At 41.1% G+C, this 115,124-nt stretch overlaps 6 protein-coding genes across 8 annotated transcripts; 3 read left to right on the top strand and 3 right to left on the bottom strand.

The window, feature by feature from the left end:
* Positions 1-220: 220 nt before the first annotated feature.
* LOC125893448 (interferon-induced GTP-binding protein Mx-like) lies at positions 221-7,630 on the bottom strand. The gene is made up of 12 exons (XM_049584182.1): positions 7,196-7,630; positions 6,108-6,245; positions 5,867-6,021; positions 4,805-4,943; positions 4,492-4,690; positions 4,319-4,397; positions 4,005-4,127; positions 3,756-3,897; positions 3,369-3,527; positions 3,188-3,264; positions 2,849-3,112; positions 221-1,325 (listed from the first exon to the last, which is right to left on the bottom strand). Exons 1-12 carry the CDS (start codon positions 7,380-7,382, stop codon positions 1,062-1,064), a joined length of 1,926 nt encoding a protein of 641 aa, XP_049440139.1. The 5' UTR covers positions 7,383-7,630; the 3' UTR covers positions 221-1,061.
* Positions 7,631-8,616: 986 nt separating this feature from the next.
* Positions 8,617-22,649, bottom strand: LOC125897347 (zinc finger protein 551-like). The gene is made up of 5 exons (XM_049590620.1): positions 22,571-22,649; positions 13,920-14,033; positions 13,481-13,782; positions 12,811-13,191; positions 8,617-11,069 (listed from the first exon to the last, which is right to left on the bottom strand). Exons 3-5 carry the CDS (start codon positions 13,776-13,778, stop codon positions 10,180-10,182), a joined length of 1,569 nt encoding a protein of 522 aa, XP_049446577.1. The 5' UTR covers positions 13,779-13,782; positions 13,920-14,033; positions 22,571-22,649; the 3' UTR covers positions 8,617-10,179.
* Positions 22,650-23,181: 532 nt separating this feature from the next.
* LOC125893527 (uncharacterized) lies at positions 23,182-33,806 on the top strand. Of its 2 annotated transcripts, none has more exons than XM_049584260.1 (4): positions 23,182-23,452; positions 24,194-24,651; positions 31,625-31,668; positions 31,760-33,806. In XM_049584260.1, exons 1-4 carry the CDS (start codon positions 23,275-23,277, stop codon positions 32,721-32,723), a joined length of 1,644 nt encoding a protein of 547 aa, XP_049440217.1. In that variant the 5' UTR covers positions 23,182-23,274; the 3' UTR covers positions 32,724-33,806. The 2 variants fall into 2 exon arrangements, with proteins under 2 accessions (XP_049440217.1, XP_049440208.1); XM_049584251.1 differs by lacking the exons at positions 31,625-31,668; positions 31,760-33,806 and adding exons at positions 27,534-27,789; positions 27,959-31,618.
* Positions 33,807-34,817: 1,011 nt separating this feature from the next.
* slc48a1b (solute carrier family 48 member 1b) lies at positions 34,818-42,541 on the top strand. Its single transcript, XM_049588078.1, has 3 exons — positions 34,818-35,282; positions 38,397-38,564; positions 41,285-42,541. The coding sequence occupies exons 1-3, from the start codon at positions 35,153-35,155 to the stop codon at positions 41,419-41,421; spliced, it is 435 nt and encodes a 144-aa protein (XP_049444035.1). The 5' UTR covers positions 34,818-35,152; the 3' UTR covers positions 41,422-42,541.
* A 12,332-nt stretch (positions 42,542-54,873) lies between these two features.
* LOC125888635 (twist-related protein 2-like) lies at positions 54,874-61,463 on the top strand. Its single transcript, XM_049576119.1, has 2 exons — positions 54,874-56,007; positions 60,601-61,463. The coding sequence occupies exon 1, from the start codon at positions 55,102-55,104 to the stop codon at positions 55,672-55,674; it is 573 nt and encodes a 190-aa protein (XP_049432076.1). The 5' UTR covers positions 54,874-55,101; the 3' UTR covers positions 55,675-56,007; positions 60,601-61,463.
* A 603-nt stretch (positions 61,464-62,066) lies between these two features.
* On the bottom strand, positions 62,067-112,519 carry LOC125888627 (histone deacetylase 7-like). 2 transcript variants are annotated; one of them, XM_049576095.1, is made up of 25 exons: positions 112,305-112,519; positions 88,888-89,072; positions 88,247-88,313; positions 87,655-87,769; positions 87,439-87,518; positions 86,330-86,443; positions 85,965-86,062; positions 85,153-85,233; positions 84,549-84,702; positions 81,651-81,901; positions 81,216-81,461; positions 80,481-80,679; positions 80,159-80,292; positions 79,908-80,028; positions 79,761-79,810; positions 78,422-78,529; positions 77,900-77,955; positions 76,652-76,739; positions 75,900-76,019; positions 73,164-73,261; positions 69,640-69,758; positions 68,316-68,449; positions 68,135-68,219; positions 64,510-64,657; positions 62,067-64,411 (listed from the first exon to the last, which is right to left on the bottom strand). In XM_049576095.1, exons 1-25 carry the CDS (start codon positions 112,321-112,323, stop codon positions 64,369-64,371), a joined length of 2,913 nt encoding a protein of 970 aa, XP_049432052.1. In that variant the 5' UTR covers positions 112,324-112,519; the 3' UTR covers positions 62,067-64,368. The 2 variants fall into 2 exon arrangements, with proteins under 2 accessions (XP_049432052.1, XP_049432063.1); XM_049576106.1 differs by lacking the exon at positions 112,305-112,519 and adding an exon at positions 99,036-99,518.
* Positions 112,520-115,124: the final 2,605 nt, after the last annotated feature.

Raw genomic sequence — 115,124 nt, forward strand, 5'->3', positions numbered from 1 at the left:
CAGGGAAATCAGGTGAGTGCAGTGATGATGGGGGAAAACTGAGTATGTGTACAGATGAGTGGGGCACTCAAGTGACGGGACAAGAAGGTTAGTTCTTGCAATATGCTCAGCACTTACAACCTTAATATCAATAGTTAACTTAATAGTTATGCCGCCGCTTGCTCACAGAACATCAGATGATGGGGTGCACATTTGAACACACAGGATCCAGGAAGCCGTTTTCACATTTTATTGCTTGAACAGTTCTATGCTTCTGTCTGTTAACTTCAGATAATACATACAGGATTAACAAAGGAAAACATTTTAAAAGTGAAAAGTCCATACGCACATACATAAGTCTTCTCTTTGTTTTACCTGGCATGTTTGGAGGAAAAAAGAGAGTCACAGGCCTGAAGGGTGGAGTTTGTAACCTTGGGGGTTGTGGTCTAGTCAGGAGTGCAGGTGGGGTGGAGACCAAATATTACGTTGATATCTCTCAACGTTCTGTGTTGTTAGATCTTTTAAATAAAGTTCTTGTGAGGGAACTAGTTAGACCTGCACCTTTCCTCATCCCTCCAACATGTCAGTGAAGCTGAATACGTCAATTATGTGCTCAGACTCAGACATAGACTGTATAAAAATAGGCTCAGAGCAAACATGTCCGCCACAGACTGACTGACAGGCAGCTTTTGTGGGTTCATGCATAATGCTGTCTTCAAACAACCAAAAACAAAATTCTACTACTTAACAAAACAAACAACAAACATGCTCTTTTTTGCTCCTTCACCGTATATACTGTATACATATGTGGCATGCCATTCAGGAAATAAGAATACTGAATGAAAAAGTGAGAATATCGAGTAAATGTCTAGAATAATTTATGAAACATGAGCTAAATTAATGGAAAGGCTCAAAAAAGTTAACAAGACGTTGATTTAAAATCTAATAATACACCAAGAGCTGCTTTTTTAAACTTTAAATAAGAGGAATGGCTATGTCAAAAACATAAAAATCTTCAAAAGAAATTTAAAGAATATAATAAATCAGCAACTTCTTCTTCCAGGAGTCTGGTTTTAAGGTTTTCACTGTGGCTGTGTTGTGTTGAAGTTGTATATGTTCATACTGAATTCAGTCAGTAGCATGCGAGCCTTTGACAGGCGCTTGAGGCGATTCTGAAGGTGTTTTCTCTTGGTTTTTATGCCAGAGTCCTCTTGAAGCAGGGACTCTGTTTTCTCCTTGTCCTGAAGCATCTGCAGCATCTCCCGCCGCAGCTGGACAGCAGACTCCTGCAACATCTGGTAGCGGATCACCAGCGGGATCTGGTCAGCCAGACGCTGGCCGGCAATCTGTGGTTTGGAAAGGAGAGAGAGCTGTAACACAAGCTACTATCTGTATCTGTCTGTGTCACAAAAGTATCTTTATTCATATCTGTGTTCAGATTATACCATAAATGGACATGGTTTTTGCTGGAAGTTGTGAGAATTATCTACTTTGCTTCATTTTCTGTATTCAGTTGTTTTCTACTGCCATTTAAACTCCTCATTCATATATCTATATGTTTAGCTGCCAACAAAACACTGGTTTAAGCTAGAGTTGCTCCGATACCAATGCCAATTTTGCAAATGCCTCGGATACTGCCTTAAATGCTGGATCCGGTATCAGGGAGTACGCAAGTCTATGCACCGATCCAATATCACATAATTTATTTATATACTTTAAAGTAGTTTTACACCCGCATAAAATGACAGTTTTCCCAGAAATCAATTCTTCTTTGCTGCCCTAAAACAGCAGTCTACACAGCAAGTCCATCTGTGCAACCACTGGCAACCACTGTTTAAGAGCGGCGAAGAAGAACGGATATCTGGTAGATGGTGTAACGTTAGCCGTAAGCAAAATGTGAATGTAGCGTCACTCTGTTAAGTTTTAATCCTGGGAACCTAGCGGACTGGTCCTGATGGCCTAAGGGGTCTAGAAGGTCCATTGTGAGGAAGCAAGTCAGAGATGTGCTTAAACCTTAAACCATTTATTGATTTATAGACAAGGAACAATAGTTTGAAGTCCTGAGACACTGATAGCCAATGCAGAGATCTGAGAACTTATGCAATATGCTCAACTTTCTCTGGAGTTGACAAAAAAAAGGAAAGAAAGGTAGGACACTGGTGTGCAGTCGGAGTTTGTCCAGATTAAAAATCAATATTTTTTTTCCTATTTTAATAAGGTATCTAAAATATTTGTGATGTATTGAATGCCGTGAGGCACAAAAATAACAGCCCAACACCTGCCAGAAAAAATGTTAGCATTTTACATTCCTGCAAACCACAGATTTTTTTCATTTGCACATCATAAATAGCAGCTACGTTGAAAATTTCAACATGCTTCAACAACGCTGTGGTTAACATGTGGTTAGGTTTAGGCACAAACATCACTTGGCTATGGTTAGGAAAGATCATGTTTTGGCTTAATATACTGGTCTTGGAGGAACAATCCCTGCTGGGAAAGTAGCAAAATCTGGGGAAAAAAACAATCGACTTTTTGTGCCAGTGTATCAGCAGGAAACGCAGAGATGTCTCATTAATAAACAACTGCTTTCTGTGGCGCTGGAAAAACAGTAACAGTTCCCTGAAAACAAACGCACAATTGGAGGCTAAAAAGCCACTGAAAACACAGCAATGACTCGCTAAGAATTACGCCATCCATCATCCCCTCCACCTCCAAATAACAAAGTCAGCTCATATACTATGTCACTTTAGAAGCACTGACATGACAATGTGCAAATGTAACATTGTCATGGTTTGCAGAAACGTACAATGCCAACGCTTTCTTCTGGTGACGGGGCTGGAAATATGCACAGCGTGTAAAATACACTTACTTGGTAATAGGATTTAAGGTGTTTAATCATCTCTTTCAGGGTGGCCCCACTGCTATTATTGCTCACAGTGCTGCTGGTGCTTGTCTTCACTGGTGTACCATTAAAGACAGCCAAACAAAGCTGTTCCTCTTCCCTCTTCCGCTTCCCTAGCTTCTTGCTGTATGTGCCGTCCTGAGTGTAAACAATCAGCTCCATCTTAAACTGAGTCCGCAGCATGGACTCTGCGGCAGTCTCCTTCTCCTGTGTGATTTCTTCGATCTTCATCTGAAGGACATAAAAAACTTGTCAGTAAATAGTGCAGTCATATGTATATAGTAGCAATGGGCAATGAAATGATACCTTAGCTGTTTGGATGAGGTAAGGGAATCCAACAAGGCTGCTCTGTGCCAACCCAAACAGCTCTTTCTTCACAATTTCTAAAAAAGAAAATACAAATCACACAAAACAAAATGTAACAATAACTTGAAGGTCTATGTATTCAGATGTCTTTCAGTCAGTGTAGTATCATGATCAGACATACCTGCTACTTCCTTGAGTTTCTGGATCGCAGGCCCTTCCAGCTGTTTGATCTGCTCCTTGACCATTCCCTCAAAGGTCTTGTAGTTGATGAACCCCGGCAGTTCTCGTCCACGGTACTTTCGTTCAAACTGAGCCACCTCTTTCTCAATATTCCAGTTGACTGCGATAGAAATGAATGTGTGAAAGCAAAAGTAGACATAAAGAAGATCAACACTTAGTTAGTGCAGCAGTCTGGAGCAAAACTTGCATTTTTCACAGCGAGAAGGGAAAAAACATAAAAAAACAACAATATTTTACTACCTTGCTGAATAGTTTACAGTTTTGTAGTATGGAAACCACAGCAAAGACAGCAAAAGAGGTGTAATGATCACATTGCTAATGGACTTACAATTGACTCCAGAGCGCTCTATGGTCTCTTTCCATGCCGCAAACTCTTTTCTAAGACTGGCAAAGATGTTGACCCTGCCTCCAAAGTGGAGTTCCTCCCCTGTGGTGAGGCTGATGGCATCCTGAGTAAACGCCGACACTCTCTGAAATATAACAGGTAAAAAAAATAAATTAAAAAAAGATCAGGTTGTTTTCAGATGCTCAAATCGAGGAGATGCAGTGGTCTGTAGGCATCAGCTGGTAAACTCACATCAATGAGGTAACCCAGTCTCTCAGTGGCATCACATGGGGGTCCATTGCCATATCTCTCCAGCTCTGCCTGAGTCTGCTCCAGTTTCTTTGCTATCTGCTCTTCCAGTTGAGGCAGAGATTGCTGCAAAATAAGAAGAAAATAAGAAAATCCAGGCAGAGGGCAGAGTCTCTGCAGATAAACACACCACAACACACTTCTAGTGGGTCATAAGTGATGGTTGAGAGGGATTGCTTCCGTATGACTCTATACATTGTTTTCAAGGAAAATCCTGCACAGAATACCTTTAAGGTGAAACACTATGAAGTATTCACCTTTATGTGATGCACCAGCTCAAGGGTGAGTCTTTCCGCCAGCTCAGGAACAGTGGCATGGCCTTCATCGTAGAGAATCCTATAGCAAAAACAAAATGTTACTGAGTAAACGCCTCACAGCCTTTCAAACTGCAAATCACTGTTTGCATATCACCTTAAAGGAATGAACTTACTGGAAATATGCATTGTCTTTGAAGAAGGCTTTCTCTCTTTCTAATGCTTCAGTAAGAGACACCTTCTCTGTGATCTCCTGCTGACCTCTGCACCTGACGATCATGTAGCCCTTCTTCAGGGGGATGACTTCATTATGGACAACTTTAACCACCGTCTCTTCTGTGCCTTTGTCCACCAGGTCAGGCTTAGTCAAGATACCTGAAAGAGAGTCCACTGTGAACTACAACAGCACAAAAGTATTAAAGTATTTAAGTATTTATTTTGAGTTACCAAAGATCCTGGTGACCTTCCATAAAAATCCAAACTATTTACCCAGAGTCCTCTCTCCATCAGGATCCACCTCCTGTGCCATCTTCAAAGCTTCTGTGGTTGCTATGTCAACATTGCATGGAACAACCACCAAGCTGATGGTTTCTTGTTTTCTGATGAATTTCTGGATCAGGGCCTTTATCTGAGAGTAGTGATTCATATTATATCAAGTATAAATACAAAGTTATGAACTGTATAACTATTAAAGCACCCTTGTGTTTAGGACTGTTATTAGTTGTTGTTATAATGATGAATCAAGAACAAAAACATCATAACAAGACTAAAAATCTATAGCCACGCCCAGTGAGGTTGTATTAAAGGCAGAAATGCTCTCCTCTTATCTATCTAACAGAACAGAATGCTTTTTTGTCATTACACATAGTGCAATAAAATTAAAGTGCCACATCTGATCAGTGCAAATTTACATACCCATACACACACCCACTTAAGAAGCAACATATAAAATCATATAAAAACCTATAAAATCACAGATCTACTAAAAAACACTTAATAAATAATTAGAGTTATAAAAAATGGGCACTGTGGCAGAATATTGCACCTATTAGCTAATGTGAGGTGGTTCAGCTTGGGAGCATTCACAGTTCTAATGGCCCAGGGGAAGAAGCTGTTTTTGAGTCTGTTAGTCCGGCTTTTGAGGCTTGCATAGCACCTTCCAGAGGGCAGCGGTGACATTTCCAGTTGTGTACTGTCATGGCGGCACACATGGAAGCAGCAGCTTCTGTCTCTCTGTTACGGTGCTTTTTTCTAGCTTTTTTGATTGTGTGTGCAGTTTATGGAGTGAGTGCTGAATCGTGTTGCCAAGCGAGATACGTCTAACAGATCTCAAGTAATTAAAATCAATCAAGTATCATCTCCCCCTCTAGCTTGTCATATGGGAGTTCCACATGGCAGCATTTTGGGCCCTCTATTTTTTCTCTTTTATATCAATAGCCTTCCGAACATGTGCAAATATTCTAATTGTTTACTATATGCCGAATTTTTCTTTCTGATCCAAACCCTGACTTCTTCAGTGTGTTTTGGTGACACTTAATGAGCATACTGTACCTGGTCTCCAATGTTCTCTGGTTGTCCCTGTACAGCCACCCTGGCGATGCCAGGCAGGTCAATGAGTGTCAGGTCTGGAACATCAGGAGAGGCAATGTCCAGGGTGATGAGGTCACTACTGATCCCCGACCCCTTCCCAGCAATTTTATTCTGGGCTGAACAGAGAGAGGACATGCTTCCTTTAACCTCCTCCAACACTAGGCCTTCTGTTAGTGACATTTAAGAGTGCCATAAACTGTACCTGCTCTAATCTTTTTCTCCACATGTGCAGGGTCTTCTATCGTTTCCGTAAAGTTCTGGTAGCTTATGTTCCCGCACCACTTCTCTCCTTCTTTCTCTCTCTTCATCTTCAGTTCAAGAGGACATCTTGTCACAATGCCTGAATTACAAAAGAGTGAAAAGAGAAAGGAAGCTGGGAACCAGTGTACTTGATTACACGAACAGAAGCAGCAAGATATCACAGAAATCACTTCCAACTAAAAGCTGGATGTCTCATTAAAATGTCTAAGCAACACCTTAAAGTTTGACAGGTGTGTCAAAGGGACAATTTAAATTAAATTAAAGTAAAAAAAAAACTGGCATATGCATTACATAACAGTCATATGAATGCCATTTATAATCTCCTTAATTCTATACTGTGTGAAAATATACCTGCAAATTATAAGGTCTAAAAAAAAGATTATTGCTTGGGCCATTAAATAATTACTGTAACTCCAGGCAGCAGGTTATGTTTTTATTATCCTCTGTGTTTATCTCTTTATATTATGGTGGACAGTTGCCATTGGCGAATGATCAGGATTTCACAACAATGCCAAACAGTTTTTAAGTTCTCATGATATATTTGCACAAGTATGCCATTATTCGTTTGTTTGCGTTCGCCACTATGCTCATGATTTCATACAACACACCATCAAATCAATGTGTGATAAACAACTGTTTTTCCCTCTTTTGTTTTCTGGGTTTAATGAAATAATTGATGTTGGGAAATCAGGCTTTTTTTTTTTTTTTTTAGCTTGACTGTGTTTTTAATTACCTTAATGAGACTTTGATTATCCTGGGCAAATTATGTGAGAGTTTTTAAAAGGATGTTTTGATATAGTTTGCCACCGTTAAACATGGTCCCCAATGATTTCACTTACATTTTTTGGTTTCTTCATTTACCCTGGAGGCATGCAAGAACACAGGTGAAGTATTTTTTTTAAAGCTCTGATGGTGTTTTTTCCTTGTGGCATACTTGCAGCCTGGCACTTTTTAATGGAGCCTACAAGTTGGTATGGTCATGCAGGTTTTGAGATTTACACAGTAAGTGTCTCAATGACTCCAACTTACCACTTCCTCTTGGCAGAGCCACCCCTGACAGCGCCTCCAAAACAGAGCTCTTCCCGGAGCTCTGGTCTCCTATCACGGCGATGGCAGGCAGCGCCAGGTCCTTCTCTACACCCAGGGAGCGAAGACGGTCGATGAGGTCGATGCAGGGACGCACCTTCTCCTCATACTGTTGGTTCAGAGTGTTCATGATGATGATAACTTCTTGTCTCCTGTAAAAAAAGGAAATAAAAAGTACCTGACTACGATTACTGCTCCTGTCACAGCGTCTACTACACAATGGCAGCTATTTAGCCTATAAACTCAATGTGCAGGATGCAAATAGCACCGCCCACTGGAAACAAAACTTAAATTAAGTTTCGTTTCTAAAACAAAACTTAAATTAAGTTTTCTTTCCCTGTCTTTCATTTCTCTCGCTGTGTTTTGGTAAGGTGCTGTCTATGTACGTTATTTCATGAATGAACCACTTCCTCTTGTGTCAAATGTTTTGGTTTGGAGGTTTTGTGCATAAACCTACACCCAGCTCAGGGTCAGTATCTGAGGTCCCTACTGAAAATCAAAGCAATTTACACACTTTTTCTAATGTCAAACACATAACAATCCCTACCATAACTGACGACTAAAAAATTAATTAATTAATTAATTAATTAAAAAAAAAATTAGATTGGGTCTGATAAGCCATAAAATGTAAGTCACACTAGGCAAAACTAACACAAAAAACAGTCACCACTTTCTATCTTTACCTTATAGATACTGTATGTTGACTATTGTATTCATGTTGATCCAGTATCCATAAAATAAATAATTTTTGTGTGATCATTAATAGTTATACGATAAATAATCAGTCTCCCTTCATTATAAGCCATCAATGTTACTAAGTTATTACTATAGTGCTTTTATCAATCACTTAACAGTTACTAATAAGATGTTCAGAGATGGATATTGATTCAGATGCTGCAGAACAGCTGACCTAATTTCCCAGAAGGTCAGAGCTCATATGGTCCATTGAAGGAGTCTACATGATGAACTAAAGAGCTAAAGAGACAGAGCAGCTGCCCTGCAGACATAACCTGGAAACCCAAAAGTTGTTCAAATCAAAGTCTTGAAACTGATTTACAAAGCAATGTCAAATTATTTATTTGCCTCTGATGAGGCCATGACAACATGCAAACCCTTTATAAGTGGTGACGCATTAGAAAGTCATATATTCAACTCACTTTTACCCATGACTGTGAGCTGTGATTGTTGAATGTTCAAACAGGTGCTCAGTTGCACCTGTAATGCCTAAATAACAGTATGAGGAACAGAGTAATTATATGGAGGTGGGTAATGTAGCTCCATCAGTAGGGCTTTGAATCTGTTCTTACTATATGTGATTCAATGACCAAATCAAAGACAACAAGGGCGTAAACATCCACGTATTTTTGTTTATTATAGTATATACCAACTATTCAAAAGGCATCGTAACATCCTGTTAAAGGTGTAGTGATTATTTACCATCTCCTCAGTAACGGTCCTAATCTAAAATTAGGACTGTGAAATTAACCTCCTGAGACCCAAACTGTTGTTCGGTATGTATTTTTAATTTCAACACTGATAAAGTCCCAGTGTCCTCAAACAAGACGACAATAAAGTCCCAGTGTCCTCAAACGAGACTACACCCCAATGTCCTCAAACAAGATGACAATAAAGTCCCAATATCCTCAAACAAGATAATAAAGTCCCACTGTCCTCAAATGAGACTACACCCCAATGTCCTCAAACAAGATGACAATAAAGTCCCAGTGTCCTCAAACAAGACGATAATAAAGTCCCACTGTCCTCAAACGAGACTACACCCCAATGTCCTCAAACAAGATGACAATAAAGTCCCAATATCCTCAAACAAGATAATAAAGTCCCACTGTCCTCAAATGAGACTACACCCGTGTCCTCAAACAGATGACAATAAAGTCCCAGTGTCCTCAAACGAGACTACACCCCAGTGTCCTTAAACAAGATGACAATAAAGTCCCAGTGCCTTTGAACGAGTACTTCCTACTTCAGTGTCTTAGCTCGTTACTGTTGCTAAAATTGGTAAAAAATTTGTTGACATATCAGACTACAAACATTATTAATCATAAATAACCAAGCGTCAACAATAAAATGTGATCAGGTTTTGGATCTTTTCCACTTTTGTGTCAGGATCAGCTGCAGACGGACTTGGCAGAGATGGCTGCCATCTTGTTTTTACATGGATTAGTGTATTGTGCTCTTACTACCACTAGATGGCACAAAGAAGAGTCCATGAATGAGGTCTAAGTTAAGCAGAATGAAGTATAAGGTGCAGTAAACCCAAAAATGTGATGTCGTCATATGAGGACCCAGGTCTCAGGAGGATACTGTCACCTGGGAGGTGCACCACAAATATACAGCTAAGATATACTTATTTTGTGTAGTATTTGCCAGTACCTGTGTGCACTATTGTGAACACCAGTGCTCAGTGTTGCAGCTGGTCATCGCGGTGCTAAAATCTACCATCTTAGGTGGAGATGTACGTGTGCGGAAATCTTCTCTAACAGTTTGGACTCAGTGATGTTTCCAGCACCTTGTCTAGATAATGCCGGTGGAGCTGTGGTTGTCCTGCATATATGCTGACAATAACATGACACTAGTCATCAGCCTCATATGAAATAAATCAAAAAAGAAAAGTCAATACACCCAAAACACAATTTAATGAGAAGAACCAAGCTTTCATAATTAGCATTAGAAAACAAAAGAACAAAACTAATGTTTACATTGTCTCAAATGTATTTTACTGGCAAAGTTTGTGGAAGTGAATTTAAACATCATCAGAGATCATAAAATCATCATTTCAGATAAATGTTTCTTCATGATGTCTCCTGGAGAAATGTATTATGAACTCAGTAAACATCCTAATATTATGTCTGATAATCCTTGTTTTCCAGAGTGTAACTATCTGGATGATACATACAGTATTTCAACAGTCACAATGGCTGTGCATAATCCATTCTGTCCTCTGCATGGATCTTTAGATGTGTGTTTAAGTTGCTCTTCCTTTTGAAGCTTTTCCCACACACCATGCACAGGTGGGGTCTTTCCCCTGTGTGCGTCACCCTGTGAGTCTCCATGTCACCTTTTCTATTGAAGCGCCGACCACAGTCGGTGCACTGGTATGGCCGCTCCCCCGTGTGGATTCTCATGTGCAGAGTCAAAGCTCCACTCTGTCTGAAGTTCATGCCACATTCCTTACACTGGTACGGCTTCTCTCCTGTGTGGATCCTCACATGATCCTTCAAGTGGCCCGACTCCTTGAAGCGTTTGGCACAGATGGGACAAGTGTGTCTTCTCTCCCTGGTGAGATCATTTACGTTTTCTTCCACTCCGATGCCGTCTCTGTCCTTGCTGCACAAGTTGGAGTTGTGCCTTTTCCCTTGCCTTGTTCTTGTTGGTGTAAGTGCCTTAATCCATTCACCATTTACCACACCTTCTGTATTCTCAGCATATTCGCTCTGAGCTGCAGGATGGTCTAGAGTCACAGAGTAGAAGGGCTGACAAACTTTGGTCAGTCCATACAGCTCACAGCCTTCTCCTTCAACACCTCGCCTCTTTTCTTCTGCTGTGTAAAATGTTTTGTTGCTCAGAGTCTGGTCGTGGCAGGGGCCTGAAGAATGAGGCTCATCGTAAATACTTCTCTCTGACTGACGAGGGAGTTCATAGTGTTCAGTATCTTCCTGAGGACAAGATGATGTAAACTTTTCCTCTTTGATCTGAGGGGGATCAGGGTCCTTGTGATCCTGACAGAGGCTCCAGTCTTGGTCAGCGTTCTGCTGCTCATCAGACCCATCCTGCTCGTGATGAGTGATCTCAAGATGATCTACAAGAACAAAGGTGTGAAAAGATTTCACACATTTTCATTGCCAAAATTTTCAAAACTTTTCCATGACTTTTCAAGGACCCATAGTGAATTTTTAATTTCCTTGTCTAGCGTTTTTCAGACATATCAGATTAAACTAAGCAAAATTTCAGCTAGTGGGTACATGAAGGAAGAGTTGGACTGTGGGGAAAAAATACATGTATGTGATGGTTAACAAAACATTGTCATACATCAAGCCATATTAGAACTAAAATCAGCTACAGAAAATAAATTTGCTGTTGTGTTACATTAAATGGATGGTTATCCACAGAAGATTACTGTAACACAAGGTCCTCATTCCATTCAATTTCCGATTCGATTTGATTCAATCGGGGATATTTTAGTTACAGTACAAATTTTTGCAAGAATGTGAAAGAGATTCTCAGAGAACTGCAACCGTAAATTTAATAAGAAATTGTTTTTTGTTTTTTTTTAAATTATAAATTCAGAACAAGATTAAAACTGAATATTTTATAACAAAATGTTGTTTGAGCAGCAACAGTAATATTAAAAAGTCAGAGTCATAATATAAACTCAATATCACTGGAAACAAATCTAAAATGTCAATAAAATAAATCATAATCCTGACATCACTGTGCTGAGTGAAGTTTAGAAAGAATAAAGAACACAGATATCAGACAGCATCAGTTCTGCTGTAACTCACAGTTATAGTAATTTTATTTTTAAAGCTTAACACATTCTGGCAAAAAGCGTTTATTCAAAGATCATTCTTGGATTTTGTGAATCCATATCAGGTCATTCCAGTGAAGATCAATTTGAATCAGATGAACTGATTATTTAAACCCAGCCCCAAAAATAAAATTCGATGACTTTTCCAAAAATGTCAGTGATTTTTACTAATTCCATTCATTCAAATAAACACAAGAAGTTTGTGCTCTAGAGAAAGGATCAGCACTCAGTGAATCCTAAGCCCTATGATAAGCTATTACGGCAAGGCTTAACTATACAGACCAGTGAGCAGTGATAACTGTCATGTCTTTGGGGTCATCGGATGGGAACCTCCTTTCACCGGTGTTTTGTCTAGTTGGTCCCACGACACCTCCAGGAGGCTAGACAGTGATCTCTGGTGTCCCAGAGACACTCCCCTAATGCCATGATTTTTTTCAGGCCCGGTAAACGTGATTGTGAAATTCCATGACTTTTCCAGGTTCTCTATGACCGTGGGACCCCTGTGCGTGTCAAGTGGCATTCACATGAATGACACAGCTCGAATATTCCCAGCAGAACATTGCGTTGTAATGAAATGATCAATGTTGTCTGGTTTTAATGTTGTGGCTTATCAGTGTATATTAAATTTTGTTGTATACATATATGACTCCTTTTACCTTTTGTTAGTTTGGATTTGAAGGTGTTTCACCTCGCTGTTTTTTTGTTTTTGTTTTTATTTATAAGGATCCCCATTAGCTGTGCCCTAAAGCAGAGCTAGTCTTCCTGGGGTCCACTGTTGATGGAATATAGTGAAAAAAATCATCAACTGATCACATGCATATATATTTTCTTATGAAAATATCATTTAATGTGATGCAGTTTAGTTTTAGTTTTTGTGTCAAATGGACATGCAACCCAAGAAACCCAGTAGAAATGTCTCAATATGTAGAGCGTTTTTAGTGTTTCTCCAGCACACATGAGTGCATATAATAAAATAATCAGTTTTAATTTTCCTAGCCTTCGTTCACCTCACCTTTCAGGGTTTCTCGCTGGAGCCCAGGGGACTCTGAATCTACTCCCCTGGTGGCCTCATCCTCCATGGGTGATGGGGATGTTATTAGCTCAACACCATCGGGCTCAGCCTTGACATCTGCTGTCTGTTCAACAGTTAATATTCTGTAGAGGTGTGAGGGCGGCTCCTCGTGACCTTCTCTTTTCACATTCTGAGGACACACTGTGGTATCGCACTGCTGCCTACAGGACGATCCTTGCTGACCAGCCCTGTGGTCGTGCTCCTCTTTAATATGCAGAGGAGTGGGCTGCTCCAGGCTCACATCTGGGGCCCACTCCTCCTTGTGGCAGCACTCGGGAGAAGCCTCCTTATCACAGCAAGGAGGACTGACCTGATGAGATGCTGAGTGACATGAGAGTACATCAAAGGGTGAGACCAGAGATAAACTTACTTTAAATTGTCATGTATACATTGTTGTAAGTCTTCAAGGTCAATACATGCAATGTCATCTGAAATAGTTACATTTATTTATAAGACATCCTCATGAAAACAGGCTAATTTTGCATTGAGGCACCATTTGAAACCCAAATCTCAAAAACTAAAGCCTCACCATGTTTTCTACAAATACCTCGTCTTATAAAACCCCAAATAAAGACTGAATCTGTATCATTGAGTGATTCAATTCACACACCTGATCTGTGTAATCTGACTTGCGGCCAGAGCAGCAGTGTTCTCAGATGATCCGTCTCCTGTCTGAACCGGTTGATCTCTCCCTGGTACTCAGTCAACGTTTTCTCCACCGCCCCGAAAATCTCCACAGCCGCCGCTGCCAGCCGCTCAGATATGAAAGCGTTTAGATACTGCAGAGTAGCCATGTCTGCTCGGATGCTGTCGGTCCTGACACATGACCATATATCGGGATGTGACTTCCTTGTTGTGAACAGTTTGTGGGAGGCCGCTGTCGCCTCCTGCTGGTCACTCCGGAGCATGTCCCTATGAAAGTGAAAACACCGCACAGTACTGCCATTGTTTCATGTATCCTGCAGATGACTTACTGACAGTGGTGGGATGTAACAAAGAACATTAACTCAATTAAACCTAGGTACAAATTTGAGGTACTTGAACTTTACTTGAGTACTTCCGACTGTAACACGGGGGTGTAGCACCAAGTTCTGGGCCCTATGCATCAGCAGTCTCTGTGTATCTTCTCTTGATCCATGTTCCATTGATCCATCCATCTCAAACTGCATGAATCAGAAACAACACAGAACCATGAAACTCATGATGCGTTTGGTCTGTGATGATCCTTCTCTGCCTGCCAAAGGACAAACTGATGTCTCATACTATTTTCTACCAAGACTCATTTTTAGTGTTTAAATATTTTTTTTGTCTACAGTATTTTCCTTGTACTGTCTTAAGCCTTAATGTCAATGAATTTAAATTTGTCTAGTTGTGATGTCTTTGTCATATTTAGTGGCATTGTCCAGTCGCTAAATCTTTTGCATCTCACTGGTGACACAGGGTCTAAGAATCACAAGTTGTCTTAGCTTTAAATATTGACATACTGGTTGAAAATGAACATATTTCTCAAGTATTATTTTTGATTTGTAATAGTAGCCTAATACTGAAACTCAGTGGTAATGAAAGTCCGATTCATAACCTGATTTGAGACATTTAATTTGTACACATTTTATACAAGGGGCATTTATCAACATCTCAAATCGTACCCATCAGAAACGAGACAGAACCATGAAACTCTGCAGGAGCTCTGAGGTAAGGTAAGGTTACTTTATTTGTACCTGTAGGTAGATTTGGTTTGCAGTGAAAGGAGGCCTGCCAACACACCAACTAATGTACCTGATATTATTAATTACTGTTTTAATCAAACTGGAATTACATTTTAAGATGGATATTAAATTAAACTATAGCTTTATTGTTGCGAGTTTCTGTGGGTCTTTGGTATTTACATGAAGGTATTACATGTGTTGTTACAGCCCATAAGCTGTAATGTGGGGGCAGATGTAACATTTGACTTATAGTGTTTTAATCGTAACTCTAACATTTCTTGTAAAAACATTTGATGACTGTTAACAAGTAGAACACAGATACAATTATCTATATAAAAACTGTATCCAAATAGTTGAAGAGGTTTTTGGTAAATGACATCAAAACCTAAATGTAATGTAGCTAGTAAGGTTTATTTCTCAAGTATGACTGGATTTGTATCATTTAGCATTAGTTAAATGTCGATGGATGGATTCCCCACAAAATGTATATTTTTCAATCAGTAACAGCTAGGGGAAGTTTGCAGTCTTGGCAGCCTAAATTTAGTTTAGCTTTAGCTTGGCTGGCTTTAGCTCAGGTGGCAGCTTCACCAGCTCACAGACATTTTCCACTGATATTAAACCAATTTATTATTTTTATAATTATTATTTTGGTTGATAGTGTAGATAGAAGTTCAGTCAAGCCTTCAGCTTACCCAGTCTACCCTAGTCAATTCTACAGGGTAAGAAGGGTTTGCTCTTCCTCAGATGGTTTCATTGTAAAAACCAGTCGAGATGAACAGGTTTTTACAAAGAGGGTACTCACCAGATTGTGTGGATGGGGCACACAATTTGAAGAAATGATCGCAATTGCCCTGTGGCTGTGCATTTTTATGATTTCAATCATGACATTTCTTCCTTTCGTTTCATTGGTATAGAACAGGTCCATCTTCCAAAGAGAGGGGGTGATCATGAGCTTCTACTAAAGCAACGTGAAGCTTATTGGATTCATACGTTACAAACACTTTCCCCCAAAGGTCTAAATGATGAGTTGATGCTAAATGAAATGCTGTGACTATTGTACCTACTTTTCTTCACCAAATGTCACTGTGGGACCATTATAGGCCCTTCATCTAGTTCACAAGCTCTTTCTGGTAATGACACATGCTACACTGTGATTGGTCAACTCTGATCTACTTCCTATATTTAAGTAAGTCATTTCGACTACTGCTTCATGCTTGATAAAGGTCCAGAGGACCGAAACATAGCTTCATTAAAAGCCATTGCTGTCTAAGTGTAAGTCAGTCTGCGGGCAATCCTTTTTTCCATGTTAAGCCTTTAGCTCTGTCATTAGCAAGACAAAAGATATATATGTGAGGGTTCTCTATTCTTCTGCACTCTCTCACACAGAACCCAAAAGTTCAGCATTCTTTGTTGCAGCTTTTCTAAGCAAACAAAATAAAATTACTGTATCAGTTGATATTGGTGTTGCCTATCAAGAGAACAAAATCTAACAGATAAGAGCGAGTTCAGCCTGCAGCTGGCTTTCCACATTTAAGTGGGGCTTTCATTAAAAATATTCAGTTTTCAAAAAAATTTATACAAATTGAGGAAAATATTAATTTTAGTAGATTAAATTTAACACAGAATATAGCCGTAACAGTACGATAGACGATGTGAGGGTATGTCCACAGGGGCACCACTGGTATGTGCTTTGTTATCTACCTCTGTCCAAATACTGTTGCATGACCACTTTAGCGGACACCAATAACATAGTGCATTCCTCACAAGATGGCGCCCCCATCCAAAAACATTTCACACAGCGCGATGTCAACTTCATTTTCTATAACCAATAGTAGGTCTAACATAATAGGTTCACTTATAAGTTTAGTAGAGACACTGTTACCTGTAGATAAGAATAATATACAGCAAAGGAAAAGTACGATCATGCAGCCTTCAGTAAGTTTGTAATTAACTCACTGTCGACTATCACCCACTGTATAAGTATCTAGGGACGGTCAAGCCCCGAGTGTATGAGCTGAAACATGTGAGACATGCCCAATAAATATCAATAGCTTGAGTTGAAGAACCACATAATAAACATGAAAAGGCCTGGTGCCACCGCAGGAACTTCAGGGTAATTTTACAGGGCCGGGGCCGTTGGTGCATGTCTCCACCGCTGGAACCACCCCTGAAGTACAGAGTTCCAGAACTTTTACAGGGGCTAAACAAGTCCCTGCCTCAGAGTAGGTACTCAGAACGGCCCCGAAAAACTCCTGGCTGGGGCTCGGGGGTTACTTGGTGCTGATTGGATATACTCAAGGAGGGATGTGACATCAACAGAAAGCAACAAAATAGCCGGCATTTTTAAAACTCAGCAGACGAGGGTTAGCTCGTTCATATAGCTTCCGCCGTCATGTAAACAAACTCAAACGGTCCATGGAAAAAATATTTTTTCCAGCGGATATCTTAGTTACAACATGATTGAGCTAGCAAAGCAGTTTTGTGTTGATATGTGTGGTATTTATTCAGTTTAGGGAAATCACGATGTCTAGAAAGCATCAGCTGACAGGGACAGCTAACAGCGGCAGCAAAGCTAACATCAGGACGTCATCTGCCTCCCGTTGTCGGATACAACATGAAACTACTCCAGTTAGCTCAATCATGTTGTAACTAAGACATCCGCTGGAAAAATATTTTTTTCATGGGTCATTTAGTGAATTTAGTGAGTTATTACAGACACCGCTATAGGCTAACAGCTAACGGCCTCCCAACGGCGTTACGTGGCCCCGGTCAAAATGGTCGCGCAACGATTACATCACATCCAGAGCCCGTAACTTTACAGGAACCGTCCTCCTACTCCGCTCTCTCAGTGGAGACACGGCGGTTGAGAGGGCTGAGCGAGAGGACATCCTGTAGTAGTTCCTGCCCCCCAAATACTACCAGGAACTTCTTCAGTGGAAACGGCCCTACAAGTTCTTATAAAATCAGGGGTGAGCAGAGTTAAAAAAACAACAGCAACGACAACAACAACTGATGGTGCAATTAAAAAGATTTATTTCATAAAATTGCCAATAAAAGGATTTTCTCTCCAGTGTCTGTAAGTTCCGAATCTTACAATAAGTTTCAAAAAACATGAAACCACTCAGTCACACAAGGACAGCGTAGTTTGTTGGAACAGCTACAAAGCAAGTCTGTCACAAGGCAATGTTGTAGAGCAGATAGACAAAAACATTAAAGCATGCCACTGACATTAGTGAAAGAAGGAGTACATGCAGACAATGTACATTGTGGCAGGTGACAACAGAACACATTTATTGAGTATAGCAATTTTGATGTAATATCATTTCAAGGTCATGATGAAACAGAAGAAAGCACCCAAAAATGAGAGATTTTTTTTTTTTTTACTGTATGTCCTTTTTTAACAAGCTAGAAAAGTGTCAAAACCATACAGTACTTGGTTGAAATGTAATATTTTAACAACAAAAATACAGCAGCAGCATTTTTCATCTAGCTGAATACAATCTATTTGTGTATGACTCTCAGTCCAAAGAGGGAGAGATGAAAAAGGGAAAGGAGAGGAGAGAGTGCAAGATCAGGAAGAACCAGGTAAGAAAACAAACAGAGAATAGTGGCACGCAAAACAGCAACTGTTAAGCTGACAAAGAAAAACATTCCATTCACAATATAATTTTACATATACGTCATGGAAGTTATGTGTTCTCCCTACATTAAATGCTTTCCAGAAGCACACGTACACTTAATATCAGTGGACTTCATTCTAAACAGGACATCTTCATTACATTTTCCTAATTAACTATATGCTTTACTATTTGCTTAATTTCACTATACAAGGAGGAGAAGAACAGGGAGCGACTCTGGGAGATGAGAGAGCAGACCAGGGAAAGAGATGAAGAGACGTAGAGAGAGCAGCATACCAGCCACCAAGCCAAAGCAGTAGGATCTCAAGATATTTCTTTTGATTTAGGGGATAAGAATATTGGTCCTAAACAGTTAAAACTGGCAGTACCCACTCACTCAATTTGGCACACAAAAAGAGCCTTTCAAGAAAACTGGTTCAAAAGCTTTAAATGGTTAGAATATTCTTCTCAAAAAAAATGCTGTTTCTGCTTCGCTTGTCGGGTATTTGGCAAAAGTCTCAGATATGATGCATTAGTGAATAAGGGAGTCAGTAACTGGCAAAAGGCATTGAGCAAGTTTCAAAAACATGAAACCACTCAGTCACACAAGGACAGCGTAGTTTGTTGGAACAGCTACAAAGCAAGTCTGTCACAAGGCAATGTTGTAGAGCAGATAGAGGCAACGAGTGCCACTGACATTAGTGAAATAAGGGAGTACCTGGAACGTATTGTGGCAGTGACCTGCTTCTTCGGGAAGCAAGGAATATCATTTCAAGGTCATGATGAAACAGAAGAGAGCGACAATAAAGGGAATTTCCGAGAGCGCATAACACTTTTGGGAAAATTTGATCCATTCTTGCAGAGGTATACAACCCCATCAAACACCACATACCTCTCTTGTAGCAGTCAGAATGAGATGAGTGAATGTTGTTCACAAGAGGTAACAGCAATTATTGTTAGTGAGATGAGGGAATCGCAGATGTTTGCCATTATGGCTGAAGAGGCCAGAGATGGAAAGACGGAATAGTTGGCACTCTGTGTGAGGTATATGTCTGTGGAAGGTGCAGTTAAAGAGAGGTTCCTAGCCCTGACAGAAATGCCACAGTTTGATGCTGCATCAATAACCGCTGCTATTGAGAATCAATTGCAAGAGAAGGGAATTGAGCAGTTGAAATGTGTGGCACAGACCTATGATGGAGCAGCTGTCATGAGCGGGGCAGTTGGGGGTGTGCAAGCCCATTTTCAAAAGCAGCACCCTGAGGCGATATATGTGCATTGCTACGCACGAGTGGAATCTCGTCCTATGTCACACATGCAGAGCTGTTTCTGAAGCCACAGAGCTCTTCAACATGCTTGAAAGTGTCCATTCCTTCTTCAGTGTTTCACTTGTGAACCATCATAAGTTCATGGACACTCAAAAGAAATTAGGATTGGAGCGAAATGAACTTGTGCAGTTGTCAAACACACTCTGGGCATGCCAGGTTCGTTCAGTGACTGCAGCGCTTGACAATTTCCCTGCCATCATTGAGTGCCTCTCCACTATCAACACACCTATGGCAGTGGGATTGAAGGCAAAACTCAATAAATTCTCCTCAATGTATTTGCTGATTGTTTTCAAGGATCTCCTGTCTGTTACAGCAGGTTTACACTACAGAAGGAGACCATAGATATTGCCCAAGCACAGACATATAAAGATGCAGTGATTGAAACTCTGAAGCAGAAACGCAGTGATGCCACTGCTGCAGATCTTCACGCAAGAACAAAGGCTATATGGGAGGCAAACCAGATAGCAGTCTTGGAGCTGTCTTCTGGACAGAGGCAGAAGACAAAGAGAATGGATGGATTTGTTGTTGAGTCAACCTGTGGGGCAGGTAGTGAAGTCTGTGGTTCTTCTGAGTCAGAAGAGCTCAAAAGGAAATTGTTGTTTCCTTGTCTGGACAGAATGATCTCTGAACTTGAGAAGCGTTTTTCTGGTGTGAATCAGGACTTGCTTATCAGAATTCAGGCGTGCAGTCCAACCTCAAACCATTTCTTGTCTGAGCCTCATTTGTCAGCACTGGCACTGCATTACCATATTGAACCTAAGTCAGAGGAAGTGATGGTTGCCAAAAACTTTCTGAAGCGCAAGAGTGAGGCTGGTACCATTCAAGATATGCTGACGATGTACAATCTTCTGGATTATGAGATGTTCCCTTCACTGAAAGCTGTTATTCAGGTTGCCTTAACAATACCAGTTAGCAACTGTAGCTGTGAGAGGTCTTTTAGTGCCTTGCGTCGGCTCCATACCTGGCTGAGGAGGACCATGGGTCAAAACAGACTCCAGCACCTGGCTGTGATGTCAGTTGAGAAAGAGATGCTTGAGAGAGTCAAACACCAGAAAGTAATCGACAGATTTGCCACTCTCAAGGTGAGGCGACATAGATTAAAGTAGAAGGAATAATCTGCAGAGTATCCATACAAAGATGATTACATACATTGCATACATTGTACCATAGGCAGGGTTGCCTCTCTTTTATTATTTTATTATTATTATTATTTATCATTATTATTATTATTATTTTGTAGATTTCAAGCACCTTTCTTTTTTTGAAGTGTATTTTTATTTATGTATTTGTATTATACAGACAAGAAGGAAAAAGGCAGAGACAAACATTGAAAAAGTCAATTACTGTTAATGTGTTAATGTTACATGTTGTGCATTGCATTTCAAATAAAAGTCCAAAAAATAAGTCCAAGGTCCATTTTTGGTATTTTTGGTACTCACTATAGGGGTCTGGTTTACTCCAGAATCATACATACTGTTTATGTGTATGTTGAGGAGCTGCTGTATCAAATGAGTTGTCTTCCCCCAGAAATTAGGGTTACAATATGTTTCTTTTATGATTCCAATCCATTCCTCTTTTGCTGTGGCTCAGCATTTAAATAACCTTTATCAGGTTTAGTCACAGACTTTGCCAAAAAGTGTCGTGCTTTTCTTTTACAAATGTGGAAATGAAATTGTGTTAAAATGTACAAAACAGTGAAATTTATCTTGCCTGGCCGGGCAGCTCTTTGGGTGCTCAGTATCCCTAAATCTCTGATCCCCTGCCCGTCAAATTCACCGTCAATTCACCGTTAATCACTGTTACCATTGCTTATTACTGAATTCTCCTCAATTATGCTAATAGGTGGTTGCCTGCTCACCTGCTGGCCCTGCGATGCTCTGGTTGAGCCTTATGTGCGTAGGGCTATTTTATGCCTAAATGGTCTGGTTATTGTTGTTCTTATCTAGTATTGTTTTTATTTGCACTATGGTCCCACAACTGATTTAATATAATTTTAACTGTTTTTACTGGTGTTTTTATTTGACCTCTGTATTTATTTGTTTTTATCTGCACTCATTTGCACTTTGAGATAGGCCAGTGCAATACCTGTAGTTCCCTTTGATTGTAACCTTACATACAAGGCAAATGGTTGCACTACTCTTGCACCAGCAGTCCGTAACTGTAACACATTCAGTGTACTATGTTGGCAACTTGTCTGTGTTGATTGTATGTATGTATGTGAATATTGCAGCTGTTTGCACTATACTGCCCAAGATGAATTTCCCTTGCGGGACAATAAAGTTTATCTTAAACTGCTGAAAATCTACTGAGTCGTCGAGTAAAATGACTTGAAAAAGTACTTTATTCAACACCTAAACTGAATTTCAGCCATGAAAGTCTGTTGGACTGTCAAATTTTCGACGCCTTGACTGAAATCAAGCCATGAAAGTCAGATTCTGGGGCTCTCTAAAACTGTTATATTCTTACAGTCTCCATGATGAACCAGTCAATTCTTTTCAGGTGATTACTTGCTCAGTTTTTGTTTTTAGAAATCGTCGAGTGAAAGTTTCTCCTCCAATGTCTCAGAGTGAAATGATGAATTTCAGAAGTTTCTTGAATATATAGTTTTGGTCGGACTCCATGGCAACCAGCTTCATACGTCAGCACCAAAAGAACACTGCTTATTCTCACTGGACTGACTGCTTCTATTAATATTTTAATGACTTTTTAATAAATGTATTGAAAATAAAATATTTTGCAATAATTCCCTCCTCATTCCGTAACACTATCGTAGCGTCCCAAAGTATAGATAACTATAACTATGTTTAGCATTAAAACGTAGTTAGCTAAATTGTACGTTGTGAAGTTAGCTGTAGCTAGCTCGGTTGTTAGCCCCCCCCTGACTGTTAGGCATTGTGTTGGACCTATGTCACCTACTTAATGAACAAATATAATTTAAACGGTGTGTTACGTGAGCTAGCATACTTTGTGTCACTCCTTGTAATAACACTTAGCTGGGTCAAAGAAACTCAAACTTCAATGTTAGCATACAGAATATATAAAGCAGGTTTACCTGTAGCTATTTAAATGCAGCACATCTTCTATCACCCTCATCTCTACTTTGGTTTTGGATAGTATATCTCAGAAAGCACAAGACATCTAGCTGTTGCTCCATCAAACATCTGGATAAAGCCATAAAGCCCTTAGATGCGCTCGAGCTCTCATCATCACGTGACAGGTGCTGTGGTGCTGTTCAAATTGGCCTCAGCAGTAAAGGTTTCAAGCTGTGAGGCGATTCGAATAATGTAATGTTATTTATGTGCCATTGTTTGAGATGCTTTGGTTGCTGTTAATTCAGAGTAATGTAACAAATCCTGCACAATCTGTTGTGTTACTGAAGCTTTTATTCCGTGTGATCAATTTCTATTACATTGCCTGTATAACGTTACTATAGCATAATATATAAAATTATATAATTTAAGTATATAATTAATAATGTTAAATGCCATGGAGGACCCCAGCAGGTTGTGGAATGGTTATAAAGCCCTGTATTGATTGATGTCTACTTGATGCTTTATCATATTCGGTACAAATGCACATGGGGGCGCTCATGTACCAAAATAAATTACAAACAAAGAAGAAGAATTTTCAAAACGGAAGTCCTTTTATTCAAATTCCGGTTGATTTCCGCTCTTAAAGGATTCGCGCGCGTTGGCAGTCGTCGAGGAGAAGTTAAACTCAAAACATTTTTTTTTAAATAAAACATTATTGTTCAAGATGTCGGACATTAAACTACAGAAGTTTAGGGGCTTTTTAACTGAGCGGTTTACCGCCGTGGCTGTGGAGATATTTGGAGAATTTGAAACTATTGTGGAGGCGTACTACGAGGAAAACAAACATCTGAGGAATGTACTGCACATGGTGCTTAGCCCCGAGATAAAGATACCGAAGATAGGTTTGTCTGCTTTGGTTACTTTACAGATCTGACAACTTACTAACACTAGTTACTACAGTTTAACTTAAATAGTTGAAATAATGAACCTGAAGCTGATATGCATCAGCCTGAAAATGAGCTAACTTCGCTAACGTTAGCTCAACTCCATAGTGAAACGTCGCAGTAAACAATGTAACGCGAGGAGGCTAACTTAGCTGATGTTGCTATGGTCATGGTGTAGCTTTGTCTTAAGTAACGTTACTTTTTGCACGCTAGCTGAGAGAGGGATATTGTTTGTATAAGTTATGCATCCACAGCAGTCCATCCAACACAATGCTGTCAGATGTTAATGTTTAAACTTTTGTTGTGGTTTGTAAGTGAGCTTTACATTTGATTTGTGCTGTGATCTTGAGACAACACTTTATAAGTGCTTAACAAGCCCACTTTTTCTCAAGTCATTTGCCCTTCCTTCAGTCTAACTGTAAAAATATCCCGGGGAATATAAACCAACAAAACATCAGTAAAAAAAACAAAAGCACTCAGAAAATGAACAAAAAAAAAAACATCCAAAGTGTATGGGTGCATCCAAATCTGAGTTCTCCAATTGTCTCCAATTTTCATCTGCCCTACAACTTTGTTTTTTGGTGTGTTAGAAGAATTACAGCTTTGAAGGGCTCGGTTCTGTGGCTACTTCTTACACCCACATTGAAGCAAGAGATGGATAGGTTGTAAGTACTAATGTTGTCTCTCTTTCCACAACAGATGCAAACCACTACACTGGGGCAGCCACAGATGTCACAGATCCTCCCCCTGAGCTGAACACTAGGGTGGACTTGGGAATATCCGAACCGTTGCCTAAAAAACCCAAAGAAGAGCAAACTGAATATGACATAAGCTGGGGATCAGGACAACAACAACAAGGGCCGGGGGAGGTTGATAACTTTATTCCCCCAGATTGTGTGAAAAACGACCCAAAAGAAGAAGAAGAAGAAGCAGTAGACACAAGCATGCCCTACATCGAGGACTCATTTCATATCAAAGTGGTTGAGTCCAACCCTGACTCTTCGGCCACAGTCTCAGCAGATGAAGATGAGTTCAGCTCCACATCGGACTCAGATGCAGGAGTCACAGTTGTCCCACGGCCATCCCGGAATAAAGAAAGCACAAGTCAAACATCCGAACATCACAAACATGAAACAAAATCAGCGAATAGCTTAAAGGTAAGTTTGTTTCAATACCTTAGAACGCCATTAATCAAACACAATTGAGGTATAAATCTGAATGTGACAGGCTGGAGAGGTTTTCTAATGCAGTTAAAAAAAACAACAACAACATAAAAGGTAAATATATAGATGATAATTGCCTTACATCAATGTGGGTCACTAGTCAGTCAATTAATTCTGCCACTTCCTTGATTTTGGAGCACTTTGTTAGCAGATTAGATAGAACAAAAGCGTGCAGGTAATCAGTGCAGTCTGCCATTTTGCTACTGCTACTACTACCACTACTTTAATTGTGCATTGTGCAACACCCTGTTTTAATGACGCATCCTCAATTACAATGGCTCTGCTCAAAACTGGTGGAAATGTAAGCTGATTTCCTCGATGGTACCAAGGTTCAAAGAGCCCTGAACAGAACCAGTTCTTGAGTCAGAGCTAATTTGGTGGGAAATTGGTATACATGAACTGTTGTAGTTGTTCCTGACCCCTTCATTAATTTTTGTCCAGTGTTCTTAGACCAGCTGGTAGCTGAAATTAAAGGTAAAAGTTGTGGTGGCAAAACTACTATTTAATGAACAGTTTAAAGAAAAGGTCTTCACACCTCAGCTGTCTTTCTTGAGTTTTAATAAGCATTCATGAATGGAGACACTCAAACATACAACCGCATGAACAGTCAGTCAGTGAGAGAGTGCCTAGCAAGTCCTCTCGCCCTGCTATCTTTATAGTTCCCATAACACATGCGCATCAACAGTCAAAATATGTGGCGCCTTGACATTCCTAAAACACAGCATCTCTTCAGACTAACAAGGACACTTGTTGTCCTCCCTGGCTCATAATCTTGGTGTCTGAGCCTCCCTGGCTCGTGACCTTGGTGTTTCTCACTGTTGTCACAGTAGGGGTTAAATGAGCAACACATATCATTAGGTTAGAAGTTCAGTTTCATCAAAACAAGCAACCTTATACAACACATTATAGGTTAAATATGTTTTTTTTTTTTTAGATATTTTTTTGGGCATTTTGCCTTTATAGATAGGATAGTTAAGCGTGAAAGGGGGAGAGAGAGAGGGGGGATGACATGCAGCAAAGGGCCACAGGCTGGATTCGAACCCGGGCCGCTGCGGCAACAGCCTTGTACATGGGGCGCCTGCTCTGCCACTAAGCCACCGACGACCCAGGTTAAATATGTTTAAATACCAGAAGTTTCCATCACAAAGTAAAAGGGAAATCATCGCGGATCGCATTTACAGTGTTACTTTGTAGTAGTTTTCCATAGTTGCGGGCGGGGAGGGAGGCGTTTCTGTTAGATGCCTGCAGCTGCTTACAGTCTGGCACCTGGTTGCTACCTAGCCCGAGCTCACCTGGGTGCTGTGAGAGTACATGCTGAGAAACATCGTTTTCAGTTGTTTATTGGAAAAAATCGAGGTCTGCATTCATAAATATCATCATTGGTGTATTATTGCCTCTATCAATAACCTGACTTATTCTCATGAAAGGAGAATTTCATATTTATTTGTACATTGTGTGAGCAAGTCGTTTGGGGGGTTCCATAACATTCACCATCTTGAAAATACACCCGCCAGCAAGGGACATGTAGCACTACAAGGCCCGCCTTTGGCATTTTTGTTGAGAGCCAGGCCAGCACTGCGTGACTGAGAAGCCAAAGGAGAGGAGCAAGAGGCGCTTCGCTACTACTCTGGCACTACTGCAGCATAACAAAGTCCCACTCTTTGAGCAAAATGCAGGATCATGCACATGCAGCATCACAGGAGACGGAAAGAAAGCGCAAAAGGGAATCCAAAACGTGACCAGAGTGTCAACATCAGAGTAGCCTTTCCCGGGTGGAAAGAGCTGCTGAAGGAGAGAGGTTTTAAAAGGGATGCTGTGATTGGCCTGCTGGCCTGCCTGTCATTTTTTTCCCTAACAGGCAGGCCAGGCTGATACAATCACAGGCCAGCGCCACTGTCAGTGGCGAGGGATGAGGTATGTGAACTTGAGCCACTTGTAAGTTGTCAAAAGACAAGACGTGATTGGTTTGTTTCTATATACCCCCGCTCCAACAGTCCTACGTTGTAAACACAGCCAGCATGGTGAGGAGGGGGTTTGTCAACTCGTGTCGTGTGTGTCAGTGTAGGAGCCTGAATGAATACTCCATCAAGTATCAGATGACATGGTTTCGTCAATGTTATCATAGCTTTTTGGTACACAGCGGCTACCGTGGTTGCAATACACGTTTGAAACAGTGAGGCGCTAGAATGCGCTATCTGTTTGAATGCAATATATGAGTTCAACTTTAGATGGGAGAAATTCCTACACACTGTGTGTTCCTGTTAAGGAAAATCATGCATAGTCTACCTTTTAAGCAAACTTAATTTCTTAAATTTGCACAAGCAGTTATCAAACCAGAAAATCTAGCTTGACTAACTACCTCAATATGACTATATAATTATATATACATTTTTAGCATAAACCGACCAAACTGTTACTCAGTCAAATGAGACTGCCACAAAAAGATGGATGTAATAATTTCTAGGTTCAGAAATGTGTTATGTAACAACTGGTAAAAACTTTCAAATGCTTTGTCACCCATAACATCTCTCAGTTCGTGACTTTTACTAACATGGGTTTAATAATCATCTAGTGAATTATGAGGGGTGTGGGATGACAAGGAAAAAAAAAAGATCATTTATACCTAGAACCGTGGATGAGTCATTTTTACCCCCCACAGAAACTGCTGTATACTGTAACTGTAACTGAAATGCTAGCTGTTTTGACAGAAAGACAGACAGATAGAAAAGAGGAAAAGTGAGGGATTTGGATCTTGTAGCCTAATTATGAACTGGAGAAAATGGATGAATGTCAAACAAGTTCTGGTGATGCTTCAGGACATAAGTGACGGAGAGTCAGATGGGGGAGAGGTGATTGAGGGAGAGACGGACGGGGGAGACACAACGGTGGAAATGAGAGAAGAAGAACTGGACGAGGGAGAGACCGATGATCCGTCCTTTTCACCTGGCGAGGAGGAGTCATCTGAAGATGAGGAACCAGAGCCGGCATTCAGAAAAAGGCCTAGGCCTCCGGTGGTACAGGCTCCGCCCGCTTCACCCTCACAATCACAGCAGCCCTCTGATGTTGTGAAAGGCAAGCCCCCACTCTTACAACGCGTTTACCAATTATATATATAATAAAGATATATATATATATATATCTTTATGTGATTTTATATATATATATAATGTCATTCAGTAGTTCCTAGCAAGATTACTGCACTAGCGAAACTAATTTTATTTTTTATATTATTTTTTTATAGTGTCGGATCAACCAGATATGTGTGAGGGCCATGCAACTGGAAATGATGGGACTGTGTGGAAGTGTATAAAGCCGGGATTACGCACTGAGAGAGCGCAGTCACAGAGCACCTTGACTGAAGCAGCTGGTCCAACCGCACATGCACGCTCTAACATTGATGACTATTTGAGTGCGTTCATGTGTCTGGTGGATCATGTCATGCTGCAACACATCTGCGACTGTACGGTGGCAGAGGCCCGTCGGTGTGGATTAGACGGTTGGGAGTTGAGCCTGGCTGAGCTGAAAGCCTTCATTGCACTCCTGTTAGCCAGGGGAGTGCATTATGGGATGAATGCAGACGTGGACGATTTCTGGTCAAATGAATGGGGTCTCCCCTTCTTCAGCACCACCATGTCCAGGAACAGGTACAGGGAGATTATGCGCTACCTGCAGTTTGACCGCAAAGACACCAGGCACACCCGACTCTCAGGTGACAAGTTTGCCCTCATCAGTGAGGTGTGGGACAGACTGATTCAGAACAGCATCGCCTGTTATAATCCAGGGGCAGAAATCACTGTTGATGAACAGCTCTTCCCCACAAAGTCGCGCTGCCCATTTTCCCGGTATATGCCCAATAAACCGGACAAATTTGGCATAAAGTTTTGGCTCGCTGCTGATGTGGAGACAAAATACATGCTAAATGGCTTTCCTTATCTGGGGAAAGATACAACTCGCCCCGCAACACAGAGCCCAGAGGAGAGTGTGGTGCTGAAACTGATGGAGCCTTTCGTAGGGAAGGGGAGAAATGTAACCACCCGTTGTACATCACTCTCCCTTGCCCACAAACTCCTGGCCAAAAACACCAGCCTTGTGGGCACCATCAACAAAGACAGACGGTCCCTGCCTCCTTCTGTGCACCAGAAAGCTGCACTGCACGACACAAAAGTGCTGCAGAATGACAGAGCCACACTCACTCTCTATCAGGGGGAAGACAAAAAGAATGTTTGCATCCTCAGCACCCTGCATTCATCAGTGGAGATATGCGATGATGCAGAAAAGAAGCCAGAGACAGTCCATTATTACAATAGAACAAAGGTGGGAGTTGACATGCTGGACAAGATGCTGAGGCGATACTCGGCCCGAGCTGCAACAAGAAGATGGCCAGTTGCAGTATTTTATAATGTACTGGACATTGCCACACTGAATGCCTGGGTCCTGTACCGGCGCTGCGTGGTTGCCAACACGACCCGGCGACACTTCATTCTGGAGCTCTGCAAACAGCTGCGTAGTGAGCATGTCAGTGCGAGTCGTCTGTCTACGCGAGCACATGCTGCAATGTCGTCTCCCTTGCCGACCATCCCCGAGCAGAGGAGGAGGAATTGTACTGTGAAGCGCAAATGCACAAAAAACAAAACTACAAAAACATGTATGATGTGCTTCCGTGCAGTGTGTGGACAGTGCACTGTGAAAGTGTACAGTGTGTGTGCTGATTGTGAGTAGTGTGTGTGTGGGTAGGCTCCTGTGAATAGTTTTTCTTGTTGCAAGTGGGTCTGTTGGAGCTCATCTGTGATTTTCCGGATATCTTCTCCAGGGTATATGCAGGAATCCTGAGGTTAATTTCAATACCTTTTTAAGACTTTTTTAAGACCTTCCAAAAAAACTTTAAGACCTCATCGCCACTTCAAACTGTCGTTAGCAGCAACGCATCTTTAACTTACTAAACAGTTGTAGTTTGCAATTAAATCTATGGCGCACAAACATACAACAGAACTCAGATAAGATGAGAAGGAATACAGCTTGAAAGAATAAATTAAACCAAAGACAGGTTTATTAAAATACACCTTAGGTCATAACAAGTAACACAGCTCTACAGCTCAACATCAACTATTCAAGGCCAACTTGCTGAAAACAACAATCTTATGGCTAGCCCCTTGCATGTGGGATTTAGGGCTGACCCAAAAAATTCTAAGCTTTGTTCGATGGCACAGGATTCGATTGTGAAATTATTATTTCTTTTTTTTTTTAGAATATTCAGCCTTTTATTTCTCCTGTTTTTTGGGGGACCTTGAACGCAACACTAATCATGCCATCTGTTTACGGTTGTTTTTTTCCCTTTAGCCATGTGTAAACTCAAAGAACGAGAAGCAATGTCTGTTAGGCATAGCCTATAAGATTTCATGTTCCAGTTCCAGTTTGTGTTTTTGATTGATTGATTGATTGATTGATTGTTTTTGGTTGGTTGACAAATAAAGGCCGGCCCCATTAGGCCGAGTAAAGAAGTAATCTGATCTGATTGTTGCATGAATTACCTAAAAAAGTTTCACAGTAAATCAGAGAACAGGGATGTTATTATTGCCACGGGTTATTTGAAATGGACAAAGGTATTCTTTACTGGTGAGTTAAGGGAGAATAGCTATCATGTAATTTAAAAAAAAGAAAACATCTCCGACAAGGAAATAGAAAGCCTGACGTGCAATGAATGGAGACCTATTATCCTGCTTGAACACAGACGACTAAATTCTTTCAACAGTGTGACTCAAAATAATGATAAAATAGATTTTATTGATGTAAAATAATATGCTGATGGTGACATTTTCTACTGGTCCACTGCACTGAGTCTGGTGTCAGTGACACATGCTGCTCTGAGTTGCGTATCTGTCTGCTTGCGCTGCAGTGCGTGCCGAGGGTTTTAATTTTTAGTGTTAAAAATCAAAAGTTAAACACTACTTATCAGCAACCAGAAATGTTTTTTCGTTTGTAAATATTTTTATCTTAATTCTAGGGTTGCAAGAAACTACCTTTTCGCCATAATTTTTAAGTTATTAACTTTTTTGGACTTTTTTTAAAAATACTTTTTAAGATCCCGCAGACACCCTGTTCTCATAATTTACTCGCTTCCTTCCTTGTTTTCATGTAAGATCAGTTTTATTGAATGTGCAGTTCATGTAGCATCTTTGATTTTGACATTTTAATGTTCAGGTTAGCTATGTGGTTGCGCTGTATGTGAGAGGCAGAAAGACCAACAGAGAGAGAGACCGCGCGCTCCATTTCTTTGTGTAAAACAATATTGTTTATTTCTGTCTGACTATAACTTATTCAAATGTTAGGTTTTGCCATTGCTGTTCAAACTTTAGTTTTAAAATGTACTCGATTTTCAATCTGTAATGAAATAAAGCTACTGTAAAATCAATCAACGGCAAACTCTGTTTTATTTTTCATTCACAGTATTATTTAAAACATTTTTTAGCCTATGTCATATTCATTTAGATTTTAGTCTGTTTTTCTTCTACAATTTTTTAATTTAAATGTATGAATTATGTGGTTGTGTTTGTTATAGGTCTGTTAAAGAATTTTAAATGTACCCTATTTGACCTTTTTTTTTTTTTTTTGGATATTTTTTTGGCCATTTTTGGTCTGTAATGAAGTAGCCTAAAATAATTTTAAAATTACAAACCACATGAAACTAATTGAAAATAGCTATTTTATCAAGTCTCTCATAAAAGACAAAAATTAACAGTTTATCTGCTTCAAGAAATGACAGCTTTGTCATGGCTGATGCTGTTACAGAAGGGGGGGGGTAAAAATGACTCCCTGTGGTGGTTCTCTTGTTGAATTGCAATCCTGGTTTGTTTTTATCGTCTAAAGCCTGAAGTAATGATTTTTTTCTCTTCTTGCTGCATAACGGAAGACGCCAGTGTCGCCCCTGCAGAAAACCATGCTAGAATTACCTAGGTAAGTACAGTGAACTCTGTCTGCAATTTTTAAATGTGTCATAATATTTGTGTGTATTTTTTTTCTAATGATATCAACTTGTTTCGTACAGGAGGGTACCCTACCAATCTTTCATTCCTAGCCCAAGTGAGTGCAAGTCCTTTTTGGCAAGACTAACTGAAGCCTTCAAGGACTATCCAGAGGACAAGAAGCCTCTGATAACCAAAATGGGCCTCACAGAGAATGTGGAATATGTGGATTGTGCTTTTGGTAAAGTCCCCAAAGGGTGCCCCCTGTCCTACCAGCACCCTGTGCCGTCAGCTCGGGATCACATCATTTATGACAATGCTCCATCTCGACCGCCGCTTCCCCTCCGCCATCATGAACTGGGACCAATGTCTTCTTTTCCTACCCTCAGTGTCAAGGAACAGGAACATGTGGATGTCATGCAGATCACCTGGGAAGCAGCACACAGTCTTGAGCAGTCCACACGTGGACGCAAGGAGGTAGTACAGGATCTGCGGAAACTGCGCTTGACCAGCCGTTTCAGGGAGATTTGCAAACTTAAACCCGGTCAGAGCAATGCGGAGTACCTGATATACAAGATACAGAAAGGAACCCGAAGGTGCAAGACGGAACAGATAGAGGAGGAAATGAAGGCCGATGCATTTCGGGAATACTGTCAGCATTTATGTGTCAACTGGTCCCCCTGCGGTTTGGTTGTCCATCCGGAAGCTCCGTGGCTGGGGGCGCTGCCTGATGGGTTGGTGTATGACCCCAGTGAAACACACAGTTACGGGCTTATGCATGTCAAATGCATTGCGTTGCGAAGCTTCATTGAGTGCAAGTTCCTATTCTGCCAGGATGGAGTCATGCAACTGAAGAGGTCACACTCCTACTATTGGCACATCCAAGGAGAGATGATGGTGACAGGCATGGAGTGGTGCGATCTGTTGGTGTTCTCCAGAGAACACATGCTGATTCAACGCATCTACCGAGACAAAGCCATCATCAAGGCCATGAAGAAGAAGTTGGATGAATTCTTCTTCCGTTACTACCTGCCAAGTCTGTTATAAACTGATGTCGCAGCTTGAGCGTCATCACACTGCTGTCATAGACTATTTTTTTGTTCTCTTCAGGTGGTGGGTTGAATGTAATCTTTTCTTTTATATTTGTCTCATTAGTTTGATTTAGTCATGAGGACGTTTGTGTTTTGTTTGTGTGATGTCTCTTTTGTGTATGTTTTCATTTAGCCATGGATACATTTTCAGATATTTTTTAAATTTCCTTTTACTTTGAAATGACTGTTGCGACAGCCAGATCCTGTTTGCAGTGTGAAACTGAGGCTGCGTTTTCTTTGCCATGTTTACTCTCTGCATCTACTGTAAATACTTTTGTATTATTCATTAAGCTGCTGATCCTTTACTCAATTGTTGTTGTCATTTTGTCGACAAAATTTCAGACAATAGTGAAACACATCTACCTCAATTTCCCAGAGCCCGAGCTTGCAGTGAATTTGTATGATGCTTTCTGTTTATGATCATACAAGACTGACAGAAGCAGCAAATGGACACATTTGAGAATCTGGAACAAAAGAATATTTAGCATGTTCTCCTCAAAAAAAAAACCAGCATACATGGTTGATTACTAAAATTGGTGATTGCTTTTTTTTGTAATTTGATTTGTTAACTTGTTTTTTTTCCGTGTTGGATGTGTAATTTTTAATCACAGAAGCATTACAGGTTCAAATGTTGGCACAGATTGGACATTTTAAGTGACTACCAAAGCCCAGTGAATGTTAAATGTTGCATTAGAAATTACTTTAAAGGTCCAGTCTGTAGGATTTAGGGGGATATACTGGCATAAATGGAATATTATATTCATAACTATGTCTTGATTAGTGTGTGATCACCTGAAACTAGCACTCAAGTGTTTTCGTCTCCTTAGAATGAGCTATTTATATTTACATACAGAGTGGATCCTCCTCTACGAAGTCCTCCATGTTGTTTCTATAGTAGCCCAGAGCAGACAAACCATCACTGGCTCTAGATGGGGCTGTTTATATTTTTGCAGTCTGCAGCCTCGCCCCAGATGTCACTTAATGCTATACGCTGCATTTTAACAGAAAGTTTGAATGTTCAAAAATAAAAATTCTTGCATAAAACCATAATAATTTCTCCTTTCAATGCTCACACTTTCTTTACACCTCAGCCCTCTCAGGTCTTAACCTTTGAACAACGCAACAAAACGAACTCATTATTCAGCTCTTTCAGCTCCCACAACTTTCACTGTTCACACAATTTACTGCTCTCAGTATGTTTACACTTGACAACACATCTGACGATATTTTCAAGTCTTTTACTTGAACAGGCCAATGACCTATTAACTGAAAAGAGAGCCAGAAAATTGAGTTGCATAGTAAACTGGGCCAACAATAATGTGTACAGCGGCCTAAAGTTCCAGTCCTAAACATAACATTTAATGGTGAACACTAAGCAATTAAAACTAATTATTAGCAGATTAATATACATCATGTTTTAATGCTAAATCATCACTATTCATCACACTAAAAACTCTTCTGATCGGTGGACCTTAATGGACCAAAGGGATATGAATAACTTAACAGGTAATCAAGGCATGGACACACATTCTGACTTTATGACAGCTTCAGAGGAAGGAAGTCAATGCTTATTTATTTATCATGCTGGTAAATCTGAATGAATTATGGTCTTCTCTGGTGCTCATGGTTTGCATAAAATGAAATCAACAGAGCTAACGATGTGTAGCATCTCAATACTGACAATTTTAAACATTTAAGCATTCTAGCCTCTGGTGTCTAACTGAGACAGGCCTTTATTTGTCAAAACCTGTAGCCACACCAGACCACTTAAAGAGACTGGGTGTTTAATTGAAGTTTTGCGGTATATCCACATAAGTGATGATTATTAATAAGAAAATCTGTTGTGTGTAGTTATTTTGTGAAGGCACCAATAGTCTACAATATTGTCACAATATTGATATTGAAGTATTTGTTTAAAAAAAATCATATTTCATTTTCTCCACAGAGCTGACATGTCTTATGTGTCCTCTGCTCCTGCAGGGGGCGCTGTGTCCACCCTCACTGTGAGAGGTACATGGTTACAGGCTGAGCACGGTCTCTTTGGTTGGTATCAGATGACGTAGACTGAAGCAATGTTTTTTTTCTTGCAGCTGGACCAAAAAAAAAAGAAAGACAAGAACTGATCAGAAACGCTTTGTCATGTTTCACACTTGCCCCGCGCGCCTTGTATAACAGCAGTCATTAGTCAGCAGGGCGCACGCGACTCGTCACATTTGGTCCTCTCGGGCTCGTTTGCGGTTTAACCGGATACAGTTGTTTTGAAATTACCAGCTCGCCGCTGCTTCACACACACACACATTCACACTCACACTCACACTCACACACACGGTCCTCGTTTCGTCGAGCTCGTGCCCCTGCTCTCCCACCACCTCTGCTTCAGTGAAGATGGCGGTGAATAAAACATACATCAGTATCGGCTATGCCTCGTTTGGTATGCTCATGGGCTTTTCTGCTTTCCTGGCGTGGAACATCGCGTTCAAACAGCCGTGGACTGCAGCCATGGGAGGACTGTCAGGTAGAGTAAATACTGTGTGAGTGTGTCGGACACTGTGTCTTTTCCTTTCAGTGTGTGAGAGTAAACCACAGTGTGTGTGTATGTGGTTTTATTCGGCTATAACATCAGTGACCCTCCTCAGGCTGAAGGTGCCCTGTACCAAACCTGCAGGTTGTAAAATGAGCCTTGAGTTTGACAGAGATCACAGGGCAGACTTGTTTTTGAAGGACACACATGACAATGAACAGTGTCATATAGGCAGGTTATAATGTATTGTTTAGTATCAGGGCAGCAGCAGATTTTTAATTCTTATCTGACTGGTTTCAGCTTGTCATTGTGTGCAAGGGTCAACTTTTGGACCACTTTAGTGATCATGGAAAAAATTATAGAAGCTAGTGAAATATTGGAGATTAAAATCATTATGAAATACAGAATTATTAAAACATGGACCAGACTGTATACAATTATGTAACAAAATAATGACATACAAAACGCCCCTGAAAATATTTAATCAGTGTCAGTATCAGTGTTTTGCATGTGTCATTCTACATATAAATTGTCTGTATCTGATATTAATTAACATGGTTTTTCAATGCATGTTCTAGTGTTGCACATTTTGCATTAAGTTCAAGTCTCCACAAGTTCATTTTTGTTCACTGTAAACTTCAATTAGTAGCCTATATTTGGGACAGGCCTTTAATTCCTTTCACACAAAACTGTTTCTCAGCAAAGCTCATTGAATGCAATCAAATTGTTTATTTGAACCACTTACTTGTATAAAAATTAGGCTTTAGATAGTATATAAATCCTGAGTTATTCATTTGATCTAGCTGGGACAGACAGTGCATCAGAAAGAGAGATTTAGGACACTCCAGACCAGTCCAGACCAGGTGTCTAACTGAGACAGGTTTTTATTTGACAAAATGTGTAGCTACACCAGGTTAGTAAAAGAGACTGGGCGATATGGAGCACATCAAATTAAAAAATATTTTACGTCAATGTCGATATTGCAGTGATATTGTTTGGTTGACTATTTGTGCTCTCACAAAATATGTACACACAGTGAGATTTTGATAAATAATAGTTTAATAATTTGGGTGTAATGACTAAGTGGGTAAAGGCAAATAACAGAACAGCAAGAACAGTCTGGTAAGTTCAGAAAATGCTGTAATGCAGCCATTAATCAGGAGAAGACAACACTACAATATCTCGATATCCGAAATGTAGGATGATATCTAGTCTTGTATTGCAATATTAATAGAATATCGATATTTAGCCCAGCCCTATATTAATCTAGAGTAAATTTTAGTATGAAGCTTTGTGTCTTTAGTTCTGGTTTTACCCTGTGACTGTTAAAATTAATGTGCACATGATGCTGGGCTCAGATTTGTGACTTATAAATGGCAATGTCAGAGCCCATTCAGTCTCCCAAAAATTGGCTTTATGCACAGTTATGCAATGGGTTATGTGAAGAGTTGTTTCCATGGTTATGACCTTTGAGTTACTGTTGACGTTTGCAGGTCCATATCTGTAACCTCTGCCCTCATCTGTTCTCAGGATGTGCTGTAACCAGTGTTGTTAAACCATAATACAAGTTTCCAAAGATCAAACTGACTCACCTGGGCTCTTTTGTGATTTTTATTCAAGATCATAAAGTGTATCATTGTCGCATAGCTATGATCAATGACCTGCATACATGCAACCAACCCTCACTGGAAACACTGGAGCTGCTGTCAGGTTGCTACAGCCCAGTTCCCTCTGTTACACTGTCAGACTCAGCGAGGGTTGTCACTGTTTGTAGAGAAGTCAGGTTAGCTGTTACATGTGGCAGAGATTCACAATCCTGCGGCTGTGAAAAGGGGAACATGAAGAAAGAAGTGTGATTCATTAACTCAGCACTTGGCAACATGCTGTGTCACGATGTGTCTGAAATGCACTCTCACCCCTCGTACCACCAGAAGTTCATGACTGTCCAAACACTGATCAATGTCTGTGACATGTGAGGAGTTAATTTTAGGGGTGTAAGAAAAAAATGATACAATTAAGTATTGCGATAGCATCTTTTGTGATGCAGTATCAATTCTCAAAAACAGTATCAACTTTAATTGTTTACAATTTTTTATTTATTTGTTTACCTAAAGAATCCTGCAAGCACTTTTATTGTCATTTTATTTTATTTTTTTACTGATGTAGGCAAATTTTAATTCCTTTACTCAGATGGCACAAAAAGTATTGCTGTTATATGGGATGTTACAGTGACTGTGATAAATACTAATACAGAAGTTACCGTTCTGAATGCTTTAAAAAGCTAACTTTTTCATGCATATGGTGCTGTGTTCTTTTAACAATGACAGTTTTCATAAAATTAGATTTTGTGATTTTTATCACAATATATCACCTTGCTAACAGTATTGCAATTTATCACAATATATACAACCATAACCCCTGTATCGTGATATGTGTTCTATTTTTGCCAATACACAGCCCCAGTTAATGTCAGCTGTGAGTACACTTATATTACGCTCGGTGTTTGAGAAGCATACCATCAGATTTTAGATTTAGATGCTGCGGCTGGAATGTATGTCCAGGTAAATCATCAGCAGAGAGCGTTTTTAAAATCTTTTCTGTGTTGGTGCATTCAAGGAAACTACAACATCACGGCTTTGACAGTCAGTTTCTTAGTTTTTAAAGGAAGATACAAACATTCACATTATCATTTTCATGGCTTCCATTTTTTAAAAATTATTACTAGTCTTAAAGGTGCAGTCAACAATTCTAATCCAGTATGAACAACAACAGGGGGCGTTTATACCATTCACAGGATGGGACAAAGGAAAAACCTTGGTGGTATGTAAAGAAAGGCAGCGGGAGCAACATGCTGAAACTCCAAAGTGCATAGGAGTGGCTTGATATTATTGTACCTGCATCACCGTGCGACACTAACATCATGGCTCCAAAAAACAAAAGTAGCCTAAAACATTACTGTTAGTTTGTTCTTACATCATATTGGGATGACATGGAAACAAAATATATTGTCAAAAATGAATTTGTAGTTATTAGATTAATACAGCGTCCTTTCTAAAAAGCAATTTAGTCTGAAAGCTCACTTGTCGTGTTGTTGTGTTTGTCCCTCAGGTGTGCTGGCACTTTGGACCCTCATCACTCACGTCATGTACCTGCAGGACTACTGGAGGACCTGGCTGAAGGGTCTCAAGTTCTTCTTCTTCATGGGGGTCTTCTTCTCTGTTTTAGCAGTCGTGGCCTTCATCACTTTCCTGTCTGTTGCCATCAGCAACAAGGAGTGTAAGTTCTTCTTCATCGCTTGACTGTCTCACACAGTTGTTCCTCACCAAATGTGCTGATGTAGTGTGGTAATGAACACATACAGCTAAGTGCCCCATCATACAAAATGTTAGTGTATGTTTGAATACGTAATTGAAATGTTTTGGTAGCGACCCACTGTGGATCACAACGAAAGGATTTTTATGTCACAGCTGACCACTGATACAAACAGATACAAAAAGATGCAGGGAAACAAAATTACTGAAAGAACCTGGATAACCTGATGACTGAGAGCTCCACCTGAACGTGACTCTTATGTTTACTACATGTGCACATTTTCTACAGTTCTCAGAATGCCCATTTGACAGTCCTGAGGGGGACTGGTGGGGCAAATTTCTCCAGTTCAGAAACTGCCAGAAATTCATTCCTCTTACACAAAATGCAAAGTACAGTGCATTTTCATTCCTCAAGACTACAGTTAATGGAAAATTTGCTGTTTCAACTTCATCCTTTTTAACATTTTATTTGGCTTTTCATGGTTTGGGCCGTGACGTAAATGAAAGATTAAAGTAAAGAAAGTAATGTAAGAATAAAAGCTATTTTAAGGTAAGTTAAATTCCTTTACATTTAAGAGAGCTTCAGGGTCTGTAGTCACAAAGCTTCCTAGTACAAAGAGTTGATCCTACTGACAAAATTTCAAGGAAGCATGTTTTTTAAGCACGTTAAGACTAGATTCTGGTAAAGATAAAAATAATTCATAAAGCATCTTATCCCTTAAGAGAGCTCCTAAGGTGAAAAACTGTTCGGAGTATGGAGAAGGACTTGAGAGTTTCTGTAGAAGAAGGGGAAATGGCAGAAAGACAAAGAGGTCGGAGAAATATTCTTCAAACGCTGGAAGACAGTGAGTAATGAAATGCTACAGATCAGATCGTGCAGGGATAATGTTTGTGGTCGATTTCATCTGAGATGCGCTCAAATCTCCCACCCAGCGCAGGAATGTCAGAAATATAGTGATCACAACTATAAGATATTTGGCAACTGGCAAAATGCAGCAGTGCAGCAGTGATGACTTTGGTCCATTTCAAACCGCCTCAGCAGAGTGATCACACAAACAATCATAGCACCTCCACGGTCGCATAATGTGACACAGTTACTTTCATTTCCACTGGGTGTCCATGGCCCATAAAAAAGGACAACCAATCACATCTGTTAAAAGAATGCATCATACCTAACAACAGGGTCAACCACACCTCCTCACTGAGGTCAAAGTTTCTGTTCCTTTCTTGCTCAGAGTTGCTCTGAGCACTTTCCTAAATCACTAGTACTACACTAGTACTCCTTGCTACAAAATGTTAGGTTTTTAGGTTGAAAGTTACGAGCTTTGTGAATATGACCCCAGGTGTCTTGGTGGTATAAGAAATACTCCATTACTAGTCCTGAATCCAAAATGTTACTTAAAGGAGCAGTGTGTTGGATATATTGGCATCTAGTGGTGAGGACTGCAGATTGCAACCAGCTGAAACTTCTCCCATGTGCCAAGTGTGAACACCCGGTTAGGATTCTCTCAGTGTTCATTGTTCAGGATGTTTTTTCTGGGAGCTGAATTATCTGTAGAGGTCTCTTCTTCTCCAGCACAAAAAACTAGGTGATTAAAACTGGTAAAATATACTGTTTAGGCAGATTCATGTTACCAATCAGTGTTTCTCTGTCACTGTTAGGTTTCTTATAGACGGGCTGCTAGCCCAGCACCTGCTAATATGTGCTCACCTGTTTTCTCTGATAACTTAAGAGTCAGACGTTCAGGAGGTTTTTACAGGGAGCTGAATTATCAGTAAAAGTCTCTTCCTTTCCAAAACAAACAGACCCTGAGATTTAAACAGGTAGAAACACTGACGAAAGCAATTGTACATAAAAAAATCTGTTTTTTGCAACTCTGTTTGGCTCGTCATAAAGGGGCCAGCTATGGTAACTGACACTGAAAAATAAAAAAATACAAATGGCCCTATCGAGAGCTGGTGTTTGGTTTTTTGTATTTATTACGTTTATGATGCATTCAGATGAGTACAAAGCTGGTAGTGATTTTCTCTTTGATTTTTCACTCTCCGTACATTTTCATTGTTTGCACTTGTCGATGTGGTACTACATTCCTTGTTATGATTTATTTGTTGTACCTTGTTCACCAGCAGCAGAATTTCTTTGCTGCTCCTGTTGGTTTACTTTTTGTTTCCATTGCAGACAATTTTGTTTTGTTTTAACTCCTAAATTCACAGGTTAATGCTACTGTAGACATTAAGTATGTCACACAAAAACTGAACTTAAAAACTTTAAAGCACACATGTATTTGCAGAATATTATATTGTATGACTGTTTTAAAAAGACTGGCTACTGTGGCATAGTAGCGTAAATCCTTATCTCTGACATAATCAGAGAATTCATGTGATCACCTGAGAGTTGCTCTCAAAGGTTACTCACTTTGCAGTAACTAGGTCGCTCAATAAATCTTACTCATCACTTTCAGGGAGAACATTTTCACACCTGAGTTGGATCTATTAAGATTTCGTAAGTGTAATTCTCAAAAGTTTATCTAAGTATAGGTCCTGGGGTTATCACCCAATGTTAGTGGCCGACCTCACTGACACTTGTGGCTGGATGGGAGTGCAGCCAGGTTACAACATCTTGAGGAAAGTCAGCTGTTACATCAGCAGATTAATGGTCATGGTGTGTGTCTCTCGCCCCCACAGCCCTGACTAACCCTCGGAGTCTCTACTTGTCCTGTGTGTGGAGCTTCATGAGCCTCAAGTGGTCCTTCCTGCTTGCCTTGTCAGCTCACCGCTACCGCAAAGAGTTCGCCGACATCAGCATCCTCAGTGACTTCTAAGGGTACTTAAACATCTCGCTCTGACCACACAGACTTTGGAGACACACTCGCTGTGCTGGCTTCCCAGCCTGAGAGTCCATGTGATGGAGGACATTTAAGGAGGAATCAGAGGAGAGGATGAAATACTTTGTGTGGTGGATGAGCACCCTGACCCTGGTTACTCCTTTGCCTCCTCCTCCTCCTTTTTTTATGTGTGCAGGGTTTGTTGCTAACTTGGCCACTTTCCAGAAAAAAAACTCAGTTCCTGTTTTTATGATCCTTGATAGATTTTACATTTTCACTTCCTCAGCGCCCTGCCTAGTCATGCATCTGCACAATTTCCTCATGACTAAATAAATCCAAAATATGCTTATTTCAAAACCATGACTCAGTTAAGGGAATCGCCGCATTACAACACACTCCTCAGTGGTGACTACCAGCTGCAGTGTCATGCTGTAGCCAGTAGAGGGTGCCATTGTTCCAAGAGTTAAACACCATGTACAGCCCGTGTGCTGCTCTGACTTACGTCTTCATATTATATTTAATTTTTTTCCGGTACATTGAATGATGAAGAGTCAAACAAGTTGCACATGCAACAGTCAAATGAAATCTGCGTATCAGAAAGCATCAATCCTATGGTGAATATATGATGTACATCCACGGCTTTAACAGAGCGTGTCGGGGTCTCGCAGAGGGCAGGTCACCCAAAATCCTGCAGCATCAACATGAACGCTTTCATGTAATAAGCGCCACATGTTCTGGTTTGATACATTTGTGAGCCATGAAGGGGCATTTTTAATGTAAAGAGTTTTTTTTTTTTGTATTATTTTTATCAGTGTGACAAAGGAAAGTACGTGTAAGTGTGACATTAGGCCTCAGTTATGGCTTTAACTCACCACTAATGTGCATGCATGTCGCTTGATGTTATGTTATCCTCATCTGAACCATTCATGACATTTATATTGTTGCTTATTGAGATTATTATTTCCTTTATCTCTGTACATTACCATGTTAGAAATGAAGAAGGGAGTCGTGTATCCACGTTTATCACTTGACTGAATGTAGGAGCGTGTGTTTGTGTGAGTGTTTGTGAGAGTCACGTTAATAAAAATGTGTTTTTTGACATCCGCCGTGCAGCCGTGTGTTTTTGCAATGAAATCTGGAAATAGATGTATCAGGAGCTTGTAGCTGTTCCTCTTTTTCTAAGAAGGAATGTGGGGGTTTTTAAAGTTTCTGTTCCTCCAAAGCATTTTATTCCTTTGTACTTTGTGAAGGAGTTACAGCGGCAAAAAGACAATTTATTATTTTCTTCATAAGCGTTTGGACTTTGATGTAACACGAGAAAGTGTCACAGAGGCAGATTGAAGGTGTTACACATCCTTCTTCCTGCTAAGCTCGGGTCAGGAGGGTCAGTGTTGGGCATTAGAGTGGGATTTGCGCCATGAGTGGAATGAACCACTTTTCCCACCCACCCAAACTACATTTATGAAGAAGAAGAAAAAAAAAAACACCCCACAGCATTGCGATTGCAACAGTAAATGCAGGTCAATAAGCTGCACTTTGAAGTCAGGCAATTATTCCATCCATCCACATTTTTATTTTGCCCCTCAAAGGGAAAGTTTGGGGGGAGTGGGGGTGCGGAGAATTTTTGAGTGTATGATTTTGTGAAGGCAGCCGTCTGATAGCAGGACTTTGAAGTTGATGTGAAAAATGTGTGAGTGAAATATTACAGCGGCCATCAGTGTTTGGTGCGTTGTAAGTCATTTAGTTATTCATGTACTGGACAATATCTGAGAAATGTGTCTCTTGAATCCTGCAGCTGTAAGGAGAAAGCAAAGTGAATCTGGCATTGTGTTTTAATATTTATTTATCAGTAACTTTGATCCTTAAGAGGCCACTATCATTATTTCACTCTTTGTTGCCTTCCTGCATCCTTGCTCCGTGTTTTAAGGACATTTTTTGGTGGTACTTATATCTTAATTGCATTACACTGGTTTGCTTGTAAGCCCCCAGAGTCTCATTGCATCAAGGTAATTGCGATGTTGTGGTTAAATCACTATGGCAACATTTTTTATCTGGCCGTTATAAACTTCGACATTAAGAAACTGAAAAACAATCCGGCTCACTTTCCACTGAGCAAGCTGGGGGCTTTGGAACCAAATGCATCCTATTAAGTTTATACACCAGCCTGTAAAACGGGTGTGTGTATGTGTGTGTGTGTGTGTGTGTGTGTGTGTGTGTGTGTGTGTGTGTGTGTGTGTGTGTGTGTGCGTGCGTGCGTGTGTGCGTTTGTATGGTATGTAAAGAGAGGGAGGGGTCTCGTTTTATTCAATTATGGGACTCCTTTCTACCCAAATCAAGGAAGGAAGTTGTCTCAAGTGTTGACTGGCAGTCTGGCAGAGTGCGGTGAGACTGGAAACAAAAGTTTATACTTTCAAATAACAATACTATCCTAAACATCCTGTATAATTACATACTACAGAGCGGCAGCAGCTGAATCCAGATCTATAACAAACAACCTACAGGGGAAACGATTCCTTTGTACTGCACATGTGCGCACCTTTGCAGCAGATGATGTCAGAAAAGGACACAAATGCATTGTATCTCAGTGAGCATCCACCCATCTGCTCTCAGACCTGTTTATGTGCTCTCGCTTACACGTCATAATCAGTAATTACAGAAGATTTTCATCCTCTTTTTTCAGGGTTGCATATTTACCAACAAGTGGCAGAAATAAACTCAACACATTTATCCAAATACCCTACGTAAGAACAATTTAATGCATGTGAAGGTGCTTTACTTTGGTATTTCTATGTAGTCCTGCTTCACTTCTTCTCCACAGATTTTGTTACTTTTCACATATCGTCCTTTTTTAAGATGCACTGCATTGTTAAAAATTAAACTACCCAACCAAGTGTAACAAAGTACTTATATATTGATGCCTAAATAATATATATATGAATAATATTACCACACTGACAAGGGTTTTTCTGTACATTTTACTGCTAATATTTCTGACTTTACTCAAGTAAAATTTTGAATGCAGGATTTTCAAAAATAAATGGAGGCCTCTCTGTGGTGTTTCTAATAATAGTTATAATAATATAATATACTCATAAAGTGCTTTTCAAGGCACTCAAAGACGCTTTGCAAATTCAGGGATTAAAAAAAAATTAGAAAATCCAAAAAAAAAAAAAAAAAACCCCAGACAAGCAAGAGAACAAATAAGGGATGAGGAGTGATTGTAAGCAGTGTTGAACAGGTGAGTCTTGGGTGATTTTTTTAATATGGAGAGAGAGGGGGAGTCTCAGATGGGTTTGGGGAGTGAGTTCCAGAGGGTGGGAGCAGCACTGGAGAAGGCCCTGTCCCCCCAGGATTTGTGCTTGGTCCGGATGGGGTGGGGTGGGACAGGAGGTTGGCATCGTCAGAGTGGAGTGTGCAGGTGGGAGTGTGATGATGGAGCTCACACAGGTAGGGTGGGGCCTGGTTATTGAGGGCTTTGTATGTGATGAAAACTTGAACTTAAACTTGAGACGGCTTATTCCCAGCAAATGTTTTGTTTCTCACAATCAATGTGCTCCGTCAAATTAGAGCTGTGTGTTTGTCTTTTCAAAGAAAAACACAACCAGCCATTCTGACGAACACTGAATCACCTAACACATGTGTATGCGGATACATGACGCATTAAAATGGGATTGTTGTGAAACTACCAGTATCAGTCTATGCATGTCAGGTAATTAGTTACTTTAACTGTAAAATAAGAAACCGAAGTGTGTAAGTACGAGACTCCTTCACTCTCATATTGACGTAGTTTTCAACCAGCCTGTAGACTTCAACAACACAATCAAATCCCTCAGAGTTATGGCTTTTGGTTTTGGTGTGCCACCCCAAGATTTTCAGTGGTCCCATTTGGCCACCCTATGAAAAATCTCTGGGGGCACCGCTGCCATCACTCCTGTCAGCATTACTAGTGTTTGCAGTTTGTCATCGGTTTATCAAAGACAGAGGCGAAGGAAGTACTGAGATCTTGAAGTGAATGTATCAGTATCACACTTTAAAACTTCTCCATCAAAAGTAAAAGTCGTGCTCTCGTAATTTCACTTCATTGGAAGCACAAGCGTACAAACAACAGAGTGTATTAATAATATCAAAGGGAAAAGTAGAATCAGGCAGCAGGATGGTTCATATCAGAGTGGCATATTATAATACTGGGTTATTATTACGATGTTTACGCAGCACTTCAATGTTGGTTGGCATGAAGCTACTCTAACTAGTCTATATAGTGTTGGGTAGTTCCCTAACAATGCATCATCATATTTTTATGTAAAATGTTGATCTTAAAAGTATAAACGAGGTGGAGTAAAAGTTTAATATTTCCTCTGGAGGTGAGTTAGAAGTACAAAGTCGCATAAAATGGAAATATTTTGAGGTACACGTACTTCAAAACTGTACTTGAGTGAAAGTACTTAGTTACTTTCCACCAGTAACAAAAGGTGAACAAGGATCCACAGCTTTATTTTGCGTCTGTGATGCGTGCTGGCGAACATCTCCATCCTGAAATGTGAACATTGGTATTAATGATTCACAAAAAAGTGGAGCATTTGATCTAAAAAAAGAAGCGTCAGGAGGAAAAACGCTAAATGAAAAGCAAACATCTTGAATTGGTCGAGAACCAGATGGCCTCTTTGACATTAAGAAGCCGCTTTGGCATTTTAAGAAGGCAGTCCCAGAATGATTTCCGAGGAACTTCCGCAAAGCGAGGTACAAAGCCCACAGATATTTAAGCAATATCCATAGCAATTTACTGTTTTATTTACAAACTGAAACATATGTTTCCAGACCTTTGCAGCCCTCCTCCCCTCCCGTCCCTCCTTATTACCACACTGATTTACTGCTGCAGGATTTCTCCCACACTATCTGCTTTTTCCTTTCCTCTCTTTGTCCCTGTATTATCTTTATCGTCTTTTCTCATCACTCAGTCATTCAGACTGTCCCTGCAGACCTGCATGTTAACAACACATGCCCTACCTTTACACTCAACTATTGTGCTTTTTCTCCTCTGACTCCCCTGTTTTCTGTGTGCGATGCTGTCTGTGCCTCTGGGACCACTGCAAGCTCGCATCTGAAACATTTTAGAGAGACACATATTTGCTGTTTTAGAGCACAAAGGGATATGCCATGGCAGAGGCTGTTTGAAGTGGCTTCACAGGGGGAACCAGAACCAGAGCAAGGGATTTGAGAAACCATAAAGAAACGTTAGCGCAATGTAACTTTGGTGAATTCATCTAATCTAATGGAAGTGGGGATTGATTCAATGTGAAGGCGCGCCCCTTTGAAGCTGGCCCTGTTGATGTTTCTAATGCAATAGCTCTGTTGTAGAAACGCAGCATTCCTCTCTACCTTGCAGACAGTGCTTCACTGTGAGGTTGACAGGAGTGGATGCGTGATAGTGCCTAATCCCGGTGATCTCAGGTTGACACTGCTTCCAGTAACCAGTATTTGAAGTGTGAGATTGGAGACAGCGGCGTTTGACTCCCTGACTGGCTTCTTATCTGGAGACATTATGGTTAGAGTGATTTGTGGGGTGGGTTTTTTGGTTTTCGAACAAGGAGCTTAGTTTGTAGAGAGTCCAAAGAGGTGTTTCATTATTGAGATATTCGTCAAAACAAGGGATGTTTTGAACAGAGAGAGAATCTTAAAGGAATACTTCCTCCACAAAATGATCATTTGTATATCCATTGTTCAGCCTGTGTTACATTGAATTTGTGAAGAATCTTGATGGATTAGAGTAAACACGCTGCTCTCACAGCAAAAACAGCTGCATAGGTCGACTGTACAAGCAGCTTATTATGACCCGTAATTACGTTTATAGAAAGGTGGAGCCCTCTAGTGGCCATGGTAATTATTACGGGAGCAGAGGAGGAAGTGAGGTGACGTAGTCTTAAAAGCGAGAAAGTCAATGTTGTAGGGGTGGAGGCATGAGTCAAACCTGGTCTCACTACGTCTGATCAAAATCAGACGCTTGGGCAGTGATTTTCCAGCGGCAGACACCGATGATAAAAGCAGTCCTTTAACGTCAGCGTGATACGCAGCCAGTCGCCATTATAGTTTAACATCAGAGCAAACAAACACCGAACAAGCGAACAAATGCGGCGAACGAACTCTGGGAATGGGGTGTTCACGTCCTGTAAGATTCCAAAGCCAAACCCTGTTTTTGTTGTCTAAACCTAACCATGTGTGTTAGTTGTTGAAGGAAAAAAAAACTCAATTTGCAGTGTTGTACTGATATACTGCATTTGTTTTGAAAGAGACTGTAAATAATCAATTTCCTGAAACAGTCAGAACTTGACACAGCATCCCAAAACATCAACAACCAACGCACCCAGGGCACCTTGCACATCATATGTGGACATGGAAGGTCCATGACCAGACATCAATATGTGACGAGGTCGGAGTGAGAATGTGTTGGTCAAACAAGTACAGGACTTTCACCTAGGAGAAGAATGTCTGTGGTCCAAAGTCAGTGTTGGCTTCTTTGAATAATAATGTAGCATAGTATGCTAGTATGTGTAGCATACAACTCTGACATGACATTGCTAATGTAATGTCATGTCATACTACTCTGACATGACATTATATTACATGACATTACATTACTTTTCTTGCTAATGTAATGTCATGTCATACAACTCTGACATGACATTACATTAGCAAGAAAAGTACTAAACCATGTTGTTTTTCTAACACTAACTATCTAGTTTTGTTGCCTAACCATGCAGTTTTATAGTTGTTTATCAGTGCTAAAACCTTACTATTTAAAACACCTCTGCAAAAACAGTCTCACACACAGATGAGTAGCACACCTGTGCTGTTAATGTGTGTTTTGAATATTATGGTGTCTGTGTAAATGCTTGTGTTTGGGAAGTACTGAGCATACGACTGGATAAATCCAACTTTGAGCTTGTGTTTGTAAACAGATATTTTAATATAGTTTTGCCTTTTTTTTTTTAACTCGGCCCCCCTTTACTCCAATTCATCAAGAATTTTTGCGGTTTTTGGATAATTCGTTTACCATGAGGGCATATGAAAAATTAGATTTTCCTCACGAATTTAGTGTAACACAAGGTGAATGACTTATAAACAAATATTCATTTGGGGGGTGAAGTATTCCTTTAAACATGTTACATGTCATCTAATGTGTGGTTTTGATTTCCTCTTCATTCATGGCCTTTTGTTGCATTGGTCTGAATACACATGTTTTATATCTTTCATCATCAGGCCTCTCATGATGAACCTCTGTTCTGTTGCGTTCAGGTGCACACGTTTTTGTAGGATGTTCTCCTGGAATCAGCAGTTTTGTGGCTCGATAAGGTTGTTTCTGAAGTTTACGCTGAAACTGGATTTTCCAACCCGAGCGGCGATGTGGTCAACTCTGATCTGCTGACTCGTTAAGTTATTATTGTTTACAAAGAAAGTGAACCTAAAACATTGGATTGCTGACTCAGCTGCAAAAATGACTTTCATGTGATGATTTGCTAAATATAGTGCTCGATCATGTCTGCCTGGCTAATTAGAGTCAGCATTATTAGCTGAAATAAAGACAGGGTTTTTTGTTCTGTTTGTCGTGTACGGTGACGTGTTTGATACAAGTGGAAAAATCGACTCCTTTTTATCCACATAGACGTGACTGTCCAGCCGTCCTTCCCTTTGTGTTTCCCCTGTAGCACATTATCACATGCACACAGAGATCTTATGACCTGCTGCCTGCACATATGGACATGATGCGATGCAACATTCAAGCAACATCCCCCCCCCCACACACACACACACACACACACTAATGGACCATATGACCACTTACGTTATGGGAAAACTTACATTTATAACTGCATTATTACCAACTGGAAATGTTTTTCACAACCTGGCAACCCCACATCTGTTCTCATGAATGAATTAGAACTTTCATTGATGAAGCTTTTACAGCTTTAAAGCCATTTATGAAGTGTGTCTTGTTGGGAAGTGGTACTGAAATGTGTCTCGGCTACACACTGTGAATGTCTGCTCATAACCATCATGCACTGCTTTTTCCCTGGATGTCCCAGAATAAGCCACACGAGGCTTTCTCCAGCCCGACCTGCTGCTCAGCGTACACCAGCCCAGCATGCCGTATCCCCAGCTCAGCTGTGAGCTCCACTGGGACTGTTTGTAATGTGCCATGGACGAACCCCAGAACTTAAACACTGTAATCAGAGCCAGAGCAGGATATTGGCTAAATTACACATGAAAGCAGGGACATTTGAAGGAAGCTTGAGCACTAAATATTATGATAAATTATGGTCTAATACGAGAAGATAAGTCACAGCTAAACAAGAATAACACAGGCTTGCACGCAGCGCGGGAGGGACGTGTTTTTAATGCACGATTGCACTTTGATATTTAAAAAACACACATGTTGAAGGTATCCATAAAAATCTGACAACACAGTCTCACCTCAAGGTCCATTTAGTTGCTGTTTTGGAGCTTTCAGGCACATCACATGATCTTCATCAGCAGAGGAAGGTTGCCAGTTGTTACTGAACTGTAGATTTGATAACAACTAATTTTGTTCTGAGCACTTCAAAGCCCCTAAAAACCTAAAGTACAACTCATGCATATTTTTCTATAACATTAAATTTCCATGAGTGAATAAGCAGCAGTAAAATTTAAAAATAAAAGAAAACAAAAAACATATTATTAAGAGTTTAACACTAAACACTGCTTCATCAGGACTGTGTAGGTGTGTGTTTTGATCAGATTTGACTGACAGTGGCCTGGAAGCTGTCACATTGTGCTTCAAATATTGTGAATTGTACAAAGACATAATTAATTTTTTCAACATGAGCCGAGAGAAACGCAGCTGAAAAGTGCGCAGACAGAAATCTCTCATGTGAAATAACCAAATCTCCTCCAACCTTGTCAGAAAATTTCAGTTCATTCATAGTGAGAACCTGGAATAGAAAATTGGTTTTCAGGGCCTTCTCATCCGTGTTTGATGCTCCTTTCACTGTGCAATAAAATGCATTTTGGGTGATTGATATCAGATGTCAATGTGGACACTGGAGACATTTATTAATAGCAAATGTAAATGTAATCGGGTTATATCATATCTAGATATAATCTGGATACAAGACGCATTTTAATGCAAGGCGTACAGAGGCTCTTAGAATATCTTATCATCTCCATAAACATGTTTCTGTGCTTTTCTTACAAACTCTGCTGTGTAGCTATATGATGTCTTTATGAATTGGATTTGTCATTTGAAACCTCAAACTGTATTTAACCATTTGACTTTCTGGGAAATTTTCTTTCTGGGACACTTTTTGGCTTTCTTGCCGCAAGGTAGATGAGAAGATTGACACCACGCTCATTTTTGTATGGTAAACGTATAGCTGTAGCCAACAGGCTGTTAGCTTAGCTTAGCACAAAGACTGTAAACAAATGGAAACAGCTAGCCTGTCAGTTTGATACTCTTTGTGAGGATTAAACAAACATGGAAACACCTCTTTATGTAATTTTTCTGGTGTGTCACATTCAGTGGCACAAGCTCATAGGAAAACATATTGTAAATGGAAGAAAGCAGCATGGAGGCCAGTAAAATGTTACGGTGGTTACTTCTTTTTTGTAACTCTTACTTATTCAGTCTCTCTTTCAGTCTCAATGCAGATTGATTTGGATTGATGTTCTAGCGCTGCTTGGATGGAGAAGGAAGGACTTTGTGTCTGAGGTGACAAAGAGTCACAAAATTTACTGATGCTTGTGCTAGAAAAGGGCCGAAAATTAGCATGTCCACCGGGTTGTCATGTTTCCATCACTGCTGATCAAAGCAGATTGTAGCTGGATTGATAAATACTTGTGACTATTGCAGAGTTGTTTGTGCTGGGAATAAATGCCAATTCTAACCTTTCTCACCGAGGACAAAAGCCAGATGTTAGTGGGTGTTATTGGGTTTTTTGTCCAGTGGGAAAGGGGCTATAGTGAGATTTAGATGTCCAGACTAACTTTGTACCTCAGGAAGGAGCCAGGCTAGCAGTTTCCCTCTGTTTACAGTCTGTATGCTAAGCTAAGCTAACCAGCTACTGACTCCGGCTTTGTATTTAATGGACAGATGTGAGAGTGACATCAATCTTGTCATCCTACTCTTGACAAAAAAAGTGCATATGCGTATTCCCAATATGTTGAACTACTCCTTTAATTCATGTGATCATCAGCCACAAAAGGCAGGTGAAACTTTAATGATTTAACCTTCACTTCAAAATCCACATTTTCACACAATTTGCATTAGATTTAATCACGATCCACACCTCACGTCCCCTTGTGATTAGTTTGCAACCCCCCCCCAGACACTCACTCCACCCAGTCCCATCACCACCATCCCCCACATACCATGCACCTTCACCCCTTCAACCCCCCCCCCCACCCTCCACCCCCACCCCTCTCCTCTCGAACCCCTCTAAGTGGATACCCCACAGGAAGGGCTTCTCCAGGGGGGAAATGGGTCCCAGATGTCTGCCTTTGTGCCACTATAGGCTCCTCGGGAGGGATGGAGCCATGGACGGGTGGGTATGGAGTGGAGGAGGGTGCAGTGTGCTGTGTGCAAACATCAATAACGGCAGCCAGGAGGGTGAAGAAACTCCCGGGGTGAAGGTGAGGAGGAATTTAATGATTAGTTCCTTTTGTCGAGCCAGCGTGGATTTCCAAACACATCATTTATGATTGGTCACACTGCCGTGCTCCTACCAGCTGAGCACGTCACTGCTGCGCTTCGACCTTTTGGCGTATGACGGTAATTGAATTGACTGCATTACGAACTTAAAGAAACTGTTTCCCCTGGGTTTTTTTTTCTTCCTGGAGAACTTCAAAAGTTTGAACATGGCCGCTCTTCAGTGCAGAATTTCAGTCAGGAGCAAACCATATGTTGTAGAGGCAGAAAAAGACAATACATCGGTCTTCTTTGATATCCAAACCTCCTGTGTATATGTAAGCCAATATATTCTGATATATATCGATATGTGTATGATCTATTTTCAGCTCCAGAAAGGGTTAATTACGACCCCCGTGGAAATAAAACGAAGACGAGAGCGGGGCCTGAGTGTTTAGTGAAACATTATGTCAAGACTCTGACAAGGAAATGAAATGTGCAACATCAATCAGCCTATGAGGACAGAGATCAAACGAGCCTCCACACTCCTGCATCTGGTTCTGTTTGGACAGCCTCACTTTTTTCCCCCTTCTGCCTCTCCTTTCTTCTCCTTTTCTTTTCCCCTTTTCTTATTCTTCTCCCATTCTCTCCCTCTTTTCTCTCCCCTTCTGTTCTCCTATGTGCCACGACATTCCTGTAGGCCTACTCGCTTCGTTAGCTCATTTTTTCCATGATGGTGGCACGGAGCCACGCTTTCGCTAAAGGTAAGCGGCAGCTCCCGAGATTAGCCTCAGCAACAATGACTTTCCTGTCCCTCCACTGTCTCCACCAGAGCTCCCAATAAGCCCCAATTCTAATACCAGTTAATCCTGGAGTTGACTTGGCCTGTTATGTAAATACAACCTCATATAATTCACTGTCTCTGTCCATGGCCTCGCTTTGATGGCCAGATGAGGGCTTTTTTGTTTTTTTCTCTTCCAAGTTGATTGAACCCAACTGGGATCGAGCTACTTTCCGTTCAGCGTCCCTCTCTGAATGAAATGTAAACCAGTGCAATCACGAGGCTCATCAAAAATCTTCTGAGCTGCGCTACATGCACATGGTCCTTCAAATGCAGCGGCAATCACACCCAAATTGTCGGCTAGAAGCTGTCAAGCAGCGTGTCAAGGATGAGACGAGGTTGAGTAACAACATGGGATACTTTTGTTAGCAAATAATACAAGTTCTTTACATCTTTAAGTAACATCTCTGGACAGTGACTGAATATGAATCAGTTTTGGAAACATCAAACATGCAACGACGCTCATTAAACAAGGTGTTGAAATATAGAGGCTACCATTAAGTATGCTGTCATCAAAAAGTACCAAATTTCTGCAGCCTAGAGCAGCGGAAATCTCCCCACAAGATTTCTCTGCAGTGATCCACGCATGAGTCACTTAAAGTCATGACGCATGGAGGTATAAATGCACACAATGTTGGGAAACTGGTCTGGAGTCAAAGGTAGATTGCGCAACATTTAGTCATTTGTTCAAACTGTAGGTACACTGAATAAACATGAGCCCTATCTCTTCTTAGGAAGACCTGTCTGCTGTGTCATGACTGCCAGCGTGTTGAGAATGTCTTTAAGTGGCTGCAGACCCAGATGGGTTCGCGGCGTGGAGGTGGAACATGTGTCGGCTCTGCCCGGAGGCCATGGATGGCACAATTAGGTGCTCTCTCACCTCTGCAGACTGAGGTCACTGGGCCACTGAGGTCAGGGGTTATTTAGGGTCCTGTCTGTGCTCCGTTACCAACCCAACGTAGATGACTAGGAGCAGCTGACATCACTGCTCCAAACCAAGCACAGGTTAGGTGTGAGATAACGGTTGTCTGAAGAGGTTTTTCAGCAGTTCAGTGTACATCAGAGTTTACAGATGCAGTAATACGTCAAGAAAAAGTTCATCTTGTGAAATTCTTTACAGGATGTGTGCTTGCACAACCTCACATGTTCTCTCAGATCTACTTAAAGCTGCTGCGGCCAATAAGATTCATGAAAAGTCCTTTTTTTTGTCTGGTTTGCAGGACTTTACGGCCTGTCATGGCAAAATATGTAATTTGTGCCATTTTTAAACATTATAAAGCGTTTGTGTTGGACCTATAAATCCAGCTTCAGTTGTTTAATCTGCTGTATTTTCATCGTCTCAGTCCACATTGTGAGCCGTGGTTTAACAGATTTGCTTTTATAGTGTTCTGTTATCAGCGTGATAAAAAACCACGGCAGACAAATGTCAGCGTGAGCTCACATTTGTTCTCATGTTAAAGGAAAAAATAAAAAACTTTTAGCACTACATCAATACGCATGATTGATGGCTTTTATATTGCAGGAAAAATGTATTTTGAGAATGTGTGTTCATAAAAAATATATTAAAGTATTGAATATTTACACTGATGACTGTCAGAAATAAAAGGTTTAGATTTATTTCTGTCCTAATAATGAGTTGATGAAGGAGAATGCAGACACAAGGGTGCATGTGGACTGACTCTCCAGCCCCAAATCTGGAACCCATAAAGCCTCAGACATCCCTGCAACATTAGACACAGCACTTCTTATTGGCTGAGCGCTCCACTTACCCCCTTCCTCTTTCTCCCGCCCAGCTAACGCACACTTCCTGCTTCTCTGCCTTGCTCAGGCCGGACCACGCCCTCTGGAAGTCCGCTCAGCCAAAGAGAACTGCCCGCAGGCCCCGGGTTAGCGTTTGGGTATAAAAGAGGCGGAGGTGGACCTGCCTGTCAGATGGTTTGTTGTTGTTGTGCCTGCCAGGTTGAGAGGGGAATGTGAAAGTGAGAAATTTAACAGGGTAACCCAGGAAACAGGACAGCCAGAGCGACGTCCAATCCGATGGAGCTTCAGAAGCCGTGACTGTCTTTGACGAGAGAGAAGAGTTTTTGTTACACAAGCTGGTCAAGTTCAGGTTTGTTGTCGCTTGAGAAAGAGCATCACAGCGACTTGTCTTTGCAGTGAAAGGTTATTGGTGGACAGTACAATGAGAGAAGAGGTGTCCTGCACCAACTCCCCCGAAGGAGGTCTGGGGGCCAGCGAAGAGGAGCTGGAGAGAGGATCAAAGAAGACCCTCCAAGCAGGAAATCGAAAACGTTCCCCTTACCCCAAGAAGGACAGCCTTGGTCAGGCGGAGGAGAGCAGCACCGGTAGCCCAAACAGCCTGCTGCCGTCCGGGCCGAAGAAGGTAAAGAAAAGCCCTTCGACGGTCGTGTCGTTGGCCCCAACGTCGCTGGGCCCCAGGCTGGACCAACCCTTTGAGGACCTCCACTCTCAGCGCGTCATTGCCAACGTGCGGGAGCGTCAACGCACTCAGTCTCTGAATGATGCCTTCGCATCTCTACGCAAAATCATCCCCACGTTACCTTCAGACAAGCTGAGCAAGATCCAGATCCTGAAGCTGGCCTCACGCTACATCGACTTCCTCTACCAGGTGCTGCAGAGCGACGAGATGGACGCCAAGCTGGCCAGCTGCAACTACCTGGCCCACGAAAGACTGAGCTACGCCTTCTCCGTCTGGAGGATGGAGGGGGCCTGGGCCATGTCCACCAGCCACTAGGATCCCATCGAACCTCTCTCCTAAACCCTCTCGTGTCCATATCTCCACCCTACCACCTGTGTCTGTGTTTGCACCCGTTTCCTGACCTCTGAACCTCTGAATTCTTCCCCTCTCGCTCTGATCTTAACCTTTTCATCTCAGACCTTTGCATACATTCCTGCTCCATCTATCTATCCAGAAAGGTTCTTTTCATCTGCGTTAACATCCAGAGTTGGAGCTTTGCAACTAAAACCTCTCACAGTTTCCCTCCATTGTTTCCACCTCCACATGCTCTCCCCTGTCTGTCCTACAGTTTAGTCCAGTGCAACAAGACGCTCCACTGCAGCCCCTCAGGTATGGACTAAATATACAAACACACACACACCTGCACAGACAGCATATAAACATGAACATGCACGTGCACACACACTTCTGTATTCACCATGTCATCATGGACACAGACACAGGCTACATGTTTCATGTGTCTTTCTTTCCATGAAGAGTGCTTCTATTTTATTTGTGGTCTCTAACTCAACAAATAAACACAGCAGATGCCCTTCACAAACAAAATACACACACAGGTATACAAACAATAATCTGTGCTGGTTAAGACCTCTTAAAGTATCTTATGTAAATGAAAGAAAAACTAACCTTTTATTTTATAAATCATTGTGAGACATGCAGCAAGTTTTAAAAAGGCTCAATCACAGATTTATTCTTACTAAAGAACAGAATTTAAAGATGTTCTATAAAGCACATTGTACATATTTCTAAATTAATAGTAAAATCTCAGTTGAATTGTAAATTGTTCAATTTGATGAGTAGGCCTCTGTTTACACACAATAATTACTAGTTTTGAAATTTACAACTAATTAGTTTGTTTAACTTTAAATTCAGGTGTTTATATTTATACACTATGAACTTTAGGTATTTTTTAAATTTTTTAATGCAAATGTACAAAAATGTTCTAAGGTATATAAAAAGATTTTGGAAAAAGATAATGTCAGTTATATTATCATAGAAATTATGGATCTAATTGTGTTATAACGTGGATCAACAAAACTGCTAAACTTATTTCATTCTTTTTTTAACTGATTTTGTAAAGTGTAATATACTGTTTATTACTGGCTAGTATTTTGCTGTTGTTGCATAAAACTGACTCAGTTATTAAAAGTCACGTAGCTCAGATAACAAAGTAAGCCATCAAATCAAATCAAATCACGTGTTTACTCTGTGTGCAAATAATTCTGCCAAGCAGGGTGCAACTCTTGCATAAAAACATATCAATTTCAATAGATATTTCCTGTCAAATCCAGTTCACTTAAAAATAAGAGCAATTACAAAAAAGAACAAAAACAAACAAACAAACAAAAAAAAGACCTAAACATATGTAAGTTACATGTAAATTATAACTTGTACAGAATCTTTCATGTGAGATTTCAAGCAAAATGCTTCAAATGAAATTATAGAATTTATCAGCAAATGAGATGAAATGCAAATAATCATTTTAAAATCAGACAAAGTGTCAAAAAAAGAAATAAAGAAATATTTATAAATCCTGTTTAAACACTCCAGTATATGATCAAACCTCTCCTAAAGCCATGGCCACAATAAACAACATTAAAAATAGCATAATACAATAAGTGAGGTAAAACCTGATCAAAGTTTGAGCTGTAATTTAAAGAAAGCATTTTAATCTCTTTGCTTGTTTCACTTTTCTGACTAAACTGAACCAACAGCACGTTATCATCACCGTGATCTAAACTCCCCGGTGTCTGACAGACCTCTGATGTATTTAAGACAAATGTTTTCCTCCAGAATCTGTAGGATCGACTTCACACGGGGTCTGTTTTTTCTCAGCCATTTTAACAGACACCAGATTCCTGCACAGGTACAGCATGAAAGCAGCGAGAGAGAGAGAGAGAGAGAGAGAGAGAGAGAGAGAAAGGGAGAGTGAGGAGAAATAAGTGGAGGCACATCTCTCTCCCTCGCTCCCCCTGCAGCCTTGCCCTCTCTCCTCAGGATCTTGTATCGTGCAATCAGGCCCCGCCGGGGCCCAGACAAGCAGGAACCTTTAGATTGGAAACAGTTGTGAGGTATTAGGAAGGTGTGTGTACCAGGGTTAGGGTCAGGCACACGGGCCTGTGTGTGTGTCAGCGCTTGCACATGTGTAATGGTGGTGTGCGCTTGTGTGTGTGTGTGTGTGTGTGTGTGTGTGTGTGTTTGTGGTGAGCTTTAACTACCTGTGCAGTGTGTGTGTGTGTGTGTGTGTGTAAACAGGAATACACTTGCAGATGTTGTTTTGGGGATTTTATCTTTCCTCTCTCCTGGTTTTAGTTTCATTTCTGGAAAAAAAGGCAGCCAGGAAGTCCTTTAAAATAAAATGACAACACACAAGATAAGCATTTAGATGGAAAGACAGCGAGAACGGAGATGTGGGACAAGTTTTAGAGGTGAATCATGTTGTTGTGCTGGAAGGAATACACACTTTTTCATCAGCTAGATGACAGGTCAGGGTGAACACATTTCAAACAGGCACACACACTGACACAGACAGGAATGAGTCTCACACACTTTCATGCTACTCACAGTGCAGGAATCACAAACAATACAAGTGCTATTACACAGGCTACACACAACATATATACATTACACTGTCCAGACACACACACACGCATCCACTGGCCATGTGCACACCACAGGTGTTCCCCTCCGCGTTATTACCAAACCTCCAGCGGCCTCTGGAGCAGACGTCGAGGGCTCCACTTAGAGCTGTGGATGTGATGCCAAGGCCCCTGCACGTGGAGCAGAGTGTCCTTGGACGCAGCGCAGTGGTTATTACCTACCACTTTGCCTGCTCTGTGTGTTATCATCAGCTCTGCAGGGGCCGCCAAAGAAAGGGCTGGAAATTCAAGGCCTGAAACTGACCTGAACGTCTAAGTTTAGGGAAGATGATGAGGTTGGAAAGACATCAAAGACAGAGTGTGCAAGTGTGTGTGTAATTTAAAACTGTGTGTGTACGTGCGTTATATGAGATATATATATGACATTATCATTTACACATGTGTACACCCACAGAACGTCCAAGATATCAAGCATGACTGCAGATATTACAGCTGCAGCCTCATTTTAAGTTTACGAACGCTTAAAAATCTCCTCTATGGTGGACGCTGTGAAGGGGGTGGACAAAATAACTGGAACACTTGACAATATATCAAAATGTGTGATGTTCCACGTGAAGTGATTTGAGGCTGTTATTCATGTCAGTGTGTCAGATTACACCTAACTGTTAAAGGTGTCTCTGTATTTTTGTCCCCCAACATGGTGTCACACTAAGAAAATAACTAGATAATGGGTTTGACCGTTAACGCATCTGTACACACCATGAAAAGCACAAGTTTCACGGTAGGAGAGCCTTTAATATTTTCCTTGAGAGCCCATAGCATGCACACACACTCACGAACATGAACGCAGTTTTGTACATTTAGATGAGGATGATTTTTGGATGTGTGGGTGTCTGGCTCAGGACGAATCTTTGAGAATGAGAGAATTGTTCTGTTTGAGTTGGAAACAAAACAATACTCTCCCTTCTGTTTATACTATAATCAAAATGCCTGTCACTGCTCTTTCCTCTGCCGGAACCTCTGGCTCTGCCGCGTCCGTGTGTGTGTGTGTGTGTGTGTGTGTGTGTGTGTGTTTTACAGTTTGGACTGACCAGCTGTTGGATGCTCTGCTGTGCATATTAAATCTCTGGCGTTCACTCCAAACTGATCTGGGACCAGATGTAAAGTCCTCTGCGGCTCATCTGCGTTTTAAAAGCCTCATCCAGAAGTTGTGGCTTCTGATAGTCATCTTTATTTTTAGAGAGCCAAACTGTGAGCCGAGCGCAGGTGGGAGGGTTGTGTGTGAGTGTGTGTATTAGTGTGTGTGTGTGCGTTTGACCGCTTCATGTATATGTGCATTTTGTATGTGTGCTGGCCTCGCTCAGACAGCTGCAGGGATAGAGAGCCATGGAGGAATGACTTCTGGTTTGACACGTAGACAACACAACGCCACATAACTCGGGTCCAGAATGCATCAGCATCTGTCAAACATTCACATGCAGGATTTACTGAAACAGAATGAGTTATGTGCGATTTAAAATAAAAGTTTAAATGAATAATAATAATAAAAAGCTCCCAAAAAATCCAGAAGCAGCTTTTTTTCCCCTTTATCAGTTGTTTCCTGTGAATTTCTCATGGTAGGCAATTTAAATCCAGTGCAAGAGTGGCGGACTCCGCCACCACCAATAAATACTATAATATGGAGAAATAATTACTTCATAAACATAAATTGAATGGTTACTGTGGAAAAATGCAGACCACAAGTAGTGTCAAAGATGGGTTTGACTTCATGAAAATGGTTGTTACTTTAAATATTGTAAAATCAGACAGATAGCGGTCATTTTTGTGTGAACAAGAGAAAAAGCAGACTAGAGGTTGCCCTGCACTTTGTGACCTTTTATCTGTCAATTTACACATTTATGCTTTCACAGCATAAATGTCATGTGACGGGCTGACACCCACAAACATACCTCTAACTCTTTCTTACCGACTTCTTCTCGGTGTGTGTGTGTGTGTGTGTGTGTGTGTGTGTGTGTGTGTGTGTGTGTGTGTGTGTGTGTGTGTGTGTGTTTCTTGAAGCATGGAAAGGCACACTGTAATTAGGGTGAACTGAAAATGCTCCAGATGAAATGTTTGCTTGTTAAAACAAGAGAGGAAGAAGCTAAAGGAGCTGTAGGGATTTTTCCACTTTCCGCTAAACAGAAGTGTTTGTTTGTACACACGTTTTATAACCTCAACACACGTCTCGCAGACTTTCAGAGTGACACACACACACATGTATGAAATGTCTTCTTATCTTAAACATGCTTCAGTGTTAACTCATCTCTGTTTCTCATCTCTGCAGAAAACCAACAAATGGAAAATTTTCTACACTCAAAGAAGAAATGTGTTCCCGCCTCACCAGACAATCCCCCATTTTTTAATCTTACAAAAAAACTTTTTTTCTCTCTCTCTTTCTCTGGACACGTGCTCGACTCATGACACTGAGATGAGATTCTTGCAGCTTGACTCTAACAGTTGTGTGTTTCTGAAACACCGGGGAGAAGACGTGACAGTCAAGCGCTGAACATTTTAAATGACGAAAAACATGGAAAAAAACAAACAAACAGCTGGCCTGCGTTGACAATGAAACAAAATGGCTGCTGGTTCGAGTGCCTTGGGTAACACCACGATAACCATCATCCACCCGACTCTTCGCATCGGATGACTCACTGCCAGACAGACATTAAGATGACTAATGATAATGGCACAGTGATGGTTAGAGGGCGGTCACAGCCAATGAATGTTTACAGCTAAAATGCTAATAAGCTAATCGCTCTGGCTCTCGAAACCCCCGTCTTGTGGGAAAAAGAGGAGCACGAGGAATCTGATGCAGATCTTGTACTCTGTTGTGCTGTAGTAACTGGATAGCTTTCTGTGTATTTTGGGGGTTTTAAAGTGTATCTGTTTGTGAATTTGGTGTATGCACACTGTATTACTTTAACTCTGCTCCTGCATTACACTCGGCTTTGATGAAAAGTGCCTACGGGAAAACGTCTTAAACCACTGATCACACTTCAGCCACTATTCCACTTCTGTTTATTTTCACTTCAGCTTTCCTGTTATTAGTGAGCGTCGCAGAAAGTTGTTTTTCAAAATGCACGATGACCTGATTTATCTTTTGTTTTTTTTTTTTCTGCCGCTTTGAGAGATAACTTTGCAAACTTGCTGCGGACGTTTTCACTGAATAATGCAAAAAAAAAAAAAAAAAAGCAGAAAGTTTAGTGTAAGTGATGATGAAGTGATTCCAGCCATCATGTAGAGGATTCATCTGAAACCATGAGTAGTCTAAGTACTGTTTGATCATGTTTTGTTTTGCATTATTGCTTTTGGTATTCTTAATTGTGTCGGCTCCTGTGGACAATAAAACTCTTCTTGATGCTGTACATGAGTGGAATATTTTGATACATTACATGTCAGGATTTAGTAGTAACTCAGATATAAGAGTAAGCTGTGTAGGTGTAGCTTTTTGGCGGGACACAGGACACTTCCTCCTCAATATTTAGAGCATGTGCATCTGTTCCCCAAAGAAAAAATAGTAAAGTAGCAAAGGACTTTTATGTTGACTAAATTAAGGACATTTACACCATAAATTGACGCATAAAGGGAAATTAAGTGTTTGACCATCCAAATTTTCTGGCTCCCAACCTCCTGTTTCATATGTGTGTCCTCCAGATGTTGAAATGAATCCTATGTCCTTGCCTTGGTAAATTTGCTTACATAAAATGATGCAATATTAACAAAGTTAAAATGAGCATGCCAATACAAAAATTAAAATGTATATAATTTACCTTTATTAAGGTTTTTTTGGAAACAAAAATAGTAGAAAAGACAAAAAAGCAGACAAAAAAACAAAGTGAATATGTACACTGTACAGAAATGTCAGTTAAGAGAAAACTGGACTTCGCCTGCAGTTTTGATTAAGATCGTGGTCAGCACGATACGTCAAGGCACACACAGGCTAACAATTTGGTCTCTGAGTACGCACAGGGTTCATTTTTGAGATCAAATACAAAAATAAGTCATTTGCATGAATTAAGACTAAAGATAAGACATCATGAACGTTCTCATAAAACTACGTAAGCTACACTCGGGCTGTCCTACATGATACGTCATTTGTTTTCACATTTTAATGACATTAACAAAGATCTGGCAGGTTTTGAGTTGCACACACAGTGCAACATAAAGACTGAAAAAAACCCCCAACCCAACAACCTAACTTTACTGCACTTAAAAAAAAAAAAGGATAATCCATAGCACCGTCAAAATTGTGTTAGGCATGCAAAGAGCACTTCAAAGACACAGAATCTGAATGTATAAATAGAAGTTTTTTTCGGAGAAATGAATTTGTTTATATATCCGTCCTGTGCTTTCGGTGCTGTTCAACTGTTTGGATAGAAAAAAGAAACATTCACAAACTCTTCAAAGTCTTTGAAGTTCTTTAAGCCATGCCAGTCCAGGGACGGCACATTGTTCTCATAAACTTTGGTTGCGCTTAACCTGTGTCCAATTGCACTGTGTGGATATTCAACTATCTCAGTATTACTGCTCCGTCCTAACTGCTAAAATGTCGCTGTTTGGTCTGGGGAGCAAAAGCATCCCCGCTGCTGACGGTAAACAGAGCGCTGCTACGTTACGACAAACAAAAGGTCAGTTTGTCCTTCTTGTGAGAGAAATAAAAGTCTAAAATAAATTTACAAAGTACAGCAGGAATGCTCATCCACAGGTAGAAACACTGGTCCGCTTCACAAACATGATCAATGTTCAGATTTTAAGACCCATGTCATTCTGATCCTCCCATCCTGAGGGCAATGTAAGTGCACTTGAAGTGTGTGATTGTCGTTAAGTCTTTGGATGGGCCTCATCCAAAATGTGATCTGCATCGTCACATGAACAATCATGTCTGAGTGGTCACGCTGCACCGAGGCATCATGGGTGATTTGTGTCTTTGCTGACATGTAAGGAATCTCCCCTGATATTGATACATCGAGGACTAGAGGTATTAGCTCTTCATTGTGACTAATGCCACCGATACAAACTACAGCATGTCTACACTTTTAAGATGCACTTCATCAAAGACTGCTGTGTCTTTTTTTATCTGCCAGAGAGCCATAACAGCAACGTCAGCCATCTCGCTGCATGTGCTCGCCCGACACGCCAAGAAAGAAAGAAAGAAAAAAGTTTAAGAAAATATGTGGACATACAAATCAATATGAAACATATGTATCTCAGACTTCACTGTAGCTTCACTCGTACTGGAGTCCGTACTGACGTCCACCAAAATGTGTGCCAAAGGTCAAATGAACCAATATTCAAATAAACTAAAAACACAAACAAACAACATGTTTGATTGTCAACATGGCTGATGTGGCTGTGTCTCTTCCATCTTGTCCGGTTCACATTACAGAGCGGTGCAGTGCAAAAACGATCAGACGCTCCTGATCTTTTCCTTCATTGTCACGTTCAGACAAATTACATCATCATAATGGGGCGCGGAGCCTGCTCTCCTTCACCGGACACGTCCTGCGGGGACGACTCCTTCCGCTCTGAGTGATTGGCTCCAGTAAGCCCCGGGTGACCTTTGACCCCACCTTCAAGGTTACAACAGTCCGAGGGGTCTCCAGCAGGTCTTGTGGGAGTCATTTACAAGGTGAATGTTTAAAGTCGCAGATCTGTGCTTTGTCAAGTGTGTGTTTGTGCTACGTCACGTTGTCAGTTCCCAATGCTACACGAGAATGAGGATCCTTCATTAATCTGCCTACGCTTGTCTTTCTTTTCAGCTTGTTCTCAGTTCAGTGACTGATGTCCCCTTCAGGAAAAAGCCTGCGGAGGCGTCACAAGAGTGTGAATGTTGTCCAGGTGAGTGTTGTTGCTCAGTGTGTGTCTGAATCAGAGCGGTCAGACTGCAGCCAGTAGTCATGCAGGAGTTTTTGTGAGGCAATGAATACAGTGGTCGAACTGAGGAGGACATCTGCTTCCAGTGATGGTCCAAATGCAAAGTGTGTGTGTGTGCATGTGTGTGTATGTGTGTGTGTTTCCATAGACACTTGGTTGAAGGCAGCTGTCAGGAGACTCAGAGAGAATCACCTTTCTCTGTCTGTTTTTCTGGCTGTTTCCTTAATGAACGAGAAAAAGAGAAAGACTGTGTCAAACATAAAGTTCAGCACTGTGATGATGATGAAGCAGAAGATGTTAAACATGATGTCGCCCCTACTTGTCAGAGGCAATGGCTCCCATCGACAGCGAGGCGATGGCGCTGATGGCCTCGCTGTCCGAGTCTCGCCTCAGCCGCCGTCTCTGTGCCTGCAGGTAGGACAGGTCTGCTGTGGTGGCCGAGTCCTTCACACTCTGCCAGTACTCACCTGCAGGAAGCGAGGAGATGAAAAAGAGGGAGAGGAGGAAGGGAGGAGAAAGAGAGGAAGATTAATGGCCTCAGTTGTCGGTATTTCAGTGTTGTTTTCATTCACAATGGTTCCTTGAGGGAAAGTGCCTGCACTGCATTATTAAAAAGCAGTACATGGTGTTTGATCCACCAGTTGTAGCTGTTTGATCTGAATATAAGCACTGGCTGTCACATAAACAGCCCGTGGTCTAAATATCCATGTTGATAATTTCAGAAATGTAAACTCAGACTCAATCTGTTCTCTCAAGGTCTCCGGGCTTCGGTCCTGTGACACACGGTGGAAGTAAAATCAATCACTGTTTGCAAATGTGTTCGTCTATGAGCGTGTGTGTGTTCTGGCTGTGCATGCAACTCGCATATATTTCACCCCGGGCCTAAATTATGGGCTTAACATTCTTGTGGCTTTGCAAATATTTTTAATTAATCTAATTTGGTTGGGATAACATTTGTGTGCAATCAGGAGGGGATGTTGCGAAGGTCGTGTGCCAGAGAAGTGTTTGAAGATAATTGGAGCCAGGGCGGCCATGCGTGTGTGTGTGTCTCTGTCTGTGTGTGGGACGGCTGGAGGGAGGGATGGGAGACAGGGATGTAAAGGAGGAGAGGTGGCCAGAGAGCAGGAGGGATGAGGAGAAAGAGAGAGGAGAGTGCTAAGAGGAGAAAGAAAGAGACCAAAGTCATAGAGAATAGAAATATACGAAGAGATGGCAAACAGCTTGGAGATAAAGAAACTGAATAATTTCCTGTTAATTGTAAGTGATGGAATCATAAAAATAGAAATGAAAAATGTTTCCCGGAAAAAAATATAATGTTTTTATCAAACTAAAAATGCTTGTAATGTAAAATAAAATGACAGCAGAAGCAACAAGTTTTCCATTCAAATACAATAATGAAAAGTCTCTCTGGGCAGTTACAGATGGTGACTGTAAAATCTCTGTAATTTGTGACTGTATTGTGATTATATGCCTCCCGTGCTGCTCCTCCTGAGCCCTGTTTTATTTGGGGCTTTATTAATTAAAAACTGACTTAACTGGAAATGCTGCCATGTCGTACGATGGTTATCTGGTGCCGTAACAGGTGTATATCTTTGATCTCAGCTTCAAGTAAAAGCCTGTCCTTCAGATAATACCAATGAGCAAGAACAACTCGGCCAAATCATTTCCTGAAAAACGTTTTTCTTGTTGATGTGTATTTGAAATCTTCTTAGTCACTTCAAAACAGTTGACAGGAATATATTTACATTTACATCTCACATTTATTGTGACATTTCATAGGTGTATGTGACATTTACTTGTCATGACTGACCTTGGAGAGAGTGAAACTGAAACATATGAAGGCAAGAGTGAAGGAGAAATTGTGCAGTTACAGGTAAGAATAAAGAAAGATGGCAGCAACTTTAGTGGAAGAATAAAAACCGCAAAGTAAGTTTAGAATGAATTGTCTCTAAGTGCTTCCAATACTTGTAAACTAGTCAGGGTTTCCGCACCTTCTTAAACATCGAGTTCAAGGACTTTCCAGGCCCAATTCTTTGGAATTCAAGGACCCAAAGCAGCATAGTAAGACACACGGATCAAGGTTAATTACTTTACAATACTGGTAACTTTATAATGAAGTAGCAGGCTTTAAAGAAGCTCAGAGACAACAATTTGAATGTGTGAACCCTTCTCAATTGTGTGTGTTATTTTTGGGGCCTTTTGCCTTTATTTAATGGGGCTGCTATAGTGTGAACGAGGGAGGGGGAATCACACGCAGCGGGGGGCCATGGGTTAGAATCGAGCCCGTGGCCTCTGCGGCAAAGGCACAGTCTTTTGTGCATGGAGCACCTGCTCTACCAGGTGAGCTAGTGGGTGCCCCAGTTGTGCTGTGTGAACGGTGATGTCAGACAATATCAGATGAACTTCAGTTTGTATTCTGTCACAAAATAAATAAATTCAAGCACTTTCAATAACCCAGGTCTAATTCATTCAAACTTTCAAGGCCTTGATTTTTAGGTCAAAGTCACAAACATCAGGATGAGCATTTCAAGGACCCACGGGAACTGTGACTAGCAGAACTACAAGCAGAATAAAGCATCAGCAGCAGTGTGTCAAATATGGGAGGTCTCTGTCTCCCTAACTAACTGACTAACAGCATGGGCCCCCCAGAAGACATCAAAACTCATTTTGGGAGGTCTCAAAATTATAAGAGGTCGCAAATCATTTTCTGTTTTTCTATATTGTAAAAATTCTTTTGCTGTTTAAATATTGAAAGGTGAGGAGCAACGCAGAAAATACGATTGACAGTTAACACACAGCTGGTGTAGCAGGAGCTGCTAGTGATGTCGAAAATACTAAATTATTGATACATATCGATTCTGATACTCATTTTCCGCAGTGTCAATACAGTGGTACCCGCTGCGCCTTACTCTCTCTTACTGTTAATGTTTACTACAGTCATTCTGCTGCTCTCTGCTACTAACCAAGGAAACAAAAGTCGTCGTTGTCGTGTTGTAGCCTTGTGACTTATCTTTGAATAAAAATTTTAAATCTAAAATTCCAGTATTGTGACGACACTACGTGCTGCTGCAGTTATAAATAATACATTCTGAGCTGCTGCTCTGCTCCTCTCCATATCTGAAAAACCTTTACATTCTGAGACAATACAATAAAACCGGGGGTTCGGAGATTTGATAGGCTGCTTTTCATCAAATGATCTCAATATAAGAACAGTGAATCTTTCAGAGCAGCTCACTGCACACAAGGTCCATCACCAGTTCCTGCTGTCCTGTCTAAAGATTTAAAAAATGAAGGTGTCCACGCTGTGCTGCTGTGTGTAATATAAAACATGGATTTGGTTTTGGAGAGGTGTCAGCGTGTGTGTTCGTGCCATCGTGTTGGTCTGCTCAGAACACAAATGAAAATAATTTACTGAAAACATGTAGGGTGTTTTTGCCAGCACAATCTGCACACGTAACATATTTTTATATATTTATATATCTGTTTGTCCATGTTTGTTGAGTTCCTTGTTATGCAAGTCTACAGTTTTTGCATATTCCGCCCAGTAGCCACCTGAGAGCGTATTTGATTAGCCTACTGGTCAGGTTACAAGTCTTATATTAACGTCTGAGGCCGGGGCTGATCTGGAATTGATTAGGCAATAATTTGCAGGTAGCGGGTCGGTTCCAGTGCTGAGCTCTGCAGGTGAGCGTCAGGTTTTCAAAGCTGGAAGCATGCAGGACTCTGGACAAGTGTGTTTAAGTGTTTTTATATAGGGTTACTGGATGAAAAAGTGTGTGTTAATATGTGGCTGATTTTTTCTGTTGATGCAAGAATCATCACAATTGAAAACATTAAAAAATGTGACTGTATATATTTTTGACAGTGCTGAAAACCCTCTTAATGAGGTGTTACTGAGGTTTCTGGATGCTACAGGTTGTGTGTGCTGAGGTGTCAGTTCTCACCCTGAACCTGGATGACTCTCTGCAGTGACTTGACAGCATTTTCACAAGGCTTCTGGTCCAACACAGACTGTGACAGAGGCTCCACCTGGGGCACAACACAGTAGGTGGTTATAGGATGGAACATACTGTATGTCTCCACAGAAACACACCCATGTACTGTATCTACACACACACATCTCACCTCCATTCCCAGCAGAGCGCTGACGCAGGCTTCAGAGGCATCACAGATGGCCTTGAGGTCATGTCCCCCCTCCAGTGCCAGGACCACCCGACCCCCGGCAAGTGACATCAGCTGACGGGTCAGGAAGCCAAAACCTGGTAGAAAGCACACGAACACACGATTACTGGTCAGAGATTTTACCCTAGATAGGAATTAAACAGAGATTAAAGCTGTAGTTGGTGACTCTTATAAAATAACTTTTTGCCGTATTTGCAAATACGTCACTATATCCACACAGAAGTACATGAGACATATAATCAGCAAGAAAAATCTCATTCCTTCCTACAGAAAGTTTGTGACCCAGCTGCCATGTTGGAAACAAGCCAAGCCAACACGAAGCATCAACCACCGACTGCAGCAAAGGCTCTCATTTTACAGCTAAACAGTACACTAAAATATGTTTCTGCAAACATCTGAGGTGAGAAACAGGCAATTCAGTAACAGAATCTTGATTCATGTTTTATCAGTGCTGCCAAGTTTGACAGATTAACCGCAGTTCACGAGAAGTGACCGATATGATTGACAGCTGTGTTAGAGACCCCTTGGCTCTGATTGGTTGTTTTAATTCAGCCACGTTGGATTCTAGCAAATGCCATTAGAAGCATGAAGAAGGAGAAAGATGACTTTTTTTTACAGACTGTCTGTCTCATGTACTTTTTTCACAGTACATTTCTAGTGTCAACAAATATGGTAAGTTTTTTTTATTTTTATAAAAGTCACCAATTGTTGATTTAAAAGATTTCTTCAGTGATGGCAAAAACTTTGAGTCAATTTCCACGCCACTGTGAATGTTTACACGTGGGTGTCACCATCATCAGTTCAGAGCCATGCTCCCTGCACTGTAGATGCCATTCACTTCTATTCAGATTAGCACTGATGTTTTCCAAATCTACATTTATGATCTACATTATATCTAAAAATAAAAAGTGGCTCCTGAAAACAAAGATGTTTTCAAATCAGTGCTCTAACAAAATTTCATTTCCTAACAAAGTAGTACTCCTAACTCGATGCTAATGTCTGACATCACTACATAAGCCTGCTATTATCCTGTATTCAAAATAAGGATATTAACATAAAATGCTGGACAACTTTAACAGAGGTGAAAAGTAAAAAGGCAGGTTCATACGAGGCAGAGGTCGACCAGGACCTACTAACACCAACACCAGAGGAATCATTTTTAATCAATAAGAACGATGGATTTCATACTGCACTTTGTGTGATATTAACACTGACACATATCTATGTCTGTGTGCTGTACGTGAATATGGAGGAGACTGAGGCTTACACTTGGCTGTGACCTTGTAGCCTCCCAGTGCTGACAAATGTCCTTCGACAGCATCAAAGCCAGCGGACACCAGCACCACATCAGGGGAAAACTCGTGCGCGATGGGCATCACCACGGCTCTGAGGAGGAAGAGAGGAAACAACGTGCTGTGAACGAAACACCGTATCGTGTGTTACATTCGCTGAAGCCCTGTGGTCTTGCTGAAATTAGATAGTACATTTAAGAAATCATGTTTTCAACAGGTGTTTATGATTTGTGAAAAAATGAGAACTTGGATCAGTGGATAAAATATAATAATGTCAGAGAGGAAGTCACTGAGGGATTGATTTAACATCAGAATAGTCTGAAACTGATTAGTTATTGTAATAAACAGATTTTAAGTTGCCTGAAAAGTAAAAAATAAATAAATAAAAAATAAAAAATCTAACGAAAATCACTGCACAGTCAGGGTGATTGATTTGCGACTGGAACACGGTGAAAGACTTTTTTTCTGGATTGTTAACTGCAAACATTTACTTCATTGTAAACTCCATCCATTTGAAAAAGATGAAAGATAAATTATCAGAGGCCTTGTTCCAAGAGCTTGATCTCTGTTCTCGATCCACTCCTGGTAAGAGGCCAACACTAGAAGGTGGGGTAGCTCCCAGGTGTGAATGTGTGCAACTGTTTAAATGTGAAGCAGAGCACTGCTGGAAAAAAAAAAGCATATGCGCACTGCAAACCTTTCCTGGATATATAAAGATCAAAAAACGGTCAAAGCAAAGCAAATTTGGGCAGGTGGCACACACTGAAAGGTTTCTGCGGGGTGACACAAGCAGATAAAAATGAGACCCTTGACATATCTGGACTGAGACGCCTACATTCTGTATGCTCTACTCAGGGGAGACCACTTTCCTCGCCTCTATGCTCTCCTCCTCACTTCCTCTCGTCTCCCGCTGCCAGTTATTTAGCAAGAGCGCATGGCCCATGCCGCGTTTCATTCTCTCTCTCACTCTCGCTCTCTCTCTCTCTCAGCGGCAGTTCAAAGGCGTTTGTGTGCGTCTGGTTCCTATTAGGAGCTCGTCCCTCTTCTCACGTCACTGACAGCCAGCCATCTGGGATCCATTGGGCCTAATTACGCCGCCTTTGGATTCCCTAACAATGCACCCCCCACTTCTTCTCCTCTCTTCTGCTCTCTCCTCTCTCCTCCAGAGTTTGTCATTTGTCAGTAGCCACCTAGAAATGCACATGAAAATACGTGCATGTATATATACACCCCACGCACAAGCAAAAAATATACACACCTACTCATGCTCTTCCTTTGAAACTGGACGTTGCGTGTATGCATGGTGCTACCGGTGATTAGCCTGACCCTAAATTCTGACCACCTTAGTAATCCTCCACACACACACACACACACACACACTACGTCATGACACTCAATCTCGATGCAGCTGAGCTTTCTCTTGATTGTACTCGAGTCCCACCACCACTCTCGACCACAATATTTCCCCTGTCACTAACACACACCCAGAAAACAGAGACACACATCATCAACAACCGCTAGCTTTCTGTTCCGTCCTGAAGAGAAACACACAGAGTCTGGAACGTCCCGCCGTCTAAATCATGTATTCAAATTGAATTACAGAACTGGCACCAGACTAGGTACTTAATTGCATAAACATGAATTCATGATGCATTAAATTTTGTCTGCATAGCATGTTATGCATTTATTTTCACCAGTTAATTCACAGGATGGCGGCAAAGTCCCCTGAAAAATGTTTGTAGCGTGTTTTTTACAAAGATCCCTCATGTGCTGCTTCATGTATTGTGCTTCTTAAAAATCTTGTGTGCAGTGTTGCAAGTCCAAATAACATTTTTGCTATTATTGTGGGATTTTTTTGGCCTTAATTAGATAGTTGATGGTGGCAGTAAATATGAGGTCGTTCCCCATGATGACATGCAACAAAGGCCTTTGGCCGGATATGCACCCCGGACATCACAGCTACATGGTATTTGCCTCAAACCACTGGACCACCAGGACACTCCTTCTCCGCAGAGCTCTGATACAGGGCAACGTTTCTAGGGGTAACACACAATACGGTACAGTACTACAGTGTGGTTAACTGAGGAAGTTTTACACATGAAAACACTTGCCATTTCCCAAAAAAATACCAAAACCAGACGCCTGCTCAGGAAAAGACCAGTTGTTTCTTAATTAGCATCCCGAGCTCCAGTAAACACTGGACTTAGTGTTTCTGAGCCTGCCTATTGGCTCTATGGATTTTTACCAGTAAGGGTTAGCTCATTAGCATCTTTCCTTTGACGAGGGGCCCACCCACTGTGTCTGCTGCATGCAGAACCATGTAGAGCTCACATAATGTTTAATCATCTGGTGGCGAGCCAGAGTTGCTGACAGAGTGTGTTACGGTGTTGAGCAGAACCAAAGTATATTCATTCAGGAAAAATAGCTTGAATGAAATGAAAAATGTGGTGAGAACGTAGGTGAGTTTTGCCAGCACATCCACGTACAGTTTTGTTTTTAGCGGTTTTAACAATCAGTGGAGAGTTGTGGCTTACATAACAGCATCTGCCAACCATCTTTCAGAGGGAATCAGAAATCAGATATGAAACCTGCTTGAGCTGCTACAGGTGACCTGTCGCAGTGATCAAGATGCAACATCTCAACATGACAATCAGTCTGTCTCACAGGTGTTGCATTCCAGCATGCTTCAACCAGGAAGACAGACATAATGGCTTATTGTTTGTCCTCCTGACACACACACACACACACACACACAGACACACACACACTTGTCATTCTAATTGCTGAAAAAATAAGCATTTCCTGTTGACAATAAAATACTTTCTGTCTTTTCCTGACTTGATTGTTTTATGCTATTCTGTCATTTTGCATCTGGTGTTTTTATGAGCTAAACTAGCTTACTAACAACACAGTACTTCACTGAAGGCATACCTGAGGTGATGTAACAACCCAGACAATGACATAATTAGTTTGACTGACAGACTGAAATTTATGATGACCTAAAGGCCCAGACACGCCAGACCAACATCATAAAACTAGCAGCGACGAAGGCTGACTGTTGCCTTGCCTGACATCGCCTGTGTCCCGGCCAAAAATTTGCACCCCAAAGACTATAACCAACGGCCATCTAGCACAAACGTTCTGCACCTGAGTGAGAGGAAATGACTCTCCACACCAGCAGGCGGTGGTAGTCTGTAATCGTCATTCAAAAAGGGCAATGGAAGATTGACAGGAAGGATTCAAGATGCTAGTTAGCCAGTTAGCATGTTAACAACACAACCTGATGTTGAAATAACAAAGGATATTTACCATACACTAGCTAACAATAATACAAACTGTTACAAAGTGTTTCTGCTAAAGAGCTAAATGGTTGAAAAAATCTTAATTTGTAGCCAATGGGGTTGGACATGCAGACCTTTAATTTTAGATTATTAATTGGAGAGTACCAGAGAAAGAAATATGATGTGGCTAATAGAGACAGGTTGGGGTTGTTCTTTACCTGAATGCAGCCAGGTACTCAGCATCACCCATGGGAGGGTTCAAACCCCCCGTCCATCCCACATTCACATTGAAGCCCTCGCCTGCACCTGCACCCACCTGGATGGAGGGAGAAAGAGAGTGAGACTGAGAGAGAGTGACAGCGTTTCTGTGAATGTCAAAAAAGTTAATGAGTCCCAGCGAAAGTTGAGAAACTGCGTGACGATGACAGATTTGTGTCAAATGTTCACAAAACAAGCACGGCTGTTCCAAAACCTCGCATTGCACCAATCGAGGACAAGTGACTGAATCTCTTTAAGCAACACCAGGGAGTGATTATGATTCCTAAATGAAAGACGCATGGCTATTAATTCAACACCCCTGTCCCTCCATTTTGATTTTGATACAATTTGTCAAATGACCTTATAAATCACTCGGAGCCACAACAGAGCTACACCCGTTTATGATTCCCGAGCTTTAGGTTATAGCTATACTGGGAAATATTTCACATTTGGAAACTGCTGCGTTAGAAACACATTCTGTATGCTGTAAAATGTTCTATTTATATAATAAGAATGTATTATTTGTCTTTAACTGGAGCGACTGCATGCTATGTGCTCTGTATGTGGAATTTAGTAGGTTCGGTATATATGACATGTCAAATAAAACATGCATGCTACACTACTCTACACTGCTCATTTACATTTTATGATGTACTGTAAATGATTTTAGTGGATTTCGCTTGCTGTATTGAGATTGACATGTACTCCCAAAATGCCAGGCGGAGTCGATGGACGTTCTCTCAGTTTGACCCCACATATTTGGGGCAGAGAGCGAACTGAGGCCCAGATCTTGGAAAAAAGGTTTAAAGATTCCTGCCTTTCTCTTTGTAGTCCTGCTAGAAGCCATTTAGCTGTTCTCAAAGCCCTTCACCATCAGTCAATGTGTCAGTTTGAGGGCAGAATGAGGAGGGTGATTGACATACTCTTGGCAGCAAGGCGTGGTAATTTCCTTTGTGTGTGTGTGTGTAGAAATGTGTGTGTGTGTGCGTATGGGTGTGAGAGGATGTTTGAAAGAATGCTGATGAGCATCGCAGAGCGTCTGTCTCCATTCTTCTCTCAGTGGACGGGATGTTCACAGGGCAAACTAAAAACACATGAGGCCTCCTGTCCTCTGCCAACTGGTAATGTACCCGCATGCACACGCACATGCACACACACACACACACACACACACACACACACACACACACACACACACACACACACACACACACACACACACACACACACACACACAATTCCTGCTATTGCTCAAAGTCTCTTGCGCTCCTCTCTGTCCTCTTTCTCTCTTTCATGTTTCAAGAGTTGCTGGACTGGATTAGGCCGTCGCTGGTTTCTGTGTGGTACTCGGCACTCTCTGTTATGGCTATGACATCACACCCCTACCCCATGGTGTGTTATATACCTACACGGGGGACAGCGAGACTCCAGAGGTTTACCACACAGCTCAACAGAGGTTGAGGGGCCACTTAAGGCAAAGCCACATCCAAGCCAGCAGAGCGTTTTATGTACCGTCCCTCATCGGGGGATTTTATGGGAAAACATTGACTATTTTATCCTCATTATTGTGGGGGAGGATGGTAGAGCGAGAGGCGGGGATGTGGGGGGACTGAATGGGTTATGAATGCCACCGTGGGTTGGGGTCAATTCGTTCGACTGGGGATAGTCATCACACTTGGTTTCTGGTAAAACCGCATGCAGAATTCATAGGCATCTCAATTTCCTGTATGCAAACATAGGCATGCAATTCCACTGTACACATCCTGTTGTGAAGTTCTTACATCCAAAGCTCTGGAGTTTCTTAAATAAACTAGAACTGGGGAAATAAACCTACATTGGATACACAAAATCAAAGTCTGATGAGCTTATTGCGAGTTCACTGGGTAAACACATTTGCAACGTTTGGAAATTTCACGTTGAAGGTCAAAAAGTTGCAAATATGACAATGGACTAAAGCAAACAAGTTAATCTGAGTTATTTATGTTGAGCTGGAAAAACACTATAACTGAAATTCTAAATGATTAAACTTGAAGACAAGCACTTTGTGTTCGGATTTATACAGTAAGCAGCCAAAATTACAAGACCACATTGCTTAGATTCCAGTGGTATAAGTAAAATATGTCTGAACTAATCGTGACAGCTCAGAGTGGTCTGAGGCCTAATTGTATGAAAGATGGTTTGATCTTAATCTCTGTACACTACAAGGTAACATACCCATGCTAACCTGTCCAATTTTTTGCCTGAGCAGTTCAGACTTTGTGATCCCTCTTCATGACCAAACTGAGGTTTTAATTGGGGCTTTAAATCATGCAGATTATTCAGGGATTTATTGTTACAATCATTCTTCCTACTTTGACAAGTATATGGTAAACACAAAGCTCTTGAGCCCTCTAATGTCCCACTGGGATCCTTTAATAACCAAATATTTCTATGCCAACATATCTTTCATCACATGGGTGGCATTATTATGAATTCTGTAGTCTTGGGAGTCAAAGACAAAGAATCCACTCAGGGCATCACCTCTATAGAGAGAACCTGTGTCGTAAATGTTTCTCATGTGTTGTTCTTCTGTTCTATTGTGTTCACAAGAATCTAGGTGCATGCAGAGACACACAAACACACACAAACACCCATCCCTCTCCGTGGCAACACAAACAAAGCAGATAAACACAACGCTGCTGTGGGAGAGTACCTACCTCACTGGGATGTCCACTACCAGGAAAGAAGTTGCCGTCGTCGTAGCGATGTAGAGAGATGTACAGCACGTTTGGGTCATTATAGAAGGCTTCCTGGGTGCCGTTGCCATGGTGAACATCCTGGACAATGATTGGATGACAGGTTAGGAAGGTGACCAGGACCAAAGCAGGTATTTGACACATTTGTTCAAAGCAAACTAAATGATCACAAATCACAAAAGGGAACTTCACTGTCATTCTTTTATCAGGAAGTATAGATAAAATATATGACCCACAATGCAGAGCAGGGTCTGTAAACCCTGCAAGGCTTTTTGCCCTCAATGGCAAATGTGTTTCAATCTTAAAAACTTTTGATGAAGCAGGTAGTAATGAGCGTACGATGCAGTAATATGTCAGAGATCACGATGTGTGTAAAGACACGGTACAGCCTCATATGCACACACATGGTGAACAGATACAACCACCTGGCTGCAGATCAATATCTGCACGTGTGTGGGTTTATCTTCATATGACTGTGTGTAACTCGGTTTCAACTCTGAGCATACGTGACATCTCACATGGAGACCAGAGATAACAGCGCCTTAATGAAATAAATGATAAATAGGAGCGCTACTGTCGAGGGCTGCTCTGCTTCTGTTCTGGGACCTTGATCATGCCCACGATGCGTTTGTGTGCTGGTACACGCGTGTTTTCGCCTGTTTATTCTTATCCATGTGCGGACCAGTGATGCTGGTCATGTGGTTGGTCCTCACCCAGTCCACGATCAGGATCTTGCTGACGTTGAGTTTGTGCTGGAGCTGCTTGGCAGCGATGGCCACGGAGTTGAAGAAACAGAAGCCCCTGTGGACAAACAGAGAGGAAGAGAGGCAGCCACATGTTTTTATCAGGACATCTTCACCAAATTAATATCACAGAATCACCATATGGACCTTAGGAACCTCTAAGACATGTCTCCAGTTGTGTAACGTCATGTGGTGGCTATTCAGTCCAGGTTGTGACAATCACAGCACTGACTCTAATGTGCAAGTCATAGAGGGAAACTCATGCCAGGCAAACATTTACTGCAAATATTGAAGAAATGATGTTTTATTTCAAGTTGTATTTCATCTTCCACTGCTGACAAACAAAAATGGCTTTTCATATTAGAACATGATGCTGAGTCTGAAATCTTGCACTCTTGAGAAATGCAGAACCCACACATTTTGTGACAAACAGAAAACCAAGCTTATCATAAAATTCACCTCACATTCCAAATGATAACATAGTGTGAATTGCTGGCAGGACGTGTGAGATGATTTCAGAGAAATGAACTCACAACTTGGCGCAGTGGTTCCCCCAACACTTGCTGTCTGCAGTAAAGGTATGCAAAAAAAGTGTTGATGTATGAAAAACAATGGAGGAATGTTGGAAGTAGCAGTGTCAGCACGGGTCGTAAACTGTGAGCGCCTATGTGTGTGCGCGCGTGGACGGTATCTCATATATGCTGTCCAAATCCGCTCATCAAGAAAAGTCATTATCATCCCATAAATAACCAGTGACAAGCACTGCTGAGCACACACACAGCCCCAGCTGAATGTGGTTAGTTGGCTAATGCCTCCTATCAAAGACTAACACAAATCCATGCATACACACACACACACACACACACACACGCACAGTTTCTTTTGAGGTGCTTTGCCCTGTGTCTTGAAAGTTTAAAAGAAACTGAGTGGAGGAGGTAGATTGCCTCGGGCATCAGTCAGGTAGCACACATCACACAAACTCACACACACACACACACACACACACACACACACACACACACACACACACACACACATTAAGACAGAGAGACATAGGCTTGCTCTCTCTCTCTCGCTCAGAAGTGTAGCTGATCTGTAATAAATCCTTTGAAACACTTTGTAGAGACCTCCTGGCTCCTGGTATGTAGGTGTATGTGTGAGTGTGTAAGTGTGTGTTTGTGTGTGTGTGTGTGTGTGTGTGTGTGCTGCTGTACTTACAGAGGGGAGGAGTGGTTTGCATGGTGTCCAGGAGGCCTCACCACTGCAAAGCCATTCTGTGAGAAGAAAGCAAAAACTTAAAGACCTTTCTGTTTTTAGGGGTCAACCATCACAGTTCACATCTTTAAGCTTACACCTGGCTAATTGTATACCAAAATACTATGTTCACTGCAGACAACAGCTATCTACAGTAGGGGAGTTACTGAAGTGATACTGTAGTGTATGTAAGAATGACTGAATCTAAAGATGGACAATGTGTCTCCACTTACTCCCACTTAAGACATAGGTCTGCTGTGTGTTTACCAAAAACAGTTTTCTTACTTCCCTTGAAACCAAGAAGGCCTTGTGACCCCCTGTGAAGCTTTGGCGACCCCTAATGGGGGTCGGGTCCCCAAGGTTGGGAACCAGTGGTCCATGGTATATAATGGTTGTTTACCCCACGACCTGTTACACTGCAGCTCTTAAATTCCTGAGAAAACACATGGTATTTGCTGATAAGGTATTCTGCAACAGAAGACACACCTTCAGTTCCCCTTGAGCCACCTTCAGTGCCAGGTCTGTGACACATCCTGCAGCGATGCGAGAAGCTGCTGATGTGTGAAGTTCATTCCAGACTGTATCGATGTCTACCTGTCGGTATGAAAGTGATGAGACATGGACAGTCAGTTCAAAAGTTTCAAAAGGTAACTACATTTGTTAATAGACAATCAATTAAAAATGACTGGTGTAAAAATTATTTCTTTTTCTGTGATTAGTTTTGTTGAATCAGTCTCGACTGATTTACTGAAATCCAGTGAGACCAGTATGCAGGATTTTACCTGACAGTCCCACTGGAAATCACCAGTCAACAGCCGCTGTCAGCTGATAAGGAGTCGATTGAAAGTTCTGTCTATAATTTACGTTCATCTAAGTTTACTTTTGCCTGTACTTCCTTTATTTTGAGATAATAAATGCCATAAATAATTATTCTTGTAATGCAGAGTATTCTTGTGGTGCAATAAAAACTAAACAAATGTGAGACAGTGGACCATAAACTTCTGTGGATACTAACCATTGCTTAGACTTCTTATTTCCACATCCACTTTCTCTTTGTTTCATCTATTCTCTCTATAAACCCCGTCTTGTGTTTCAACATTACTCCATGTTTCAAAACTCACATTGGTGGTATGCCGCGGTGGAACAATGAAATCAAAGGAATTTCTTTTATCACAGACTCTGCCATCTTGTTCCAATCACCCCTCTTCACCAGAGCAGCCAAGGTCCGGAAATCCATGCAGATCAGTCGTCTTATCAACTAACACCCAGCCCCCTTCTTCTCTTCCTACCTCTTCTCCTCTCCTACTCTCTTATCTGCCTCCTCTCTTCTCATTGTGCTTCACAACAGTTTCCCGTGGGCATTATTATCCATGTTTCACCACATGAGAGGAGAAAATGTCTTTTACGTCATCTGCTCGGCTCTCGTACCTTTGCAATTTATTTTCTTTTTCTTCCTCTGCATTCTCATTCCCTGTTTGCCCAAACCCATTCGCTTTAAATAAAATCCAGTTTCAGTGGCACGCACCCCTCCAAGCTACAGTCTCTGTGTGTAACCTCTTTCTTCCCCTCTTCCTCTCTCGCTCTCTCTTCCACATCGCACGTTTTTACAGTCTTTGATTTCTGATTGGGTTTCAAAGTTATCTTAGCCAAAAACAATAGCATTAGCAATTTGTACTATTATCAGCTTAATTGCGTAATGAGCCATAATCAGCCATGTAATGTTTGCTGTACGCAATTAGATAAGTGGAAGGATTCCCACATGACTTGTGTTTTAAAGGGGTCTATGATGTGTGTGCATGTGTGTGCACATATATGTTGCACTCACCCCAACTCCTCCACATGGCAACATCACAAACATCTGTTGAGATATGATTCCTGCGGAAGATTATTTTGGTCATACAACTGTCGTGAATGTTTAAATAATGTTTATTATTTTTATCTTTTAAAAAATATATATCATAAGTGATGTTACCAGCCAGCTTGCGGTTGTCCAGCTTGAGGCGGTTGAGCGGGTTGGTGCCGAACAGAAGCACATGTTTCTCTGAATGGACTGACTGCAGCTCCTCTAGAGTGGCCTTCCTACTGCGGATACGCTACACACACACACACACACACACACACACACACACACACACACACAAATATATAAACTGCATATGATACTGACACAGGGGACAGGGACCTGTGTTTATATGTGTGTGTTTGTGTGGACACACGCCTTACCTCACACTGATTCCTGAGACCTCTTTCATGCAGTCTTGACCAGATGCTCTGGACCCTCCCAGCATGCTCCGGATGGCGACTGTTATCCCCACAGGTACACTGGTGCTTCTGCATTTGAGCATCATAAACCAGACCTACACACACACACACACACACCCACACACACACACACCATCATCATCGCCATCATCTCTTAACCTTATTTTCCTTCCTCAGTGTTTAATGATCATATTGTACGTGAATTGTAGCTAAAATATGTCACCAAATGATGGAATTCTTGGCTTCTTTTTATATTTTCCTGATTAAAAAAAAAGTCCCTCACCTGTGGTGAAGCGTAGCTGGACATCAGCAGCAGGGCTGGACAGTGACAGGGACGGTATGGTTGTGGGTGGATGTGGAGGAGGAGGCAGGGAGGTGGAGGCAGGGGAGGACCGGGTCCGAACCAGAGGCTGGTGAGGCCAAATTAGGGCAGGCACAGCCAGGGTGTCCAGCTGAAGACCTGATCTAAGGACCACCTGCCTCTGTGGTTCCCAGGGCAGTGGGTGAAGAGGAGAAAAGGGAATTGAGCATTTTACAGCAGCAGCAGCAGCAGCACATGGCAAAGACTAACTGGAGTAAACTTCCACATTCACATAAGTCGAAAGCCTCTCCCCAGTACACTGCAACTACTCATTATTTGGTCAATTTAATACTGCTTGTCTAGAACAAGCAACTGATAAAGAAAATGCAGCACTGCCAAGCATGCTTTCATAGTATGGTAACTCGCCTTCTTTTCATCTTGTATAAATGAAGCTACAGCGCCCTCTGATGTCAAAGACGGCTTCAAACATATGAATACATATACACAATCACTTGCAATGAAAATATTAAACTATTTATTTTTTCCTGTCTCATTTGTTACTTGATTAATACCATATAAAATAAAAGGTACACTAAACATCACTAAAGATGCTCAAATCATCAGCAGAGAATCGGTGTCAATATATATCTTCCTCCAGTGCCAAAAAGAACATTAAAGCGTTAAAGCAATTTTTATTTAAGGGGTTTATATCAGTACCTGACTGACTGGGTGTGATGGCTCGATTAAGCTGTCCCGTGAGGAGGTAGTGGACTCCGTGTCATAAACTGAGTCAGTGCTGGCAGTGCTCTGTCTCCTGCGGTAGCTGTCCTCACACACGGAGCCAGGTTCTGAGTCACACACAGACCCTGGACCCGAACCTGATCCAGATCCAATCTCTTCCAGGTCCATGTCCTCTGATGGGATCTGCGTCAGACGAGGCTTCTCAATGGACTTGCTTGTCAGCTAGCATAAGGTACAGAATTTACAGTGTTAACAGGTCATAAGGTTGCTAATGCTCTCTTTAGCATGCACTTGTATAAAACTAATGATAACAAATGATTTCTGTGTTGAGTCAAATGAAAAAAAAAAAAATCTTTTTAAGGGAGAATCCATGAACAAAATGCCACAGAATAAACCTTATAAAGATCTCACCTTGCTTAGGTGTGAATTCTGCTTGAACCTCTCCAGCCCGCTCTTGTGGTATTGCTGGGCCAGCTGGTGCTGGATGTGAGAGTAATGGCTGGCGTGCAGAGAAAGGGCTGAGTGGCTGTAGGGCGGCGGCTCTGAGCGTGTCCGCTCCAGGGGTCTGTGGGAGGACAAGGTAACTACGCCTTCCCTTCTGGTGGGGGAGGACAGGTGAGGCTGCTGTTGCTGCTGCAGAGGAATGGAGCTCAAACCATGAACTGCGGAGAGGATGAGAGAGAGGAACAGGTTAAAATATGGCAAATAAAAACAGGGGCAGACAGAAAAAAAGAGGGGTAAGGGTAAATGGGGAGAAAAAAAATAAAGAAGCACAATAGATGGAGATAAACATGACAAAAACAGGCAGAAAAAATAAACTAAAATGGGTAGGAGGAGAGTAAAATGGAAACGGACAGAGGATGATAGGGTGTGATAGAAAGAAAAGAAGAACAGCGAGAAGAAAAGAGAGGACAGCTGATATATTTGAGACATTATAATAATATTTCATTTTTAAAACAAAAATACAGAGGAAATATGGGTGGATGATAATGTTTGACTTTACAGCCAATTTCTGTATCACCTGCAAAACTGCAGCAAAATTGACAGCCCAGTAGAGGGTACCCTTGTGCTGTTCATATTATAATGTTCAGATAATAAAGAAAATGTAGCAGAAAACATCAATGTTCTTAAAGATTTAAAACAAATAAACCATTTTCACAGCAGACACTTTGACCTATTTTAGCAGGACTGCAGCAGTTTCCTAAAACCAGACCCTGAACCTGCACCCTTAAAGGCTATGCAGTTGTTTTTGATGTTATTAGTTAAATCTGTGCTTTCTTGCTAAATAAAATAAGAATGTCTGCTGTGAAAAAGGTCAATAATGAGAGATGTTGATGGTTAATATACAGGCTTTTTGTTGTGACTGGCAGCTCTTAAAGGAACTTAAAAAAACAGCAACAGGAAATACAAAAATAAGTGTACATATACTTAGTAATGCCTCTCTTGAAGGTACAGGTAAGCAATTGAATATACCAACACACATACAAAGATAGTGCAATGTTACATTTTCTAAAAATATATACATCAAATATTAATCAACATGTTTATAAAAAAAAATCACTTTCAAAACTCACTTTCATTGGCACAAGAAGAGAAGTGAAAAGGGTGGCTAAAGATCCCCCAAACTCAAAATATGTGCAACAAACAAACCAGGTGAAAAACGTACTGCATGAATTATAGCTGACAAAATAAAAGCTTACACTTCACAGTGGAGTCTCATGATCTTTAAGCTCCACCACACTCCTCACCAGTTCCTGTGTACCTATACTACATTTGACATCAGGAAACAGGTCTGAGCTAAATCCTGGGGGTTGGTGGTATGTCACACTTCCTCACTAAACCATCCTAGCTTCAAAAGGCCTTAAAAATTAGTTCAATGGTGTTCATTATGTCTTTAGTTTCTGATAATGACTTTAGTTGTTCTTTTATCTCAGACATGTTAGGATGTTACATACCTCGACATGTTTCGGCGGAAACTTCCGCCTTCCTCAGAAGTGTCACTTGGTGGTGGTTGTGATGCATCTTTATCAGCTGATCTGTCAATCCCTAATATCGGCTGATTGACAGATCAGCTGATAAAAACATGTCACAACCAGTGGTGTAGTGGTAACTGATGAGGTGGGTGTGCTACTCGGTAGATAGGTAGGTTACTGATGAGGAAGTGGGCATACTCTCCCATGTATTGCAATGGCTTTTTAGCTGATAGGTGTGTATACTGTAACTGGATAGAAAAAGAAGTGGGTATACCCTGTATACCTGAGTATACCCTCCACTACACCACTGGTTCTCTCTTCCAATGATATCACCTTGCCATCTAGTTGCCTACATATCACACTATAGATAAAGCTGGCGATCGCTCTCTTTGCACCCTCTATCCATACACTACTACATAAACAAGCACCATGTGTTAGGTGCCAAAGGTGCCAGTTTTGCTTTGCCAAGGACACAGTTCACTGTTTGCTGCCTTTTAAAAGGAATCTCAATTCTCAATCCTCAAGCGAGGAACATGTAGCCTATTAAGCTCCAGTAGTGTCCCCTGTCATCTTTGCCATTCTACAAAATTAGATGTTTATCTCTTTGATCTATTGTGGCTTCGGTTGTACCTCATTTGTATGTCGCTTCGGACATACAAAGTGCCTGCAAAGTGAATTAATATAAATGTAAATGTTATCTGCCACATTGTCGGTGTCTCAATACCACAAAAATGTGGTGCATCCCTGTTTTCTTCCAGAACAAAGGAACAATAAAGCATCTGCCAAACAAAATCAGTCACAGAGACAGGTTCCTCCCTAAACCAGATGAGGACACCCAGACTGCTGCTGAGACAGAGCCATGGAAGTAAGATGTCATTCAGTGACAAGCCTTCAAAGCGAGCACCTCTGATCCCTCTAAATTTTTGTGGATGGTATACACCCCTCTTCGAGTGGTGGTGCCAGCTCATTATAAGGCTTGTCTAAGAAGCCTTGCATGAACTCCATAAAGTCATTTTTCATGGTATGTTTCCTTTCGAAATAATCCAAAAGTGACACAAGCCATTGGTTACATACTGTCGATTATTTGGAATTTTCTTGGCTGATGCAAAAGGTAGGGGAGCCATCCAGCTACCTGTGTCATCTGTAACATATCCCAGTATCCACTGACTGAAGCGGAGAGGCCAGATCTTACATCAAAGGTGACATGTATACATTTTTTGCATACATCTGTCTTTTGTGTCGTCACTTGCATGTCTAAAAGCATGTCTTGTGTATACGTGCATACTAAGGTATTTTTGTTTCTGTTGTACAACACATTTACAGTTACACAACTCACGAGAGACAAGCTGCTGTTGCACCAGTCCGGTGTGTGGTTCCAGTATGAGCACAGGCTGCAGGTGCTGAGACAGGGCTGGACTGTTTCCCTCCAGAGGCAGGTAGACCTGATGCAAAGCAGATACCGCCAACGGCCTCGCTACTCTCAAGTCAGCCTGGGGAGAGAGGTGAGGAGAGGAGACATGGTGTTTAGAATCGCCCGAGAGGTCACTACAAATAAGGGAAGCCCTTGTCATGGTTTCAGTTTAACACAAATGAGCAAAATGGAGGGCTAGTGCATAAAAAGAGGGCTTCATGGGCTGTTTGTAAAGTAGAGATATAATCGGCTACAAACATACATACACATTGTCACCAAGTGAGTGAACTACCACATGACTGACTGACAAGATATGAAAGCACCAAAGAAATCAAAAGGGAAGTGAAAGAATGAATACACCGCATGTTTCTATAAATGTTTAAGTGTGCAGGCACTATTTTAGACATTCAGTCTTAGACAGACAGCATGAATGTATATCCACATGATCTGTAAATGTTTTCGTGTGTAAAACAAAACGTCAACAGTTTATATATTGAGAAAGGAACCCTAGAGGGTTATTGTTGCACACCTGTGCAGGAAGTCCAGCAGTGATGTTGGGCATGGCAGTGGGGTTGGGAGGCAAGCTGAAATGGGCCAGCAACCTCTGAGCCTGAATGAGACAGAAATATTCATTAAAGATTATCTGTACAGGTAATCACATACAAAAAACTGATTAAAACACTCTACTGTCGTAGCAAGTAACAAAAAATATGGTTAGTGAATAGAAAATAGAGAAATCTGTGTTTTAATTAGATGCTGATCAAGTATCATGTATTTGTACAACAGGCCATCTGGCCTTCTCAAATCTCATTGTTTAAAGCATTGGGCACCATTACTGTACTGCGTTTAACACCCATTTAAAATTCAACTGTTGGTGGATGTCCTTTAAAGAGCAAAGGTAAAATCACAAGACCATGTTTTTCACCAAAAAAGGCAATAGGTTTTCTAGGGAACATTTTATGAATAAATCGATAATGGGAAGTGAAAATACAAAGTACATTAAGGCTGAACACTTCTCGTCCCCCGTACTGTGTTGATGTGTGGTTGAACAGGACACTGTGGCTTTACCTGTACTCTCATTATATGCTGATGTGGATAAGACAGTCTGCTAAATTGCTGTCATGTTGCAGCTCTAAGGTTTGTGAAAAACTATGCACACTATGCCTCGTCTCAGTTGCTCTCGAGACCAGCTCAGTTTGTTGTGCTTTCTGTGAATACGCAATAAATCTCTGGGTGGAACAAAGTTTGGCCCGACTCTCTTTACTGTGTTTGTTTGGTAAAGGTTTTCAAAGGTGTATTATTATGAAAAAAAAAATCAAAATATATAGAAAAGGCTCACACCTCATGGACCAGCGGCAGGTGCCCGTTTTCTGAATGGAGGCTGTCATTGGGTGAGCTTCCCCCTGACGCTGGGTTGCTGCTGCTGCTGGGGGAGGAGTCTGGGTGACAGAATTGAGACACGCTTATCAACTCATGATAGCCAAGACTGTCAGAACACATGTTCTCAAACTGCACCAAAAGACACACTTATTAAATTGCAAAATAAATCAAACTGTGTCAGTGCACCATGTGTTGAAATCACATGCAACAAATTAACAGATATAGAAACGGCATATCAAAGCAACATTACACTTCAATAGTTAAAAGAGCAGTGCAAATACAGCCTGAGATGAAGAAAGTGTTAGAGCTAAATGTAGATACTCTACCCAGAGTTTCTGTCCTGTGCTTGACACTGGGTGGGGCACTGATCTTACGCTGCAGTGGGTTTGGCCTTGTACTGATGAGCTTCTTTAACTTCAGCTTCAGAGTGGGCTCAGAAACTGCACACATACACAAATACACACACATGAATGGGCGAAGAAGCGCACAAACAGACACTGACAAACTTAACCTGAAGGTCTCATAAAAAGGAAATGCTCATATAGCTTTCAAACTCACAGAACTTAGTGATAAAGTGCCTCATATCATACATCTACCACATGCAGCAGTGCACATACTATAGGGATGCACTCAGTTTCCATAATAAAACCAAATTAAATCTGCAGTACAGCTGAACCAAGAAAATACCTCAGCCCTGGTCAATAGCATAAAAAAAATCCCATGTTTACATTGGTCAGGCTCCAATAAGCCCAAACAAAACAATCAATCAGTGGCTGGCTCAGTGCAGATAAAAGGCAGCTTTGTGTTGTCACAGAGCCAAAAAAAGCACTGGAGGGTGTGTGTGTGTGTGTGTGTGTGTGTGTGTGTGTGTGTGTGTGTGTGTGTGTGCTGGCACTGAAGGGTTCTAGGGCAACGCAAATAAATAATGTTCGTGTACTCGCAGAGATGTACAGGAAGTCGAAACCACTCCCACTCTCATTCACATGGTGAGGGAGACCTGCTCTGGACTCTCACGCGGTTCATTTTACAAATACCTTCTTTAAAGTTATGTAACTGCTTTGGTCTTTGTGTCTCGCTGTTGTTGTTTTTTTATGACTGTTCAGTCTCTCTGGCCCTGCAGGCCCGGTGCTTAATGAATTTCCTTCGTCTCCCTGGAAAGGACACTCCTGTGTGCGTCCATTCTCACCCTCACTTTCTCATTCTCTAGTCCAGAATGTGTAACGTAATGACAGTTTGCTGAGACACTGAAAAGTATCGAGCTGAACAAAATATCCCACTGAGCTATGCAGTCAGATGACTTTTGAGTCGAACTCAAATTACACAGAGCGCACCGCTACAGAGCAGACCTGAGATGGAAAATCACCAGTGACCTTCACAACTTTAACCTCAGGGTGGAAACCCTCATCAAAGACACCAACAACCAGAGGTCTCTCACCTGTCCTGCGTAGGGGGAGGTCTTTACGCTGGTCACAGGCTGGAGGCTGAGACTTTGGGGACATGTCAGGAACAGGGAGTCTAGATAACCAAAATAATCAGAAAAGGAAGAAGCTTTCCTTACAACAGTAAAATGTCACGGTCATATTTTATTATTTTATACTTTTTTCTAAGCTGTGTTTGCAGCTTGCACAGTCTGATCTGTTTTCTCTCTCACCTGTATCCTGGTGAAGGACTGCTGTGGTTGGGAGTGACCCTCTCATGGGGGGGCTGGCTCTTCATAATTATGTGTTCCCGAAGTTTCTGTCTTACCAGAGGACTGGCTACAGCACCTGCCAATCAATAAAGCCACTTCATCAGGAAAAAGACAGTGATTTGGATCATGTACAGCCATACAATAGGTAGATCTATACCTATCTATTGTCACAAAGTAATGACAACATGACTGTGATAGAGAAATGTGAGTAATTTTTTAAGTACTGTGTATTTACATAGTATTAAGAAGAAGTATGAAGTAGAGCCCTTATTTAGGATCCACTCTCCTCTGAGCTCTCTTCATTTCCTCTACATGGTAAAACTAAAAACAGCACTGACTGTTTCCTGAAAGCAGTGCGTTTGTTTGACTTTGGTTTGATATGAGTACAAATTTCCTTGGAATCTGAGAATACATCACGGCACTGCTGGAAATCCCCTACTTTTTCATTGAAACATACAGTGTGCTATGACTCACATGAAGAGCACGTTAACAGCCAAGTGGTCTTTCAGAGAACCTACGAAAAGCAGTGAGGAGAAATACATGTGACACTCACTCTGCTCGTGTTTACCCTTTTGTATCAGGTGCTGTAGCTCTTCTCTTTTGTCCTGCTCCATCTCTCTCTGTACAGGAGGAGAAAAACAACAAAGACATGTTAACACTGACCAGTTTAGTCTCCTTGGACTGAGCATGCAAAATTTGCACAAAAAGAGACATTGCGACTGCCATTTCCTGACAAAAACATCCAAATATAACTCAATATTGCCTCTAGATTTGCTTCAGGTTAAAGTAAAGAAATACACAGTAGCACTAAAAGGTGCAGCACCGACCAGCTGATCCATGATCAGCATCGATCAGAATCTAATGCTGAGAAGGTGGTTTATTTACAGTAACCTGATCTGCTTCTTACTCATTTCTGCTGAGCATTCGTTAATCTGTGTAAAGACATGAGGCAAGAGCAGCTGGCTTGTTCTTGTGGTTGATGTGGCAGGAGGTCCATCTGCCTTTTCACTCTGTGCATCTCAACCTCATCTAAATAAAATGCTGATGTGCTAGTTTTGCCAGTCATGGCAAGGCAAGGGTAGGTCAAACTTTCATGGGCATACTCAATCATATAAAGTATACAGACATATTACTGCAAGGCACATGTATACTGGCTCAAGAGTGTTGTTCTCTGACATACGTGTTTATCTTTACCTGCAGGTGCTGCTGGAAAAACTGGGGGCAATGCTGAGAGGCGAGGGGTCCCGGGAAGAAGGGAGGATGGGGGGCCAGCATGGCCGAATCTAGGCCTGGATGTAACAACCTCTGGGTCACACTGAGGTCCATGGGCTGCTCCCCATGTATGGATAATGAAGATTGATTGCTGATGATCACATCCACTACAGAAGGAAAGAGAGAGGGAGAAAAGAACACATCGTTTGTTGAAGGGTATCGTTGTGTTTATGGCTGTCAATGTGGGGCGTGGATTATTTGTCTCTTGATTAGGGCTGCCACGATTAGTCGACTAATTGATGACTAATTGACTGTTAAAATAATCGGTGACTATTTTAGTAGTCGACTAATCGGTTTGAGTCATTTTTCATAGAAAAGTACTATAAAAGTACCCCAAAATACTCTTACTGCAGCTTCTTACGTTCAGATATTGGCAGCTTTACACACTCTCCCGTGACAGTGAACTAAAACCCTTTGGCGTGAGTATGAAACAAGACATTAGATGACGTAATTTTGGGGTTTGGGTGAGTCAGGCCAACATTTTTCAACATTTTAACACATTTTTCAATTAAATGAAATGATTAGTCGACTAATCGAAGAAATAATCGACAGATTAGTCGACAATGAAAATAATCATTAGTGGCAGCCCTAGTCTTGATGTATCCGTTTCTTTTCTTATAAAACAATTTCCTGCATGCTGATCATATCACCCCAAACTACGAGTATGAAAAGTAGTACAAACATCTTATCTTATGTGATAACACAAAGGGAAGCATGTTTAATACACCAGATAATAACAGAAAAAGTCCAAGAACAATCTGAGTGCCATTCACTACTTGTGCTATACATAAACATGATTAGGAGTGCACTCAGTTTATTTGGCATAAATGTATACCCAGATGTGTACTTGTGCTTGAATTCTGCACATTCACCAGTCATATTTCATTTCATTCAAGTCTTCCTGCCTCAAGTGAACTGGCCATTGTCCAAGAGTGCATTCAGGAAAGCAAAAGAGAGGGGTTGTTTGTGTGTGTTGGGGTTGGAGGGGGCACAAAAGAAAGAAAGAATGAAGGAAATAGGGTGGGGAGTTGGATTTTAAACACTGTGTGGCCAAGGCATTTAGGTCAGGTACTTCAATCTGTCATCTCCCTTCCAGGTTTTACTAAAATGAAAGAAATAAAAAGCTAAATTTAGCACGGGTGAGACAATTGAACCAGGCTTCGGTGTCCTAATGAAAGACAGATGTCTTTTTATAGGTGCAGTGGAGTGAGAAAATGTTTTGAGCCATTTATGCAATCCTAAAGCCACTGTAAATATGTTAGAACAACCTTACTTTTCACCATGAGGATTTAACTGTAGCATGCATGGCACAACATGGGCCTGATGGTGTGACTAATAAGACACAAAGCAGACAGAAAGGTCAACGGTGACTGGTAGTGAGGAAACATCAGCCTTAAGTATTGTGATGCACCATAACAACAAAACAAAAACATATGCAAGCTCACAGATAACTTGATAGTGCTTTCACGTGTCAACGCGACTGACACCTGAAACCAATAAACATGGTGAGGAATGTTTCGGTACCGATACAAAAGCTTAGACAGATACAGTATGGAACGAGACACCTTGCTCCCTCTGGGGTAGAGGGACAGTGGGAGGGGAGGGAAGGACATGGAAATTTACTGAACCCGTATGCCTGAATGACTGCAACCCAAAATATTACTCAACATTACTCACATAATTCCTGTAAGTGAACGTTTCTTTACTGGCATACCTTGCTGAGTTATGTTACCAGCTGTGGACAGCACTGTAACAGTAAAAACTCTGCAATGACAACACTGCCTCTCGCGTCACAGTATCTTAGCAAAACATATTTGCATTGCAATTATTCACTTGTTTTGGGAGTTATCCAGGAGTTAACAAATAGAAGATTACATTATCAAACCAACTCATACTACAAACAAAAAATGCACAAATAGCAGATGCAGATAAGTCAAGTAAACACAGCGTTTTGAAGGCTTGGTCTTCTATCTACTCAGTAGCTCCAGCATAAAATGGTGCATTGGCACTTCCATAAATTACAGAAACAACATCATCTGATTTAACTTAGAGCAGTGCAGCTCAAAACAATCCTCTACGCAGGTTACACGAGTCCCACTGAACGTCCCTCCTGCAGGAGCCACACAGTGAGTCGTATGGACCCAGGGAGATATTTGGCCCTCATTCCCAACAGCAGGACTGACTCAGAGAGAGAAGCAATCATGTCTGTGAAGGCGTTTCGGGTTGACAGAATTTCTCTTAAGAAGAAAACACTCCCACGCTCTTATTACTGCAGGTCAAGTGAGACTCACACACAGTAGAACATGAAAAAACAGGCGGGGAGTTAATAAGACCAGAAGTATTTACAGTACAAGATAATATCGTACAGTTTGAGCCAAGTGGTTTTAGTTCTGTTGTTCTGCTTGATAACCAAATGCAGAGTTCATAATAATAACTCTGTTTGATTTAGGGGAAAACCATGTGTGTGTGTGTAACAGAGAAAAACAAAAATATAGTTTGTGTAAAAGCTAACATTTTGTTGCATAATTATTTGTACAGCTCGTCATAGAGACAGAGAAACACTGCCTGCAATTACCATGCTTCTTGCGTCACTGGAATCTTACCTTGCCAGGTAACAAAGGTATGAATGTCAGACAATTCCTAATCTCTGAAATATCTCAACCTGTCCTGCAGCTGGTTCATGTCTGCATAACATATATCATTGTTGAAGTTGACAGGGCCTGCTCTTCTAAGTTTCAGATGCTTTTTATTTTTCTCACTGTAATGAAAAAAAAGCTTAACATGCTGCAGGAAATACCCACTGCAGCAAAACAGTATGTATTAACAGAAGAATGTGTGTGTGTGTTTTCAAAGTAAATCAGACAATCACTGGAGCAGCAGGACTGCGGTGTTAGCGGTGCTGGGGACTGAAATAATCTGCATACACTCTCTCACACAAATACACACACGATTGCCAAACAAGTCAGCTCCCCTGAGAGAAAGGAAATGATCAGGAAGTCAGTCTCATCTGAACAGAAAAGAAACACCTGCGGTGTATTTTTATTTCGAACATACTGTGAAAACCAGCCTGCAAAAACCAGACGCATCTTAATTCTATTCACTCGAAACAATGTGACACAAATGCTGAATTTTTTTGCTGACACTGAACCTGTGATTTACAACGTGACTCATATGACTGGACACAAAACCAGCTTGGTCACTGCATGATGCATTCTGACAGCCAACGAAACAGTCAAGATTTCTTCCACCCTGACCCTGAAAGAGTTAAAAAGTTGCTGATTACTGCCTGTCATCTTACCAAGAGTTCACTACTGTACAAGAGGGCATTCACAGTACACGCTTGATTCAACAGCACATTATAAAAAAGCAGTACAATGATACAGGTATTTTTTAGCCATGGTCTGCTATTTATCAACTGTGCTCTAAGAATGTAAGATACATATTTTAAAGCTGAAAATAAATGCTATTTATATGATAAAATCTGGTGCAATTTAAAAATAAGGAGAACTGCTGCAAGATAAGATCTGTGTGCGTGCTTCTGTCTCTCTCATTCGAGCGTTGTGCTGCTAAAAATAGGCAGGAGACAAACTTCTGGTTTCTGTAATAGCATATTCGTTTCACAACCATCATCCTCTTTCTTTGCGCCTTCTGCAGCAGCAACAACACACTGATGCACTGACACACACATACATGCGCACACCTGCATACATGCACAAGCTTTACTGTTGCGCGCGCGTGCACACACACACACACACACATTCACACACACACACACACACACACACACACACACACACACACACACACACATTCACACAGAAACAGTGACTTCCTGTTTCTAAAGTTAGTCTGCACCATAACATCCTCTTGGTTCATTTAGGCAAGCAGAAGCTGCTATTTTGGTTGAATGGCTTCGTTGGCTCATTTCTGCAGCTTGGGAATTACAGATGTCCTTCAGCAGTATTTATATCCACGCTGTGGCCCTAAAATGTGCTTTGTTTATTGTTGGAGTGAACTCAGCAGTGGTATTGGATGGAGTTATGTCTGGAAGTCACACATCAGGTTAAGTGCTAGCTACTATTTGTATACATAAACACTGGCAGCAGGCTTGAGGTTTATGCCTGGTTAGATGAGCAGCAAAGCAGAAAGAGCAGGAGTTCACAGACAAAATGTCATGTCAACCATAAGCAGATGCTATTAATATTGTTTTTAGGGAGATACCGAGCATGCCAGCTTGTGCTGAGTGTAAATTCATCATGTTTACAACAATCAGGCGGACACTGAGCTCTGTATTAACAGACCCACTCACACACACAGAGACAAAAAAGCGTTATTATGACAGCTACTCCACCATGCCGGCCACCTTCACCAGATCCCTCAGCCCACCACCTATCTCTCTGTCCCCTTCTCTGTCCCTCCCCCGTCCTTACGTTTAGAGGAATCCACAGCTGTTGGGGACATTCTGTCCCTCTGCTTCCGAGCAGCTGGAGTATCAATCTTCGTTTGTGTGCATCCATATGTGTGTGTGCGTGAGTGTGTCCATCCTATACGGGCCAAGATATTAATAGCTTGCAGTTGTTTCTTCAGAGTGTACACAGCAGGTCTTTGTGTTTGCATAAGTAGGATCTGCTTGTGCGACAGTTGAGCGTGTGTGTACATGTGTATCGGCGCATCACTGCTGGCGCGCATTGGTGCCAGTGTATTAATAGTGCCCATTTGTTTCTTTTGAAAGAACACTGAGGTCCTTTGTGTAACTTTCAGTATATGTGACCATGCTGTTTTATTTTTGGTGTCACCTGTCAGTACACACTTGTGTTATTGTGCGTAATCATGCAAGTGCACATGTGTGTTAGGACACTGAGTTGCGTTGCTGTTTCTTGACATATTAATAGCATCACACCACTTGTTTTTACGAGTGTGTGGCAAGTGTGTGTGCTTATTAGTGTATTAATAGCATTCCCAATTGCCTGCACTTGCTCTTGTATGTGTATGGCGTGTGTGCAAGGGGCTGTCAATAACTTCAGCCTTGTGTGCATCAGCTGTACTGCTAATGGGTGTGGACAGAAAATGAGTTAACAATGTACAATTTACGTATATGTAATTTACAAGGGAAGTTTACTATTATTAGTTATTTGTGATAGCTAAATTTAATTGATAATTGTAAAATATTGTATCCTGCCTTGATACAAATAAAATATGTTTAGGCCACTAATGATTTTTTTTCATTATTCATTAATGTGTAAAGTAATTCTTGAAACTGCTTTGCTTTAATATGTCAGAAAATGTCAACCACAACTTCCTGGTTCCCAAGATGATAACTTTAAATTGCTTGCTTGGTATGTCCAACAGCCCAAAACACAAAGGTATTCAATTAACTATGACACAAAATTAAGAGGAAAAAAAGGAAATCCTGACATGTAAGACACTGACAATGTTCAGAATTTTTACTTGAAAAACTACTCGAACAATTATTCAATTATTAAAATAGTTGCAGATCAATTATTTGTAAATCAACTGATAAATTAGTCAACTCAACATATCCTAAATACGCAATTGTTCATATAATATTTAACAAATCAGCACCCCATGAATGTTGTCATCACCTTAACGTAAAGTTACGTAAGTTACGTCAGTTTAGGGAAAGAAATATGGTTTGCCATCATAAAGTTACCTAATCTAATTTTAGGCAAGTAAAGTCACATATAAGATTAACAAAAGAAATACAGTCACAGCGTATCTTAAAATAACTCAGAGTTAACTTGGTTTCACACAATCTCGAACATCGGTCTACCAGGGGAAAGTCCTGTGTTTTGTGACCCATCCACCACCCCAACCTATTGCCTTACACAGACTTTCTGTCTTCATGCTACTTTCTCACTCCTATCAGTGCACCAATCATGGGACTGATTACGTGGTTTATACACTGATTACTGGCTCATGATTATATGTTCTATTTATGAATTCTGGAGTGTTATTTTTCTTCTGTGTACATACAAACATTGCATGAGAACAGCCTGATCAAAATCATTCTATACATTTTTCAGACAAAACATGAGGAATCTTTGTCATGCCAAACATGTGTTGTCTGTATGTCATTATGAGATGTTTGGACATTTTACCATTGCAATAAACTCCGTAAAGCATACAGCATATATCTCATTTCCTTTTCTCCCTGAGGCTTATGAAGTAACAACTTATTATGCCATGACATAAGCAATACATTCCTACACTTGACTGTCAACAGGATAATAGCACAGGCAAATATGAGATTCCTTCATTGTCTAGTCTTTTCTTTCTTCCTCTCAGAGCAATTAGTACATTTTTGTAATGTCCCTGCCACTCTCTTCAACCAAAAGTTCAGAGGTCAGACCGTTATAAGCCTTCTCTTGACATTGTGTCCCTGAGGCGGCATGGGAGAAAGATGTGGGGTCGCCAGCTCACTGTGGAGTTGTGTGTGTATATGAGAGTGTCACAAGCTAGCATGCTCTTTAGTGTGATTCTCCAGCTTGATTTCTCACAGCCAAAACAGACAGACAATTGTTGAAATGGTTTCATTTTTTCTCCTGTGGATTCCAAAGGGTCATCTTTTTCAGAGGGGAAAAACACAGCTAAATTTGGCCCAGGGAGCTGTCATAAGGTTGGCATGAGACTGAAACTCTGTCTTGCCTGAGAACACACAATATATGTGTTACTGTTAAATGAATGGACACTGATACTTTCATGAGCTAGCAGGTGCTCATGGTTCATAAGAGAGTGTGGCGATACAGTACGTTAGCGCTGATACAAACACCCTCATTCAGACATACCGCACACAAATTATCACCTTAACATTGCCCCCAGTTATGCAAATTAAGACACGAGCCACCATTTGACCTGACAGGAACACCAGCTGACTTCCTTTATGTGCTTCAAAAGAAACAGTGACTGATTCAGGTCAGTGGTCCGTGCATCTCATCTCCACCTACAAACATCCACCCCTCCTCTACGATCCTGCCAATACCAGATGTTACCTGACTGAATGTGGTCTTTACACACCCACCCACACAGACTTATATTTGTTGTTTTTAACAGGTAAAAACCCAACGCCTGGCAGAAGGGTGATTTGACTGAGAGAACAGGTTCTCATGCCCACTTCCTACTATGAGTCGCCCATGTGTCTGCAGCATACTATGTATCACAATCTGTTATTGTACATCAGGTTAGAAGGCTGTGTACACTGAAGGGCTTCTTTGTTTTAAATACACCCCTGCAGTCAGTAGGAATAAGGTTACCGTTGTCTGGTACAAGCCTGCTTTTACGGCTGGTTTTGATAAAGTTACTGTCTTTGTTTGAGCTTAGTTGATTTCCCTGATACTCTTCCATCTTTTGCCCTCTCTCTCTCTCTCTCTCTCTCTCTCTCTCTCTCTCACACACACACACACACACACACACACACACTTGCATGATAAACAAGTATAGTGATGGCCTTGTTGCTGTGTTTTTGAGGAGCAGCTTGTATCAGTAGTCAGCTGAGTTGATCTTAAATCAGGAACAGGAAATGTGATCTGGGGCTCTGGCCGGTCCAGAACACTGTCTCTATTGTCAGCGCACTGCTGTGGCTCACACTGGGAAAACACTGCGGACTTTTAAAGGTTATCTGTCCTGGGAAAAGGTTGATATTCACTTTCACAACTAGCCTGCAGAACAAAGGTATACCCAAAATGGATATGATGGATATGGATGAATAAGGGCCTGATCACTAAATATGACTTTGTCTTTGTTGTGTTTCTTATTATAAATACAAAGGTCTATCTGGGGGTCAATAATTTTTTTCTATCAGTGTTTACTCAGCTAGGGCTGAATCACTCATCAAATACACTGGAAAAAAGTGATTAATCCACAAGTGGTGGAAGGCCCTTTACTGGTTGTCTTAGTCATCCACACAGCATGCAAAGTAAAAATAAATCCGCTGAACTTTAATGACCTCAATTTACTACGCTAAAGACATTAAATACATTGTGAATGTGTATCCCATCTAGAGCTGAAACTGTTAGTCGTTTAATCAATCAGCCAATGCACAAAATATGAATTGGCAACTATTTTGTTAACTGATTTCATTTGGATAATTCTTTAAGCATTTTTGAGTGTTCATTTTACAAAATAAGACATTTTAGGACAGAAGCTTGGCCGATCAAATCAATGATGACATTAAGTGTTAGATGCAGCCCAAGTTCCCTCTCACCAACATCTCACCAATTACTTTTTTTAGCCACTTACAGAATCTCAAAAAAGCAAATGAAACAACTAGCACACCTCTCCAGTTGTTTCTCTACAGTATGTATGAAACCACACAGTGTTTGAATGCTAGAGAAGGCTCGAAATAGACATGATCATCTTATGTTTTTAAATAATTGTGAATTTGTATTAGAGGGTACCCACAATGCAAAGTGAAACCCAGCTTCATATCTCAACAGCAAGGCAAAAACAACGCTGACTGCATGCAACCACATCCCAGTGCAACTGTCTATTGAGAATTATATGCACTGCAAGCACTGCTTTACAACTAGTGTGACTCTCTGCTGATGCCAACGTTAGAGGCAAAAGGGCAAATTACTGTTCATCGACATAAAAATGTCTTCGAGTACAAGAATGCTGAAAAGACCCACAGACAGAGAGACAAGCAGACTTTTTCACATCTCCAGTGTCAAGTGGGAATATTTAGCCTTTTCTCTAAAGTGATGGTGGTAAAGTTTCACTTGAACCTCCAGCCAAATAGAGCCTATTCAGCATTTATGACTGTGACAAAGCCAAACCCATAGGCTATCACAACTTGTAGAGCAAAAGGGCCTTTGTGACCAACAGTTTGAGTAAGATGACACCAATCGTGTCGCATAAAGGGCTGCTTATTATGATCAGACTCTTTATTCAGGGATACACTTCGTAAACACACACACACACACACACACACGCCTGGAAACAGCATTTGCACACTGCAGAGGAACCCATGCATACACACAGGTAGACATTTACTCATTCAAAGCAGCAATGATGATCACTGCTGGACATCTGAGATGATGAGAGGAAAAAAATGAGGGAGATCTAAAGCAACAGAAAAGGGGCAGAGGAGTGTAGGTGGTGTCGATTCCTTTGGCATGGCCCACATGAAACTAATGTAACTGTATCCCTGCAACAGCACTAAGGCTATGACCTCATCCCGTCCAGAGAGGGAACCTGGACACATGAGAACATTATTCCATGCTTGGATGCACTATGTGTGTGTGTGCGCATACGTGTGTTTTCATATTCTGGGGACTGAAGGGGCTTGGGTGGAATCTAACAATTTTTACGACTTCTGTCATAATACAGCACACACACTCCCACAACTCAGCTGCCCACCCCATGGTCCATCAAACAACCAAACATTTGTTGCCTAGTAGTGAGTGAGTCAAACTTTTCAATGACGTTATGGGCAGAAATACATCCAATAGGAAATTCTACACTGGCACTCACAATGAGGCCTTAATACCATAATTACACAATTCTTTGCCCTATTTATCACCTTGAAATAGTCATGTTGCCTGTCAGGTTAGGATAATTACCAGGGCATCTTGAGTTACATGGTCAATTAGCTCTGGCAGGTAATTGGGTACTTACTAATTCAGAGTGCAGTGTGTAACTCTGGGCCATGACCTCAAGACATGAACACTGGTTTTTGATATTACTATTGGCATTTGTTTTATTGTTTTATATTATATTACTTAAAAAAAAAAACATCTAGGTAATAAATGAAAATTAAAAAATCTCAGCCAGGTGAGCTTTTACAGCTGCTTGTGTTTGGATGCAACTAAAGACACAAGAAGGATAAAAGGTTAATAGGCAGGCAGCTCATATTTAGCACATATTTTTACCACGTAACATAACCTAAACGACACTAAGTAAGTTCAAATGTCTTTGCTGACATTCTTGTACACAATAAAGCAGCAAAGTGGCAGTCGACTACAATAAAGTTATAGCTTCTTAAAAAAGTTTCATGTGCGTTTGCTAGCTCAACGTTAATTCACGGTGCACCTTAGCAAACAAACATCGCCTACCGTTTGGAGATGAAGTTCAAAGGCGACGCATTTCCACCTTCCTGCGACAACGGAGGGTCTGACAGCCAGTTTTAAGGCAGCAACATCGAGTCAGAAAAAGGAAAAGACGAATGAAAACTTCACCCAAGTGTCTGTCCTTGTCATGTCGAGTCTCGACAGTCTTGACTAAGCTGGTCGTTACTGTGTCAGTAAGCTGACTAGTGTAGTTATACTCAAAGACGTTGGTTCCAACCGTCAGCACGCGCCTCTGTCAGAGCTGTACACACACACACACACACACACACACACACACACACACACACACATATATAAAGCGAAGTCCCGCACGTCAAAATGTTAACAGTGGTTATGTAAGAGAAATGCTCTCCACCGTCACCGAAAGCTGCTCTCCACTTGTCTGTCTCCTCCTCACTGAATGTCGGTGGTGAAACTGCTGTTAAAACCTGCAGGGAGTCTCACTTTCATCTGCGCCTGTGTGTGTGTGTGTGTGTGTGTGTGTGTGTGTGTGTGTGTGTGTGTGTTTGTGAGTGTCTGTGTGTTGCGGGTGTGAGGGCTCCATCTGCTGAACTCAGCTGGGTAAGGATGCTCTCTCTGACTGTTTCTCTTTCGACAGCACATATAGTGAAGAATAAGCCCCACCTTTACCATCTGCAGCACATTAATGACGTACACATTAATGCATTAAAAATGTATGTTCAATAATAGGGAAAGATGGGGGAAACTTTAAAAGGCGCATTGGGGCATCTTGCCTTACTATGGGGCAAGATGCCTCATGCCTGGGTAAAGACACTGTTGTTCTCAAAATAAGCTTTTCAACGAAATAAACCAAACTAAAATCCCAACCCTGACCTAATAATGGTTTTCCTTGAAGCCTAGTCTTTCCTTAAGGCTAATTGTTTTTATTTCAGGATGTCTTCCTCTAGCAAGCTTGCTAAAAATGTTTGCTAATTCTAGCTAGCTAGCAATGCTAATGATCACCAGTTTGCTAGCTAATGGCTAGTAACGCTAGCATGTTGTTAAAACTACAATACTATACTCAGGGGCGTAAATATAGACAGTGCAGGCAGTGCGGTTGCACTGGGGCCCATGGGGTGGAGGGCCTGACCATAGACATATATACATAGACGCCGCATCGAGTGGGTTTGCCCGCTGCTGTGATACATCAACGTTGCCGCCATATTGGATGTGGCAAGCCTACTCAGTTGACTGGGCGGGGTCTGTGGTCTGGAACCAGGCTAGCAATTCACCTTACATCATATACAAATATATATGTGTGTGTGTATATATATATATATATATATATATATATATATATATATATGTATGTATGTATGTATGTATGTGTATACATATATATATATATATGTGTGTGTGTGTGTGTGTGTGTGTGTGTATAGTACAGTAGGCCTACAATAAAAATACAAGACAGTAAAAGGACAGACAGATACAAAAATAGCAAATATTTGCATATAAACTAAAACACCAATGGTTCCAAAGCCTTGAGGTGAACCTAACCATACTAATTGCAGGATTTGCAAGCGCTGAAATTAAGCTGTTTGGTGACTCAGATATCCTACACAATTACACTTTTTGGGGCTTCTGAGGCTTGCGCTTTCCTTCCTTCAGAACGGTACTCCATGCTGGGGAGAGGAGTTAGGGGCACGCCGTCACCCCAGTGACTGCCGAGCAGGCTCCGACGACCCCGGCGCTTCCCTCTCCTGTGATCCCGACACAGCAGCACCAGCCCCACGGGCCCGGCCAGGCGATCCATGGCAATAGCACCTCTCCAAGTCCGTCATCCGGCGATCCAGAGCCGCAGCCGTTCCCTGGTCTTCGATCACGCTTACCTGTGTTTCCAATCTCTCTCAGAGTGGAAACTTCCTGGCTATATATATATATATATATATATATATATATGTATATGTATAGGCTACTGTGCATTGTTTTTCGGCACCTTGTTCTCTATAGGTGATGTAAGGTGAATTGCTCCTGCGTGGGATCAATAAAGTTCTTATCATAGCCATCTGAGAAGATCAAATACATTATTTTTGGTGCCTAACTGTTTCCCAAGTATATTAGTGCATGTGTGAATGAATAAACGAGAGCATTTACGTACATTTCTTTGAGGAAAAGCGCTTTATGAAATGGGCGGCGACGTTGACGTACGGCTCAGCGCTCGATGCAGCGTCTATGTATATATGTCTATGGGCCTGAAACTTGGAAATACGCCCATCTTTAAAGAAGAACTCACACTAAAACAATAATGGTGCTATTTGCCATACATGCCCTAAATAAGGTAAACCCATCTTCATCAGGGTTTTCTGGTTTTGTAAATCAGTGTCAATCTATAACAAATTATAATCTTATTCTACATAAACTATTTAAAAAACTATAATTTACCAATAAAAAAAAACTATCAAGTTAAACTAATAATTTCCTTTTTTTTTTTTTTTTTTTTAGATTTGTCTTATACAGATATGTAATGATGATTGCTGTGTAATATGTATGTTAATGTGTCCAATATCAAGTATCTGCAAGTGGATGTAACGTAAAAGCGGCTTCATAACTTGTAACTAGGGCGTAACCGGGCTCCTCATAAGAGCGTGCACTGGGGCCCATTGTAACTACCTTATGCCACTGACTATACAACTACTATACATAGATATGAACTATATAAAGTCACATAACAAAGTAATTTTTTGAGGTAGGGTGCCTCTGGTGATTTTTGCCCCCCATTTAAGGGGGGCATCTTGCCCCAAAGGGTCTAACTTTACTTATTTTTATTCTATCATAGAGAAGTTAAAGCTGGTTGCAATCTGTAATCTTTACCGCCAGCTTTCATTAAATTCCCTTAAGTCTTACATATTGGACCTTTAATGTAGGACTTTTACTTGTAACATAGAATTTTCTGCACCATGTTGCTGGTATATTTAAAGGTATGCTATGCAGGATTTTCCCCCAAAAAACAATATGCTGACTCATAAGTAATCCATCGCAATCATCTCATATAACCCACTAGTAAGTGTGTGGCGGTGTATTTTTTGGCAGAGACTCTGCCCTCTGTCTGTATTTTATTATTTTCCTCTTATTTTCTGAGTTTGGGACATTTATGGACTTGCTCAGGTGAGGTCAGGGCTTTATTAAAAGGTGGCGACCCGGTGCCAGACTGTAGACAGCAGGCATCTAAGCAACACAGCTCAGTAAAACGCAAATATAGTGCGGTGAAACGCCAAAGAAGACTTAGTCTGGGGTTGGCTTTTACTCTCACTTACGCTGGCGAGCACGTTTGCAAACAGTAACTGACAATCCTGCTTAGTAAAACTTTACGTAAAAAATCGGAGTACTTCTTCCACCGCTGAAGTTTAACACCAGGGGATGGCAAATTTTCTGTACTACTTTAGTTATTTCAGAATGACCAGAAACAGAGGTCCACACTTGATCGTTGTAGAATGAGAGTCCACTGTTGGCAATGCAGGACTGTGTGTGTGTGTGTGTGTGTGTGTGTGTGTGTGTGTGTGTGTGTGGCTTTTGCCTGCTGTGCTCTTGATTTACATTTGGGATAAAAGTGGAAACAGTGACAAGCCTATCCAAGAATATATCGCTATGCCATTCAAAGATGAACACAAAAACTTCCATAATCTCCCATAATTAGTTTTGGAAGCAGTGCTCAAACCCTTTGGCAGTCAATACAATACACAATGGAAAAATACTACACGCAAAATACAGTAAAAGTAAAAAAAAAAATAAATTATATATGTACTCATTAAAAGTAGAGGCACTTATTCTGAGGCTTATGGGTGCATTAATATTTGATAGTATTTTAATGTAGCTGGCCCAGATAAAGCTGAGACAGACTACAGCATTTATAGCAACATCTCAGTGGATGAGAACCTGATATCTAAAATGATTTTAGATGGTTTGATGGGTTACATTTTCCTCTACTATAAGCCATATTCACAGCACACTTTTTGTCTTGTCATAGAAGGAAAACTACAGGTGTTACCAATAACATTAACAATGGCTTCATTTATGTGTAAGTGTCCAGGTCAGCTATGACAGCGTGACACAATACCAAGACCCTCAGACTGAAGCAGCTAATCTGAATTCAGCAATTATATATTTTATTAATTGCACCTGCAATTTTCCTACTGCAGGTCTTCAGTGAAAAATGCCTATAACAACAGACAGCAGATAAAATGTATTTTAGTACAAACATAAGGTTTGTTGAAATGGAAACACCCAAGTATTGTTCACTACTTGAGTATACTTAGGAGTCAGGTACCAGCACTTTATATCATATGTAGCTTCCTACTTAATTAAAGGCACTTAGTGTCTAAGTAAATTTTCAAAAGAAAACAGGAACACTGGTACCAGAAGATGTGAAAGTAGAGTAAAGTGCAGTATGAATGAGCTGCCACAGACACACAAGTTCATGCAACCAAGACAATATCACTATCAAATGCTGCTACAATCCTGAAATCTGTCAGACCTTTGTTTATCTATTTTGTAGATATGCTGACGATGTGGCATTGATTGATCTACTACTACAGGAAGGCACAAAACAAAGAGATTAAATATTTTCACCATAGTAAGGAGCACACCAATTGGGATAAAGACGCAGAATAAAAACAAAGGAGTTATTAGCACTCACAGTATAACCCCTATCCCTTGACCATGGTAGGTGTGACCCCTAGTGCACAACATTCAGCGTCAACTAACACCTATATTTAAATGTGTGTCAAAACACAATGGCTGTGTTGTATGTAACCGTGTATAAATTATTATGTTCCATACATTTTTTTATTTTATTCACTTTATCAGTGTGGTGCCTGCCTGTCTGCACGACGTGTGTGTCAAATCACTCCTTCGCCATGGCAGCCTGCAGCTACACTTTTCCCTGTGCATGTGACGGCAACTTGTGCTATCTTTATCTATACTTGAAAAAGGGGAAAAGAGCATGCACGTGTTACTTTGTGAATAAAACACTGCTGCTGACACAAGTTAAAGTTGTGAATCAAAACTCAGGTCCAATTTTTGGGACAAACAGGTAAAGGTACTATTCAGTTGCTCGTAATTCAGGACCGCCCTGAATTATTCGAGACCATCCTGGTCACCTTCCTCCTACCCTGCTGCACTAAACTGTGCAGACAGTCGATGAGTTTAACTTCAGTGGAATTGTTTAAGACTTTAGGCTAAATTTTACAGCAAACATATCTTTAAGCGATGCATTACAATACGTTTGTGTGTCTTGACATTTTTTGGTGTCAGACAGGATCTTTTTAAAGGAAGTGGTGAGCCCAGTAAAAACATTCTGGCTGAAAATATAAATATGACCATCAAAATGTTTGGAAAACCACAGAACCAAACATATTTGAAATACAGTACATATGCATATTAGTACTGATAGAAAGCCTCAGATAGAGTATGATTCTTCTGACCATCTCATGAGGCCAAAGGTAAATTCTCACATTCGTGGACAATGAAGTTCTATCTGTGATGCACACACATGCATACATGCAATTCAGGCACACACACACACACACACACACACACACACACACACACACACACACACACAACACATTTACTCTTAATTTAGACAGTGCTGCCCATTCTCACATGTCCTCTCCTAAACTGAACTCTCACTGTCTCTCAGTTTCCTCATCCTGCTTGTGGCCAAATCCAGCCTCTGCCAAAAAAAACAAAACAAAAAAAAAACAGGTCAACATCATTCGATCCATGAAGATAAACTTATCTGGGACCAGTGTCTTTTATTTCATGTGACCAGTGTCTGTCCTGGTCCTATGAGGGAGTCAATAGCTTTGCTGTTGTTCAGTAAGATGGTGTACCTAAGGGGGTAATTATGGCCTGAGTTAAAAACAAATGCTATCAACAAAACTGTCTAATTTCAACAACAGTATGTCTTTTCCTTGTGCTCTTGGCAGGACTTGGCAGTCCATTCCCCCAGTCACGGGGTTGACTGTGTCCTGAATCATTTGAGATACGTACAAGCAAATTGAATTTCATAGCAGATCTTCCATTTTGAGCAGCACATGCTTGAGACAGAGCTCCTTCTATTTGCAGATGTACGAGTGTTTAGTAACTGTTGCTGCTTAAGCTACGTTTTCCATGAAATTAGCTATTTAAAACAGTTTCTGTTTGAAAATGTAAATATCTGAATAGTCATCTATTCATGGTTATAATGCTCTCATGAGCCATTATCAACACATGCTAATAATGTCAACATGCAGTTGGTCTTTGAATCACTGCTCTAACATTATGGCGCATGTTCCAATTATTCACAGTCTGGAATGATGCATGTAGGAGCTGATGTCCGAAAGAAAGTACCAACTTTGATGAGTGCTCAAAAGTCATTCAAGAACTAGCTCTTGAATGTTAGGGATGTATTCGTCAACATGCGCATTTGGATGCAAATACTTCAAGTGCCTTATAACTAATTATGAAATGGCAACCCGGTCTCACTCTCAACTCGTCAGACATTGACGCTCAATGGCCCTCGGCATCACATCACATACCAATGCACCAAGGCACCCTTTGACAGTTTTTTTTTTCTGATGCACCGAGCAACTGTCCTCATAGGGTGGATGGGTGTTGGTGGAGGTTAATGGGTCAAACAAACTCCAGACTGTCAACCAGGAGTGAATTTCTAGGGTAGCGAAGGCATGACCCACCCTACAGTGCTTTACTCTGCCTCTGATTGGCTTACCCTGACACTCTTACCCTAACCCTAACTAAGCTTTCTCCTCTTACCTAAACCTAAACAACCCAAGCAACGAAGGCAACAAGTACCAGCCAATCAGAGTGAAAGTAGCGCAGGTAATGAATTTGCTATCCTAGGAAAGGTAAATTCGCCACGCGGGAGACAACTGTGTGTGTTCCGTGTAAAACCAAAAGTCACTTGAGTTATTTTAATAACAGCATAGTGTTAGTAACAAATGTGCTCACTTTACAGGTGTTTTTTTCTTAACCTAGGGAAGCAAACCAACGTATATTATAAGTTTATTTTGAAAAGACACTGTATGCATTTATGGAGTACAAACTGTACATTTCTTGTGATAATGGACATTTATTTTGACAAGACATTATGAATGTAGCAAGCATAAAGTGACACATCACCTGGTACGTCTCATACATAGGCTGTAAAAATTATTGACGTAGTAAAGGATATTTATTTCTGCCACTAGGGCTCATACTGCCAAAGGGTCCCCCAGTGTGTTTGTATCTGACGCCGAGGGGCTCTGACCAAGTGTCTGTATTTGACAAGCCTTGTTGAAATGAATGAAGTTTCATTATCATTATCAGTTTCATTTCAGTTTTTTAGAAATATTTGCATTTATGAAAAAATGATGTATATTTGGAAGTGTGTGTGGGCATGTGGGCCTGACTGGATCATAAGGACGATCACTAAACCCCTCAGTAAAAACATCCGCACCTCACAGTACAATAAGAGCATGAGTGAGATGCTGTGGAAAAGCTATCTTCGAAATCTTGTCACCAGACACTCATAGAGGATTTTATGCAGAATCCCTGAGAGGGCTTTAAAACCTGAAGGCCAGAACAGTGAAGAGCAGAAAAGACACATATGGCATACATGGGTAGGACTCTAAGGTGGAGTTTTGTGGCCAGTAGGGCTCACTCCTCTTCCAGTCACAGGAAGCCAGTAGGAATGAGAGGAATGCGGTCAGGCAATACGGTGATGGAGGGAGCAGCAGTTGCAGGGCAGATTGCCAAAAAGAGTGAAAGAAAAGGAGGGAGTCAGGAGAAAGATAGGGAGAGTGAGAAAGTGATTAGAGAATGGGAAAGGCTGGGGCGCGAATAATTAAGATGCACAATCAGACAAAAGCCAACACTGGGATGCATTTTGGAACCGCGCAGCCCCGCTCACATATCAACACAAACACCCAGTGGTGGCTTTTGTAGTTGCGTGTGTAATTGTTCGATCTGATTTTGACAGTTTGATGTGGATAACGTGTGTGATGTTGGAGGAGTCACTGACGGAAATGCCACAGTGCATTATTGTGACCTGTGGAATGTGTGGAGTTATCAGTCGAACAGATTTCCTGGTATTGGGTGGAGGCTGGGGGTCCGCAAACAAGAAATTGTTTTTTACTGTGCAGGGGGTCATCCTACCTTACAGACACATGCGTGTACACGCACATGCGTGCAGAGACATGCACACAGACCTGTGCAGCACAGCCATACAGTACAGCTCCTCTCCCTCTCTATCTCCCATTGTTTTTACTGCAACCTTACTGTTTTGATTCAGTTTCACTCCTCTTCAGCACTGTTTTTTCGCAAACAAGCTCTGATAAACCCACTGTTTGCTACCTGCCCAGCACCTTACAGCAAACAAAGTTAACAAATGGCTTTAACAGGGCTGTAATCACCCATTAGGAGAACCATATTCAATCTACACCCCTGTGACCTAATCAGAAGTGGAGGAACTTTTAGAAGCTGAACTGACCACTTTAGAGCATTTTAAACCAGAAATCTAACATCAGGGGTTCTCAAAATTTTGATGACTTATTTCCATTTCAAGGGAGTCAACATATCATTGAGGGCCACACAATAAAAGTAGCGCACACACTGTGACTTCTTCTATGACATATATTATTCTATGACATTTTTATTGGCATCTTTCTTGACATACTAAACTATGACTTCCTTTTATGGCATTTATATGACACATGAGATACTGCAATGACATACGGCAAACGCCACTTGCACAAGCCACACGCAGAACTATTAGAACCAGTAATAATAATACTGGCAATTTGTAAAGTTTATTTACTTTTGTTGTAATTACTGCCTATGGCTGTAAACATAATGGAGCGTTTAGCCTCTACTGAGCCAAATCCCACAGGAGCAGTTTGAGACGAAAATATGTTTTCCACAACAGCTTCGTAAGCAGTGCTATGTTTTCATTTTGTTCCACTGCCCCAAAGTGACCAAAAAGCCAAACAGCTTTAAATCACCAGTAGAATGCAGAAAAGAGGAAATAATTTCAACTAAACTAAGACTCTACATTTGTCGCCTTGATGTGTACATAAAAGGGAAAAAAACTCCATTACGTATGTAAAACAGCGGTTGTGAAGTACTTGAACTCCACGTAATAAACACCACTGCACGTGTTCAGGTAGGCCACGCTAAGCTCCAGCTAGCAGCCGTGCGGTGACTTTGAACCAAGTAGGCACTGGAGGCTGCTCGCCGCGGTGGGTAGCCTCTAAAGCCTTTCCATTCCCAACAGCAAGGCGAAGTCAACCCACAGAGGGGATAAATAGCACTCAGCACTCGCCTAGTTTCTCTGGAAACTGACTGTGAAGCTGGAAAGTGTTGCTTTACGACGCCTTCACACTCCTGCGTGTGCACGTGTGGGAACAGGTCAGAACAGTGTGTACCCCTTTGAAGAGGTCTGTGACATGACTTTTAAAGTACTACACATGTCAAACTGAACACACCTACGAGGCGGCGGTTTCAGTCGCTCTGGAGTCAGTTCTCATTCTGAAAGACTCTTGTGATGTCTGCTGTTTATTAGACTATCAGACAAATTAGGAACTTTAAAGAGAAAAGTCCAAATATAATGAGAGAAAAAATACAATTAAAAAGTCCTTATGGCTTGGATAAGACTATAAACAGAGGGGATCATGGAAAAAGCAATAACTTATCATTAACTTTATATTTCCTGCTGAAAGGGTTTCCATCTCTGTACTGTAATTTCTTAAACTATCCAGTTAAGCTGCTTCCTTCATTGCACAATCTGTCTGACAGTTTTGCTCTGTACAATTAAACCTCTCCATGGCACTTACATCTAAGTTAGAGCAGATTTGTGCAGTAAAAAGACTTTTCCACAAGGGGGTGGTACTCAGATAAATGACTGCATCTATTGTTTGTTATCTTAACACAAACAGCTGCCTGTTCAGATGTTGTTATCAGCCACTCATTAGTATCATGCACATCAACCTCTAATCTGGAGCTCCTTCTTCATCCCTGTGCGGCGCTCACTTGACCTCAGTTGGCAGCCTCTGCTGTGATGAAGAACCCTCCTAAGACCAGAGCGGACTTAATTAAGAAGTGATCTGTTTTGGATCGTCATACTTTTACTATAGAGCCAAGTTACTGTGCTGTCGTTTAGCAATTTGGAAGATTTAATGGAACAATTGCAAATTCAAGTCATGTTGGTAATTGAAACCAAAGATGCATTTAAGCTTGGATTGGTCTGACATGTTTAGAGGAAGTCTCTGAAATAGTAACTTTCAATTTGAAGAAATATATTGACCTCTTTAAGACCCACTAAAACTTTTAGAGAAGGCCTAAATACTGTACACAAGACAAATGTCACGTCTCTGAAACTGAAACACACAACATTGTTACCAGTCCTGCTGTGCCCTCAGTCGACACCCACTCAGCTTAATTTAGACACTTGTGACTCACTCACACAGATGTAGTCAGATTCAGTGACCCTGAGCCAGAGAGAGTTACGTCCCTGAGGGCCACTTCCAGTTGACTGTGGCCTCTTAACCTGCTGCCCCTCGACCTTATAAAGCAAACAAACCCAGAGTCTGATGATTTATCACAATGACCAAAATATAGACCGCCAAGTTCCTCAAGTTATTTATACAGTTTGCCTGATTTCCCACTTTGCACAGGACTCTTTGTTCTCCACTGATGAAATTAAATATGGCTTCAGTTGTTAATGTGTTTGTCTTCTTGATAAATTGATGAATCATTTGCACTTTAAATGTTAGCAAATAGTAATAATTAGCCATTGAAAGTCCCCTTAATGGTCTTTAAATGTCTTGTTTTGTCTGACTCATTGTCCAAAATCCAAAGATGGCCAGTTTACTGTCCCAGAACTCATTTGAGAAGGTGAAACCAGTAAAGTTTTGCTTAAAAAGTCATTTCATTCTTGCTTAAAATGCATTACAATAAATCGCTTACCAAATTATTGGCCATTCATTTTCTGTCAATCAACCTATCGATTATTGGACCAGTCATTTCAGTTCTTGTTCTGCAATGAACCATACAGTATGATGCAAGGTGCTCTTTGCTGATAATGCTCATTTTAAAGGGATACTTTAGTTACAAAATGATCATTTTTATATTAATTACTCACCCTGTGTTACACTGAATTCATTAAGAAAACATTGTCATATACAGGGCAAAATTCTTTGTGAATTTAAATAAAGGAGGTCCATGTTTAACAACAGCAAAAATATATCAAGACATCATTTACAAACTTAAACACAACTTCTGTAGTATTATCCAAGTCTCATTTATGCAGTTGTATGCTAAGTACTTCCAAAACCTTACCATTTAAAACACTTTAAGAGAAACAGGCACAGACAAGGAGCCTGCCTGGGTAAGCTCGTGTATCTGAATCCTGCTCAATGGAATGCACGAGCGGAGTTCTATGGAAATGAATGTGGATAAGTGTTTTAAACATGTCGGTAAAGATTCTCAGTCATACAGGTCATGGTAATCATAAGTGCTATATCGTAGGCAATTGGACTTGAGTTCCTTGAAGACGTTCTGCCTCCCATCCAAGAGGCTTCTTCAGTTCTAACTGTGTTTGGTATTGAGCATACAACTGGATAAATGAGACTTGGATTATATTGCACAAGCTGTGTGAGCGTTTGTAAACATATGTTTTCATAAAGTTTTGCTGCTGTCAAACGTGGTCCCCCTTTACTTCCATTCATCAAGAATTTTCTCCATTTTTTGGATTCTTCGTTCATTGTGGAGGCTTTAGAGAAAAATAAAGTTTTCTTTACAATTTCAGTGCAACCTGGGGTGAGTGACTGATAAACAAATAATGACTTTAGGGGTGAAGCTTTCCTTTAAGCCTCAGTTTAACAGACCAATATTCAGATTTCAAGTGAGACTTGCCAGTGGATTCTGAGACATAATAAAAGTAATTATTGGATTTGAAGTATTGGAATCTAAAGTACATCCGAGCAATCATGCTAAAATGTTGAATTCCTGATAAAAAACGTATATATAAGTTTGGACGGTGTGGAATCTGTCCAACACGTCAGTATTCCTTACACTTTAAAGTCTTATCAGTAATAAACTCCCTAAAACAGTCATTTGTGTTCATTACTGCAAGGCCAAGGCCAAATAATCCATGAATGTCATCATTATACCTCCATTATTTTCAAAGAGAACACAGAGGAGTTACAGTCTGATTTATAGCCCAACAAACCACGTAGACAAGTCTCTAAAAATGGAGCAGCACGGGAGAGTAAAAATAGAGCGAAAGTTTAGTGTTTTGGGCGAGAAAGGCTGAGGCCAGCACTTCATCTTATGCAGCAAGATTTATGTACAGTGCACAAAATTAAGGAGGGAGGGGGTGAATAGCTAAACCTGCCATACAACGGACTCTAACTTCTTACTCACGTTCTAATCATTTCTAATTGAATAAGAATGTTTTAAGCATGTGGCAGTGATGATGTGATGTACAGGGCTGGTCCAGATTTCTATAAAAAGATGTGTCTGTGGGCAACCAAAAAAAAAAAAAGTATGCCTGCACAAGCACGATTTCACTATTCAAGCATGTCAACATTTTTTCAATTTTTGTTGTCCTTGCTTGAAAGTACAGTTATTCGGCACAGAGGACAGCCAGTGTTGTGACAGCAGTTTAATTAACTTTCACTCTGTCAGCCAGCCTTTTTCTGAACACATTCTCGCTCTCATCTTTGTCTCTCTGTGCTCGTCTCCCTCAGAGTTGCAGTGAGGGACTGTTGTTGTGTGTCTCCTTCATTCTTTTGCACTCTAATACTTTTGGTGGTGGACAGACTAGCTCTCCAGGGTGGGTCTGTTTCCAATTTTCTCCCCTTCCCTGTCCTGAGGAACGACACTTAGAAAACCAAACAAATAAAACCAAAAAAATGAAGTACAGTTTTTCTTTTTTTTTGGGCTCGCCACAATGTTTATCTTGCACATTTTACGTCTACATGATTTTGAAGCTTTTGTAGTAATTTGAATGTATAGGGTCGCTGATACACTGAATCCAGAACAAACCCAAGCTTCTTATGGCAGAAGCCAAACTGAGCTGACCATCTGCTTGTGGTAACAGTGAGGATGAAACAAAGCAACACCAAGAATCTTCTGTTTGGGCAACACTGTGCCCACATCTGCAAAACTGCCAGGAAAGCTAAAATTCTCTCTTCAGATTATAAGACAAAATACTCACACAGCTGTTACACACTCTATCACAGACTGATATATATCATGTATAATGTCACCTACCAGTTTTGGGTGCTGACATCCAGTGAGACGTCCTTCAGCAGTCCAGTCAGTGGCAGAGGCAGCGGTCAGATAGGCTGGAAGGCTCAGGGAGAGGATAGATCCTGCTTTGACAGGGGAGTGGTGCTGCAGCTCCGGAGCCCGGCTGTGCACTGACAGAGGGAGTCACAGTCAACTGCTTGACACGACGGGCTCCCTCTGACTTTTCTGCACTTCCTCTCATGTGAGCGCTCTCTCTCTCTTTCTAACTCTCTCACTCAATCACTCCCCCCCTAATTCTCTCTTTCAGAGAAGACACAGTTGCTCTGCCCTATCAGCCCCTTTGTAACTTTTTGTCAGTGCTGCCCCTGCAACAGAAGCTCCGGGGATGTTGGGGGGGTTATGTATATCTATGTGTGTGTGTGTGTGTGTGTGTGTGTGTGTGCACGTGTATGTGGGAGAAAACAAGAGAGCGACAGATTGTGTAGTCGCTCGTGTCTGACACAGACAATAGCAGGAAGTGTTACTGTAGGATGCACAAAGTACACAGGACCGAAACAAGAAAGCTGCATCAAGCATTGCAAGTGTTAAAAGAAACATTACAGTGGTACTAAACTGTGCTTGTCAAACGGAGACCCATAACGCCGTACTCAAAAATCTGCAAAGCAAATTTGTTGTTGATGTGCCTCACTGTCATCTTAAGCTTAATTTATACCAGTTTGGTAGCCAGACACGTCTGATGGTGTGATGTGTGTGAAAAATGGCACTAAAGCAGCTTTTAAAAAGGCAGAAGACAAATCTTTAAAACAAACTAAAAGAATGTTATGATTGTTTTTCTTCTTTAGATATAATTAATAACCATCATTAGTGTAAATTAGATATGAATTTATGAGTTTGGAAGTTGTACTACTCCTTAAACTACTTATCAGTTACATTTTTTCCCGTACTATGACGATAAACATGACATGCAGCGTATATGAAACATGTTTTACAGTATCTGTTTGTTTTCACCAGTTATTCAAAGGCAGCTGTTGGCTCATGGTGCTCAACAAAGCCAAGTGACTGTGCTATGTAACGTTGATCTTTTTTTAAACTTCACGACCCAGTCAAGCTCTTACTCCTGTGTAAACACACTAATTGAGCATTCAGTGTGATTACTTACACACTTACACTACTTACACTTATTTTACCCTGGCAATTACATTTCAGCCCGAGTGACACTAACAAGTGAAAAACAGCCGGGATGTTTGTGATTTATGAGAGTACAGTTCAACAGTGTGGTGAACTTTAAAGTAATTCTAGGAGTTATCTCTGCAAACACACTGATAACTCTGAACTCTAATCATCCCTGGCTTTCGTATTATTGTGAGAAACAGGTATTTTCTAGAGGGAGCATTTTCTAAGGTAGAGTGATTCTGGTAAATGTACATTTCCCCGGAAACACGGGCGGAAAAGACGAGTTACAGCATGTGGTTTTCTCACAGATTTGTCACCGCTGTGATCTGTGACGAGTCGTTGATTCATTCATATAAAACTACAACATCAGACACCTCGGCAAGGGTGAGCTTGTGTTTAGTACGTTTAGATGCAACATGACAGTACGTCATGGGATAAGGATGGGGCACGTGTATTCAACTTGTAGTTTGGCCCTAAAATTCATAAGCAATAGTCTACCAACGTTTATTTAGAGGAAGCAGCTTTCTCTAAACTCCTGTTAAGCCTTTAAAGGGACAGTTCACCCCCCATTCAAAATGTTTTCTCTGTCCTTTATTAATCTAGATTGTTTAGATATCAACTAGAGAGATGTCTGCCTTCTGTCAAATACCCCTTTTCCATCAAAATTAGCACATGTGCAGGTTTTTTAAACCCGGGTAAACTGGCTAAGAAAAGGCTATAGACTCCTTTCCTAGAGCTAGACTAGAGCTGTGCACATGGCTCTGAGGCAGATGAGAATGCCTTTCTGTGTGTTTATGAGTTCTATCAGTGTGTCACATTTGACGTCACGGACAGGCCGGAGAACAGGTGAAACAGTAGAGAGGAGCTTGTGGAGGCCTATGGAAACGTAACTGTGGCTACTTCTTTTAATATATCTCTTACTCATTAAGTCTCTCTTTCAAAGTTGGTGCAGACTAATTTGGATTGATGTTTGAGCGCTGCTTGGGCGGAGACAGACAGTATTTCCTGGTGGCTCATCATTATGGTATCTCGCCAGATAAGGAGCTAAAATTAGCACATTTACCTGGGTGTCGCGTTCCCATCAATGCTGATCGGAGCCAGAGGCGATAAATAACTATGTCTACTGTCATTTGGCCTGGGTGTGACTGCTGATTAAATGTTTCCCATTGCGTTAAAGAGGCAGATGTTAGCAGGTGTCAGCAGGTTTTTTGTGCAGTGGGAAAGGGTCTATATGTATATCTAATATCTATATATATATATCTAGGTGGCATTTGGCTTGAGGTGGTCAAAGTGCCAAAAGATACATTTGAAAAACTCAACAGCGATGTCTCTTTCCACAATATATGACCTGATTACTTAAGATAATCCACATACCTTGTAAGCTAAACGGACAAACATGTCATTTTGATTTTTGGGTCAACTGTCCCTTTAAGAATCTTGTAGACACAACCCAGTCAATACAATACACTGTTGATGATATTCTGCAATTAGTGATACTGTTTTGGTCAATATACTTGTTTCATCTAGGCTACCTATTATTGTTTTAATTGAGCCATTGAGTTCATCTGGAACCAAAAGTCCCCGTGCAGACTAAATACGGAGCACAGACTGTTAGCTGGAGAGGTGCCAGCTCACTTTCTGGGCCCTGAGCAAGGCACCAAACCTCCA

This window comes from Epinephelus fuscoguttatus, linkage group LG1, assembly GCF_011397635.1.
Source record: "Epinephelus fuscoguttatus linkage group LG1, E.fuscoguttatus.final_Chr_v1".
NCBI lineage: Eukaryota > Metazoa > Chordata > Actinopteri > Perciformes > Serranidae > Epinephelus > Epinephelus fuscoguttatus.

What these genes read in the sequence shown, in the direction of transcription:
- LOC125893448 (XM_049584182.1), bottom strand. Translation starts at nt 7,382, where the DNA reads ATGAACACTCTGAACCAACAGTATGAGGAGAAGGTGCGTCCCTGCATC. An exon ending in TGATGGAGAGAGGACTCTGG is followed by an intron (nt 4,691 to 4,804) that starts GTAAATAGTTTG and finishes ACTCTCTTTCAG; the next exon opens with GTATCTTGACTAAGCCTGAC. An exon ending in GACTGGGTTACCTCATTGAT is followed by an intron (nt 3,898 to 4,004) that starts GTGAGTTTACCA and finishes GTTATATTTCAG; the next exon opens with AGAGTGTCGGCGTTTACTCA.
- LOC125897347 (XM_049590620.1), bottom strand. Translation starts at nt 13,778, where the DNA reads ATGCTCCGGAGTGACCAGCAGGAGGCGACAGCGGCCTCCCACAAACTG. An exon ending in AGTCAGATTACACAGATCAG is followed by an intron (nt 13,192 to 13,480) that starts GTGTGTGAATTG and finishes CATGTCACTCAG; the next exon opens with CATCTCATCAGGTCAGTCCT. An exon ending in CCAGCGAGAAACCCTGAAAG is followed by an intron (nt 11,070 to 12,810) that starts GTGAGGTGAACG and finishes TTGTTCTTGTAG; the next exon opens with ATCATCTTGAGATCACTCAT.
- LOC125893527 (XM_049584251.1), top strand. Translation starts at nt 23,275, where the DNA reads ATGTCGGACATTAAACTACAGAAGTTTAGGGGCTTTTTAACTGAGCGG. An exon ending in AATCAGCGAATAGCTTAAAG is followed by an intron (nt 24,652 to 27,533) that starts GTAAGTTTGTTT and finishes GTGATGCTTCAG; the next exon opens with GACATAAGTGACGGAGAGTC. An exon ending in GCCCTCTGATGTTGTGAAAG is followed by an intron (nt 27,790 to 27,958) that starts GCAAGCCCCCAC and finishes ATTTTTTTATAG; the next exon opens with TGTCGGATCAACCAGATATG.
- slc48a1b (XM_049588078.1), top strand. Translation starts at nt 35,153, where the DNA reads ATGGCGGTGAATAAAACATACATCAGTATCGGCTATGCCTCGTTTGGT. An exon ending in AGCCATGGGAGGACTGTCAG is followed by an intron (nt 35,283 to 38,396) that starts GTAGAGTAAATA and finishes TTTGTCCCTCAG; the next exon opens with GTGTGCTGGCACTTTGGACC. An exon ending in TGCCATCAGCAACAAGGAGT is followed by an intron (nt 38,565 to 41,284) that starts GTAAGTTCTTCT and finishes TCGCCCCCACAG; the next exon opens with CCCTGACTAACCCTCGGAGT.
- LOC125888635 (XM_049576119.1), top strand. Translation starts at nt 55,102, where the DNA reads ATGAGAGAAGAGGTGTCCTGCACCAACTCCCCCGAAGGAGGTCTGGGG.
- LOC125888627 (XM_049576095.1), bottom strand. An exon ending in CCTCCCCCTACGCAGGACAG is followed by an intron (nt 86,444 to 87,438) that starts GTGAGAGACCTC and finishes GTATGTGTGCAG; the next exon opens with TTTCTGAGCCCACTCTGAAG. An exon ending in GCGCTCTGCTGGGAATGGAG is followed by an intron (nt 68,220 to 68,315) that starts GTGAGATGTGTG and finishes GTTGTGCCCCAG; the next exon opens with GTGGAGCCTCTGTCACAGTC.